General features: G+C 37.5%; 1 protein-coding gene and 1 long non-coding RNA gene across 2 annotated transcripts; both read right to left on the bottom strand.

The window, feature by feature from the left end:
• Window positions 1–60,745: 60,745 nt before the first annotated feature.
• On the bottom strand, window positions 60,746–109,653 carry LOC128644183 (uncharacterized). The gene is made up of 2 exons (XR_008399946.1): window positions 109,565–109,653; window positions 60,746–61,139 (listed from the first exon to the last, which is right to left on the bottom strand). It is a non-coding gene; the product is annotated as an uncharacterized LOC128644183 (long non-coding RNA).
• Window positions 109,654–118,028: 8,375 nt separating this feature from the next.
• LOC128644182 (brain-specific homeobox/POU domain protein 3) lies at window positions 118,029–119,998 on the bottom strand. Its single transcript, XM_053696882.1, has 2 exons — window positions 119,826–119,998; window positions 118,029–119,147 (listed from the first exon to the last, which is right to left on the bottom strand). Exons 1-2 carry the CDS (start codon window positions 119,943–119,945, stop codon window positions 118,251–118,253), a joined length of 1,017 nt encoding a protein of 338 aa, XP_053552857.1. The 5' UTR covers window positions 119,946–119,998; the 3' UTR covers window positions 118,029–118,250.
• Window positions 119,999–143,858: the final 23,860 nt, after the last annotated feature.

Genomic DNA, 143,858 nt, shown 5'->3' on the forward strand with positions numbered 1-143,858 from the left:
GATATAATGAGATCAGAAGGGATGATAGTGGACCTATGTAACAATGTTTTGTGGAGGGATACTAGAGGGAGAAAACCTGTAATATTAGATGACTCTTACATCAGTCCCATAGCATCCATTGCATCAATTCCTTCAGAAAGGGTGTGGCCGGATATTGAAAGTCACCCTGATTTGAAGAAATTGGTCATGGATTTCCCTGACATATGGACTCAACATAAGAATGATTGTGGCATATTAAAAGGCATTGAAATCAATATTGTAGGCCCTGACCCCCCTCCACAAAGACAGTATCGTTTTCCAGCAGAAGCTATTGAACCTGTGAGGCAAATTATTAGTCAGCTTGAAAGCCAAGGGATAATTAGGAAATGTTCCTCCTCTAATAATTCTCCTTTGTGGCCAGTAAGGAAAGCAAATAATACTTGGAGGTTAACTGCTGATTTTCGTATGGTGAATAAAGTTACCCCACCTGTTACAAATCTAGTTGCTTCTACTCCTGAAGTGGTATCCAAACTGAGTGCCACATGTAGGTGGTATTCTGTTCTGGATATAAGTAATGGTTTTTGGAGTGTCAGACTAGCCCCAGAGTGCCAATATAAGTTTGCTTTCTGCTTTGATAACATGCAATTTTGCTTCAATTCGCTTCCTCAGGGATTCCACAGCTCGCCTACATACTTTCACCAAGCATTAGCAGAGGTATTAAAAAGTATCATACAGTATGTAGATGATATTTTGTTACAAACAGAGACAGTAGAGGAACATTTGGAGCGGCTGAATGAACTGTTTGGCTTGATTGCTGAATCTGGCCTCAAGTTAAACACTTCAAAAGTACAATTAATGAGACAAAAGGTGACATTTTTGGGAGTATCAATTCAAAGGGGTACAAGATGCCCTACTAGAGAACGAGTTACAGCCATACTTCAGGTGCCCAGACCTTTGCATAGGCAGTCCTTAAGACAATTCTTAGGCTTGGTAAATTTTTCTCGTGATTTCATTGAAGGGTTTGCTGAAAAAGCAAAACCACTCTATGATCTTTTGAAAGGGGAGGATGTTGGGAAAATTCCTTGGAATACAGAACATGAGGAAGCATTTAAAGTGTTAAAGGAAGGTTTAGCATCAGCCCCTGCCCTTGACACAGTGGAGAGGGAGGCCCCTTTTGCTTTACAAACATACACATCTGACACTTCAATTTCCACAGTCCTACTGCAGGAGAAGGCTAAAAAATGGAGGCCTGTTGGCTATTTTTCCAGGCTTCTTTCTCCATTAGTGAAAGGTCATGTATCAAGGCTTTGTTAGGGGTGCATTGGTCAGTTCAGGCTACTGAGCATATAGTGGGATTTGGGAAGCTCATCCTCCAAACACCACATACCCCTATAAAGCTGTTGTTGGCGAAATCATTAAGTGGGGTTTCAACACAAAGAGTGACTAGGTGGTTAATAGATTTGCAACATCGTGACATCACTGTACAACACAATGCAAAATACACATTACCCCAACTAATGCACACTCAGGGTGAACCCCATGACTGCACAGAGACATTCACACACAGGGAATCGCCTCATAAATTGTTCAGGGACAAAACTTCTCCCCAGGATTTACAAATTTATGTAGATGGCTCAAGATTTTTGCAGGATGGTCAATTTAATATTGGTTTTGCTATTTGGGTCCCCTCTCAACAATTAGCTCTTAAATTTATGTTACCAAGATCATTATCAGCACAGAGAGCAGAATTAGAAGCCATTTCTATGGCTTGCCACAGGTTTGACACACAAGACATTTGTATATACAGTGACAGTGCCTATGTGACCAGATCACTGACAGAGTACTTACCAATTTGGAATCTAAGGGGAATGGTAGACTCAGCAGGCAAACCATTGTCACATGTTTAAGCCCTTAAGAAATTGGTAGATTGGGGAACACAGCACCCATTGCAGTCAGCTATTGTTAAAGTTAAGGCACACACACATTTCACAGATGCACATTCACAGGGGAATGCACATGTGGACATGTTAGCCAAACAGGCAGCTGTAGATGGGGAACCATGGCAATCAGATGAGAATGACAGTGAGACACAGGAAGCATGGAGAGAGCATGTTACATCTAAAGATACAATGGTACACATAGCAAAGATTACAATGGTAGATTCAGAGGTACCTGATTTGAAAACAGAACAAGCTAAAGATCCTAACCTTTTCCCTCTGTTACAGGAACAGCAAACACTCCCAAATGGTTATTCAATTTGTAATGGGTTAATATGTTACTCTAATCCCAATGATCCACAGGCTAAATTGGTTTTTGTGGTCCCAAGTCATTTGCAGGGACCTATAACACAGCAAACACATTCTTTTCTTGGGCATATTGGGCAAAGTGCATTAGAGTACCATTTAAGGCAAAAATTTCATTGGCCAGATTTAGAAGAAACCTGTTTAAAATGTGTACAAGAATGTTTAATTTGTGCTCAAATTAATCCACGCCCTAAAGGTCAGAGACCCATTCTCCAGAGAATACCAGTAGCAGATGGCCCCTGGAAAGCTATCCAAATTGATTTTATAGGCCCACTTCCACTATCAAAGGGGGGTCTCAGGTATGCCCTAGTAATTGTAGATATTTTTTCAAAATGGGTTGAGGCTATTCCACTTCGTTGTGATACTGCACAGGCTACTGCCAGAGCACTGTGGGAACATGTTTTCTCAAGATGGGGGTTTCCAACACTCATTGAATCAGACAGGGGTACACATTTTACAGGTCAGGTAATGCAAAATCTCTGTGCCCTACTGGGAATACAGACAAGATTTCATGTACCATATCATCCACAATCCTCTGGTATAGTTGAGCGCATGAATCGCACATTAAAAACAAAATTGTCAAAAATGCTTTCCCAGTATGGTAAATCATGGGTCACACATCTTCCAGCAGTTCTAATGGCTATTAGAGCTACACCATCAAATGCTACCAAGTGTTCTCCCTATGAGCTCATGACAGGGAGAAAGATGGCATTAGGCCACCCAGGTGAACCACAATTGTCTACTCCCTTGAGAGAATCTGTGTCTAGAGATCAATATCTCTCCCAAATTCAGGAGCAGTTGAGCTCACTGCTAATTTTTGCTGCCTCTAATATGGCCCCAACAGATTGTAAATTTTCATCTACACCTCAAACACCTCTGTTTGAGAAGGGGGGATTGATCATGATTAAAAATTATCGCAAAAATTCTCCCTGGGATGCAAATTGGGAAGGACCTTATAGAATTTTGGACAAATTGGGTAATACTGTAATTAAAATAGAAAGATCAACCCCTGGGAAAACCAGAAGGCAGCCTGGTTACAAATGGGTCCATGTTGACCAATGTAAATTGTATAGAGGGACAGCTGTCCCAGATGTAGATATTTCTGCTAAGAACTGATATTCTCTTAATCTTTTTTTGACAGATTTCATTATGTGGAGCCTGAGAGGAATGATCGCCACAAACCTATTTGTATTTGTGTCGGTGTTATTGCAAAAACTTCCAATCTGTGACTGTAATGAACTTTCAATCACAAACCTCACAAGGAGTCGTAGATGGAGCTCAAGCAGCATCATCAGAGGATGGACAGGCTTATGGAGCTCTCAAGACCTTCACAAAGATTGTTTGGGAAAATTGACTTTTAATGTGGGTGGGAAAATTGAAATATTTGCAGAAAAACATCAAGACAATTTAATTGGTTTTTGGAGGGTCAATCAGGGTAATAAAGTTGAATGGGAATGTAAGTGGGTGGCTTGGGGAAAATGGACTGTAGGTCTGGTGGGAGAAGGTGTTTCTGTGTCTACAACATTTACAAATCCTATTCACACTATAAATGGCGATAACTATAATATAACCAAGGTTATATTTGAACAACAAATTGGAGAAGGGATTAATTGGAGGGTTACAGCTGCCAACTTTGGTGGAGGGATTGAAGTATACTTAAAAATAGATCAAATAAAGGAAACAACCACGTTTGCGCCTTTGATCTATTCTACTTTAATCACTACACCAAAGATGAAACATTATGACAATACTCCAATGTGTAAGGGGAAAAGTGTTGTTTCTAGTGGTCCATTTCAAACAAGTACAATCAAGCCAACTCCAGTATTGAGGGATGCCACATTCCAATTTATCATGTGGAAGATTAAAATAATAGATTGGCTAGTTTCAACACATTACCAAAATTATTCCAGAATTACTGCCACTATGGAAAAAGCATTAGTTAAGTGGGCAGAAGGTACTAGGAGAAGGACTAGGAGGGATATCATGGATACAGTTTTGGGAGGTGTGGGAACAGGGCTAGGTGTGGTAAATTCCATTGACATATCCAGCCTAACAGCAACCTTACAGTCTCAGGGGATGTTAAATGCAAAAGGGATTCATACGCAACAAATGATAAACACCCTGGTAGAGACACTGACACAGACAGTCATTCAGGTTCAGGGTCGTGCCATTCAACATACAGAGGAAATACTGATAGGAGTAATTAGTAGGTTAAGGGAAGTATCCTGGGATTTTGTGTGTATTTCCATGCAAACAGAATTATCAACTGACTTTAAATTAATAGCACAGGCTATGGAAAATAACCATACACCTTTGGGAGGGTGGGAGCAGTCTGTTGTTAACAGTTTTGCATCAAAACACAGAGAATTATGGTTAAACAGTTGGTTGGGATGCAGGGAAAATATATGCAGGGCTACTTCACTTGTGCCCACTAGTGGTACCTATCAGAATGTTTATCATTTGTTTTCACTAGGAACACCTGTCACAGAATCTCATGTTTTACATCATGAGTTAGAGTTCCCAAATTTTATATGGAATGGTTCCCATATGGAACAGGTAGACATGTCTGGCTGCATAAGGTTTCCTTCTAAAATTTTATGTCTACCCATCCAGGCAAGAATAATTTTTGATTCCTGCTGGCATAATCACTCATATTGCAATGGTTTTGTGGAGAAAGTTAATCCCCAAGATATGATTTTTCCCTTAGGACAAGGAAAGGTGTGTTTTGTTGCATTGAAGCCTAAAGATGAAGTGCATGTATGGTTTGACAGGTGTAATTCAAGGGAACACCAGGGATTTATTGCATTACTGGGTACCCTGTGAGGATAAGTTCACTACAGTTTAACTTCACTGTCCCACAGTTACTCACATATAACGCTACCTTGGGGGCTCCACTCATAACCCCAATATTAGTAGATGATGCACCTTGGCAAAAATGGGTAACCTTATTGCAAAAAGACTCTGTGTTACTAGAACATCTTAAAAATTTTGGGGAACGTGTTCATGTAAATTTCTACCATCAGGAACAAGAACTACAAAGGATTGAACATACTTTTACGGAGATGTAAAGTGCAACCTGGTGGCAGAAATTAGCAAATTCCTTTTCGAAACAGTCATCATGGGGTTCTGCATTGGGAAATCTGTTCATACATCCATTTATAATCATATTATTTATTTCTATATTATGTATAATTATTCAAATTTGTATGTGTTGTTATTTAAAATCATTAATTGCACGTGTATATCACTTATATTATGGTATGCGAATGGAGGCATCCTTAGTACACTAATATAGCCATCACACATAGGTGGGGTTAGGAATCTTCCATCAGATTCACTCATATAAAACAATCATTGGAATGGAAGGGTATGGTAACCTCCATTGCCAAAAGGGGGGAATGTAATAATGGCATGATCTGAATTCACATATGGTCTGGAAGGGGTATATATATATATATATATATATATATATATATATAGTAGGGTTAACTCCTCATTCAGATACTAGGTCACTATGGAATGTAGAAAGATCACATTAATCTGTGGGTGACCAGCTATCAAGGTAAGTAAATCCTTGCAGACACATAATTGCAGCACACCATACTTTCACATAGATTGGGCAAATGTATTAGTGTAATATTGATGTATAGTTCACTGCTGAGTATTTATAAGTGATTTGCATATGTGTAATTTATATTTAATCTGCATATTGTAATAATGTTTAATTAGCCTCATTGTAATAAAAGTTTTTGTTACTGCTGGAATAAGACTTTGTGAGTTTATGACCTTACAAGTAGTTTAATTAAGCTAGTGATTGTGTGTTAATATTATATAGTGGGTATAATAATTCATAAGGGATTATTAAATGTAATATTAGCCTTTCACTAAAGTGTATAGCAAACAGATACTAAGATTTATAGAGTCTTAGGTACCATTTAAACGCAGTTATTTCAGAATGCGAGCTCAATCTGATTGGCTGATTGGATCAGCCAATCGGATTGAACTTGATTCTGATTGGCTGATTCCATCAGCCAATCAGAATATTCCTACCTTAATTCCGATTGGCTGATAGAATCCTATCAGCCAATCGGAATTCGAGGGACGCCATCTTGGATGACGTCATTTAAAGGAACCGTCATTCGTCGTTCAGTCGTCGGCCAGGATGGATGTTCCGCGTCGGAGGTCTTCAGGATCCTGCCGCTCCGCTCCGGATGGATGACGATAGAAGATCCCGCTTGGATGAAGACTTCAATCGGATGGAAGACCTCTTCTGCCCCGCTTGGATGAAGACTTCTACCGGATGGAGGACCTCTTCTTGCTCCGCTTGGATGAAGAATTTGGCTCGGCTGGGTGAAGACGACTCAAGGTAGGGAGATCTTCAGGGGCTTAGTGTTAGGTTTATTTAAGGGGGGTTTGGGTTAGATTAGGGGTATGTGGGTGGTGGGTTGTAATGTTGGGGGGGGTATTGTATGGTTTTTTTTTACAGGCAAAAGAGCTGAACTTCTTGGGGCATGCCCCGCAAAGGGCCCTGTTCAGGGCTGGTAAGGTAAAAGAGCTTTGAACTTTAGTAATCTAGAATAGGGTAGGGCATTTTTTTATTTTGGGGGGCTTTGTTATTTTATTAGGGGGCTTAGAGTAGGTGTAATTAGTTTAAAATTGTTGTAATATTTTTCTTATGTTTGTAAATATTTTTTTATTTTTTGTAACTTAGTTCTTTTTTATTTTTTGTACTTTAGATAGTTTATTTCATTGTAGTTATTTGTAGGTATTGTATTTAATGTATTTATTGATAGTGTAGTGTTAGGTTTAATTGTAGATAATTATAGGTATTTTATTTAATTAATTTATTGATAGTGTAGTGTTAGGTTTAATTGTAACTTAGGTTAGGATTTATTTTACAGGTAATTTTGTAATTATTTTAACTATTTTAGCTATTAAATAGTTCTTAACTATTTAATAGCTATTGTACCTGGTTAAAATAAATACAAAGTTACCTGTAAAATAAATATTAATCCTAAAATAGCTATAATATAATTATAATTTATATTGTAGCTATATTAGGATTTAATTTACAGGTAAGTATTTAGCTTTAAATAGGAATAATTTATTTAATAAGAGTTAATTAATTTCGTTAGATTAAAATTATATTTAATTTAGGGGGGTGTTAGTGTTAGGGTTAGACTTAGCTTTAGGGGTTAATACATTTATTAGAATAGCGGTGAGCTCCAGTCGGCAGATTAGGGGTTAATAATTGAAGTTAGGTGTCGGCGATGTTAGGGAGGGCAGATTAGGGGTTAATACTATTTATTATAGGGTTAGTGAGGCGGATTAGGGGTTAATAACTTTATTATGATAGCGGTGCGGTCCGGTCGGCAGATTAGGGGTTAATAAGTGTAGGCAGGTGGAGGCGACGTTGTGGGGGGGGCAGATTAGGGGTTAATAAATATAATATAGGGGTCGGCAGTGTTAGGGGCAGCAGATTAGGGGTACATAAGGATAATGTAAGTAGCGGCGGTTTACGGAGCGGCAGATTAGGGGTTAAAAATAATATGCAGGGGTCAGCGATAGCGGGGGCGGCAGATTAGGGGTTAATAAGTGTAAGGCTAGGGGTGTTTAGACTCGGGGTACATGTTAGAGTGTTAGGTGCAGACATAGAAAGTGTTTCCCCATAGGAAACAATGGGGCTGCGTTAGGAGCCGAACGCGGCTTTTTTGCAGGTGCTAGGTTTTTTTTCAGCTCAAACAGCCCCATTGTTTCCTATGGGGGAATCGTGCACGAGCACGTTTTTGAGGCTGGCCGCTTCCGTAAGCAACTCTGGTATCGAGAGTTGAAGCTGCGTTAAATATGCTCTACGCTCCTTTTTTGGAGCCTAACGCAGCCTTTATGTGGACTCTCAATACCAGAGTTATTTTTATGGTGCGGCCAGAAAAAAGCCGGCGTTAGCTACGTGGGTCCTTACCGACAAAACTCTAAATCTAGCCGTAGATGTGTTCAGCTAGCTGTAAGTACTACAATGCTGTTTCTTTAGCAAAGGATAACTAGAGAATGAAGCAAATGTGATAATAGAAGTAAATTGTAAAGTTGTTTAAAATTGTATGTTCTATCCAAATCATGAAAAACATTTTTTGGGGTTTCCTGTCCCTTTAAGTGGTGGGTTGCGCTGAATTTATGTTTGTGTATGTTTGTTTAAGATATGTGTCTCATAACAAAATTATATTGATAATGTTAATTGCACATATTTTACCAGTAGTGCTTTTTAGGACACTATATATATACTAACAAATTGGCAAGTAAGCAATTTCCAAGATGGATCACATAAAGATAAATAATGTGGCAATATTTGAGAATTGGAGGTGCACAACCTATCGCCTAGATTTAGAGTTCTGCGGCCAAAGGGGTGCGTTAGCTACGCGTGCTTTTTTCTGGCCGCACCTTTTAAATACCGCTGGTATTTAGAGTTCACAGAAGGGCTGCGTTAGGCTCCAAAAAAGGAGCGTATAGCATATTTACCGCAACTTCAACTCTCGATACCAGCGGTGCTTACGGACGCGGCCAGCTTCAAAAACGTGCTCGTGCACGATTCCCCCATAGAAAACAATGGGGCTGTTTGAGCTGAAAAAAAACCTAACACCTGCAAAAAAGCCGCGTTCAGCTCCTAACGCAGCCCCATTGTTTTCTATGTGGAAACACTTCCTACGTCTGCACCTAACACTCTAACATGTACCCCGAGTCTAAACACCCCTAACCTTACACTTATTAACCCCTAATCTGCCGTCCCCGCTATCGCTGACCCCTGCATATTATTTTTAACCCCTAATCTGCCGCTCCGTACACCCCCGCCACCTACATTATCCCTATGTACCCCTAATCTGCTACCCTAACATCGCCGATCCCTATATTATATTTATTAACCCCTAATCTGCCGCCCCCAACGTCACCTCCACCTAACTACACTTATTAACCCCTAATCTGCCGACCGGACCTGAGCGCTACTATAATAAATGTATTAACCCCTAATCCGCCTCACTCCCGCCTCAATAACCCTATAATAAATAGTATTAACCCCTAATCTGCCCTCCCTAACATTGCCGACACCTAACTTCAAGTATTAACCCCTAATCTGCCGACAGGAGCTCACCGCTACTCTAATAAATTTATTAACCCCTAAAGCTAAGTCTAACTTTAACCCTAACACCCCCCTAAATTAAATATAATTTAAATCTAACGAAATAAATTAACTCTTATTAAATAAATTATTCCTATTTAAAGCTAAATACTTACCTGTAAAATAAACCCTAATATAGCTACAATATAAATTATAATTATATTATAGCTATTTTAGGATTTATATTAATTTTACAGGTAACTTTGTATTTATTTTAACCAGGTACAATAGCTATTAAATAGTTAAGAACTATTTAATAGCTAAAATAGTTAAAATAATTACAAAATTACCTGTAAAATAAATCCTAACCTAAGTTACAATTAAACCTAACACTACACTATCAATAAATAAATTAAATAAAATACCTACAATTACCTACAATTAAACCTAACACTACACTATCAATACATTAATTAAATACAATACCTACAAATAACTACAATTAAATAAACTAACTAAAGCACAAAAAATAAAAAAGAACTAAGTTACAAAAAATAAAAAAATATTTACAAACATTAGAAAAATATTACAACAATTTTAAACTAATTACACCTACTCTAAGCCCCCTAATGAAATTACAAAGCCCCCCAAAATAAAAAAAAATGCCCTACCCTATTCTAAATTACAAAAGTTCAAAGCTCTTTTACCTTACCAGCCCTGAACAGGGCCCTTTGCGGAAATTCAGCTCTTTTGCCTGTAAAAAAACACAATAACCCCCCAACATTACAACCCACCACCCACATACCCCTAATCTAACCCAAACCCCCCTTAAATAAACCTAACACTAAGCCCCTGAAGATCTTCCTACCTTATCTTCACCTCACCGGGTATCACCGATCGGTCCTGGCTCCAAAATCTTCATCCAACCAAGCGGGGGCTGGCGATCCATAATCCTGCGGCTGAAGAGGTCCAGAAGAGGCTCCAAAGTCTTCATCCTATCCGGGAAGAAGAGGCGATCCAGACCGGCAACCATCTTGATCCAAGCGGCATCTTCTATCTTCATCCGATGAGGAACGGCTCCATCGTGAAGACCTCCAGCGCAGATCAATCTTCTTCCGACGACGTCCAACTGAAGAATGACGGTTCCTTTAAGGGACGTCATCCAAGATGGCGTCCCTCGAATTCCGATTGGCTGATAGGATTCTATCAGCCAATCGGAATTAAGGTAGGAAAATTCTGATTGGCTGATGGAATCAGCCAATCAGAATCAAGTTCAATCCGATTGGCTGATCCGATCAGCCAATCAGATTGAGCTCGCATTCTATTGGCTGATCGGAACAGACAATAGAATGCGAGCTCAATCTGATTGGCTGATCGGATCAGCCAATCGGATTGAACTTGATTCTGATTCCATCAGCCAATCAGAATTTTCCTACCTTAATTCCGATTGGCTGATAGAATCCTATCAGCCAATCGGAATTTGAGGGACGCCATCTTGGATGACGTCCCTTAAAGGAACCGTCATTCTTCAGTTGGACGTTGTCGGAAGAAGATTGATCCGTGCTGGAGGTCTTCACGATGGAGCCGTTCCTCATTGGATGAAGATAGAAGATGCCGCTTGGATCAAGATGGTTGCCGGTCTGGATCGCCTCTTCTTCCCGGATAGGATGAAGACTTTGGAGCCTCTTCTGGACCTCTTCAGCTGCAGGATTATGGATCGCCAGCCCCCGCTTGGGTTAGATGAAGATTTTTCTTATGTTTGTAAATATTTGTTTTATTTTTTGTAACTTAGTTCTTTTTATTTTTTGTACTTTAGTTAGTTTATTTAATTGTAGTTATTTGTAGGTATTGTATTTAATTAATGTATTGATAGTGTAGTGTTAGATTTAATTGTAGGTAATTGTAGGTATTTTATTTAATTTATTTATTGATAGTGTTAGGTTTAATTGTAACTTAGGTTAGGATTTATTTTACAATTAATTTTGTAATTATTTTAACTATTTTAGCTATTAAATAGTTCTTAACTATTTAATAGCTATTGTACTTGGTTAAAATAAATACAAAGTTACCTGTAAAATAAATATAAATCCTAAAATAGCTATAATATAATTATAATTTATATTGTAGCTATATTAGGGTTTATTTTACAGGTAAGTATTTAGCTTTAAATAGGAATAATTTATTTAATAAGAGTTAATTTATTTCGTTAGATTTAAATTATATTTAACTTAAGGGGTGTTAGTGTTAGGGTTAGACTTAGCTTTAGGGGTTAATCCATTTATTACAGTAGCGGCAAGATTCGGTCGGCAGATTAGGGGTTAATAATTGAAGTTAGGTGTCGGCGATGTTAGGGAGGGCAGATTAGGGGTTAATACTATTTATTATAGGGTTATTGAGGCGGGAGTGAGGCGGATTAGGGGTTAATAACTTTATTATAGTAGCAGTGCGGTCCGCTCGGCAGATTAGGGGTTAATAAGTGTAGGCAGGTGGAGGCGACGTTGAGGGGGCAGATTAGGGGTTAATAAATATAATATAGGGGTCGGCGGTGTTAGGGGCAGCAGATTAGGGGTACATAAGGATAACGTAGGTAGCGGCGCTTTGCGGTCGGCAGATTAGGGGTTAATTATTGTAGGTAGCTGGCGGTGACGTTGTGGGGGGCAGGTTAGGGGTTAATAAATATAATATAGGGGTCGGCGGTGTTAAGGGCAGCAGATTAAGGGTACATAAGTATAACGTAGGTGGCGGTCGGCAAATTAGGGGTTAAAAAAATTTAATAGAGTGGCGGCGATGTGGGGGGACCTCGGTTTAGGGGTACATAGGTAGTTTATGGGTGTTAGTATACTTTAGAGCACAGTAGTTAAGAGCTTTATAAACCGGCGTTAGCCCAGAAAGCTCTTAACTACTGACTTTTTTCTGCGGCTGGAGTTTTGTCGTTAGATTTCTAACGCTCACTTCAGCCAAGACTCTAAATACTGGCGTTAGAAAGATCCCATTGAAAAGATAGGATACGCAATTGACGTAAGGGGATCTGCGGTATGGAAAAGTCGCGGCTGAAAAGTGAGCGTTAGACCCTTTAATGACTGGCTCCAAATACCAGAGGGCGGTAAAAACCAGCGTTAGGAGCCTCTAACGCTGGTTTTGACGGCTACCGCCCAACTCTAAATCTAGGCCTATGTGAGTTGTTAGGTCAAATGAACAGTGAGGTGTGGGTGGTTCTTATTGCTCCAGCTTCTCTAACTGGCTGAATCCCAGAGTGAAAGGAGTCCAACCTAATGTAAATGAGAGGGATGAGAATAGTTCAGCCTCATATTAAGGCTTTACCAGTTTGAGGTAGAGTAGGTGAGAGTCCAGCCTGTTGCACGTGTAAGTCCAGTTCAAGAGAGACTGGCGAGAGGAGCCCAGCTTGTGAGGGGGCTGTACTAGTATGTGGTCATGTGAAAAAGGAGAGTAGCCTATTTTAAGGTAGATGGTGGATGTAAAAATATTGCTGACCCACAGAAGACTTTTTCCTCTGTGTGAGTTGTTCAAGGATGCATTTGAGCCAATGCTTAAAGGGACACTCACATAAAAATTAAACTTTCATGATTCAGTGGGCAATTTTAAACAATTTTCCAATTTACTTTCATTAACAAAATGTGCACAGTCTTTTTATATTTACACTTTTTGAGTCACCATTTCCTACTGAGCATGTGCAAGAATTCACAGAATATGCATATATGCATTTGTGATTGGCTGATGGCTGTCACACAATACAAGGGAGCGAAAATAGACATAACTAAAACTCATTTAAAGTTTAGACTAAGTAAAATTGCATTATCTTTTTATCACACATTCGTTGATTAAGCAAATATTCTGTATTTACTGGTCTTTTAAGGTTAACAGGCCAGGATCATGGTAAGCAAGGATGATAGAATGCATGTACATTGTGGCTTTTGACAGTTTTCAGTTGTCCATCTGTTACAGCGTAAATGAATGGTGTGTTTGTTTTTTGCATTCCCCACACTTACCTTAAATCCCTTCATGCCTGAAGTAAACGGTATCTTTGTATAATTGTATAGCCTGTTGAATTGTCTTGAAATTGAATTATGTTCCTTAGTTCTGTTTGCACTCAAGCCTGTATAGTTTGTATTAAAATAAATACTGAATCAAAATAAATATATATTTACACAAGCATCTATTTAACAATATGCAATTAAACAAATTATCATGAAATTAATATTTGTCAGTAGGGAATATTATCACATTAATTTATTTATTTTCAAATATCATTCTAATATATCTTACATCTTGTGCTTTTAATATCCAGTTCTTCAGGTAATGCAAGGTATAGATACAGAGCATGGCTTTTTACATTTTATAATCATTCCAATTGGTTGCCAAGTAATTGAGTGACAGTTTGGTGTCTGGTTAATCCCATAGTTCTCAGAATGTCAGTGATATTATTTTAACTTATTGTTGCCTCTACAACCCAGCACAGCATAATGACCTTATGGTGAAGCTCCTCTCATTTCTTTAATTGAGTATAAGATGGAACATCCATAAGAAAGGAGGTCCGGGGGGCCAGCAAAGTTCAAGACCAAGGGATACACAAGTTCTTCCAATGTACAGAGCACTAATAACATTATGAATACATTTAAAAAAAACATAAGCTTTAGACATAGTATTTATATAAGAATATGAAGATACAATTTTATTTATATTTCTTTTAAAAAATGTTTGCATTCTGCCAGTCAAAAGAGGTTTTTCAAACCTTTTTCCTTTCGTGATTCAGATAGGGCATGATATTCTAAACAATTTTCCAATTTACTTTTATCATCACATTTTCTTTTTTCTCTTCGTATTCTTTGTTGAAAGCTAAACCTAGATAGGCTTGTATGCTAATTTTTAAGACTGCCTCTTATCTCAGTGCATTTTTAAATTTTTAAACAGATAGAGCTAGTTCATGTGTGCCCTATAGATAACATTGTGTTCACCTATGTGGAGTTATTTATGAGTCAGCATTGATTGGCTAAAATGCAAGTCTGTGAAAATAAATAATGGGGCAGTGTGCAGAGGCTTAGATACTGGGTATAACAGAGGTAAAAAGTATATTAATATAACAGTGTTGGCTGTGCAAAACTGGGGAATGTGTAATAAAGGGATTGTCTATCTTTTTAAATAATAAAAATTCTGGAGTAGACTGTTCCTTTAATTTGTAGCATGAACATTTCAGAAAATAACTGTAGTTTGCTGATTTACACAAAAAATAGTGAAAAGCTATAATATGTCATGCACAATTATTATTTCTGTGTGATATTTTACATAGTACCAATGGTGAACAAATGCATTTAAATATTTTTTCCTGCACATTATATAAACAGTTACCATTATATATTAATATTGTTTAAGTTCCATTGTTAATCTCAGTTTATCCTCTTAAAATTTCCAAATTTGGGGTTCTATGTCAATATTTTCAACAAAAACGTGTCATTCAAAATTAGAAGTAACAATTTGTTATATTTTGTCACTTTGTGCTTTCTTGCACCATGGATAGCGCTTGCTTATTAGTGGCTGACATTTAGCCAACCAATAAGCAAGCATAACCCAGGTTCTCAACCAAAAATGGGCCGGCTCCTATGCATTATATTCCTGCTTTTTAAATAAAGATATCAAGAGAACGAATACAAATTGATAATAGGATTAAATTAGAAAGTTGCTTAAAATCATCATGAAGGAAAACATTGGGTTTAGTGTCCCTTTAACTCCTGCACAGTCGTCTAAGTGAAAGAATGAATTAAAGGTACAGTGTACTGGTTTTTTTTTCTCTTCTTTAATGTGTTCCTAATGATCTATTATATCTGCAAGAATGTATTAAATTGTTTACAATTTTACGAATGGCTCCTTTTTCCTTTATATTGTCATTTGAAATAACTGATTTTACCCATTGTATCCCCACCTATACTAGCTATCTAGATTGTAAGTTCCCACGGGAACAGGGCCCTCAATTCCCCCTGTATTTGTCTGTAAAATTTTGTGTCTTATCGTATTGTTTCTCCACTGTACTGTTATCCTTGTACCCATGGGCAGCGCTGTGGAATCTGTCGGCGCTTTATAAATAAAGAATAATAATAATTAGGGATGCACTGAAATTTCGGCCGCAGAAAGTTTCGGCCGAAAATGGCATTTTTGGCTGTTTCGGTTTTCGTTTTTTTTGCCTGTTATTTTCGGTAAAATTATTTTGTAGCATGTTTCAAATTTGATGCTAGCCTAGAGATGCTGTTTAAGTTTATTACTTTACTTACTGTTCTGCATATAATGAGTTTTCTAGGACTATAATTGGTAAAAAAAAAACCCTGTTAAATATGATTATGTTACATAGAACTAAATGAAGAATAATACAGTATATTGATATTTATAATGGTTTTAAGTAGGGATGCACCAAAATTTTGGTCACAGAAACATTTTGGCTGAAAATGGTATTCTTTTTTGCCTGTTTTTTTTTTTTTTTCTTGGCTCTAATTATGCAAAAAAAAAAAAAAGAACACTAAAAAAAATAAATTTGAAAATAATTTGAAAAAATACATTTTCGGTATCAGTTTCGGTTTTCGGCCAAGTGCATCCCGGATTTTCGGATTCGGTTTCGGTCCAGAATTTCCATTTCGGTGCATCACTAATAATAATACTGAAAATGTCAGTAACGTAAAGGGCCATGATACCCAAATGTTGAAACATTTGAAAGTGATACAGCATAGCTGTAAAAAAGCTGACTAGAAAATATCACCTGAACATCTATATGTAAAAAAGAAAGATATTTCTCTTGTTAAGTGTATCCAGTCCACGGATCATCCATTACTTGTGGGATAGTCTCCTTCCCAACAGGAAGTTGCAAGAGGATCACCCACAGCAGAGCTGCTATATAGTTCCTCCCCTCACTGCCATATCCAGTCATTCTCTTGCAACTCTCAACTAAGATGGAGGTCGTAAGAGGACTGTGGTGTTTTATACTTAGTTTATTTCTTCAATCAAAAGTTTGTTATTTTTAAATGGTACCGGATTGTACTGTTTATCTCAGGCAGTATTTAGAAGAAGAATCTGCCTGCGTTTTCTATGATCTTAGCAGAAGTAACTAAGATCCTTTGCTGTTCTCACATATTCTGAGGAGTGAGGTAACTTCAGAGGGGGAATAGCGGGGAGGTTTTCCTGCAAAAAGGTATGTGCAGTTAAAATATTTTTCTAGGGATGGAATTTGCTAGAAAATGCTGCTGATACCGAAGTAATGTAAGTAAAGCCTTAAATGCAGTGATAGCGACTGCTATCAGGCTTATTAATAGAGATACATACTCTTATAAAAGTGTTTTTTAAAACGTTTGCTGGCATGTTTAATCGTTTTTTACATATGTTTGGTGATAAAACTTATTGGGGCCTAGTTTTTTCCACATGGCTGGCTTGAATTTTGCCTAGCAACAGTTCCCTGAGGCTTCCCACTGTTGTAATATAAGTGGGAGGGGCCTATTTTAGCGCTTTTTTGCGCTGCAAAAATTACAGACACAGACATCCAGCTTCTTCCTGCATGATCCAGGACTTCTCTGGAGGGCTTAAAAGGCTTCATAAGTCGTATTGAGGGAGGTAAAAAGCCACAGTAGAGCTGTGGCAGTTGTTGTGACTGTTTAAAAAACGTTTTTGTCATTTGTTATTCCGTTTTTGGTATTAAGGGGTTAATCATCCATTTGCAAGTGGGTGCAATGCTCTGCTAACTTATTACATACACTGTAAAAATTTCGTTAGTGTAACTGCATTTTTTCACTGTTATTTAAAAATTTGGAGAAAATTTGTGTTTCTTAAAGGCGCAGTAACGTTTTTTATATTGCTTGTAAACTTGTTTAAAGTGTTTTCCAAGCTTGCTAGTCGCATTGCTAGTCTGTTTAAACATGTCTGACACAGAGGAACCTACTTGTTCATTATGTTTGAAAGCCATGGTGGAGCCCCATAGGAGAATGTGTACTAAATGTATTGATTTCACCTTAAACAGTAAAGATCAGTCTTTATCTATAAAAGAATTATCACCAGAGGGTTCTGTTGAGGGGAAAGTTATGCCGACTAACTCTCCCCACGTGTCAGACCCTTCGCCTCCCGCTCAGTGGACGCACGCTAATATGGCGCCAATTACATCAGGGACGCCCATAGCGATTACCTTGCAGGACATGGCTGCAATCATGAATAATACCCTGTCAGAGGTATTATCTAGATTGCCTGAATTAAGAGGCAAGCGCGATAGCTCTGGGGTTAGGAGAGATACAGAGCGTGCAAATGCTGTTAGAGCCATGTCTGATACTGCGTCACAGTATGCAGAACATGAGGACGGAGAGCTTCAGTCTGTGGGTGACATCTCTGACTCGGGGAAACCTGATTCAGAGATTTCTAATTTTAAATTTAAGCTTGAGAACCTCTGTGTATTGCTTGGGGAGGTATTAGCTGCTCTGAATGACTGTAACACAGTTGCAATTCCAGAGAAATTGTGTAGGCTGGATAGATACTATGCGGTACCGGTGTGTACTGACGTTTTTCCTATACCTAAAAGGCTTACAGAAATTATTAGCAAGGAGTGGGATAAACCCGGTGTGCCCTTTTCCCCACCACCTATATTTAGAAAAATGTTTCCAATAGACGCCACTACACGGGACTTATGGCAGACGGTCCCTAAGGTGGAGGGAGCAGTTTCTACTTTAGCAAAGCGTACCACTATCCCGGTTGAGGACAGTTGTGCTTTTTCAGATCCAATGGATAAAAAATTGGAGGGTTACCTTAAGAACATGTTTATTCAACAAGGTTTTATTTTACAGCCCCTTGCATGCATTGCGCCTGTCACTGCTGCGGCGGCATTCTGGTTTGAGGCCCTGGAAGAGGCCATCCATACAGCTCCATTGAATGAAATTATTGACAAGCTTAGAACGCTTAAGCTAGCTAACTCATTTGTTTCTGATGCCATTGTTCATTTGACTAAACTAACGGCTAAGAATTCCGGATTCGCCATCCAGGCGCGTAGGGCGCTATGGCTTAAATCCTGGTCAGCTGACGTGACTTCAAAGTCTAAATTACTCAACATTCCTTTCAAGGGGCAGACCTTATTCGGGCCTGGCTTGAAGGAAATTATTGCTGACATTACTGGAGGCAAGGGTCATACCCTTCCTCAGGACAGGGCCAAATCAAAGGCCAAACAGTCTAATTTTCGTGCCTTTCAAAATTTCAAGGCAGGAGCAGCAATTAACTTCCTCCGCTTCAAAACAAGAGGGAACTGTTGCTCATTCCAGACAGGCCTGGAAACCTAACCAGTCCTGGAACAAGGGCAAGCAGGCCAGAAAGTCTGCTGCTGCCCCCAAGACAGCATGAAGGAATGGCCCCCTATCCGAAAACGGATCTAGTGGGGGGCAGACTTTCTCTCTTCGCCCAGGCGTGTGCAAGAGATGTTCAGGATCCCTGGGCGTTGGAGATCATATCTCAGGGATATCTTCTGGACTTCAAAGCTTCTCCTCCACAAGGGAGATTTCATCTTTCAAGGTTATCAGCAAACCAGATAAAGAAAGAGGCATTCCTAAGCTGTGTGCAAGACCTCCTAGTAATGGGAGTGATCCATCCAGTTCCGCGGATGGAACAAGGACAGGGATTTTATTCAAATATGTTTGTGGTTCCCAAGAAAGAGGGAACCTTCAGACCAATCTTGGATCTAAAGATCTTAAACAAATTCCTCAGAGTTCCATCATTCAAAATGGAAACTATTCAGACCATCCTACCCATGATCCAAGAGGGTCAGTACATGACCACAGTGGACTTAAAGGATGCCTACCTTCACATACCGATTCACAAAGATCATCATCGGTTCCTAAGGTTTGCCTTTCTAGACAGGCATTACCAATTTGTAGCTCTTCCCTTCGGGTTGGCTACTGCCCCGAGAATTTTTACAAAGGTTCTAGGCTCACTTCTGGCGGTTCTAAGACCGCGAGGCATAGCGGTGGCTCCGTATCTAGACGACATCCTGATACAGGCGTCAAGCTTTCAAATTGCCAAGTCTCATACAGAGATAGTTCTGGCATTTCTGAGGTCGCATGGGTGGAAAGTGAACGTGGAAAAGAGTTCTCTATCACCACTCACAAGAGTCTCCTTCCTAGGGACTCTGATAGATTCTGTAGAGATGAAAATTTACCTGACGGAGTCCAGGTTATCAAAACTTCTAAATGCTTGCCGTGTCCTTCATTCCATTCCACGCCCGTCAGTGGCTCAGTGCATGGAAGTAATCGGCTTAATGGTAGCGGCAATGGACATAGTGCCATTTGCGCGCCTGCATCTCAGACCGCTGCAATTATGCATGCTAGGTCAGTGGAATGGGGATTACTCAGATTTGTCCCCTCTACTAAATCTGGATCAAGAGACCAGAGATTCTCTTCTCTGGTGGCTATCTCGGGTCCATCTGTCCAAGGGTATGACCTTTCGCAGGCCAGATTGGACGATTGTAACAACAGATGCCAGCCTTCTAGGTTGGGGCGCAGTCTGGAACTCCCTGAAGGCTCAGGGATCGTGGACTCAGGAGGAGAAACTCCTCCCAATAAATATTCTGGAGTTAAGAGCAATATTCAATGCTCTTCTAGCTTGGCCTCAGTTAGCAACACTGAGGTTCATCAGATTTCAGTCGGACAACCTCACGACTGTGGCTTACATCAACCATCAAGGGGGAACCAGGAGTTCCCTAGCGATGTTAGAAGTCTCAAAGATAATTCGCTGGGCAGAGTCTCACTCTTGCCACCTGTCAGCGATCCACATCCCAGGCGTGGAGAACTGGGAGGCGGATTTTCTAAGTCGTCAGACTTTTCATCCGGGGGAGTGGGAACTCCATCCGGAGGTAATTGCTCAACTGGTCCATCATTGGGGCAAACCAGAACTGGATCTCATGGCGTCTCGCCAGAACGCCAAGCTTCCTTGTTACGGATCCAGGTCCAGGGACCCGGGAGCGACGCTGATAGATGCTCTAGCAGCTCCTTGGTTCTTCAACCTGGCTTATGTGTTTCCACCGTTTCCTCTGCTCCCTCGACTGATTGCCAAGATCAAGCAGGAGAGAGCATCGGTGATTCTGATAGCGCCTGCGTGGCCGCGCAGGACCTGGTATGCAGACCTAGTGGACATGTCATCTTTTCCACCATGGTCTCTGCCTCTGAGGCAGGACCTTCTGATACAAGGTCCTTTCAATCATCCAAATCTAATTTCTCTGAGACTGACTGCATGGAGATTGAACGCTTGAATCTATCAAGACGTGGCTTCTCCGAGTCAGTCATTGATACCTTAATACAGGCACGAAAGCCTGTCACCAGGAAAATCTACCATAAGATATGGCGTAAATATCTTTATTGGTGTGAATCCAAGAATTACTCATGGAGTAAGGTTAGGATTCCTAGGATATTGTCCTTTCTCCAAGAGGGTTTGGACAAAGGATTATCAGCTAGTTCTTTAAAAGGACAGATTTCTGCTCTGTCTATTCTTTTGCACAAGCGTCTGGCAGAGGTTCCAGACGTCCAGGCATTTTGTCAGGCTTTGGTTAGAATTAAGCCTGTGTTTAAAACTGTTGCTCCCCCGTGGAGCTTAAACTTTGTTCTTAAAGTTCTTCAAGGAGTTCCGTTTGAACCCCTTCATTCCATTGATATTAAACTTTTATCTTGGAAAGTTCTGTTTTTGATGGCTATTTCCTCGGCTCGAAGAGTCTCTGAGTTATCTGCCTTACATTGTGATTCTCCTTATCTGATTTTTCATTCAGACATGGTAGTTCTGCGTACCAAACCTGGGTTTTTACCTCAGGTGGTTTCTAACAGGAATATCAATCAAGAGATTGTTGTTCCATCATTGTGTCCTAATCCTTCTTCAAAGAAGGAACGTCTTTTGCATAATCTGGACGTAGTCCGTGCCTTAAAGTTTTACTTACAGGCTACTAAAGATTTTCGTCAAACATCTTCCCTGTTTGTCGTTTACTCTGGACAGAGGAGAGGTCAAAAAGCTTCGGCAACCTCTCTCTCCTTTTGGCTTCGGAGCATAATACGCTTAGCCTATGAGACTGCTGGACAGCAGCCCCCTGAAAGGATTACAGCTCATTCTACTAGAGCTGTGGCTTCCACCTGGGCCTTTAAAAATGAGGCCTCTGTTGAACAGATTTGCAAGGCTGCGACTTGGTCTTCGCTTCACACCTTTTCAAAATTTTACAAATTTTACACTTTTGCTTCTTCGGAGGCTGTTTTTGGGAAAAAGGTTCTACAGGCAGTGGTTCCTTCCGTTTAAGTTCCTGCCTTGTCCCTCCCATCATCCGTGTACTTTAGCTTTGGTATTGGTATCCCACAAGTAATGGATGATCCGTGGACTGGATACACTTAACAAGAGAAAACATAATTTATGCTTACCTGATAAATTTATTTCTCTTGTAGTGTATCCAGTCCACGGCCCGCCCTGTCCTTTTAAGGCAAGGTCTAAATTTTAATTAAACTACAGTCACCACTGCACCCTATAGTTTCTCCTTTCTCGTCTTGTTTCGGTCGAATGACTGGATATGGCAGTGAGGGGAGGAGCTATATAGCAGCTCTGCTGTGGGTGATCCTCTTGCAACTTCCTGTTGGGAAGGAGAATATCCCACAAGTAATGGATGATCCGTGGACTGGATACACTACAAGAGAAATAAATTTATCAGGTAAGCATAAATTATGTTTTTACCTCAAAATGTCCTAAGTATTCACACTCCATTGTAAGGACTTTAAGCAGCAAATCAGTATACCTGTCCCGGGACCTGCAAGGGAGCGTGCCTCATGTTTTTCCCTATTCAGTTTAAGGAAGTTTACTATGAGAACTCATAAGAGTTTAGTGAAATCTCATGAGATCACATTAAAAGAGTTCATGACCTCACCAATGCTGATGCTGATTGGCTGCTGTTTATTTCTTCCACTTTTTTTTTACCTGCAGCTGAACAGCAGCTAAGTATAACTTTTTACACAGAACTTACTCTGCTGAGCTGAGGAAATTGTGAGATAAAATATCTTCCTTTTTTACATAGAGATGTTCAGGTGATATTTTCTTGTCAGCTTTTTACAGTTATGCTGCATCACTTTCAAGTGATTTGTTTCTGACAAGAGGTCATAATTTAAGGTTGGAGGAAAGGAGATTTAATCTCCTGCAACGGAAACGTTTTTTCACTGTAAGAGCAATACAATTGTTGAACTCATTACCAAAGGAGGTAGTGAATGCCAATACCATTGATACATTTAAAAATAGTCTGGATAAATTTCTGTATATAAACAAAATTCATGGATATGATTGCTAGTATTAAATGGGTCACATTTTAATTGGGTTATTTAAGCTTAACTGGAGCTTTTTGTAAGTATTTTAGATTTGTATAGGTTGAACTCGATGGACTTCAGTCTTTTTTCAACCTTATCTACTATGTTACTATGTTACTATGTTACCTGTAAAATAAACCCTAAGCTAGCTACAATATAACTAATAGTTACATTGTATCTAGCTTAGGGTTTATTTTTATTTTACAGGCAAGTTTGTATTTATTTTAACTAGGTAGAATAGTTACTAAATAGTTATTAACTATTTACTAACTACCTAGCTAAAATAAATACAAATTTACCTGTAAAATAAAACCTAACCTAAGTTACACTAACACCTAACACTACACTACAATTAAATTAATTACCTAAATGAAATTCAATTAAATAAATCAAATACAATTAGCTAAATTACAAAAAAAACAACACTAAATTACAGAAAATAAAAAACAAATTACAAGATCTTTAATTACACCTAATCTAATAGCCCTATCAAAATAAAAAAAGCCCACCCAAAATAAAAAAAAAACCTAGCCTAACCTAAACTACCAATAGCCCTTAAAAGGGCCTTTTGCAGGGCATTGCCCCCAAGAAATCAGCTCTTTTACCCGTAAAAATAAATGCACACAACCCCCCAACAGTAAAACCCACCACCCACACAACCAACCCCCCAAATAAACCCTAACTAAACAAACCAAAGCTCCCCATTGCCCTGAAAAGGGCATTTGGATGAGCATTGCCCTTAAAAGGGCATTTAGCTCTATTGCGGCCCAAAGCCCTAACCTAAAAATAAAACCCACCCAATACACCCTTAAAAAAATCGTAACACTAATTCCGAAGATCCACTTACCGGGAGAAGTCTTCATCCAAGCGGCAAGATGTCCTCAACAAAGCCGGCAGAAGTGGTCCTCCAGACGGGCAGAAGTGGTCCTCCAGATGGGCAGAAGTCTTCATCCAGACGGCATCTTATATCTTCATCCTTCCGACACGGAGAGGGTCCATCTTCAAAACATCTGGCGTGGAGCATCCTCTTCCAACGACGACTACCCGACGAATGAAGGTACCTTTAAGTGACGTCATCCAAGATGGCGTCCCTTAGATTCCGATTGGCTGATAGAATTCAGCAAATCGGAATTAAGGTTGAAAAAATCCTATTGGCTGATCCAATCAGCCAATAGGATTGAGCTTGCATTCTATTGGCTGTTCCAATCAGCTAATAGAATGCGTATAATGTAGGTGTAGGCGATGTCGGGCGGCAGATTAGGGGTTAATAAGTGTAAGATTAGTTGTGTTTAGACTCTGGGTTCATGTTAGGGTGTTAGGTGTAAACATAAAATGTGTTTCCCCATAGGAATCAATGGGGCTGAGTTACTGAGTTTTACCCTGCTTTTTTGCAGGTGTTAGACTTTTTCTCAGCCGGCTCTCCCCATTGATGACTATGGGGAAATCGTGCACAAGCACGTACAACCAGCTCACCGCTGACTTAAGCAGTGCTGGTATTGGAGTGCAGTGTGGAGCTCAATTTTGCTCTACGCTCACTTCTTGCCTGTTAACGCCGGGTTGATAAAAACCCGTAATACCAGCAGGTAACTGAGCTGTGTGAATAACATGCAAGTTAGCACCGCACCCCTCATAATGCAAAGCTCGTAATCTAGGCAATTGAAAGGAAAACTATATTTTACTGTACACTGTTCCTTTAAATGTACCCTTTAGAAATTCTAAATTCTACAAGAACTGCTGGTGCAATGATAAATGCAGAGAGCGTATGCTGTCGGCATTTATCGATGTGTAGTGGACATGATCCGCAATATCGGATCATGTCCGCTCGCAGAATCATAAATAGGCCCCTGTATGTTTAATATGCATGTAACTAGACAATGTATATATCTATATTTTAGAATATTTATATTTATTTATTGAAATTTAAATGTTAGGATGCTTTAAAAATATATAAATTTTACACATAATGATATGAACATTGTTAATTGCATACATAATTAATATATTGTGGGCAAGATTACAAGTGGAGCCCTAATTTATTGATCACCCCTAAAACGGGCGTGTGATAAATAACCAGCCATTGCAAGTGGTCAGACCTCTGGTTAATTTTCTAAATGTCCCCCAATTGCCCCCAAAAATACAGTGTAGTAACATTTATTTAAAAATAAAAATGGTAGCATCTTTATTTTTTTAATAAAGTAACTGCACAAAGCAGTTATAAGGGGCCAAAGTTGGCAAGTGTGGGGTGTTACCCATCTCTAAAAGTAATAATTGTGGCTTAAATTATTCAGTCATGCTTTTAATGGATTGGAATGCCACAGAAAAGGAAGCATAGTTCTCAAGTGGGATTTTCACACAGCTACATCTAATGAATTATATTAAACCAATTTTCTGTAATTTAAGATTTGAATTATGTTACATGTCATATAACCCTATTTCTCAATCCATTTGATCTATTAAGCAGCTGGTATGCCTTTTACAATGAGTACTTGTACATCTGTAAAAACCCATAAGTGTATAGAAATACTAAATTATAATGAATAATAATAAAAGACTAAAAAATATCTCTCTCAAAGGGCTCCAAACAAAAAGGAAATAAATTAAACATTTTTGAGAAATGTGTGCTAAGCTCATGTTTAATTGTATACTATCTATTTATTTAAATTTTTTAGTTTACTTGCTTCATCCCAAATGGGAATGTTATCTTACTATATACAGTACTGAAATGTTTGAAACATTAGGCAAATTATATGATTTCATTTTGTAATCACAATGAGGCACCAGTACTATCTCTATAGGGTGGATGTCAAGCCATTAAAGGGACATAATACTCATATGCTAAATCACTTGAAAGTGATGCAGTATAACTTTAAAAAAGCTTTCAAGAAAATATCACCTGAACATCTCTATGTATATTTTACCTCAAAATTTCTTCAGCTTACAAGTGTAAGTGCTCTGGTCACAGTTATTCTTCAGCTACTGTCCAGTTGCAAGTTGAAGAGGGAAAAAAAATAGCCAATCAGCTGCTGAGGCCCTGCTATGCTTTGCTGTGATCTCATGAGATTTCACTGAACTCTTGTGAAATGTCATAGTAAACTTCCTTAAACTGAATAAGGAAATTGATTGCTAAAACATCTAGGTTAGTGCACAAAAATGTTACTTTGCACAAGTATTGATTGCTAAAACATCTAGGTTAGTGCACAAAAATGTTACTTTGCACAAGTATTGATTGCTAAAACATCTAGGTTAGTGCACAAAAATGTTACTTTGCACAAGTATTGATTGCTAAAACATCTAGGTTAGTGCACAAAAATGTTACTTTGCACAAGTATTGATTGCTAAAACATCTAGGTTAGTGCACAAAAATGTTACTTTGCACAAGTATTGATTGCTAAAACTTCTAGGTTAGTGCACAAAAATGTTACTTTGCACAAGTATTGATTGCTAAAACATCTAGGTTAGTGCACAAAAATGTTACTTTGCACAAGTATTGGTTGCTAAAACATCTAGGTTAGTGCACAAAAATGTTACTTTGCACAAGTATTGATTGCTAAAACTGAATAAGGAAATAACATGACTGTGCCTGCACATACCAGATGCACTCTCCCTTTCAAGTCCTGGGACTAGTATCCTGATTGGCTGCTTAAAGTCCATTTACAATGGGGTGTGAATTCTTAGGACATTTAGAGATAAATGTCTTCCTTTTTCACATAGAGATGTTCAGGTGATATTTTCTAGTCAGCGTTTTACAGCTATGCTGCATCACTTTCAAGTGCTTCAACATTCTGGTATCATCTCCCTTAAAAAGGAAACCTCAGTATTATAGCTATGAGAGCTCCAGTGGTGAAAAAATTGGTGATCTACATTTTAATTCCTATGTTATTTTAATAATTAAAGTAACTAGAGGACCTACACTAAAGGTTCACAACGTTTCTTATTGAGCCTCCTTAGAATTGTTTAAAGAAACATCCTAGTGAACACTAGGGCATAAAAATACATCATATACAGCTAGATTACGAGTTTTGAGCGCTATAGGGAAATTAACGACAGCCACAAAAGCGGCGTTATTTCACATCCCTATAGCGCTGCTATTACAGGTTTTGAAAAAGCAGGCTTGTATGGGCGATATGGTGGCGTTGAGCTCCATACCGCACCCAAATGCAAGTGCTGCTTAGACGTGCTCGTGCACGATTTCTCCATAGACATCAATGGGGAGAGCCGGGCAAAAAAGAAGCCTAACACCTGCGATCGCGGAAACAAAAGCTCCGTAACGGAGCCCCATTGATGTCTATGGGGAAAGAAAAAGTTAAGTTTAAACACCCTAACATAAAAACCCCGTCTAAACACCTCTAATTTGCCGCCCCCAACATCGCCGCCACCTACATAATGTTATTAACCCCTAATCTGCTGCCCTTAACATTGCTGCCACCTAAATAAAACTATTAACCCGTAATCTGCCGCTCCTGATATCGCCGCCACCTACATACAGTTATTAACCCCTAATCTGCTGCCCCTAACATCGCCGCCACCTAAATACACTTATTAACCCCGGCCCTAATCTGCCGCCATTAACATCGCCGCCACCTACATTATAGTTATTAACCCCTAATCTGCCACCCCAATGTCACCACCACTATACTTAAATTATTAACCCGTAAACCTCTGGCCTCCAACATCACTAACACTAAATAAATATATTAACCCCTAAATCTAAGTCTAACCCTAACGCCCCCTAACTTAAATATAATTAAAATAAATCTAAATAAACCTTACAATTATTACATAAATAATTCCTATTTAAAACTAAATACATACTTACCTGTAAAAAAAAACTATGCTAGCTACAATATAACTAATAGTTATATTGTAGCTATCTTAGGTTTTATTTTTATTTCACAGGTAAGTTTGTATTTATTTTAACTAGGTAGACTTGTTATTAAATAGTTATTAACTATTTAATAACTACCTAGTTAAAATAAATACAAAGTTACCTGTAAAATAAAACCTAACCTGCCTTACACTAAAAACTAACATTACAATAAAATAAATTAAATTATTAAAATACAATTTTCTAACTTACAAAAAAAATAAACACTAAATTACAAAAAAATAAAAAAATAAATTTTTAAAAATAAAAACAAATTACTCCTAATTTAATAGCCCTATCAAAATAAGAGCCCCCCCCAAAAAAATTAAAAACCCTAGCCTACACTAAACTGCCAATGGCCCTTAAAAGGGCCTTTTGTGGGGCATTGCCCCAAAGAAATCAGCTCTTTTACCTGTAAAAAAAAAAATGCAAACACCCCCCAACACTGAAACCCACCACGCAACCAACCAACCCCCAAATAACAACCTTTCTAAATAAACCTAAGCTAACCATTGCCCTGAAAAGGGCATTTGTATGGGTATTGCCCTTAAAATGACATTTTAGCTCTTTTACATTGCCCAAACCCTAAGCTAAAAAAAAAGAACTAAAAAAAACCTAACAGTAACCCCCGACGATCCACTTACAGTTATCGAAGTCCGGACATCCATCCTCATCCAAGCGGCAAGAAGTCTTCAACCAGACGGCATCTTCTATCTTCATCCATCCGGCGAAGTCCTCATCCAAGCGAGAAGAAGTCTTCATCCAGACGGCATCTTCTATCTTCATACATCCGGCGCGGAGCGGGTCCATCTTCAAGATCCGGCGCAGAGCATCCTCTTCTTACGGTCGTCACTGGAAATTGAAGGTTTCCTTTAAGTGATGTCATCCAAGATGGCATCCCTTACATTCCTATTGGCTGAGAAAGTGGAAAAAATCTTATTGGCTGTTGGAATCAGCCAATAGGATTGAGCTTTCATCCTATTGGCTGATCCAATCAGGATGAAAGCTCAATCCTATTGGCTGATTGCAACAGCCAATAGGATGAAAGCTCAATCCTATTGGCTGATTGCAACAGCCAATAGGATTTTTTCCCCTTTAATTCCTATTGGCTTATAGAAATCTTTCAGCCAATAGGAATGTAAGGGACGCCATCTTGGATGACATCACTTAAAAGGAACCTTCATTTTCCAGCGACGACTGTAAGAAGAGGATACTCCGCGCCAGATGTCTTGAAGATGGACCCGCTCCGCGCCGGATGGATGAAGATAGAAGATGCCGTCTGGATGAAGACTTCTTCTCGCTTGGATGAGGACTTTGCCGGATGGATGAAGATCAAAGAGGCCTCCTGGATGAAGACTTCTTTCCGCTTGGATGAGGACTTCGCCGGCTGGATGAGGATGGATGTCCAGACTTCGATAACTGTAAGTGGATCGTCAGGGGTTAGTGTTAGGTTTTTTTAAAGGGTTTTTTTTTTTTTTTTTTTAGCTTAGGGTTTTGGGCAATGTAAAAGAGCTAAATGCCCTTTTCAGGGCAATGGTTAGTTTAGGTTTATTTAGATAGGTTTTTATTTGGGGGGGTTGGTTGGGTGGGTGGTGGGTTTTACTGTTGGTGGGTGTTTGTATTTTTTTTTACAGGTAAAAGAGTTGATTTCTTTGGGCAATGCTCCGCAAAAGGCCCTTTTAAGGGCCATTGTCAGTTTAGTGTAGGCTAGGTTTTTTTTGGGGGGGTCTTTTTATTGTGATAGGGCTATTAGATCAGGAGTAATTCGTTTTTATTTTTGATAATTAATAAGTTTATTTCTTTTGTAATTTAGTAAATTTGTATTTTATTAATTTATTTTATTTTATTGTAATGTTAGTTTTTAGTTTAAGGCAGGTTAGGTTTTATTTTACAGGTAACTTTGGCCCAGATTACGAGTTTTGCGTTAGAGGCTGTGCGGTGCTAACGAGCAGTTTTCACTCACTGCTCACTTACCTACAGCACTGGTATTACGAGTTTTCAGAAACCCGTCGTTAAAAGACAAGAAGTGAGCGTTGAGCAAAATTTTGCTCATTACCGCACTCCAATACCAGCGCTGCTTAAGTCAGCGGTGAGCTGGTGTAACGTGCTCGTGCACCATTTCCCCATAGCAATCAACGGGGAGAGCCGGCTGAAAAAAAGCAACGTAAAACTCAGTAACGCAGCCACATTGATTCCTATGGGGAAATAAAATGTATGTTTACACCTAACACCCTAACATGAACCCCAAGTCTAAACACCCCTAATCTTACACTTATTAACCCCTAATCTGCCACCCCCGACATCGCCGACACCTACATTATAATTATTAACCCCTAATCTGCCGCTCGGGTCACCGCTGCCACCTACATTATACTTATGAACCCCTAATCTGCTGCCCCCAACATCGCCGACACCTACATTATATTTATTAACCCCTAATCTGCCGCCCCCAATGTCGCCGCCACCTAACTACACTTATTAACCCCTAATCTGCCGCCCCCAACGTCGACGCCACTATAATAAACATTTAATATATATTAAGTATTTAATAACTACCTAGATATAATAAAGACAAATTTACCTGTAAAATAAAACCTAACCTAAGTTACACTAACACCTAACACTACACTATAATTAAATAAATTAACTAAATTAAATACAATTACCTAAATTAAATTAAATTAGCTAAAGTACAAAACAAACAAACACTAAATTACAGAAAATAATAAACAAATTACAGAAATTTAAACTAATTACACCTAATCTAATAGCCCTATTAAAATAAAAAAGCCCCCCAAAATAAAAAAAAACCCTAGCTAGGTTTTTTTTTATTTTGTTGGTTTTTTTCTTTTAATAGGGCTATTAGATTAGGTGTAATTAGTTTAAATTTCTGTAATTTGTTTATTATTTTCTGTAATTTAGTGTTTTGTTTTTTTTGTAATTTAGCTAATTTAATGTAGGTAATTGTATTTAATTTAATTTAGTTAATTTATTTAATTGTAGTATAGTGTTAGGTGTTAGTGTAACTCAGGTTAGGTTTTATTTTACAGGTAAATGTGTATTTATTTTAGCTAGGTAGTTAGTAAATAGTTAATAAATATTTAGTAACTATTCTACTTAGTTAAAATAAATACAAACTTGCCTGTTTAATAAAAATAAATCCTAAATTAGCTACAATGTAACTATTAGTTATATTGTAGCTATCTTAGGGTTTATTTTACATGTAAGTATTTAGTTTTAAATAGGAATAATTTAGTTAATGATAGTAATATTTATTTAGATTTATTTAAATTATATTTAAGTTAGGGGGTGTTAGGTTTAGGGTTAGATTTAGGTTTAGGGGTTAATAACTTTAATATAGTGGCGGCTATGTTGGGGGCGGCAGATTAGGGGTTAATAAATGTAGGTAGGTGGCAGCGATGTTAGGGCCGGCAGATTAGGGGTTAATAATATTTAATTTATGTTTGCGAGGCAGGAGTGCGGCGGTTTAGGGGTTAATATGTTTATTATAGTGGCGGCAACGTTAGGGCGGCAGATTAGGGGTTAATAAGTGTAGGTAGGTGGCAGCAACATTGGGGGCAGCAGATTAGGGGTTAATAAATATAATGTAGGTGTCGGCGATGTTGGGGTCAGCAGATTAGGGGTTCATACATGTAATGTAGGTGGCGGAGGTGTCCGGAGCGGCAGATTAGGGGTTAAAATTTTTATTTTAGTATTTGCGATGCGGGAGGGCCTCGGTTTAGGGTTTATAGGTAGTTTATGGGTGTTAGTGTACTTTTTAGCACTTAAATTATGAGTTTTATTCTACGCCGTTGTACCATAAAACTCATAACTACTGACTCTTAAATGCGTTAGGGATCTTGACAGGGTAGGGTGTACCGCTCACTTTTTGGCCTCCCAGGACAGACTCATAATATCAGCGCTATGGAAGTCCCATAGAAAAAAGACTTTACGAAGTTTACATAAGTCGTTCTGCGGTAAGGCCAAAGAATTGTACGGTGACCCTAAACCTTCAAGACTCGTAATACCAGCACGTGTAAAAAAGCAGCGTTAGGACCTCTTAACGCTGCTTTTTTACCCTAACGCACAACTCGTAATCTAGCCGTTTGTATTTATTTTAACTAGCTAGCTAGTAAATATTTAATAACTATTTACTAACTAGTCTACCTAGTTAAAATAAATACAGACTTAGCTGTGAAATAAAAATAAAACCTAAGCTAGCTACAATGTAACTATTAGTTATATTGTAGCTAGCTTAGGTTTTTTTACAGGTAAGTATGTATTTAGTTTTAAATAGGAATTATTTAGTTAATAATTGTAAGGTTTATTTAGATTTATTTTAATTATATTTAAGTTAGGGGGTGTTAGGGTTAGACTTAGGGTTACGTTAGGGTTAGGGGTTAATATATTTATGTAGAGTTAGTGATGTGGGAGGTCAGAGGTTTAGGGGTTAATAATTTATTTTAGTATATTTCGTTGTGGGGGGCTTGTGGTTTAATGTTTAATAGGTTTATTATAGCGGCGGTATGGGTGGACGGCAAATTAGGGGTTAATAATCTTAAAATAGTGTTTGCGATGTGGGAGGGTGGCGGTTTAGGGGTTAATAGGTTTATTATAGTGGCGACGATGTCGGGGAGCGGCGGAATAGGGATTAATAATTTTATTTAGTGGCAGCGATGTCCGGAGCGGCAGATTAGGGGGTTAATAATTTTATTTTAGTGTTTGCGATGCGGGAGGGCCTCGGTTTAGGGGTTAATAGGTAGTTTATGGGTGCTAGTGTACTTTTTAACACTTTAGTTATGAGTTTTATGGTACAGCTTTGTAACGTAAAACTCATAACTACTGACTTTAGATGGCGGTACAGATCTTGTCAGTATAGGGTGTACCGCTCGCTTTTTGGCCTCCCAGGCAAACTCGTAATACCGGCGCTATAGGAGTCCCATTGAAAAAGGACTTGTTTAAAAGTGCGGTACTGACGTTGCGTGACGGCCAAAAAGGTGTGCAGTACACCTATACCTACAAGACTTGTAATAGCAGCATTAGGGAAAAAGCAGCATTATGAAGCATAACGATGCTTTTCCACTCATAACGCAAATCTCGTAATCTAGCTGATAATTAATAACCACCATGACTTTTGTAGAGCTCACTACTCTATTCGTTTGGTACACTTTTTAATCTGGTGTGTAGGTTTGTTTGTTGCAACACTGTCATTTCTGACAAAGGGTCCAGTGGCTCTGACAAGTCATATTTCTTATAACTATGTTATTGTGAATTGATTCAAGTCCAGAAAGTGCTCGCCTTAAAAGTCACATTAATGCAGTTATATTCCCTGGCAACTGTCCTCATCTATGGAAATTTCCAGTTGCATCTATACTATATGGCACAAATTATGTGGACACCTGACCATAACACCTACATTTCTTTCCAAAAACATGGATTAAGCATAATTATTACAAATTTACTTGTGGCAGTGATGGCATCCTATGACCACTTTTAAAGTCACCCTACTGCCAATGTTTGTCTATGTAGATTTCATGGTTAAGTCCTGGATTTTATGCAGCTGTTATAAAAACACCTGTACTAAATAATTAGTGGGGGTTTATATATAATTTTAACCATTTAGTGTGTGTATATGTATATACATTTACACTGGAGTTCAAAAGTTTGGGGTCACTTAGACATTTCCTTATTTTCCATGAAAATATAAATGAAATGAGTTTGAATAGGAAACATAGTCATTGACAATGTTAGAAATAATTAATTTTAAGTGAAATAATAATTATGTCCTTCAAACTTTGCTTTTGCCAAAGAATCCTCCATGTGCAGCAATTACAGTCTTGCCTGGTTAGAGCCAGTTTGCGCTCTGTTGTGAAAGGAGTAGTACACAGCATTGTACGAGATCTTTAGTTTCTTGGCAATTTCTCGCAAAGAATAGACTGACAATTGTCTTCAAAGTTCATTGTTTCTGGCCATCTTGATCATGTAATCGAACCCACAATTGTTGATGCTCCAGATACTCAACTTGTCTAATGAAGGCCAGTTTTATTGCTTCTTTAATCAGAAAAACAGTTTTCAGTTTGTCCTAACATAATTGCAAAAGAATTTCCTAATGATCAATTAGCATTTTTAAATGATAAACTTGGATTAGCAAACACAGCGTGCTATTGGAATACAGCCGTTTTCAACTGCAATAGTCATTTTGAACATTAACAATATCTACATTGTATTTCTTATCAATTTAATGTTATTTTAATGGACAAAAAAAATTGCTTTTCTTTCGAAAACAAGGAAATTTCTAAGTGACCCCAAACTTTTAAACATTAGTGTAACATAGTAACATAGTAGATGAGGTTGAAAAAAGACCAAAGTCCATCGAGTTCAACCTATACAAATCTAAAATATATACAAAAAGCTCCAGTTAAGCTTAAATAATCCCACTAAAAGGTGACCCATTTAATACTAGCAATCATATCCATGAATATATATATACATACACACATACACAAAAGGGGTGCACATTCCCACATAAATTTGCTGCAAGCAGTGCATTTTGGGATGCTCAATCCACCTCTTAGGTGAGAAAGCAATTTTGGTTTGTAAAGTTGCATTGTAATGCTTTGATCTGCTTTGTCTGTCATACATTCTGCTGCCAGATATTGAGTGCCCTATCTTGGGGTGAGATTACTCTTTAGAAATATGATCAGTGTCATAGTGCATGCAGAAAGCCTGCATCTATGATTTCCGCTAGGATACATTACGCAGATGTTACCCTGAGGTAGCATTTTCTAGTATCTGTTGCTGGCCTACTAACTGCCTAATGTACCTGCTGGCCTGTACTCTTCCTAAAGTATCTGTACTCTTTCTGTATTATAGTAAATCAAACTGGTTGTGGCTTACACCCTTTAATGAAATTACATGTTTACCATGAATAAAGGGACATGAAACTTAAAAAATAAATTTGTTTTAAAAAAAAAAGATTGTTTTAAACAATACCGTTTCATAATTATGTCAGTTTAGCCATAGAGGGCATGCCCAGTTTTTTTCAGTGACGTTGCCGGTGACGTCACTCACCTCTGCCGCAGCTTAACAGAAGCGATTGTTCAATTCCTAGCTACATACTGAAAGCATAGCCTCATTAATCGGCACTGCACACGCATGAACAAATACTACTTATTGGGCATGCATACTGGCATGCCATATTACTTTTAATATATTCATGATAATTAACTTTTATTGGCCGGCTTGTTTGGCATTTGAAAAGTTAGGTAGTCACACTATATATTATTTTTGTTATATCTATCTACAAACACATATGCTCAAATAATGAGCTACGGCTCTGTATACTTCTCAACATTGTAATCCACTTATAGTACGTTTAGACTTAAGTAGTGCACTGCTTACCAGGCTTATAATCACAATTTATTAAGTTGTTAGTCCAATACATATTACATTGGGATCTTTTCTCCGTGTCAATTTAACATGATTTTTGAGATTTTATATATTTCCTAGTTGATATGCTTTTTGTGACCCAGTATTTGTTTTGGTATACGAGCCAATACATCAAATAGGGGGGTAGTACTCTGACGTTTTTATCGTCAGTGTCATCAGGACTAATAGGCTCTGAAGGAGTCACACATCTCCAGTGGTTAGTGCCCATTTTATGTTCCAATCGTCATTAAGGGGTTGTAACTCATTGACGTTTTTATCGTCATTATTGTCAGGACCAATAGGGTTTGGAGGTTACACACACATTCCCTGACACGATCATATGAATAACGGCTGTTTTAGAATACATGTGGAAACAAGTACACTAATCCAAGCACCAATCTAGGGTAACTATCACTTAACTAAATATTTGAATAAATCGTCATTGGAGATACTAATAACCACTATAGAAATCGTGGTTTTAATAAACAGTACTCCTAGTTTAACATTTAGCTATGTTTTCAGGATACGCAATTGGTGAATTAATATGAGGTGATGGTGTTCAACAGCAACTAGAACAACATGAAAACTCACAGTTTTAGTTGTATCATCACAGTGACATTTATTGTTTTCTGTGTGAATTGAAGGGCGTGTTGAAATGAAGGGTTCTTATTGGCTGGTGGGTTTAATTGAAGGGGAGGGCTTATACACCTGTTGGTAGCTTAGCCCTATAAAAGGGTGTTTGTAAATGTGTATTACATGCCTGATGAAACGGTCAAGAAACGCGTTGCATGGTTTCTCAATTGCTATGCTAGAGATCACACTGATTAGAGCATGAATTGTTTTTAAACTATGTTTTTTATAAATTGAATCATATGTTTTTTAACTATCAGTGCCTAGTGTGTACATCTCTTAGCTCTCGCTACCTATTGGGTGTATACCCTCCATTTTGTGTTGCTGTTGTACCTTTGGTCCATCTATCCAAGACTTCAGAAACTCTGTTCAAACCGTTGGTCAGCTAGCTGGAATGCTGTTTGAAATCCAGCCTGCTCCTATAGGCATTATTGATTGCCTTTCCTTCATGTGAGTACCCTGTTCATGTGACATTGGTTGCGCTATTGATTCGCTTATGTGGCGCCTCTTTCTGTTGTATTGTTTTAGGGGCAGGCTAGATTGGAAATAAAAAAGAAAAATTTATATTATAAAGAAGCATTGTTTTCAATTTGAAGTAAGGTTATGTTATTATACTATTAATCAGTTTTATAACTAGATGTTTTGTTTAGGCCATTTTAATTATTGTTTTGAAACCCTTTAAGATGTTTTAGACACTGATAGGTTTTGAAATTTCACTTGTGCACACATAGCTTGGAAAATAACAATTTAATGAGTAAATAGATGTTTTTATATTTATATATCAATGAATGTTTCCATTTATTACTATTATTTGCCTTTGACTACTTTTTCACTTGTATTAGCCTCTTAATAACCATGGGTATTTTGCACTAAAGTCTAAAGCTTCAGGTTTGTATTTGAGATGCTGTGTAATGTTAAAACCTCTCTGACTGGTCATTAAAGGGACAGTCTACACCTTAGTAATCTTAAAGTCTTACCTTAGATTAAGCTGCCTCCTGTACCCCTTTCTATATCATGCAGCAGGAACAGTAAAAAGGTTATTTGAATATTGTTTCTGGCCACTTTGAAATGGCTGCCAAGCTCCACCCACTGATGACATCACAATGTGGGCTACATCTAGGCACTCTGCTAAATAGCATTGACAGTCTGTTAAATCCAACTAGTGAGTCTTTTTTAACTAGTGAAGCCTTTAATTCAGCCCATATTGTGATTTCAAAGTGACCAGAAACAATATTAATTTTAAAATAACTTTTTTACTGTTCCTGCTGCATAACATACAAAGGACTGCAGGAGGCTATTTGCAATTCAATCGAAGGTAAGACTTTAAGATGACTAAGGTGTAGACTGCCCCTTTAAGCTGTGGGGGTGGCACACAGAGACAGGGAGCCAACTATCTAACCGCAGACGAACCATGACCCAGACTGAGAGGGACAGCTTTAGATTTTCTCAGCATTTTTATTTTAAGTCTCTCCTTAAAGGGATATAAAAACCCAATTTTTTTCTTTCATGATTCAGATAGCGCAACAATTTTACACAACTTTCCAATTTACTTCTATTATCATTTTATTTTTTCGTTTACTTACTATACTTTTGGGAAAAGTTGGAAGGTAAGCTTAGGAACATGTACGTTGTCTTCAACACTATATGGCAGCAGTTTTGCAAGAATGTTATACATTAGCAAGAGCAGCACTTTTTCCTGACATGTTTCAGACATGTGCACGCTACCTATCTAGATGTCTCTTTAACAAAAAATAACATGAGAACTAAGCAAATTTGAAAACAAGTAAATTTGTAACAGTGGTGCGGATCGGGGGGAAAGGGAAGGTGGTGAGAAAATTGCCCCCCCCCCCCCAGTTACATCCAGGACTGGAACTAATGTTCTTGTTAATCAATTTACAAGGAATTGTTTGGTTCAAATTGCAAATACTCCCTCACCATATGAAGGGAGATGCCTTCTGCCACCCCAGTTGTGGTCCCCCCTATCAAAGCTTACAGTGCGAAACGCAACATGTGGGAGAGACCTTGACGTGGTACCTGGGTTTGTCCCATTTGGCCAGATACTGTAACTAACTCTTCCAGTTTTGCTTTTAATCTTAGCTGAGAGCTTTATAAGTGAGTGCCGGACTTTCTCTGTGCGTTGTATTAATTTATTTTGTAATTTTCCCTATGGGCCTTGCACCCACACTTTTTTGGGGTTAACTGCCTGTGACTCTGGGGACAGCACAGCTTCCTGAGAGTGCATAGCACCCAGGGCTGAGCAAGTTGCAGAGTCATGGGATGTGTACCCAGTTCAGTATGAGACTGCAGTCCCCTTTCGTGTTTTATATATATATATATATATATATATATATATATATATATATATATATATATATATATATATATATAAAAGTTCAGAAATAAAGTACTCACTGGACTTTGGTCAACCGTGTTAATCCTTATTTATTACTGTAACTTTCGGGACTGCAAACGTTCCTTCTTCTGACAATCAGCAAGTGTAGAAAACAAACATTTATAGGCCTGTACTCCCCTCCCTCTACAGGCAACCAATCAAAGTGAACCGTGTGCAAAGTGAAAAATAGAGCAGTGTGCCTTAATAAACTCAATCACGTATATAGTGTCTAAGTGAGAGCGCAAGCTCATCATATAACATACTGTCTAATACTGTGATCATCTGAACTAATATGTACTCATTAACCTCTCCTATTGACAAACAGCAAAATCAAAGTGCCGTTAACTTCCAATCCGCAGCAGCTATCAGCGTCTTTTCCACATATTCATGTAAACAATACAAAAACTCTTACAATCGGACCCCGCCCTCTGTTACGAGCGGCTTTGTAAATTGTGCCGGATTGACAACACATGGATATGAAAGCAATTACGCCCATTGGACAAGCTGTAACACGCCCACGCATCTGATAGGCTGTTGGGCGAAACTCATGCCATCAGGTCACGCCCACTGTTACGAGCTGTTCTAAAACACAAATCGTGCCAGATTGACACTATACTAACAGGACTCCTGTGACCCCATACTGCAACAACTAAAATACAATGTCAAACCGAGCAGACAGCAGTTGTGACTGGTTGGAGAAACTTTCTAAACAACTAAAATCTTATAAACAAGAACTTATCTCCTTTAAAAATTGCAAACTTGAAACTGTAACCCAGGATTACACTTATAAAAGTGTTTACAGGTGGATGCTGACCCCGGACAAAAGGAGGACCTATAGACCAAAGAGAGAAAGAAGATTTACTAAGAAATCCATTAACACAGTGGATACTAGTTCTGGCGAGAGCTCTGACCCTGAGACCATGAATAACACAGAAGAACCTAGTTACATGGGAATCACCACTAAATCCAAGGGGAAAAGCAGCAACTGCTATTAGGACTCTAGGCAGGGTGATGTGGCATCCTTACCACCATTGGCGGCACATCCAACATCAAATCGTTTTTTTAGAACGAGGTCCAGGCCATACACGAGGAGGGGGGGCATTGCCCGCCGCCCCTAGACCTGAAGACGGTAGAAAATATTGTGTTTAACATTAGTTCGAGATCTTTGACGGCCTTTGAGACCTCCCTATTAAACAAAGGATTGTCTTTTGTACCAACCACTAGGATGAACACTTTTAACACCTACATAGATATCCAGAAATTTGGCAGAAATCTACGCCTGAAAGAATTTTTTAAAATTGACTCTGAAGCTAACACTAGGTTTAAGAACACAAGCAGTTTTGACCCCAGCTCTAACAATCCAACTATTACCACATTAACCAACTATCATCTTATTCGTTCTAATTTTAACCATATGAAAGATTAAAAGTTTGTGTTTTACCCACTTAAGATTGGATTCCGGACTTGCTTTTCTTTATTTATGGTAACACATTAACCAACTATCTCACGCAACAGATACAGAACAAATTCCCAATGAGACACAGTGATAATCTAACAAAAGATGAGAGAATGGCATTGAAGACCTTGTCTGATGACCCCTCAATTATGATCCGCCCGGCTGACAAGAGGGAGCAGTCGTGATAATGGATGTTAGCCAATACAGAACAGAAATAATAAAACAACTTAGAAAAAATAGATCCAAGAAAAACACCTCTCAAAAGGGCATAAGTAAAAAGTCACAGCTTTAATTTGAAACCGTTAAAAAACACACGGGTACCATCTCAGGCATAGGTAAAAGAGGGAAATTAATCAGTCTTACGCATTTCGGCAAGGTGTAGCCGTAATCATAGACCATAAGTTCATATAGGTGATACACTTATTTAAACAGTATAAATGCTACCCATTGGTTAATGAAAACACACACCCACCCCTTCCCCTCCTCTAAATGTGAAAGGAACAATTTTACCTATTTCAATGCATACATAGAAATAAACATATGTGGGAACTATATGATATAATACAAAGTAAAGCTATACAGCGCTCAGTCATATGAGATAGATATGGCATAACATAGCTCACATATTTTTGGTAGAAGTCTGAAGAATAGTAAGTTGAGATTAACACCAATTTAAGTTCCAAAATTAGACATTCTATAAATAGCCCCTTCATACAGGGATCAAAGTGCCTTTTATTAAAGCTCAGGAGTTATTGCATGGCATACAGAGGCAGATAATACCCTAGTACATAATAATGCTAAAACAACTCAACATTAAGCTATAAATATATATAATATAATTCACCTGGCTTTAAAGAAAGATCCCCCTTCTAATATACTCATGCTATGATGTAGAAAAATAATAATAATTTTGCTCATATGGTCACATACATCAGAAATGAGTGAACAATTAATTTAAAGGGATATTTCATTCCCAGAAATTGATAACATCGTTCTCTGAAACCATTAGGGATAAGTGTACACATTTTGTTTATCAATTGTTCCCTTGGTACCTCCATGTTAAACAAATCAAGTACAAATGAAACTTCCAAAATTCAGCCTAAACACTGCCACCCATACGTTATTTGGAGATTAGGAGAACAAGCGATATAGGTAAGAGCAACACAATTCTCCAAACAAACAGTGACAGTGCCGGGATTATATGTATAATGAGGTCACTGGATAGGACTGTAAAGTCCAGTGACTTCAGTATACATATAATCCCGGCACTGTCACTGTTTGTTTGGAGAATTGTGTTGCTCTTACCTATATAATAAAACAACTCTCTAATGAAACTACTTATGTGGCCCTACAGAACGATCCCACTCATCAACTTAAACAAAGAATTTACATGAAACTATCTGAGTGGAAAGAGTCTGAACTGATCACACAACAAGAAATTGGTTTCCTGAAAAGGGAGTTCCCTGTGACACCAATACTGTACACATTGCCAGAAATCCACAAGGATCCAGTGAATCCTCCAGGCAGACCGATCGTCTCAGTCAGACATTCTATACTACAACCACTGGCACAGTTTTTGGACTTTTATCTGCAACGTGGGTAAAACAAATGAGGTCCTACGAACAAGACTCATCAGCTTTTATTGAACAGGTTACAAAACTAAAGGACATCAAAGACACTGATCTATTACTATCCCTTGATGTATCCAGCTTATATACTGTGATTCCGCGTAAGCTAGGAATATCAGCGGTCACCACATGTCTGACGTGTGCCCTATGTGGGTCCACCTGAAGGGACACTGGTAGAATTACTCACGTTTTGCCTTACTGAGAACTTTTTCCATTTTCAAAAGATGTTCTATCTACAAATAGCTGGCACGGTGATGGGGTCAAATGTGGCCCCATCACTGGCTAATTTATTTATGGCGGAATATGAGACTGATTTTATGAAGGTCTGTGAGATGCATTCAATTACATTTTATTGCCGATATATAGATGATCTCTTCCTCATTTGGCAGGGAGGAAAAGTGGCTCTGGAAATATGGATTAAATCTTTGAATGAGATCGAAAGCGCGATCAGGTTCTAACACACTGCAAATCAGCACTCTGTTGACGTAAGAGTGTTTAAGATGGAAGAAAGACTTGGCACCACATTGTTCAGGAAAGGCACGGATCGTAATTCCATTCTCCATGCCAAGAGCTGTTATCAACCAAGCTTAATTCAGAACATTCTGAAGGCACAATTTCAGCGTGTTATTAGAAACAACACAGAGTCGAATAAATGTACTGAACAGCTAACAGAGATGACACAGAGATTTATGGAATGAGGGTACAGAAGGAAACAATTACAAGAGATGCAGGAACTAGCATTATGCCCACTGACAACAACAAGTAATCTAAAGAAAAGTGATTCTCTGCAACTTACTTTGAGGCCCATTTATCAAGCTCCGAATGGAGCTTGAAGGGCCGTGTTTATGGCGAGTCTTCAGACTCGCCAGAAACAGCAGTTATGAAGCAGCGGTCTAAAGACCGCTGCTCCATAACCCTGTCCTCCTGCTCTGAGCAGGCAGACAGGAATCGCCGGAATTCAACCTGATCGAGTACGATCGGGTTGATTGACACCCCCTGCTGGTGGCCGATTGTTCGCGAGTCTGCAGGGGGCGGCATTGCACTAGCAGCTCTTGTGAGCTGCTGGTGCAATGCTGAATACGGAGAGTGTATTGCTCTCCGCATTCAGCGACGTCTTGCAGACCTGATCCGCACTGTCGGATCAGGTCCGCAAGACCTATGATAAATAGGCCTTAATGTGACCTCTTATACTCCGGATCAACATCACATCATCAAAGAGATTATGGAAGAATGGAAATTGATCCAATCCGTTCAGACGCTACTATTTACCCAATGGATGGCACTACAGATTGCCTATCAGAGGGGGAGGAGTCTGAGAGACTCATTAATGAAAACTGATATCACCCCCATGAGTGAGAAACAAACCTGGCTGAAGAAGAAGAGTGGTTGCTTCAAGTGCACCAGTTGTGTGACATGTAACATTATGCATTATGCATGGTGCTAGTTTCCAACATCCAGACTGCAAAAAGAAATATCAGGTCAAACACTTCCTCACATGCACTACGCAATTTATCATTTTCCTCCTCAACTGTCCATGTGGGCAGTTCTATACAGGAAAAAACAATAATGACGCAAGAGCCAGGATGGTAAATCATTGTTCAAGTATTAGAACAGCCATCAAGACTGACAGGTCTGATCAACCTGTGGCCCGTCATTTTTTGGAGGTGGGCCACACCGCTAAATATCTAAGGTTTAGAATTATCGACCATGTACCGGTCCTGAGGAGAGGTGGCAACAGTGCCAAAATCCTCCTGCAGTAAGAGGCCAGAGGGATTTATGAATTGGGAACCCTAACACCTAAGGGACTTAACATACAGACTGGCTGGCAGTGTTTTCTATAAGTGCTCAAAATAAGGGCTTTATAGTAGCAATATTGAATGATAGTGAGTAGGTATTTATACCTCTTGCTAAGAGTACAAAGTGCTCACCGAAACCTTAATGAGAGTTTATTGATCCATTCAGATCCATACCTTTAGATTATGCCCATATATTATTTGAATAATTGAATTCAATCTTGTAATGTTGGGGGTTGTGTAACTTATATTTTCTCCCCTCTTCATATTAACCTGAATGACCGGGTTAGGCCTGAACTCTGGGGATAGTATTGTGGTCTTCCATAAATTATGTGCTTGTTTTTAACCACTTTTAGATTTCTTTATATTTCTTAAAGGGACAGTCTACACCAGAATTGTTATTGTTTTAAAAGATAGATAATCCCTTTTTTTACCCATTCCCCAGTTCTGCATAACCAACACAGTTATATTTATATATTTTTTACCTCTGTGATTATCTTGTATCTGAGCCTCTGCAAACTGCCCCTTTTTTCAGTTCTTTTGACAGACTTGCAGTTTAGCCAATCAGTGATAGCTCCCAGGTAACTTCACGTGCATGAGCACAGTGTTATCTATATGAAATTCCTGAACTTATACCCTCTAGTGGTGAAAATACCTGTTAAAATGCATTCTTAAGAGGCAGCCTTCAAGGTCTAAGAAATTAGCATATGAACCTCCTAGGTTAAGCTTTCAACTAAGAATACCAAGAGAAAAAAGCAAAATTGGTGATAAAAGTAAATTGGAAAATTGTTTAAAATTACATGCCCTTCCGGAGGAGGAGTTCAGGTGTATGGTCATGCAAGACACCTGCTCTGATTTACCTTCCTTCAAGCCTGCTGGCGGGAAATCTGCGCCTCAACCCCCAGACCAGGGCGGCTTGTGTAGCAAAAAAAACTATTGCTATCGGAACCTGCATTAGTGCCATACCAAAGCACTAAACTGTATTCAGCAGTCCCCATAAGGACTTATAAAAACCCTTGCAGAATCTTTTGCTCAGATACTAAGGTCATATAACCATTCAACAAAATTATTATACCAGGCTTTCAAGGAGTGTGGAGAGGTTAATTCCCGGCTAACCAGTGTCCGCACTTTGCTGAACTCTCCTTCTCAGGCACTAGCGTTTGCTAGCGGACTTACCAGTTCTAAGGGCAGAATCATACTTGAACTTTCAAACAAAAAACTGGGACAGTCTAAAATAACGACCACTCCAACTGACTGTTGTTATCCCAGTCCCATCCTTACCTGGCCCTATGGAACAATGGTGGTGAGTCTGACATTCTGACCAGACACTAGCCTACTACTCCTTTAACCCCACCAACCACTGCACCTATACCTGACTTGGGGCGAAGACTTCAGACTAGCCAGACGGTACAGACCTGGATGACAGCCGGTGCATATCCGGACTCGTGGCGTCCTGAGCGGCAGGGAAAGAGGAGGCGCAGCGATACCTTGGGCGCTGATCCCTGCTGGCGCGGGCTTCCCCTCCCGCCGTTGCTGCGTGGGGGACCCGGGCCGCGTCTCATTGCTGCGCCGCCCAATCTGATGTGAACGGCTGCGATCTTCCGACGCCTGAACTGGGCTCTTCTCTACTGGGTGGCGTGACTCGGGACTCCGCCAACTTTCTTCTTGTATATCCGGTGCTTCCCCTCCCACCGGTGCTGCGTGTAGGGGAAGCCCGGCTTTTGCTTTGAGAAAGCCGCACAGCCATTCTACACTCCTGGCTAGGAGTTGGTAAAGTATACAATATTCAAAGTGACCTGTTTATGCACTCCTTCAGTGAACTCTAGAAAACACAACATTAAGCCTCTGCTGCATGTTTCAACTTTAGCAGCTAATAATAATCTTTTCTTTTTTAATATACTGACTTTCTCTACCTCCCCTTTAAAAACGTATATGAAGAAAGTTATTCTGGGGATGAACTCTCTCTAAGCTTCCTCATAAAACCTTGGGCTAAGAAAACAAGAGAAAAGGAAAGAGCTGAGATATTGGAGGGATATTTTTGCTACCTTCTCCAGCAAACTAACGTTTAACTGTTTCTCTCCCCAAGGAACTGTTTGCTGTAAACTTATGGCTTAAATGAACTTAAACATATATAGTTTAATTTTTCCCAAATTTCTGGCAAAACAGGACTCAGAGAATTCGAAATTTGTTTGTTTTTGCTGTCTACTATGTGTATTTAATCATCTTTTTTCTCCCACCTGGTAATCCTGCATATAGCGACCTAAGATATTTTCCTGTTTCAACTTATTGCCATACTAACTGGTTTTTGTCTCTATATAAAATATTATTGTATTTAATTTCCTGTAGGGGCACTTAAAAAATTAACTTTTCTTATTTGGATACCTATCCCCTACAGGTTAGGTCTAAGATTAACCTAAAGTTAGGAATTCTTTTAGAGGAATTACGATACTGAGCACACCATAACTCTAGTGCAGGTGTAAAGGTATAAGTTTTTCTATGATTGCAAATTAGCAAACATATATCTGGCTGATGTTTTTGTTATAAATTCATGGCGTTAAGCAATTTAATTCACAAAACATAAACCTTCCTCAAACGCTTTAAAAGAGAAGGGCAGGAGTAGGGGGAAAAGGGAGGCGATGGAGAGACAGCAGGATAAAAGGAACCCATATCTTGGTGTTGCTTGCTGTTTATTGTACCATTAACTAATTTTTCGTCTTCCTAATTAACCTTGTGTATTATAATTTAAGGTACTAACCTTAAGTTAATCTGTTTCTGCTTTGTATTTTTTAAACATTGAAGTGCTTAATTCTCAGTGAAGGAGCTATTCCACAGAGTATATTTAACAAAATTAGTTACTGACTATAAAAATACTTGCTCTGTTATAGCAGGTAATTGAGTACCTCCTTGGGCCCTTTTTCAGTGGACTATTTTGTAGGCTCAGGTTATAAGCCTAAAGCAAATTCTAAGGTTGAGTATCATACATAATTTAAAAGACACTTCAAAAATAAGAATTGTAATTAAGGGGATAGAAATAACACTAACAAGTGGTCATTTAATTCTACTGCTTCACCATATAAATGTCTACATGTAAATGTAAGACATTAAACTTGTTAAAATAAAACACCTAACCCCTTTTTCAAATAAAATCCCCCTCTGGGCATTAGGAAACTAGGCCATAAAACTGCCCTATTAACTACAAATTAAATTAGGAATATTTTGCCTGGTTGCAATAGATAAGTGGAACCGAAAGTAGTCCTCATTTCTATTAGTTAGAATAAGGGAAGCAGAATCAGATTGTCTTAATCTAACCTTGTCATTGCTTGGTAGAATGGGTTCATAGTAAACACTTAAATAATTCACACCTCTTGTGGATCACTGTTTTAGTTTTCGTTTTTTCAAATTGTATGCACACAATCACTGTTGGTAATTACACATCTCACCTTTCTGCACCCTGTACTACAGGTTAATAAATTAGAGGTCACTTCCTTAAAACACCTCTTTCGTTTCTCCCCACTTTTTTTTTTTTTTTTTTCTTTTTCTCACACACACAGATCCCCACTCTTCCCTCCCTTCTCTCCCCTCATCTTAACACTCCACAAACAACTCACTCTGCACATCACCACATCACACTTAGTTACACTAACACATTCACGCCTCACATCCTGACTTAGGGTCCATAATCCACAAGTTCACTTTTACACAGCCATTCACTCCCTTCACACAGTTCTTTCTTGTCTTATGGAAAGATTTCTTAACACCACCCCCAGAACCACTTCTCCAAACATGGCAGGCAGATATAAGGATAAAAAAACCAAAGGAGTCTCAGAAAATGTACCAGATATTACCATACCTATTATTAATCCTGCTACGGAGACCTTAAATATTCAAAATTTGGTTTCTAACATATCAGAAGCACTAACTCCTAAATTTGAAACTCTGAGATCTGAGATAAAACAGGACATAGTACAACTTTCCCAGGAAATTAGGCAATTCTCAAATAGATTACAGGAGGCAGAACAGAGGGTTTCTGACTTAGAGGATCTCACACCTCACATAGCTCCAACTTAGAAGAAACTAACCTCAAAATTCAAAAACTAATCTCAAAAATCGAGGACCTTGAAAATAGATCACGCAGGAACAATATAAGGATAATAGGAATACCTGAGGGCAAAAAATATGAAGATCTCTCCTTGTTTGTCACTCAGACCCTAGTACAACTCTTAGAAATGCCTCCATCACACATAATAATAGAAAGGGCTCATAGAATAGGTCCACCTTTAACTGGCGACAAAATAAATAGGCCCAGACCAGTAATTGTGCGCTTTCTGAACTATCTTGACAAAACTAACGTACTTCAACAATTTAAAAAGAAACAACCAATTAGTTTAGATGGTGCCAAAATTTTATTGTTTCAAGATTTCTCAGCCGAGACAGCCTCAAAGAGGAAAGAACTGGCACCAATATGCACAAAAATGATACAAAGAGGATACAAAGCGACACTATTATATCCACATAAACTTAGAATAATGGTCAGGGACAAGATACACCTATTCGAAAATGCTTGTGAAGCTGAAACTTTTTTTTCTGAACTAGAATCTACAACCCAAATAGTAAGTAGATAGATAGCAATAAATAGACAATAACCAGGTTAATAGCCCTTCAACAGACTTGACATGGGTTTTTTTTAAATTAAAACAGTCCTCTGAAGAGGATCATTACCGAATTAAGAACGTAAAAGGGGAAAATTCCCTGCTGAATATTGAATTGAGACATTGTAAAAGTCTAGATAAATATCTGGAACCTTCTCCTTCTTTCTGCTCCCTCCCTCCCCCTCTCCTTCATGGGGGGAGGGGGCGGGGGGCCTTCATCTTCTCCATCCCCCCCCTCCCCCCCCCCCCCCCCTTTTTTTTTTTTTTTATCCCCTCCTCCCCCTGCCCTCATTCCTGTCTTCTGCCACAATCATCTTATCTATGTTAACAGATGACTAAAAGATTAGATAAAGTTAAATTTATATCATGGAACATAGGTGGTATCTCGACCCCCATCAAAAGGAAAGCAATTGTCTCCCACCTGAGAAAAATGCAGGCAGACCTTGCATTCCTTCAAGAAACACATTTAGACATAGTTGAAATCAAGAAAATGAAAGGCTCCTGGGTTAAAGAGGTTGTTGCCTCTCCCAGTTTTGGAAGAAAAAGAGGGGTAGCCATTTTGATTGGAAAAAGACTGGAACATGAGTTAATTCATTCTGAAAGGGACCCTGAGGGGAGGTTTGTGATGATGAAAATTAAAATTCAAGATCAACTGTTTACTTTATGTAATATCTATGCACCTAACATACTGGATTATGAGTTTTGGGACACGCTGCAATCCAAAATATTAACCTATTCAGAAGGTTTTGTAATATTGGGTGGTGATTTCAATATGGCACCGCGATCCCCTCTAGATAGGCTTCGACAGACTAATAAACAAGTGAAACAAAAAAGAGACAATCTTGAAGCAAAAATATTCAAAACCTTAATCCAGAATTTAGCTGTTAAGGACAACTGGAGGATTCAAAATCCTGATGTCAGAGAATACACCTGCCTTTCCAAGGCCCATAAAACTCTATCTCGAATAGACCTGTTTTTAATTGATGATAGACTATGTACAATGAATACTATTGCAGGAATAACTCCTGTTACTTTGTCAGATCATTCTCCCATTTCTTTAGAATTACAGCTAAATCGGTTTATAAACTCCTCTACAAGATTTAGATTCCCATATTACTTGGTGAATGACTCTAAATTTAAGAGTCATTTGATCAAGAAATTTAGGGAATACCTTCAATTTAATTCCGAATTTGTTGATCGCCCGGAAATATTCTGGGGAGCTGCTAAAGCAGTCCTCAGAGGTGAAATAACGGCTTACGCTGCCATGATATCAAAAAAATTGAAAAAGAGAGAGAAAGAGATCACAAGATCTGTGACTAATGCTTATAATCGTTACCTGCTGCACAATACACCCTTCCATTGGGCTAAATATATAAAAGCCAAGAGTGAAAGAGATTCTATGGCACTATTAGTGGAAACACAGAAAGAACTAAGGTTTCAAGCCAAGCTTTACCGGTTTGGCAATAAATCGGGCAAATTACTAGCTAAGTTAGCCAAAGGCGACAATAAGCCTCCTTTGATTGAAAAAATCCTTCATAAAGGGAATCTATTGGTAAACACAGAAGATATCTTAGAGGCATTCACAGAATATTACAGAGACCTGTACTCCGCAAAAATCGCAGATAAAATCCAGTCCGATCAATTCTGGGGTCAGGTAAACTGCCCCTCAATTACAGCAGAAATGAATTCCATTCTTAATAGTCCAATCTCCAATGAGGAGGTTAGTGAATTAATTTTCGAATCACCAATGAATAAAGCAGCGGGCCCAGATGGTCTTCCTAATGAGGTGTACAAGATTCTGACCTCCGATATAGCTCCCTATTTATGTAAAACATTCAATGAATTTTTTATTGAGGGCAATACTATACCAACTGATTTCTCAGCCTCCTTTACAACTCTGCTCGTGAAGGGAGGCAAGGATCCTAGTCATAAGGAATCTTATCGACCGATAGCCCTCTTGAACTCGGACTATAAGATCCTTGCCTCAATTTTGGCGCGTAGGCTTCAAGGCGGCCTCTCACATATTATCCACAAGGATCAAGCAGGGTTTATCCATGGCCGTAACTCAGCCTCCAAAATTAGGGAGCTTCTTCTGTTAATAGAATTTTTTCAAACTAGAGAGAGAGGGGCAGAGGGCAAAAAGGATCTTGCAATAGTCGCTATCGATGCGGCCAAGGCATTCGACTCTGTTTATTTTAGTCATCTGTTTACCTCACTAGCCAAATTTGGATTCAGGGATAATTTTGTTAACTTTATACACAACTTGTATACATGTCCATCTACTAGACTAATAGTTAACAATTCATTATCCTCAGACATTTCTATTGAAAGGGGAACACGGCAGGGGTGTCCCCTGTCCCCCCTCCTTTTTGATATTGCAATAGAGTCTTTAGCTTTGAAGATCCGACAGAATATTGAGGGCATTAAATTGGGTGAACATACAATAAAGGCCGCGTTATACGCGGATGATATCCTTCTTTACATTTCAAATACGAAGTCTAATATACCTAAATTGCTTAGTATTATCCAACAATTTGGCTCCTTCTCTGGGTATATGGTAAACACCTCCAAATCGGAATTATTCTGGTTAAATAAAAACAGGGATTCAATTAAAGATTGCCCATTTAAAGAGGTCTCAGAATCATTTAAATATCTGGGTATTACCATACCAGTAAATTTCACTGATTTATACATAGTTAATATAATACCTATATTAACATTGATTTGTGAGAGGCTGAAATCTTGGCAAAGCTTACCTATCTCATTATCTGGGAGAATAGCCCTATATAAAATGATTCTTCTCCCGAAATTCTTGTACATACTACAAAACACCCCATTAATAGTATATGGAAAAGACATCAGGTTGCTTAATAGGGCGGTTGGGAAATTCCTTTGGCAGGGGAAAAAGGCAAGAATCTCTTTAACAAAATTAACCGCGGCAAGGGAATATGGGGGTCTAGCCTTGCCAGACATTAGGCAATACAATATGGCTTTCCTAGCAAGAACAGTGACAGACTGGATCTTTCTCAAAGATTATGTTACAAATATCTCACTAGAAGTAAATATCTGCCACCCATACCTTCTCACTGGTCTGGTGCATTGTGCACCCAAACTGTTACCCCCAGAAATTAAAAAGCTTAAGAGTATCTCGAATCCGATTAAAGCCTGGTGGAAAATAGGGAATACCCTAAGATTGGACTGCAGCGTGTCCCAATACTTACCAATAAAAGGAAACCCAAGATTCCAGCCTGGTGTGGAAATGGCCATATTTGATAGATGGTCCCAACAAGGACTGGTAAAAGTTAAGCAAATCTTTGAAAATGATTCAAATGTTGTAAAAACATTTGAACAATTAAAAAATGAATTTAAACTATCACACAAAGAATTCTTTGCATACTTGCAACTCAGACATTATGGATTAAAGATTACCAGGAATACGGGTTGGTCATGGAGTCTGGGAAAATTGGAGAATTGGCTGACTTTGATAAAAGCCGGACGCATGTCGATAACTCCTTGTTACATACTCCTTAATGCCAATAAAGGAACTTCTGTATTGGAACATATAGCAACGACATGGTCCAGGTTAATTCCCTCAGAACTGGTAGAATCAGATAGTGTACAGAGGTCAATAGACCGAGTTTCTCGGGCCACTCTCTCTGCCACATGGAGGGAAGCACACCTTAAAATATTACATAGAACATACTTTACCCCAGCCCTAGGGTTCAAGATACATAATTCAGAATTTAGGGCCTGCCCAAAATGCTCCCTTGTTGTAGCAGATCTGGTCCATATGCTATGGAAATGTCCAAAGATACGTCAATTTTGGCACAAAGTAGAATTTTGGCTTAACAAAAATCTGATGGCTGCTCCTCTGTTATTTACCCTGACACAGATTATTTTTTGTGTCCAATTGGAAGTACGGCAACAACCTCAGGAAAAATTAATCATTCTTACAATTTTAGCTGTCAGATATCTGATTCTTAAACACTGGAAGAGCTCAAGAACTCCCTCAATTTCTGAGGTAAAAAATTGTTTGAAGAAACAATGCATGATTGAGCAAAGGGATACCAATATTGACAATGAAGGAGACATAAAAAAAATTCTTTTTGAAATGGTCAGCCTTCATCAAAGGCTATCCAACTAATGAAATTGAAATGATAATGTTTCCATTTAGGAATTCAGAATTGGTCTTGCTCAATCTGTGGTAGGAGATGGGGGTGGGGGTTGGAGTCAGAAGGGTATGGACTAAATATACGATCCAAGTTATCTTCTCCCCCTTCCCCTGCCCTTTTTTTTTTTTTTCCTGGGCATGGGGGTAGGGGGGAGGGGGAAGACAATCAGGGAGGAATAGGAAGAAAAGGGGAGGCTTAATATAAGCTATATGTGTCAACAAACATAATCAATGCAATATGGCAATATGAATTACTACTTACACAATATGGTATGTAAGGTTATTATTTCTCAGTATCAAGATTGTTGATGCCATGATTGTGATTCACTTAGTAAATGCAAATAATGCTACATGGCAATATGAGTTAGTACTTATGTAATGTGGTACGTTAAGTTACTTGCTTTTGTGTTATAATAGATAGAAGTGATTTGTAATAAGAAGGTTATTGCCATGTTCATGATTTAATGTTCTTCTTTTATTTTTTTTTGTTTGTTTTGCTTTCTTTCTGTATCACTTAATGTATTGAGCCTCAATAAAAGTGAAGTTAAAAAAAAAAAAATTACATGCCCTATCTGAATCATGAAAGTTTATTTTGGACTAGACTGTCCCTTTAATATTTTTTTTAATAGGAGATTTAGGTATTTTTCCCTATATATTAGTGTAACACATCATTTGAAAACATTTGGGTGGTGCTCATTTCTTGGACTCTCCGATCGCAATATTTTGATTCTCAGCGGTCGTTGGCGTTTGGACCTCTTATAATATTTGGATTAAATTTTTAGTTGGTTTATGAGATATTCTTATGAATAGTAGTGTTAATGGCACATATGGTTTTACTTCATTTTTTTGGTGTAACACACAAGGTAGATATTAGCCTTTATTTTTTATTTTGAACTTTTTAGTTTTCAGTTTTTATTTTGGGTGTTAGAAGACACTATTAAGCTTCCAGGTTCGCAGGTTGTTTGAGTGTGAGACTTAACAATTAAATAAGAAAGTAGTAGCTGTTCACTTTATGTGTTATACAATTTTTTTAGTAAATCTTTTAGTAATTTTTTAAGTAAATATCGGGGATTATGATTATAATTTATTTTCCTAAACTTTTATTTTTTGAGGGCTGGTGCTTTTTGTTTAGCTCTATACGAGCATCTATATATTAGATGGGTTTATTCTTGACTTAGTACTGATATATTGGCCCCTTGTCACAGTGGGTTGTCTCCTTCCTTTTTTATGCAAGGTTTAATAGAGGCTGTTCCCCATTTTACATTGTCCCAATAGTCAGTTTGACGTTGTCTTTTAGTTGTTGCAGTATGGGGTCACAGGAGTCCTGTTAGTATAGTGTCAATCTGGCACGATTTGTGTTTTAGAACAGCTCGTAACAGTGGGCGTGACCTGATGGCATGAAATTCGCCCAATAGCCTATCAGACGCGTGGGCTTGTTATAGCTTGTCCAATGGGCGTAATTGCTTTCATATTCATGTGGAAAAGATGCAGATAGCCGCTGCGGCCACAAGAGACTAGTCAGCATGTTGTCAATCTGGCACAATTTACAAAGCCGCTCATTACAGAGTGCGGGGTTTGATTGTAAGAGTTTTTGAGCAATAGCCTATCAAATGCGTGGGCGTGCTATAGTGCATCCAATAGGCGGTATTGTTTACATGAACATGTGGAATAGACGCTGATAGCTGCTGCGGATGGGAAGTTAACAGCACTTTGATTTTGCTGTTTATTGCTATTGGAGAGTCTGGATGAGTACATATTGGTTTATGATCACAGTATGAGACAGTATGCTATATGATGAGCTTGTGCTCTCACTTAGACATTATATACGTGATTGAGTTTATTAAGGCAGTTTGCACACTGCTCTATTTTTCACTTTTATACATTTATTCTAATAGCAGCCTGGCAGTTGTTTTGTGGTGGTGAGAGTGCACACACATCATCCAGTCCTGTATGTGTGTGTATGTATATATATATATATGTGTGTGTGTGTGTGTGTGTGTATATATATATATATATATATATACACACACTCACTGACCACTTTATTAGGTACACCTGTTTAATTGCTTAGTAACACAAATTGCTATTCAGCCAATCACATGGCAGCAACTCAATGCATTTAGGCATCTAGACGTGGTGAAGACGACTTGCTAAAGTTCAAACCGAGCATCAGAATGGGGAAGAAAGGGGATGTAAAGGGACATTATACACTAGATTTTTCTTTGCATAAATGTTTTGAGGATTATCCATTTATATAGCCCATCTGGGTGTTTCGCTTATTTTTAAATAACATTGTGCTGATTTCAGACTCCTAACCAAGCCCCAAAGCTTTAGAGGTATACTGATGTAAACAGACTTCACACTGCTTCTGTTTGTTCTGCTATCAGCCCCTTTCAGTGGGTGTCAGGCTTATCTCATTAACAGTGTTCAATTGGGAGCTTCTAAGTAAGGTTTTAAAAGGGTTTACACTGTATTTTTATATCAGTATCTGTGCATACAGGGAGTGCAGAATTATTAGGCAAGTTGTATTTTTGAGGATTAATTTTATTATTGAACAACAACCATGTTCTCAATGAACCCAAAAAACTCATTAATATCAAACTGAATAGTTTTGGAAGTAGTTTTTAGTTTGTTTTTAGTTATAGCTATTTTAGGGGGATATCTGTGTGTGCAGGTGACTATTACTGTGCATAATTATTAGGCAACTTAACAAAAAACAAATATATACCCATTTCAATTATTTATTTTTACCAGTGAAACCAATATAACATCTCACAATTCACAAATATACATTTCTGACATTCAAAAACAAAACAAAAACAAATCAGTGACCAATATAGCCACCTTTCTTTGCAAGGACACTCAAAAGCCTGCCATCCATGGATTCTGTCAGTGTTTTGATCTGTTCACCATCAACATTGCGTGCAGCAGCAACCACAGCCTCCCAGACACTGTTCAGAGAGGTGTACTGTTTTCCCTCCTTGTAAATCTCACATTTGATGATGGACCACAGGTTCTCAATGGGGTTCAGATCAGGTGAACAAGGAGGCCATGTCATTAGATTTTCTTCTTTTATACCCTTTCTTGCCAGCCACGCTGTGGAGTACTTGGACGCGTGTGATGGAGCATTGTCCTGCATGAAAATCATGTTTTTCTTGAAGGATGCAGACTTCTTCCTGTACCACTGCTTGAAGAAGGTGTCTTCCAGAAACTGGCAGTAGGACTGGGAGTTGAGCTTGACTCCATCCTCAACCCGAAAAGGCCCCACAAGCTCATCTTTGATGATACCAGCCCAAACCAGTACTCCACCTCCACCTTGCTGGCATCTGAGTCGGACTGGAGCTCTCTGCCCTTTACCAATCCTGCCACGGGCCCATCCATCTGGCCCATCAAGACTCACTCTCATTTCATCAGTCCATAAAACCTTAGAAAAATCAGTCTTGAGATATTTCTTGGCCCAGTCTTGACGTTTCAGCTTGTGTGTCTTGTTCAGTGGTGGTCGTCTTTCAGCCTTTCTTACCTTGGCCATGTCTCTGAGTATTGCACACCTTGTGCTATTGGGCACTCCAGTGATGTTGCAGCTCTGAAATATGGCCAAACTGGTGGCAAGTGGCATCTTGGCAGCTGCACGCTTGACTTTTCTCAGTTCATGGGCAGTTATTTTGCGCCTTGGTTTTTCCACACGCTTCTTGCGACCCTGTTGACTATTTTGAATGAAACGCTTGATTGTTCGATGATCACGCTTCAGAAGCTTTGCAATTTTAAGAGTGCTGCATCCCTCTGCAAGATATCTCACTATTTTTGACTTTTCTGAGCCTGTCAAGTCCTTCTTTTGACCCATTTTGCCAAAGGAAAGGAAGTTGCCTAATAATTATGCACACCTGATATAGGGTGTTGATGTCATTAGACCACACCCCTTCTCATTACAGAGATGCACATCACCTAATATGCTTAATTGGTAGTAGGCTTTCGAGCCTATACAGCTTGGAGTAAGACAACATGCATAAAGAGGATGATGTGGTCAAAATACTAATTTGCCTAATAATTCTGCACTCCCTGTATTATTATTTACAGTAGTGTCTATTTTGTGCAGTTAAATTAAAATCGGTGTATACTGCCCCTTTAAGTGACTTTGAACAGGGCTGGTCTGAGTATTTCAAAAACTGCTGATCTACTGGAATTTTCAAGCACAACCATCTCTAGAGTTTACAGAGAATGGTCCAAAAAAGAGAAAGTATCCAGTGAGAGGCAGTTGTGTGGACAAAATGCCTTGTTGATGTCAGAGGAGAATGGGCAAACTGGTTCAAGATGATAGAACGGCAACAGTAACTCAAATAACCACTCATTATAACCAAGTTATGCAGAATACCATCTCTGAACGCACAACATGTCAAACCTTGAAGCAGATGGGCTACAGCAGCAGAAGACCACACCGGGTGCCACTACTGTCAGCTAAGAACAGGAAACTAAAGCTACAATTTGCACAGGCTCTCCAAAATTGGACAATAGAAGATTGGAAAAACGTAGCCTGGATAGTAGGGTCAGAATTTGGTGTAAACAACATGAAAGCATGGTTCCATCCTGCCTTGTATCAACCATTCAGGCTGGTGGTAGTGGTGTAATGGTGTGGGGGATATTTTCTTGGCACACTTAGTACCAGTTGAGCATCTTTTAAACTCCACGGCCTACCTGAATTTAGTTGGTGACCATGTCCGTCCCTTTATGACTACAGTGTACCCATCTTCTGATGGCTACTTCCAGCAGGATAATGCACCATGTCACAAAGCTCAAATCATCTCAAACTGGTTTCTATAACATGCCAATAAGTTCACTATACTCCAATGGCCTCCACAGTCACTAGATCTTATTCCAATAGAGCACCTTTGGGATGTGGTGGAACTGGAGATTCCCATCATGGATGTGCAGCCGACAAATCTGCAGCAACTACGTGATGCTATCATGTCAATATGGACCAAAATGTCTGAGGAAGTTCTGAAGGCAAAAGGGGTCCAACCTGGTACTAGCAAGGTGGCCTGTATGTGTGTATGTATGTATGTATGTATGTATGTATGTATGTATATATATATATATATATATATATATATATATATATATATATATATATATATATATAAACAAAAAGTTTCTCTGGGTTAAAATTACTAATCATATCTAGCACGTGACAATTTAGAAAAACATTTTATTTCTTAAAAGTGCATGTTGAAACTCAACCTTCACTGTTTCATCCAAGAAAATCAATTTAATTACAAGTAAATTAAAAAGTACATGATGAGATAAAATATGTGCAGTATACAGATAGGGGCCAATTTAACAAAGTGCGAGCGGACATGATCTGCCGCACATCGATATATGCTGACAGTATAGGCTGTCGGCATTTATCCTTGCACAAGCAGTTCTGGTGAATTGCTTGTGCAATGCCGCCCCCTGCAGATTCGCGGCAGGGGTGTCAATGAACCTGATCGTATGCGATCTGGCTGATTGATGTCCACTGCCTCAGAGGAGGCGTACGAGTTAAGGAGCAGCGGTATTATGACTGATGCATCTTAACTCCTGTTTCCGGCGAGCCTGAAGGCTCACGCCAAAACAGTTACATTCAGGGCCATTCGGCCCTTGTTAAATCAACCCCATAGTATGTAACAAATTATTATTTCCAAAGCAAAACAATAACAAGAATCGTCTTCTAACAATTTGCAACTATTGATTTCTTCGACATTAGTGTCTTTATGTCAGTTAGAGATTCCGATGGTCTGGGTAAGATCATATCTCAGAAAAGCCTCAATCATAGATCATAATCTCTTTAAGCAATATTAACTTATCACTATGCTTAACATAAAACCCGTGGAAATAACATAATTTTAGCAACCGTCGCTTTCCCACAGGGCCGCCATTAGGGGGTGACTCCTGTCAGAGGCCCAATGGGCCAGGGGGGCCCCATGAGGCAAGAACAAAAAAAAAATCAAATTTTGGCAGCCACCGGTGGGTACTACAGCAGAGTGCTAATTGAGCATGGGAAATGTTATTACAAGCAGTAAAGTATTAGCATTTGAGAGGATTTCTGAGTGTGCACTAAACCACTATGTACAGTGTGAGACAGACTTGGCACTTTGTTTGTACAGTGTGTGCCTGAGTCAGATGGCAGATCACTTTCATTTGCAGAGGAGGTAGGACTTACTTAGCAAATGTTTTTTATTTATTTGTGCAATTTCGGATTGTAACTTCAGTGTGGTAGTAGTTGTATGGTGGGGCCAGTGGTCCATAAAAACACATTTTTTTAGCAGCAGTGTATTTATGATTATTTGAACATGCTGTAGAAATTCTATATTTAAAACCATGCAGAAATGTTTCCTCCTCAATACACAAATGGTAGGTGCCCTTTTGGCAGATATGCATTTTTATTTATTTATATATATATATATATATATATATATATATGTATATATATATATATATATATATATATATATTACATTCCAGTTTACTGCCCCTTTATGCAAGGACTTTCCAGATGCAAGGACTTTCCAGATGCAAGGAGGCATTTTATCTAAGATTTTTACATCTGCATAAAATTTTATACTCTCAGACTAAGATTGCTGAGAGTTTGAAATGAGACAGGTTAACTTAAAACTGTTCAGTTTACACTACAGCTGACTTAATTTTGAAATAAATAACAACAAGCCTAAATCCTGCACTTAACCAGATCTAATGGTATGAGTACCACAGCTTATGGTTCCACCAAGACCATATAGAGTACACCATTTTCAAAATGCATAAGTACAGCTGACATATGGGAACATTTGTACACTATATTTGAAGTGGTGCTCTTGGTTGGGGGAAATGGGGAAAAAACAAACAAACATATGTCAACCTTTTAAAAGTACTTTTCTTCATCTAGACATCTACCCAGATCGTTAATGTACAATTTTGAATTCACAGAATTATTTTTGTTTGTACATTTACAAATATGATTCTTTAAAAGTGATCTCTTAATTTCTGCATTTTTTTATCATGCATGTCACACACTGTTGATTTAGGGGATGCAAGGTGCATACATGTTTCCTCCTGTGAGTGTTTATGTGGGTGTCTGTGTTTATGTCTTTGTTCTTTGGTTTGTGTCTCTATGAGTGTGTATGTATTTTTTTTCCTATGGGTCTCTCTGTGAGGGTGTGTGTGTATGTCTGTGCATTTTCTGTGGATGTCTGTGAGAGTGTGTGCATATGTCTTTGAGCTTTTTCTATGGGTGTCTCTGTGAAGGTGGGTGTGTATGTCTGTGTTTTCTGTGGATGTCTCTGTGAGGGTGTGTTTTCTGTGGGTGTCACTGTGAGGTTGTGTGTATGTCTTTGTGTGTTTTCTGTGGATGTCTCAGTGAGGGTGGGTGTATGTATGTCTTTCTGTGTTTTCTGTGGGTGTCTCTCTGTGTGTATGTCTTTGTGTGTTTTCTGAGGCTGCCTCTGTCGTTGTTTCCTTGGGTGTATGTGCAAGTTTGAGTTTGTGTGTGTCTATTTTTTTAGGACATTTTGACCTTACTACTGATTATTCACATCTTTCTAAAGACTTTGAGACTAATGAGACCTTTCTGGAAGTCACCTAATCCACCATTTAACCTTTAAATTATTGTTTAGGCCGTTCAGGGCCCTTCCTTTCAGCCACTGCATGCTGTTGTCATCATTTAGTTGGCATCTTGCTTTACAATCAGAGCTCCATATTTTGTTTTCTAAATCTCCTTTTTTTTTTTTACAAAACTGTAGTCTACCTCATTACTTGTCAGGTCAATGTAAACAAGTGCTGAATGTTTGGGTGTCTGTGTCTGAGTGTGTTTCTTTGCGTGTCTGCTAGAGTGTCTATATGTGAATCTTTATGTGTGAGTGTGTGTGTTTCAGTGTGTGAGTGTGTCTGTGTGTTTGTATGTTACTACCTTTACAACATTTCCAAGTTTAAATAGACACTTAAGAATAAAGTGCATATACGTTTTAGTCACTTGGTCAAAAACTGCACATGTCAAAGGGGGGGGGGGGCTGATCAATGGTAAAGTCAGGGGCCCCAAAATTTCTAATGGCGGCCCTGCTTTCCCATACCGGGAGACCTCACCAAAATTCTATTTCGAGACAAGATCTTTAAATGCTCTCAGAAGAGGATCAAAGTTAGCAGTATGAACAACTCTAGTATCATGTGATAGAAGCACCCCCAAATGCTTCACACCAGTGGTAGATCGTTTAAAAGGATAAAGCTTTTGAAGCTCACCTACTTCTGCAGAGAGCCTCAATTTTAGTAAAGTTAAAGGGACATAATACTTATATGCTAAATCACTTGAAAGTGATGCAGCATAACGGTAAAAAGCTGACAGGAAAATATCACCTGAGCATCTCTATATAAAAAAGCAAGATATTTTACCTCACAATTTCCTCAGCTCACCAGAGTAAGTGCTGTGTATAAAGTTATATTTCAGTTACAAAAAAGAGAAAGCAATTAACAGCAGCCAATCAGAATCAGCAGTGCAGAGGTCATGAACTCTTTTACTGTGACCTCATGAGATTTCACTTAACTCTCATGAGATTTCATAGTAAACTTTCTTAAACTGAATAGGGAAATAACATGAGTGTGCATGAGGCACGCTCCCTTGCAGGTTCCGGGACAGGCATACTGATTGCTGCTTAAAGGTGAAATATCTTTCTTTGAGGTAAAATATCTTTCTTTTTTACATAGATATACTCAGGTGATATTTTCTAGTCTGCTTTTTACAGCTATGCTGTATCACTTTCAAGTGTTTCAACATTTGGGTATCATGGCCCTTTAATTTTATAAAAAGACAATTCTCCAAATTTGTTGAGTCTCATATAGTTCAGGTAATGTATGGTTGGGTTCTGTTACAAATCCTCTTAAATCGTCAGCATAAAAGTTTGTGGATTGTATCGTGAATCAACAATCCATGCTCTTTCTAGTTTTATTACTGGTATATAAAATGAGTTGCAGATAGGGACTTTCAAAAGCAGCCATCTTTATAGAAGCATATTTATTGGCTTCTAGTGAGAACTGTACAATCTTAGCGATATATTGTTAGTGTGCAGTCTACCTTGACTATCTTTATCATCATACTTCTGAAGGTCTACAGCTTAGCTTGATCTGAATATTGGTGCATTTACTTTCTGCAAGGAAGAGTCAAAGGCAAGGCCCTGAATTTGTTGTTATCTGCTCTTTATCCAGATCATCTGTGCTCTGAATTAAACTTGGATTTTGCAGTATTGGAGCTGAAGAGAGATCGCTGTGCAGCATCAAGCGCATTGTTTTCTGCAGGTTGGGTAGTTGCTGTTTGCTGGCTTCTTTCTTCGGTCTGTTGTGAACTCTATTAATTATATCAATCCCTCCCGGTTTATTCAGTGAGATGCAACCTTTAAAGGGACAGCAAAGCCAAAATTAAACTTTTATGATTCAGATAGCGCATGAGATTTTTTTTTTTTTTTAAACAAAGTTTTTATTGAGACAAGAAATAATATAACACAAAACAACACCATTGTAACATATAGTATAACAGTTGATATAAACAAATAGCATGCATAGAATTATGAGAAGAGTAGGTAAAGAACAATTTGAGGTTGGTCCAGGTGAAGGAATCTCCACCCGGATCATATGGATAATGCTAATCAGTGGACCAAATGGTGTAATAATAATAAAAAGCCTCTTTTTCGGGAATTGTATAAATTGTAAGTTTATTGGGTAGTTATATCTGCTGTAGGTATAGTATGGGTAATTTTACTGACGGACTTATTCGATTAAAAGGAGGGAGTGAACCCAGGAAATAGGGGAGAGAGGTGAAGAGGAGGGGAAAAAGGGAAAAAAAAGGAAAGGGGAGGGGGTGGGATGAGTAGAAAGGTGTGGGGTGGTGAGGTACAATGGTAGGAGGGGATGCTAGGAGGAAAGTTTGGGAAGCGCATGATATTTTAAACTGCTTTCCCGTTTACTTCCATTATCTAACTTGCTACAGTCTAAGCATTAGTAGTTAGGCTCAGGAGCTACAATGCACTCCTGGGAGCTAGCTTCTCATTAGTGGCTGCACATATGCTTCATGTCATTGGCTCACTAAATGTGGTTAGCAAGCTCCCAGTAATGCATTTCTGCTCCTTCAACAAAAGATACCAATGTAATGAGGCATATTTGATAATAGAAGTACTTTGGAAAGATGTTTAAAATTCTATGTTCTATCTTAATCATAAATGAAAAAGTTTGGGTTTCATGTTCCTTTTAACTCCTTTTCGAATGATTATTATTCGCTTGCTAGCCTTAATTAGCTACTCACTGACATTTAAAGATCTTTATTGAAGTGACACTCTATAACCTTTATAATGCCATCTGACTAAGTAGTGATACCTTACTGTCTTATTAATTGGATTTAGCAAATGAAACTGCTTATCTCTTTATTTCACCATATATTTCCCTTTATATTACTTATTATTATATGATGAATCTAATTATAACAACTTATAGTTTAATGTTTATCATTTAAGATTTTGTGTGTGTTTGTGTATTTAATTTGTGTATAAGCAGACAGCCATGGGCAATAGTTTTGTTTGGATTGCAGCTGGAATCGGATTAATTAAATGCAATTTAAAGGCACATTGTATCCCCTTTTATGTGTTCCCAATAGTCAATTTTACCTGCTAGAGCAGGGGTGGGCAATTATCAGCCCTCCAGATGTTATCGACTACATCTCCCATAATGCTCTTTCAGTAATAATGCTGGCAAAGCATCATGGGAGATGTAGTTCATAACATCCATGTAGTCCATAACAACATCTAGAAGGCCAATATTTGCCCACCCCTGTGCTAGAGTGTATTCTTTTTCCTGATTTCCCTGTCCCCCAGAACAAAAGAACACTTGCTAACCAATCACAAACTAATATTCAGATATAGCACAAACTCTCGGCTAGATTACGAGTTTTGCGTTAGAGGCTATGCGGTGCTAACAAGCAGTTTTTTCTTACCGCTCACTTACCTGCAGCGCTGGTATTACGGGTTTTTATAAACCCGTCGTTAAAAGACAAGAAGTGAGCGTTGAGCAAAATTTTGCTCATTACCGCACTCCAATACCAGTGTTGCTTAAGTCAGGGGTGAGCTGGTTGTACGTGCTCGTGCACAATTTCCCCATAGGAATCAACGGGGAGAGCTGGCTGAGAAAAAGTCTAACACCTGCAAAAAAGCAGCGTAAAACTCACTAACGCAGCCCCATTGATTACTATGGGGAAATAAAATTTATGTCTACACCTAACATGAACCCCGAGTCTAAACACCCCTAATCTTATACTTATTAACCCCTAATCTGCCGCCCCCGACATCGCCGACACCTGCATTATATTTATTAACCCCTAATCTGCCGCTCCGGACACCGCCCCCACCTACATTATACTTATGAACTCCTAATCTGCTGCTCCCAACATCGCCGCCACCTGCATTATATTTATTAACCCCTAATCTGCCGCCCTCAATGTCGCTGCCACCTACCTACACTTATTAACCCCTAATCTGCCGCCCCCACATCGCCGCCATTATTCTAAATGTATTAACCCCTAAACCTAAGTCTAACCCTAACACCCCCTAACTTAAATATAATTAAATTAAATCTAGATCAAACCTACTATTAATAACTAAATAATTAATATTTAAAACTAATTACATTGTAGCTAGCTTAGGGTTTATTTTTATTTTACAGGCAAGTTTGTATTTATTTTAACTAGGTAGAATAGTTACTAAATAGTTATTAACTATTTAATAACTACCAAACTAAAATAAATACAAAAGTACCTGTAAAATAAAACCTAACCTAAGTTACAATAACACCTAACACTACACTATAATTAAATAAATTAACTAAATTAAATACAATTACATAAATTAAATTAAAATAGCTAAAGTACAAAAAACAAACAAACACTAAATTACAGAAAATAATAAACAAATTGCAGATATTTAAACTAATTACACCTAATCTAAAAAGGACCTTTTGCGGGCATTGCCCCAAAGTAATCAGCTCTTTTACCTGTAAAAAAAAAATACAAACAACCCCCCCCAACAGTAAAACCCACCACCTACACAAACAACCCCCCAAATAAAATACTATCTAAAAAACCTAAGCTCCCCATTGCTCTGAAAAGGGCATTTGGATGGGCATTGCCCTTAAAAGGGCAGTTAGCTCTTTTGCAGGCCCAAACCCTAACCTATAAAAAAAACCACCCAATACACCCTTAAAAAAAACTAACACTAACCCCCTGAAGATCGACTTACAGTTCTGAAGACCGGACATCCATCCTCAAGGAAGCGGAAGAAGTCTTCATCCAAGCCGGTCCGAAGTCCTCAATGGAGCCGGGAGAAGTCTTCATCCAAGCCGGGCAAAGTGGTCCTCCAGATGGGAAAAAGTCTTCATCCAGACGGCATCTTCTATCTTCATCCATCTGACGCGGAGCATCCTCTTCATCCGACAACTAAAGACGAATGAAGGTTCCTTTAAGTGACATCATCCAAGATGGCGTCCCTTAGATTCCGATTGGCTGATAGAATTCTATCAGCCAATCAGAATTAAGGTAGAAAAAATCCTATTGGCTGATCCAATCAGCCAATAGGATTAAGCTCGCATTCTATTGGCTGATTTGAATAATCGGAATCTAAGGGACGCCATCTTGGATGATGTCACTTAAAGGAACCTTCATTTGTCTTTAGTCGTAGGATGAAGAGGATGCTCCGCGTCGGATGTCTTGAAGATGGACCCGCTCCGCGTCGGATGGATGAAGATAGAAGATGCCGTCTGGATGAAGACTTCTGCCCGTCTGGAGGACCACTTCGCCCGGCATGGATGAAGACTTCTCCCGGCTTTGTTGAGGACTTCGGCCCAGTTGGATGAAGACTTCTGCCGCTTCCTTGAGGATGGATGTCCGGTCTTCAGAACTGTAAGTCGATCTTCAGGGGATTAGTGTTAGGTTTTTTTAAGGGTGATTTCTTTGGGGCAATGCCCCTCAAAAGGCCCTTTTAAGGGCTATTGGTAGTTTAGTTTAGGCTAGTTTTTTTATTATTTTGGGGGGGCTTTTTTTATTTTGATAGGGCTATTAGATTAGGTGTAATTAGTTGAAATATCTGTAATTTGTTTATTATTTTCTGTAATTTAGTGGGGGGTTTTGTTGTTCTTTAGCTAATTTAATTTAGGTAATTGTATTTAATTTAGTTAATATATTTAATTATAGTGTAGTGTTAGGTATTATTGTAACTTAGGTTAGGTTTTATTTTACAGGTCCTTTTGTATTTATTTTAGCTAGGTAGTTATTAAATAGTTAATAACTATTTAGTAACTATTCTACCTAGTTAAAATAAATACAAACTTACCTGTAAAATAAAAATAAACCCTAAGCTAGATACAATGTAACTATTAGTAATAGTGTAGCTAGCTTAGGGTTCATTTTACAGGTAAGTATTTAGTTTTAAATATGAATTATTTAGTTAATAATAGGAATTTTTATTTAGATTTATTATAGCTAGGTAGTTAGTAAATAGTTAATAACTATTTAGTAACTATTCTACTTAGTTAAAATAAATACAAACTTGCCTGTAAAATAAAAATAAATCCTAAACTAGCTACAATGTAATTATTAGTTATATTGTAGCTATCTTAGGGTTTATTTTACATGTAAGTATTTAGTTTTAAATAGGAATAATTTAGTTAATGATAGTAATATTTATTTAGATTTATTTAAATTATATTTAAGTTAGGGGGTGTTAGGGTTAGGGTTAGACTTAGGTTTAGGGGTTAATAAATTTAGTATAGTGGCGGCGACGTTGGGGGCAGCAGATTAGGGGTTAATAAGTGTAGGTAGGTGGCGGCAATGTTAGGGACGGAAGATTAGGGGTTAATAATATTTAACTAATGTTTGCGAGGTAGGAGTGTGGCGGTTTAGGGGTTAATATGTTTATTATAGTGGCGGCGACGTTGGGGACGGCAGATTAGGGGTTAATAAGTGTAGGTAGGTTGCAGCAACATTGGGGGCGGCAGATTAGGGGTTAATAAATATAATGTAGGTGGCGGTGGTGTCTGGAGCGGCATATTAGGGGTTAAACATTTAATTTTAGTGTTTGCGATGCGGGAGGGCCTTGGTTTAGGGGTTAACAAGTAGTTTATGGGTGTTAGTGTACTTTTTAGCACTTTAGTTATGAGTTTTATGTTACGGCGTTGTACCATAAAACTCTTAACTACTGACTTTTAAATGCGTTAGGACTCTTGACAGGGTAGGGTGTACCGCTCACTTTTCGGCCTCCCAGGACAAACTCGTAATACCGGCGCTATGGAAGTCCCATAGAAAAAAGACTTTACGAAGTTTACGTAAGTCGTTTTGCGGTAAGGCCAAAGAAGTGTGCGGTACACCTATACCTGCAAGACTTGTAATACCAGCAGTAGTAAAAAAGCAGCTTTAGGACCTCTTAACGCTGCTTTTTTACCTTAACGCACAACTCGTAATCTAGCCGTCTGTTTGCACATGTGCAAACTGGTGTAGCCTGCACTCTTGTGTATCCTTAAGGTGGTTTAGCACTGATTCAACTTGGTTACTATTGCAAATAATTATTTGCCTTTCATGATTGTTGATGCAAAACTGATAATTCACCTTTTAAAAGCATGTGACACCATCGAAGCTTAGGGAGGGAGGTAAAAGTAAATAAAATCTCACATAAGCTGCCTAAAAGTATTAACCCATGCCTCCCTGGGATAAAGTGAAACAAACACATTATTTAGATGTATTTTACAACAAAAGGCGGCAAAAAAAATAATGAATGTACATTGCAATAATGTTTCACTTGCAATATTGAAACATTGTATACGTTGTTGAAATATCAAGTTTAATGGTCCTTTAACTTGGAGGTTCAACCCATTATTATGAGCATTCCCTAGATGATGATTTTAATGAGGAAAAACAACTATTTCAAATACAGGAATATATATGAAGAAACATTTTTCCATGTAATACTCTGCAGTAAGTATAAGAAGTAATTTGGAACATATTAAGAGGAAACAAATTTTATAGTACATTGTCCCTTTAACAATTACGCTATTTGTATATTCTCTGATAGCTGATGCCAGTCTTTATTGTTAGAAAGTCCAGTGGTTTTCAAAGTGTGAGGCGAGCCTCCACAGGGGGATGTTAGAGCATATAATTATCAATTTTCTTCTTTCTCTTGGTATCTTTTGTTAAAAAGCAGGGACATATGCTTCAGAGCCGCCCATTTCTGGAGCACTATATAGCAGCAGTTTTGCAAGAATGTAATTCATTTGCAAGAGCACTAGATGACAGCCCTATATCCTGTCATGTAGTTCTCCAGATGCCTACCTAGGTATCTCTTCAACACAGAATATCATAGGAACAAAGCAAATTTGATAATAGAAGTAAATTGGAAACTGTTTTAAAATGGTATGTTCTGTCTGAATCATAAAATAAAAAATTGCAGTTTCATATCTCTAAGTGCCTGTATATGTTTTTAGATTTGTTTTTGTAAAAGTAAACACATTCGCCTAGATTACGAGTTTGGTGTTAGCCTTAAAAAGCAACGTTGAGAGGTCCCAACGCTGCTTTTTACCTAACGCTGTTATTACGAGTCTGACAGGTACAGGCTCACCGCTCACTTTTCTTCCGCGACTTGAGGCTACCGCAAATCCCCTTACGTCAATTACGTACACTTTCTTTTTAATGGGATTTGCCTAACGCCGGTATTACGAGTCTTGGAAGAAGTGAGCAGTAGACCCTCTCCTGTCAAGACTTCTAGCGCATTTAAAAGTCAGTAGTTAAGAGTTTTATGGGCTAACGCCGGAACATAAAACTCTTATCTAAAGTTCTAAAAAGTACACCCATAAACTACCTATTAACCCCTAAACCGAGCCCCCCCCCCACATCACAAACACTAAAATAAAGGTTTTTAACCCCTAATCTGCTGATCGGACATCGCCGCCACCTACATTATACCTATGAACCCCTAATCTGCTGCCCCTAACATCGCCAACACCTACATTATATTTGTTAACCCCTAATCTTCCGACCCCAACGTCGCCGCTACTATAATAAATTTATTAACCCCTAAACCTAAGTCTAACCCCCCCTAACTTAAATATAATTTAAATTAAACGAAATTAATTTAACATAATTAAATAAATTAATCCTATTTAAAACGAAATACTTACCTGTAAAATAAACCCTAAACTAGCTACAATATAACTAATAGTTACATTGTAGCTAGCTTAGGATTTATATTTATTTTACAGGCAACTTTGTATTTATTTTAACTAGGTACAATAGTTATTAAATAGTTATTAACTATTTAATAACTACCTAGCTAAAATAAGTACAAAAATACCTGTAAAATAAATCCTAACCTAAGTTACAATTACACCTAACACTACAATATCATTAAACTAATTACCTAAACCACCTACAATTAATTACAATTAAATAAACTAAATTACTAAAAAAAAAAAACAACACTAAATTACAGAAAATAAAAAAAAGAATTACAAGAATTTTAAACTAATTACGCCTAATCTAATCCCCCTAATGAAATAAAAAAGCCCCCCAAAATAATAAAATTTTTCTACCCTATACTAACTTACAAATAGCCCTTAAAAGGGCCTTTTGCAGGGCATTGCCCCAAAGTAATCAGCTCTTTTACCTGTAAAAAAAAATACAATACCCCCCAACATTAAAACACACCACCCACACACCCAACCCTACTCTAAAACCCACCCAATCCCCCCTTAAAAAAACCTAACACTACCCCCCTGAAGATCTCCCTACCTTGAGCCGTCTTCACCCAGCCGGGCACAAGTGGACCTCCAGAGTCTTCATCCGTTCCGGGCAGAAGAGGTCCTCCAGACGGCAGAAGGATTCATCCAGGCAGCATCTTCTATCTTCATCCTTCCGGACCGGAGCGGGTCCATCTTCAATCCAGCCGACGTGGAGCATCCTCTTCAAACGAAGTCCTAACGAAGTATGAAGGCTCCTTTAAATAACGTCATCCAAGATGGTGTCCCTTGAATTCCAATTGGCTAATAAAATCCTATCAGCCAATCGGAATTAAGGTAGGAAAAATCCTATTGGCTGATATAATCAGGATTGACCTCGCATTCTATTGGCTGTTCCAATCAGCCAATAGAATGCAAGCTCAATTCCATTGGCTGATTGCATCAGCCAATAGGATTTTTCCTACCTTAATTCAGATTGGCTGATAGGATTCTATCAGCCAATCGGAATTCAAGGGACGCCATCTTGGATGACGTCATTTAAAGGAACCTTCATTCTTCTTTAGGACTTCGTTTGAAGAGGATGCTCTGCGTCGGCTGGATTGAAGATGGACCCGCTCAGCTCCGGAAGGATGAAGATAGAAGATGCCGCCTGGATGAAGCCTTCTGCCATCTGGAGGACCTCTTCTGCCCCGATCGGTTGAAGACTTCTGCCGTATGGAGGACCACTTGTGCACGGCTGGGTGAAGACGGCTCAAGGTAGGGTGATCTTCAGGGGGTTAGTGTTAGATTTTTTAAGGGGGGATTGGGTGGGTTTTAGAGTAGGGGTGTGTGGGTGGTGGGTTGTAATGTTGGGGGGGTATTGTTATTTTTTTTTTACAGGTAAAAGAGCTGATTACTTTGGGGCAATGCGCCACAAAAGGCCCTTTTAAGGGCTATTTGTAATTTAGTATAGGGTAGGGAAATTGTATTACTTTGGGGGGCTTTTTTATTTTATTAGGGGGATTAGATTAGGTGTAATTAGTTTAAAATTCTTGTAATTCTTTTTTTATTTTCTGTAATTTAGTGTTTTTTTCGTAATTTAGTTTATTTAATTTAATTGTAATTAATTGTAGGTAGTTTAGGTAATTAGTTTAATGATAGTGTAGTGTTAGGTGTAATTGTAACTTAGGTTAGGATTTATTTTACAGGTAATTTTTTACTTATTTTAACTAGGTAGGTAGTTATTAAATAGTTAATAACTATTTAATAACTATTCTACCTAGTTAAAATAAATACAAACTTGCCTTTAAAATAAATATAAATCCTAAGCTAGCTACAATGTAACTATTAGTTATATTGTAGCTATCTTAGGGTTTATTTTATAGGTAAGTATTTAGTTTTAAATAGGAATAATTTATTTAATTGTAGTAAATGTATTTATATGTATTTAAATTATATTTAAGTTAGAGGGGGGTTAGGGTTAGACTTAGGTTTAGGGGTTAATAACTTTATTGTAGTGGCGGCGACGTTGGCGGCGGCAGATTAGGGGTTAATTAATTTAATATAGTTGCGACGACGTTGGGGGGGCAGATTAGGGGTTAATAACTATAATGTAGGTGTCGGCGATGTTGGGGGCAGCAGATTAGGGGTTTATAAGTATAATGTAGGTGGCGGCGGTGTCCGGAGCGGCAGATTTGGGGTTAATAGTATAGCGCAGGCGGCAGATTAGGGGTTAATAAGTGTAAGATTAGGGGTGTTTAGACTCGGGTTCATGTTAGGGTGTTAGGTGTAGACATTTTTTATTTTCCCATAGAAAAAATGGGGCTGCGTTAGAAGCTGGACGCTGTTTTTTTTCAGCCGGCTCAGCCCCATTGTTTCCTATGGGGAAATTGTGCACGAGCACGTTTAGCCAGCTTACCGCTACCGTAAGCAATGCTGGTATTGAGGTGAGATGTGGAGCTAAATTTTGCTCTACGTTCACCTTTTTGTGTTTAATGCCAGGTTTAAAAAAAACCTTTAATACCAGCATTGTCTTAAGGTAGCGTTAAAAAAAAAGTTTTGTTAGCAACGCACCCCTGTTACTGCAAAACTCGTAATCTCGGTGATTGTAATTGCAACATTTTCTTCTGCAATCTTCCATTAGATTAACATATCAGCAGAGTCTGAACGTTATTAGAACACATTAACACACTGTTTGCTGCAGTTGATTCTTAGTGGTCAAACTTTACTCACACATTTCCTTATATGGAGGAGCTGGACTTGAGACTGAAGATGACATGGTTTGCTACTGTAATTGTGTTAATAAAATATCTATTGTGTGGCTTCAGCAGCAATAATAAGATTATGGATAATAAAATTATGGATAGAGGTGACATAGTTAGGCTTGTGAAGCCTGCATGTGTTATTTCAGTTTTCAGGACCTGAAAATACACATTTTTCAGCCTTAAATTACAGGAAAAGATGGCAAAATAAATAATTAAAGTATTTTGTTTTACTAATTGTTTTACTATGCATAATGCATAATTAAAGGGACATTAAACCTAATTTTCTTTTCTTTTTAATGATTCAAATAGAGCATTCGATTTTAAATAACTTCCCAAACACATTTGCTTCATTCTCTTGGTATCCTTTGTTGACGGAGCAGTAATGCACTACTGGTAGCTATCTGAGCACATCAAGTGAGCCAAAGACATGGAGCATATGTGTGCAGCCACCAATCAGCAGCTAACTAACAGTAGTGCATTGCTGATCATCAGTCTACCTACCTAGGTATGATTTTCAGCAAAAGTTACCAAGAGATCTATTCAAATTAGATAATAGAAGTGAATTTAAAGGGATAGGAAAGTCAAAATTAAACTTGCATGATTCAGATAGAGCAGTGTTTCTCAACCGCTGTCCTGAAGTACCCCCAACAGTCCAGGTTTTCATTATAGCTGAACTAAAGCACAGGTGAAATACTCAGCTGATTTGATGAGAGCAGGTTAGTTACCATGGTTACTGATCAGCTGATTATTTCACCTGTGCTGTAGTTCAGCTATAATGAAAATATGGACTGTTGGGGGTACGTGAGGACAATAGTTTAGAAATACTGAGATAGAGCATGTAATTTTAAGACACATTTAAATTCACTTCTATTTTCAAATGTGCTTTGTTCTCTTGGTATCACTTGTTGAAAAGAATATGCACATATCCTACACTAGTGGAAGCTAGATGCTGATTGGTGCATGTATACATCTGTCTCTTGTAATTGGCTAACTAAATGTGTTCAGCTAGCTGCCAGTAGTGCAATGCTGTTCCTTCAACAATCGATAACAAAAGAATGAAGCAAATTTGATATCAGAAGTAAATTGGAAAATTGTTTGAAATTGTATGTTCTATCCAAATTACGAAATAAAATTTAGGCTTTCCTGTCCCTTTAAAGTTGTTTTAAATTGTATGCTCACAATCATGAAGAAAAATGTTTGTGTTTTGTGTCCCTTTAAGGATGTTAGGTAAAAAACTCAAAGTGTTTACTGTCCCTTTAACACACCTTAAACTCCCCCAACTTTTACTAATTTGTTTATTATAAATTCCAAGTTATAATTTTACGGATAATAATAAAAAAACATGTTACCAATAATATTCTGTAATGCAAGATGAAGCTATTTTCCTACTACAAAATTATTTACTAAAATTATAATATCCTATTATATAAAAGGCCAGGTATGTTTGTCCGAAGCTGTCATGCGCAGTAGAGACAAACATACCTGGCCTTCAGTGATAGAGCAGTGACAGAGGCGTGCGCGAGGCGAGGCAAAGCAGCTGTGATCCACACATTGGTTAGAGACAGACTGTGTGCGAAGCGGGCCGTGCGGCACAAAATTGCTGTGATCCAACATTGTTAACAAACATACCTGGCCGTAAGAGAGGGTGGGAGGAAGCGGCCGTGGCAGGGGGCGTGTCCGGGCTGGAGCGCCATAATGGGGGCATGGTCGGGTGAGAGTGGGCATGGCCGTTAAAGAGAGCACAAAAGAGGGGAAAGAGAGAAAGCAAAAGAGAGGGGGAGAGAGAGCAAAAGAGAGGGGAGAGAGAGCAAAAGAGAGAGGAGAGAGAGAGCAAAAGAGAGGGAAGAGAGAGCAAAAGAGAGAGGGGAGAGAGCGAGCAAAAGAGAGGGGGGAGGAGAGCAAAAGAGAGGTGGGAGAGAGAGCAAAAGAGATGGGAAAGTGAGGGGGGAGAGAGAGCAAAAGAGAGGGGGATAGAGAGAAAAAGACAGGGGAAAGAGAGTGGGAGAGAGAGCAAAAGAGAGGGGGAGAGAGAGCAAAAGAGAGGGGGAGAGAGAACAAAAGAGAGAGGGGAGAGAGAGCAAAAGAGAGGGAAGAGAGAGCAAAAGAGAGAGGGGAGAGAGCGAGCAAAAGAGAGGGGGGAGAAGAGCAAAAGAGAGGGGGAAGAGAGAGCAAAAGAGATGGGAAAGTGAGGGGGGAGAGAGAGCAAAAGAGAGGGGGATAGAGAGAAAAAGACAGGGGAAAGAGAGTGGGAGAGAGAGCAAAAGAGAGGGGGAGAGAGAGCAAAAGAGAGAGGGGAGAGAGAGCAAAAGAGAGGGAAGAGAGAGCAAAAGAGAGGGAAGAGAGCAAAAGAGAGAGGGGAGAGAGCGAGCAAAAGAGAGGGGGAGGAGAGCAAAAGAGAGGGGGAGAGAGAGCAAAAGAGAGAGGAGAGAGAGAGCAAAAGAGAGGGAAGAGAGAGCAAAAGAGAGAGGGGAGAGAGCGAGCAAAAGAGAGGGGGGAGGAGAGCAAAAGAGATGGGAAAGTGAGGGGGGAGAGAGAGAAAAAGAGAGGGGGATAGAGAGAAAAAGACAGGGGAAAGAGAGTGGGAGAGAGAGCAAAAGAGAGGGGGAGAGAGAGCAAAAGAGAGGGGGAGAGAGAACAAAAGAGAGAGGGGAGAGAGAGCAAAAGAGAGGGAAGAGAGAGCAAAAGAGAGAGGGGAGAGAGCGAGCAAAAGAGAGGGGGGAGAAGAGCAAAAGAGAGGGGGAAGAGAGAGCAAAAGAGATGGGAAACTGAGGGGGGAGAGAGAGCAAAAGAGAGGGGGATAGAGAGAAAAAGACAGCGGAAAGAGAGTGGGAGAGAGAGCAAAAGAGAGGGGGAGAGAGAGCAAAAGAGAGAGGGGAGAGAGAGCAAAAGAGAGGGAAGAGAGAGCAAAAGAGAGAGGGGAGAGAGCGAGCAAAAGAGAGGGGGAGGAGAGCAAAAGAGAGGGGGAAGAGAGAGCAAAAGAGATGGGAAAGTGAGGGGGAGAGAGAGCAAAAGAGAGGGGATAGAGAGAAAAAGACAGGGGAAAGAGAGTCGGAGAGATAGCAAAAGAGAGGGGAAGAGAGAGCAAAAGAGAGGGGGAGAGAGAACAAAAGAGAGGCGGAGAGAGAGCAAAAGAGAGGGGGGAGAGAGAGCAAAAGAGAGGGGGGAGAAAGAGCAAAAGAGAGGGGGGAAGAGAAAAAGAGAGGGAGGTAGAGAGAGCAAAAGAGAGGGGGGAGAGAGAGCAAAAGAGAGGGGGAGAGAGCAAAAGAGAGGGGGAGAGAGCAAAAGAGAGGGGGGAGAGAGAGAGTGCAAAAGAGAGGGGGAGAGAGAGAGAGAGCAAAAGTGAGAGGGGAGAGAGAGAGCACAAGAAAGGGGGGGAGAGCAAAAGAGAGGGGGGGGAGAGAGCAAGGGGTGGGACGGCTGTACTGCAAAAAATGGCTTGTGTACACGGGCTTTAGGACTAGTATGTATGTATGTATATATATATATATATATATATATATATATATATATATATATATATATATATACATATATATACATATAATTTTGTTTTCATTGTTCTCCTTGACTGAGTGACTACAATTCCAAATTTTCTCACTCCCTTCACTTCATATTCCTAGAGAAAAATCTGACACCTAGGGCTCCATAGGCATTTTGGGCAGATAAATAAACTTTATAACTTTGAACCACGAGAGAGAGAATTAATATGAATTTGTTTAAAGGGACATTACTTTTAGGGTTGTTCTCCATCTTTTTGGGTTATTATCCATATATCTATATACAAATAAAACTATCTGTCTCCTAAATATTCTTACTGGCTTCTGAATTTTAAACAGATTTGTCGGCTCAAGGTTTCTCCCAGTTTCCATTTTTGAAAGACACAAGCAATTTTGTCATTTTTGCTCAGTGTTGGTTTCACCATAATGATCCCCTCTGTTGCTAAGTGCACCCATACATATTATATATAAAAAATTTTAACAGACAAACAGGGCGTTCCTGTGATACCCTCTATGGGTACATAACATAGCAGCAAATAGCAATTTAATATTATAAAATTGTGCTTTTTTGCATTTTTTAGAACTTTTTCTACAAATCTAGTGTAGCTAATGAAAAATACCTCCAACTAGATTCATTTTTTATTCTGATTTTAGGAATACCCCATATGTCTAGGTTTCCAACTAATTTATAGCTAATATACACCAACTAATACTAAGATGGAATTAACAATTTAATTGTAAAATTTACTTTAAGCTTATTAGCAGGCAACCAATTCAAAACTGCTACCCAAAGTATATATTTGGAAACACTAGAAACCCCAAGTGCATTTATCTAAAGTATTTTGACAATTTAACCCTTTTATCACCAGAAAATAAAATTTAGGGATTAAAATTAAAAAACTGAAAAAAATACTTATAAAAATATAATTATAAAATGATACAGTACATGTATGTATATATATATATATATATATATATATATATATAAAACAAGAGATAAAGGAAGAAAATGGGAGAAGTATTTAAAGCGCTAATACACAGAGGGCCAAAAACACACAATAATATAAACATGTGATTTCGTATCAAATACAAAAGGTTCAATAATAATCGTTATACTGTTGCTACATTGATAAAATTGCACACATAAAATTTAAAAAATATAAAAGAAACTCACTGTAGGAAAGAAAAGCTCTTCAGAAAGCTACTAATGAAGAGTTCGCATAAAAATATATATAAGAGTATATATAAGTGGACTTGTATCAAATATTAATCAAACAAAAAAATATATACAAACTAAATACACTCTTTACAATAAAAATACAAGTTGAGTAAAAGCACAGGTTCAAATTCGATAAAGAGAACAGAACAGTAGTCTTTTATAAGAGGCAAATCTCCACATAGAAGAATATCCCAATGCGTGTCAGAAAGTTGTGATGAAATGTTATCCTTTTCAGTGCCCCTCAACCGGTAAAAGTGACTTCAAATGACCCCCTTAGGGTGTATACTCACAGGACAAACCCTCAATCGATATGAGGTAAGGTTCAGGTGTTTAACCACGATATAGCCCTCAATCTGTGTCCGGTCAGCGTTACTTGTCTCACATCGATGTTCAGAATGGCTCATACAGGGCCGGTGATATGTGGAAAACAGAAGTAATGCGACAACTAGTGCAATATTGTTTAACACCAGTTTATTACGATATAAAACATGTGGCAAACGTTTGTACTCACATTTAAAAACCTCAATGATATGAGGTAACTTGAAGCAGATGAAGATAAAACAATACACAAGTGTAAAACTATCTTTGCGGTGGTCTGCGGTGTGCCGGTCTCCAAATGATTCTCTCTGCAGCCTTACGCGTTTCGAAGGTATTTATAGAACATCCGTTCTCCCTTCTTCATCAGAGGCTAGAGAATTCAAATGAGCAAGGCACCTTATCGCTAATATTTAAACTATGTCGGGACGGATCGTCGTCCCGCCCCCTAACCAGCTGTTACTCTCATTGGTTAATACTAGAGGTGTGTATACGGACCGGAAACTGGAACAACATCCTCTAATAGGGTATCGTCTACAAACAACGTGTATGTAGGGTTGCTAATAGCCCTCCATGTTTACACGGACTATGACGGCTGAAAAGACTGCTTAACATAAAGAAATATATGTGCAGCGTGTCTAGGCGATAACAATACTCGCCATAGACTAAACCAATTCATAGATATAATTACTTAGCTAGCTTACCCTATGACTAGATCCCTTTTTCTATCATATTAACCCATTAAAACTATTTTGAATTAAAACACCTTATATTATCTCCTAAAATACTAGGAGTATATAAAGGATACTAAAAATGCACTTGAAATGACTAATACATTTAGAATGATTTATATATGCACATTCTGCGTGATAACCCAGAATGGGTACATGTCTCAATACTATCATGCCTATTTTGATTATAAATGTAAACAAACAAAAAATATATATATATATGTCTATTCTAAACTTGATACACCGAGGGAAGTATTGCTTCAGGGAAAAGCTCTTAAAAAGAAAAATAGCAAAAGGGAACAGGATGTCATGTTTGTGACAAATTACAATGAAGGTGCAAAAATGATAAAGTCAGTGATAAAGAAACACTGGCATATACTAGAAAAAGATGAACTGCTAAAAAATGTGGTTGAATCAGGTCCTAAGGTAATTTTTAGGAAAAACAAGAATTTTAAGAATATCTTGGCACCCAGCGAACTAAGCAAAAATAAGAAAGAGGGAAACTGGTTAAACTCACAATCTATCGGATACTTAAAGTGCAATAGAGCAAATTGTGTGGCGTGTGAGCACCATTATGAGAGGAAACCCACTAAACAGGTTAAATCAACCAGTAACGAATCAGTGTGCGTGATTGACACCCTATGCAACTGTAAATCAACATATGCGGTTTACCTTTTGCAGTGTGATTGTGGGCTACAATACATTGGGCGCACGACCCGCCCCTTTAAAGTTAGACTTCTGGAGCATATTAATAATATAAAAGAAGGACTAACCACACATAACGTTCCGGTACATTTTTCCCATTTTCATAATAAAGACCCAAAGGGACTGAAGGGTTGTATCTTAGAAATAGTGAAACAAAATAAAAGGGGAGGGAGTAGAACCCTAGATCTCCGGAAAAGGGAGACTTTCTGGATTCATAAAATGGGTACTTTAGTACCATTTGGACTCAATAAAGATATCGACTTAGTTGCTTTTTTACTTTAATCTAACATCAGGGTAATTTTTTAATAATAGTTAGAGGACATTATATATATGAGGGGACAGTCGTTTCACAATCATTGTCTGTTCTTTGTATGGAAGGGGATATGTGCATATGTGGACAGTAGTGAGAGTATGTAAGTGAGAGTATGTATAGTCAAGTGTATATATGTAGAGTGTATGTGTGTATATAGGTGCACTTTTAATTTTTTATTATTTATTTTTATTCTTATTCCTATTTTTAACTTTATTAATGTAAAGTTACAATAGTTTTTATACACTATTACTTATTAGAGGTGGTCTGCGCGAGTGCCAGTTTCATGTTTAGAATAGACATATATATATATATTTTTTTTTTTTGTTTACATTTATAATCAAAATAGGCATGACAGTATTGAGACATGTACCCATTCTGGGTTATCACGCAGAATGTGCATATATAAATCATTTTAAATGTATTAGTCATTTCAAGTGCATTTTTAGTATCCTTTATATACTCCTAGTATTTTAGGAGATAATATAAGGTGTTTTAATTCAAAATAGTTTTAATGGGCTAATATGATAGAAAAAGGGATCTAGTCATAGGGTAAGCTAGCTAAGTAATTATAACTATGAATTGGTTTAGTCTATGGCGAGTATTGTTATCGCCTAGACACGCTGCACATATATTTCTTTATGGTAAGCAGTCTTTTCAGCCGTCATAGTCCGTGTAAACATGGAGGGCTATTAGCAACCCTACATACACGTTGTTTGTAGACGATACCCTATTAGAGGATGTTGTTCCAGTTTCCGGTCCGTATACACACCTCTAGTATTAACCAATGAGAGTAACAGCTGGTTAGGGGGCGGGACGACGATCCGTCCCGACATAGTTTAAATATTAACGATAAGGTGCCTTGCTCATTTGAATTCTCTAGCCTCTGATGAAGAAGGGAGAACGGATGTTCTATAAATACCTTCGAAACGCGTAAGGCTGCAGAGAGAATCATTTGGAGACCGGCACACCGCAGACCACCGCAAAGATAGTTTTACACTTGTGTATTGTTTTATCTTCATCTGCTTCAAGTTACCTCATATCATTGAGGTTTTTAAATGTGAGTACAAACGTTTGCCACATGTTTTATATCGTAATAAACTGGTGTTAAACAATATTGCACTAGTTGTCGCATTACTTCTGTTTTCCACATATCACCGGCCCTGTATGAGCCATTCTGAACATCGATGTGAGACAAGTAACGCTGACCGGACACAGATTGAGGGCTATATCGTGGTTAAACACCTGAACCTTACCTCATATCGATTGAGGGTTTGTCCTGTGAGTATACACCCTAAGGGGGTCATTTGAAGTCACTTTTACAGGTTGAGGGGCACTGAAAAGGATAACATTTCATCACAACTTTCTGACACGCATTGGGATATTCTTCTATGTGGAGATTTGCCTCTTATAAAAGACTACTGTTCTGTTCTCTTTATCGAATTTGAACCTGTGCTTTTACTCAACTTGTATTTTTATTGTAAAGAGTGTATTTAGTTTGTATATATTTTTTTGTTTGATTAATATTTGATACAAGTCCACTTATATATACTCTTATATATATTTTTATGCGAACTCTTCATTAGTAGCTTTCTGAAGAGCTTTTCTTTCCTACAGTGAGTTTCTTTTATATTTTTTGAATTTTATGTGTGCAATCTTATCAATGTAGCAACAGTATAACGATTATTATTGAACCTTTTGTATTTGATACGAAATCACATGTTTATATTATTGTGTGTTTTTAATTGGCCCTCTGTGTATTAGCGCTTTAAATACTTCTCCCATTTTCTTCCTTTATCTCTTGTTATTGAAATATTTGGAAAAGATATTTCACCTTTTTGGGGGACAGTGTTTTTTAGCAGCTTTTATTTAGAGGATCACTTTTTATTATTACTTTCTATTATTCATTATTCATTATTTATTATTTGGTACTCTCTATTAATATTTAATATTTTTATATATAAGTGTTATTATTATAATCAGCTTATATAGTATTTATCTTACATATACTAATTTTCATCGGTTCAGCTTACTCACTCTCATCTGTGCGCTTCATTAGGTCCAGAGCTTATACCTCCACCTAGTGGTGGTATATTCTATCTCTCTTTATATATATATATATATATATATATATATATATATATATATATATATATATATACTTTATTAACATTTGTACACTTTTATTCACATACGTACTCACAGGAAGAGAATGGGTAGGGTTAAGACAAAGTTAACAAACAATGGATTGTCCCTTTAGAGAGTTATCACTGACTGTCACAGTGATCACATGACCGTGGGGAACATTTTTGGGGCATTACTGGACTGCCTCACTCCTGAGGCATCCAGTAATAGCCTAGTGAGCCTTATATCAGCATGAATTGCAACATGCCAGTATTTAAGCTTTAAGTATGGTATTAGTGTGACTGTCACTGTGCAAACAATCACTCTGACAGCTAGTCATATTGTGGGGGTATCTCTCTGTTAATGCGAGTGAATTCGCACATCCGCCAAACTCTTCAGAGTAAAAATTTCTCGGCTCCACTGGGAATAAAAAACTCCGATATTGTGTATGTACCAAGCCAGAGTATATAAGTGCAATATACTCACTGATTGGAATTCAAATGTCGGCGGTGTCACAGAAACAAATAGAATTATTTTGATAAAAGAAATAGAGCTGTACACAATAAAAGCTCTTTCTTTTATCAGAAGAATTATAGCTGTTTCTGTGACACCGCCGACATTTGAATTCCAATCAGTGAGTATATTGCACTTATATACTCTGGCTTTGTACATACACAATATTGGAGTTTTTTATTCCTAGTGGAGCCATGAAATTTTTACTCTGAAGAGTTTGGCAGATGTGCAAAATCACTCGCATTAACAGAAAGATGCCCCCCTATATTTGAAACTTCATCATACTAACAGTTCCTTTGGGAGAGACTGTGGGAAGGCAGCAGTCCACACCTTAATGGGAGTATTTGTTCTTACCCATTACCTACAGACATTTGCAATAACAACTAAATAATTGTCTGCATTTGTATCTGTATTTTGTTAGCCAGTCATATTTGAATGCACTGTTTCTGGATAGTTTCACATGCAGGCATCCAGCAACAGCATGAAATACTCAATGATCGCAGCGTTTATCTCATGAAAAGGTAGCAAACGGTCCCGCTGACAGGCATGTGATCTCAGGGTTACCTGCCCCTGTGATCTCTATCCGGGGGGGACTCCTTAGTGCTATTTCTGCAATGCCTCACTTGTAGTCCAGTATATGGTCGCCGTACAGGTTATAGCTTGTGTCTTAAAGGGCTCAGTCACAGATGCTGTACCATGTACAGTGTCTGTCATTAAGGGGTTAATTATTGTCGTAAACCATCTCTATGATATACTTTCATTATTTCTTTTTATAGTACTATAACTGAAGATTGTGGCCTTTCCATTTCTCATGGGAATTTAAAGTGCAGACTTCAAAATCCATAAGCTGTCCCTGCTATATTCCATACTGTTTGCTTACTCATTCATATCTGTTTCCAATTTCAGTTGTCCTCATCCTAGAAGGTTAGGAAAAGCAAGGTTAGAACATGGTGACAACCATGACTTTAAAGGGACACTGTACCCAAAATGTTTTGTGATTCAGATAGAGCATGCAATTTTAAGCAACTTTCTAATTTACTTCTGTTATCAATTTTTCTTCATTCTCTTGATATCTTTATTTGAAAAAGAAGGCATCTAAGCTAAGGAGCCAGCAAATTTGTGGTTCAGAACCATGGACAGCATTTGTTTATTGGTGCTGCCCAATCAGCAAGGACAACCCAGGTTGTTCACCAAAAATGTGCCGGCATCTAAACTTAAATTCTTGCTTTTCAAATAAACATACCAAGAGAATGAAGAAAATGTGATAATAGGAGTACATTAGAAAGTTGCTTAAAATTGCATGCTCTATCTGAATCACAAAAGAAAAAAATTTGGGTACAGTGTCCCTTTAAGGCAACTTTCCATTTATATGTTTAATAGTTAAACCCCTGTCATTTAAAAAAAAAAAATCTTTTACTTTAAATACTTCATTATACCTAGTATTTATTTTGTGTTTTATGTCACTTTTAATGCAAAATTCCTTAACAGAAAAAGTTTTATTTTTAAACAAGAATGCCCCTTTAAGAATGTGTTCCTGTTGGACTTGCCTTTGAAAGCACTGGATTTATCATGCTAATTGACTGCAACAAAACAAAAGCAGCGTGCTGTGTTTTCATTGCATTTACATCAACAAGTGCCCATCTATCAAAATACAAATTGTCACACTCATGTCCTTTATCGCACTTCGTTTGTGTTGTTTGTTCTAGGAATGTCACCTTTGTTGAATAAAAATACCAGCCATATAATGAGCAGAATGAAATCGGTAACTGAAAGGGATATAACAAAGGAAGTTGAGCTCTTGTTACGGATCTAAATCAGGGCTGCCTAGTGAGAGCTACTTATTTTGTATAGTTTGTCAGTTTGATAGACTTTTGTATTCAAGCCTTGCTGTTCACAAAGGCAGAAGTAGAGACCTCCTTAGGGGAAGAGGATGCATTGCTGGGCACAGAAAATGGTGTGCTCTTTTTTTACCCAAGGTTCCCTGAGGCATCATGTTATTTTACAATTATTGCCAGCCTCTCTGGCCAATAGCGCTTCTCTGTGTGCTCTCTGTTTTGCCCTAAAACATATTGTACATGCTCAGTGTAGCGTAACACACTCTTAAAGGGACAGTATACACCAATTTTCATTAAACTGCATGTAATAGACACCACTATAAAGAATAATATGCACAGACAATTCTCTAAAAATCCAACATAAAACTTTTTAAAAACGTACTTAGAAGCTCCCAATTTAGCACTGTTGATGAGATTAGCCTGGGACACCCACTGAAAGCGGCTGAGAGCAGAACCTCCCCTGCATATGAAAAGACCCATTATACAAACAGAAGCAATCTGAAGTCTGTATACATCAGTACACAGCTAAAACTTTGGGGCTTGGTTAGGAGTCTGAAAATCAGCACAATGTTATTTAAAAATAAGCAAAACTATACATTTTTACAAAAACACTCCCAGATGGGCTATATAAATGGATCATCTACAAAACATTTTTGCAAAGAAAAATCTAGTGTACAATGTCCCTTTAAAGGGAACTTGACCAGGGAAGGAGAAGACACTACTTGGCTGGGTTCATGCTTGCTGCTCTCTCAGTCCACCCAAGCAGTAAATGAGTGAGTACGGCACTTAGAGCTCGTTCCCATTGAGCCATAATTAAAGTGATGGTAAATGTATCCAATCCAAATACTGACCAATTAATTTACATACTATGCAAGCTTCAGTCGCTATATATTTTTTTAAATATAATCGGTCATTATATATAAATGTATTATATACACCATCATTGACACGCTCTACCCCCATTCAACTTCCTTATTCTATATATTCGCAAGCACTGTGGGCATCAGTGTATTCAATAATGAGAATGCGCTCTAAAGGCTGTGACACACTGCAAGCGAAGCGGCGCATCGCTTCTGAAGTTCAAATATTTCATCTCTGAAGGCTGTGACACACTGCAAGCGGAGCGACGCGCAGCGTGTAGATGCGACTGTGCGCACTCGGTGTGTCCTGCCTTTTCATCTCTGAGCACTCTGCTGCGTCAGGTTGCGTAGCTGAGCACTTAGAGATGAAATATTTTATCTTTAGAAGCGATGCGACACGGAGCGAAGCAGCTGCTTCACCTCGTGTCGCTCTGCTTGCAGTGTGTCACAGCCTTGAGTGCTCAGCTACGCAACCTGACACAGCAGAGTGCTCACAGATGAAAAGGCAGGACACACTGAGCGCACACAGTCGCATGTACACGCTGTGCACCGCTCCGCTTGCAGTGTGTCACAGCCTTTATGCTTATGTTCAGTATGACGTTATGAACGCTTGCACAGAAGATTGTTTTTTTCTTCTTCAAGATACATGCCAAAATGCCAGAAATTTAATTGGCCTTCGGAAAACACGCACTAAAAAAAAAAGCTATAAGTGTCAGGGCTGCAGGAGCGATCATTATAACAGTAGCGGTTAGAAAAGAAAATACCTAAGTTAGAATGCAAAAGTAAGTTTTTCATGAATGAAACATACTATTTTTTTATTTGACATCTGATTTTATTAAAGGGACAGTACACTGTAAAATTGTTTTTCCATTAATGTATTTTCAATGACCTGTTATACCAACTGCAGAGTATAAAATATTTGAGAAATTGCATTTACAGGTTTATTTGTGTATATAAAGTAGCTGGTTTTGTGCTTTGAAACCACAGCCTATTACAATGGGTTGAGCTTCAGGTAATATCAGATCTCATTATGTTATCACTTTTATGTACACAGACTTGCTTCCTTATCTTATATTTGTCTGGAACACTAAAGCTCAATACATAGAGAGAACAATGGCAAATTATCATTTTATTACTTAACTATCCTCCATCCCACTGGGAGTGTAATCTCTTCTGCTGGCTGTGTTTACTTAGGCTTGTCAATAGCGTATACGCCAGTATCAAAACTTTCAGTATAGGTTTGGAAACCACAAGCTAAATCGGCTATTTCAAATGCTGAAATATGAGTAAAGGAGCTACTTGCAACCAATTTAATACACTCTAGCAGGTAAAAGTGATCATTGGGAATAATTTAAAGGGAAGAAAGTTTTTGGGTGAACTGTCCCTTTAAGCACGCCGTCTGAGTTTACCATCACTTTAAGTTTGTGCGAGGTTGCAAACCGATAAATATGCTGTCGGTAGCAATTTTGTGTATCGACTGCTTCCTATGTCAAATTATACCACAAAACATTTTCGCGTCCTATAGTAAGTATTAGAAGCTGTTAAGCACTTATTTATACCAGGTTTCCAATGAAAGCGCAAACCATTAATACACTGGCGGAGGCTGTCGATAGATTGAAAAAAATTACACCTAGCTCAACTAGGTGTAAAAGAGCACAAATTTGCTGTATGCGGTTGCCATTGAAATTTTGGGTAGCAGATTCCGCATAAAAACATTAAATAGTAGCTAATGTCTTCTGAAACAAGTTTTTATACAGAGTTAGTAAACTTTCATCCATTAATAGCTAAAGAAATATTTTTATTATACATGGGTGAGTGTTGTAATTGTAGAGAACTGAAACTACATTTTTTTACTTCACTAATATATGTTTTACAGAAAATAATGACACTTATGAACTAAGTCCCGAGTGCCAGTGAAATCTGTGTTCTCTGCCAAACCCTCACTCACGGTAGTAACACCAATTTGTCCACAGTACCTTACAGTAGAACTTTGGGTATCACCCTTAATCATGCATAATTAAAGCTGATACCCAAAACTTTGCTGTGTTTTTACCATCTGTAACCAAATAAAGAAGGATTTCTACTGCATGATGTTGTGGACAAGTTTGTGTTCCTACAATAAATGGTTAATAGTGGAAAAAAATCTTCAATAAATATAACTAATGTTATCGATATACTGTATATAAATAAAAACTCAGTTGCTGTCTTAGGCCCATAACTATCAACCAAACAGTCATACAATACAAGGCTAAATAAGTCACAGCAATAAAATACATTCAATAATAAATGTGACAAATGGCAACAAAGTGATTAAACAAATTAGTCTCTATATACAGGGGTTGGACATAATAATGTGGACACCATTATTATAGAAGTTAATATTTGTGTAGGCTACAGTGAAAAAAACATTGCGATTATGTTTTGTTTATCTTTTCTTTGTCTATATTGTCTAGGTTCTATGCTAGTGTAGTGTTCAGTGGTTAGTACAAGCGGTAGGTTAAATGGGTGACTTAATTTAAGGATAAGTTTCTAGCGTTGGACTTAAAATACTTAGGCCTCTTTTATAATAACCTCCTCCTGGTTATAAAAAATGTGATAAGTGATAAATTTATAAAAGTGGCGCTACAGTAGCTTTAAAGGGACAGTATTATATACACTCATTTTCATATAACTGCATGTAATAGACACTACTATAAAGAATAAGATGCACAGATACTGATATAAAAATCCAGTATAAAACAGTTTAAAAACTTACTTAGAAGCTGTCAGTTTGGCTCTGTTGAAAAGGTAGCTGGAAAGCCCACTGCAAGTGGGAAATAAGACACTCCCCCCTCCCCATTCTTTTGCATATGAAAAGACCCTTTACACAAACAGGAGCAAGCTGGAGAAGGTAGCTGACGGTATTCAAATAAAACTTTGGGGCTTGGTTACGAGTCTGAAAATCAGAGCAATGTTATTTAAAAATAAGCAAAACTGTACATTTATTTTAAAAAAAAAACTTTATGGGCTATATAAATAGATAATCTACAAAACATTTATGCAAAGAAAAAATGAGTGTATAATGTCCCTTTAAGTATTAAAAACTATGGGTAGTGTATACTAATATGGTTTAATAACAGGGAATGTAAGCCTTTAGAAGATATAAATATATAATTCTAAAACACTAAATTAAATGTGTGTAATGTAAACAAGCAATTTTTTTAAAAAATCATTAAGAAAACAACCCAAAATGATTTGATATAATGAGATGATGAACAATTGTCACTTAAAAAAGTTGCAGCAACAAATTGATATATATATATATATAAAAAAACAATTTTTTGGTAAATTTAGCTTATTATAATGGTGCATAAATAAACATCATAGAACAAACAAAACAAAGATAATAATCTTCGTTTTGTTTGTTCTATGATGTTTATGCACCATTAAAATAAGCTAAATTTACAAAAAAAAATTTTTTATATATATATCTTAATTTGTTGCTGCAACTTTTTTAAGTGACAATTGTTCATCATCTCATTATATCAAATCATTTTGGGTTGTTTTCTTAATGATGTTTTTAAAAAAATTGCTTGTTTACATTACACACATTTAATTTAGTGTTTTAGAATTATATATTTATATCTTCTAAAGGCTTACATTCCCTGTTATTAAACCATATTAGTATATACTACCCATAGTTTTTAATACTTAAAGCTACTGTAGCGCCACTTTTATAATTGGGTGACTTGTCAGACTTCCAAAGAGGACAAATTGTTGGAGCTCGTTTGCAGGAGCATCTATAACCATAATAGCAAGTACTTGGACATTCTAGGTGATCAGGTGCATTCTATGGTCCATATAATGTTTCCCAACAATAAGGCCATTTTTCAAGATGATAAAGTGCCCATACACACAGCAAGAACATTTAAGGCTTGCTTTGCACTAAGATTACCGTCAACATCTGCCCAGGCCAGCTCAATCACCTGACTTGAATATCATCAAACTACTGTGGACAGTTTTGAAGAGAAGAGAGAGAAGCAGATTCCCCCTCCAACATCTCTGAAGCAACTGGCAGATGTTGTTATAGATGAATGATGCAACATTCCACTGGACACTATTTAAAAGTTGTATGAATCTATTCCAAGAAGCTGTATTAAAGGCAATTGGTGGCCAAACATCTTATTAATAAAATATATATATATATTGTCTATTTCCCAGGTGTTCACATTATTTTGTCCTACCCCTATATGTTAGATATTCAATGGAAATCATGCCTATAGATTTAAGATGTTTTTAATGTCCCTTTAATGCTTCTATTAAATTAAAAATAGTTAAAATGAGTAATTGAGCTTTTTTTAAAAAAAAAAAAGTGGAATTATTTCTGTGCTGCCAATATTTCTCATTGGCTGTGTAGTTTTTTGTTTTTGGCTGTGCTGGATTTTTGAAGGCTGTATTCCAGGCAGGTGGAACCAACTCCCATTAACCTTAAAGGGACAGTGTACCATAACATTTGTTTCCCTCTAATGTTTTTCCAATGACTTGTTATACTGCCTCTCTTTCTTCACTCCGGCCTCTCTTTCCAGACAGAGCACAAACCCTAGCCTAACCTTACATTTAACCCCAGTTTTTTATACCAGTACCTAGCCCCTAACCCCAACCACAGTCCTTCACTTAGATACTAACCCCCAGTCACTAATTCCTAACCTGGAGCCATAACCTTATTTACCCCTAATTCTTAATCCCATTCTGTAAACTCAATATCTAAATTTAACCAAAATCCCTAACATTAATCCCAATCCCTAACATCAGGCTCTCACACAGTTACTAACCCTAATGCTAATCCATACACCTAGTAATCACTAACATCAATCCCTAACTATTCACTAACCTCAATCCATTAATTTACCCCTAATTTTTAACCTCAGTCCCTGATCCTTAATTTAGTACTTAAACTCATATCCTAACGCCAATCCCTAACCCTATCCTTAAATAGGCTGACCATATTGCCGCTTTAAAAAGGGACACATATGAAAAATACATATGTCAGTGCTTTTTAAAGAAATGTTTTGTATAAGAACCCTGACATATGTATTTTCAATATGTGTCCCTTTTTAAAGCAGCAATATGGTCACCCTACCCTTGAACATACCTAATCCAAGATCTTAACCTTGTCACCCACTCCAGTTACTATACCCAATCCCCAATTTAACTCCCCATTCTCCACCTCAATCTATAACTTTACCTCAGTTACTCTCTGTAAGCCCTAACCACAGTCCTTCTCTTAAGTTGCTAACCCCAACCCCCAACATTACCCCTACTCCCTAAACTCAATTCTTAAACTTAACCTCAACCCCTACCTTTAGTTTTCACCCTAATTCTTTAACCTAACTTAAATACCTGAACATAAGTTTAACCTCAAACCAAAACCCAGTCCCTCATACCAGTTACTAAATCTAATCCTTACTTTACTCCTAACCTTAGTTCATAACCCAATCCACAGTCCAATAACTAACCCCAATGCCTAACCCTACAGTATACTCAAGCCCTAACCCTACCTTTATGTTTACCACAAGCCCTAACCCTAAACTCACCATCCCAAGGCAGATCATGCTGTGACCTGAGATGTCATCGCAGAAAATGCAGCATATCTGCAGAAAGTACAGGACACATGCAGGAACTGTTAGTGCTTTCACTTTTCAGTGCTGCCCCACATCAGGCTTTTAAAATGTGCTTTATTCTCCAGTCAATCAATACACTGCGATTGAGCTGGTGCTTTAGTGTAAATGCATAATTTTAAATAGAATTTTATTTAAAAAAGACCTGCAGAAAAATGTTCAGTAAAAAAAATGTATTCGCAGAAAGTGTAGAAAAGTTCTGTCTTCTAGGTTCACCACTAACCATAAAGCCAATACCTAACCCTGTCTTCAATCCCTAATTCCATCACCTAATCTTAACCCTAAACCTTATACCCAGTCCATTAGTTCAAAGAGAGACTGGCACCTTAAGTGTGTGTTTGAATTTATGTATATACACTCTATATGGCCAATTGTATATAAAATATTTATCTGTAAATTTCATGGCTATTTGCTAAATTAAACATCATAGGATGCCACCTTTACCACATCTAGCAGCAACAACAAACCAGCCATGAAGTAGTAGACCATGCAACTCACAGAGTGCTGAATCATGTAGCATGTACAAATTGCCTATAATCTGTTGTATCTCTCACTTCAGAGTTCCAAACGGACTCTGGAAACAACATCAGCACAAGAACTGTGTGTTGGGAGTCTAATAAAATGGGTTTGCAGGGCTGAGCGGCTGTACACAATCCTTACTTCAAAGTGCGCTGGTTGTAATTGTGTAAAGCACAACGTCACTGGACGCTGGAACTGTAGAAACATGTTCTCTCTTCACTATCTGGCAGTCTGATGGAATAATCTTGGTGTGGTAGATGTCAGAAGAACACTAACATAATGCATTGTGCCTACTGTACAGTTTTGTGGAGGGGAGATTATGGTCTGGCTGTTTTTCCGTGTTTGTGCTAAGTCCCTTAGTTCCAGTGAAGAGTCATCTTAATGCTACAGGAAACAAAGATATTTTAGACAAGTGGGAGCTTCCAACATTGTGGCAACAGTTTGGGGAAGGCCCATTTCTATACCAAAATGACTGTGCCCCTGTGCACAAAGTGAGGTCCATGAACACTTGGTTTGATGAGTTTGGTGTAGAGAAACTCAAGTGGCCTGCATAAAGCCTTGTCCTCAACCCCATTGTACAACTTTGGGATGAATTGAAATGCTGAGCCGGACGTTCTTATCCAGCCTTAACTCACAAATGCACTTTTGAATGAATGGACACAAATTCCATTTATACACTCCAAAATCTTGTGGAACGTCTTCCCAGAAGCATGGTTTTGGAGTAATATATATATATATATATATATATATATATATATATAAACAGCTTTCAGGGACTCAGGCAGTTAACCCCAGACCAGCCATAGGGAAAATTACAAAACAAAATTATTAACACAACACATAGAAATTCTGGTGCTCTCTTGCAAGCACACAGCTAGATTAAAAGCAAAATAGAAGAGTTAGTTACAGTATTTGGCCAAATGGTGATAGTTCCAAGGCCACATCAAATTCTCTTCCTCACTTGGTCCCTAACCTACAGCCACAGCCTACAGATGCCTGATGAAACGGCGATTATAAAGCTGAGAAATGCATTGCATTAGGGGGCTACATGTTTATGCCCCATCACACTTGATGCTTAATGTTTTTAGGTGAGTTGTAATAAACCCCCTTTTTAACTGAAGCCAAGTGTTAGCACCTTATTATCACTAAAACCGACCACATCTGGGAGTTGTATCCGGTGTTACTGATTGAAACCGTGACAAGGGTTAGCTGATACACCCCAAGATATTAGCCCGTTACTACCATCAAATAAGGGTGCTCCAGCTAAATGGGAGTGTCCATTTGGTAACGATCGATGTGTGATTTGGCTGTACTTCTGATCTACACATGAGGCGCTCCTCTGTTTTTGTATCCATTTTAGAGCCTGATCTGGAGTGATCTACGAGGAGGAGAGCAGCCATTCACCTTTTGTTTGGACTATCTTTTGTCTATGGACTATGCACAGTAACATCTGACCCATTGTGGGATAGCATTGATCTTTATCCACCTCCATTTGGTTTTATTTTTTATTTTATTTGTATTTATTTTTTATTTTTGGATATTAGTTTTTAGCTGTTGTTTTTTTTCTTTGCATTATATATCAAGTGTTTTCCCAATCATATGAATATTGGATTGAGGGTTATATGTTCATTTTAGTCTAGCAATCCCACTGCTAGAAGAGAGTGCCCCCTTATATTGGTTGTTCTATTAACCTACAGCCACGCAATGCATGCATTGAACCAAACACACTGAGATACCAACAAGGATGACACAGGCCCTTTGTAATATGTGTTGTGTTAATAATGATGTTTTGTAATTTTTCTTGTGTGCTTTGCATCCAGTCTGGTGATAGTTATATGTTTAGACTAAACCTTTCGTATCAATTTGAATATCCAGAAATTCCAGTCACAGAAATCCACTTCTGTTGGAAAGTAGAGAGTCTTTGAAGATAACCACAAAATGTTTATGATTGTAATTAACAGGTGAAATATTTTGCTGAGAAAATATCAAACATAAAAACATATCCAATGAGCATATATCAAACAAGTCGAGGAATAGCATAATACTAGGCAGAGGGATCTTATAAAGGTAGACACTAACTCATACAGCTAATGATATATGCTTCTTTCCTGAAAATAAAGCAGTTCCAAAATTGTAGAGTAATCATTTCTGTAGTGCATGAGCGTGCTCCACGCACAAAATGAACCTCTTAACCTGTTTCTGGGAATGTGTGTTTAATCACTTTCAGGAACACTTAGATTTCCTCCTTGCACATGACTACAAGAATATATTTTATGTACGTTTGTGTTTATGTGAGTGTTGTTACGTGTGTATGCGAGTGTATGTGTTTATATGTGTGTATGCTAGTGTGTGTTTATGTGAGTGTTGTTACGTGTGTATGCGTGTTTGTTTGTTGGTACGTGTGTATGCGTGTGTGTGTTTATGTGTGTGTAATTACATGTACATGTTTATGTGTGTGTTGGTACGTGTGTATGTGCTTGTGTGTGTTGGTACGTGTGTATGCACGTGTATGTGTTTATGTGTGTGTTGGTACGTGTATGGGTTTATATGTGTGTTGGTACGTGTTTGTGTGTGTATGTGTTTATGTGTGTGTTGGTACTATGCGTGTTTATGCATATATGTGCGTGTTGGTACGCGTGTGTGTTTATGTATGTGTCTGTGCATGTTTATGTATATATGTGCGTGTTGGTATGTGTCTGGGTGTGTTTATGTGTATATGTGCATGTTGGTATGTCTGTGTGTTTTTGTACTGTGTGGGTGTTTATATGTGTGTATGTGTTTATATGTGTGTTGGTACGTGTTTATGTGTTTGTGTATGTTGTTACATGTTTATGTGCATGTTGTAGGGTTGCCACCTCAGCCATGTTTTCCTTGACACTTATGAGTTACACATGCTGCAGGGTGTGCAGGGAGGAACATGCATTGTGTTTCTGGACAGCACTATTCATATTCCTCCCTGCACACCCTGCAGCATGTGTAACTTATAAGTGTTCTGTATTTTAAGGGACGGGTGGCAACCCTAGCGTGTTGGTACGTGTGTATTTATGTACTGTGTGGGTGTGTATGTGTTAATGTATGTATCTGTGCATGCGAGTGCATTCATATGTGTATGTATGTGTCATGGACATTGATCACACAGGCTCTGCATCAGTTTCATGCCATTCTATTAACTTCTATTTCTATGTTTCTTATCTGCCAAACTGCCACACTCCATTAGTGAAAACTCTGTCAGCTATTACTACCTGTCTGCATCAAAAGTGTCCTTCACTGGTGTAGGATCTGATTTTCTTGATTTCACATCCAAATCTGACTTAACATTTATCTTCTTTTCACTGTGGTCTGACTGCTGAGAACAGTCATCTCCAATTGTCAGTGATATTTTATTGAGGCCTGCAGCCAATTAGGGACAACCTGTAGCTATTTAAAGGGGAAAAAAAAAATGTCTTTGCTGCATTTGAAAGAGGGTGTTTTAGATTTTTTTTTTTAGATATATTTTTGTTTTTATACTTGTGCTGAGATATAACTTTCCAAATAAAGCAATAAAGCAATGAGAGTTCTGTGTATTAGCCAGTGAGCAATCAGTCCTTAAAGAGACATTAAACACTTTGAGATGGTACTATAAAATTATTAATTGAATGTATTAAAGAACTCTGCAATATACTTCCATTATTTATATTGTCCCCTTTTCCTGTAATTCCATTCTGAAATTGTGAGCTTTTTAGTTCCTCTTAAAAATCCGCCCGACAGGGCCACCATCAGGGGGTTAATAGGGTGACTCCTGTCAGGGGCCCAGTGAACCAGGGGGCCCCATGAGTCAAGTACAACTATTACTAAAATATTTTTTATTTATTTTTTTACATTTTGGCAGCCACCAGAGGGTGCTACAGTAGAGTGCTATTGAACGTGAGAAATGTCATTACAAGGGGTAAAGCATTAGCATTTGAGAGGATTTCTGAGTGTGCACTAAACCACTATTTCTTGGCACTTCAGTTTGTACAGTGTGTGCCTGAGTCAGATGGCAGATCACTTTTATTTGCAGAGTAGGTAGCACTTACTTTGTAAATGTTTTTAATTTATTTGTGCAATTTCGGATTGTAACTTCAGTGTGGTAGTTGTATGGTGGGGCCAGTGGTCCATAAAAACACATTTTTTTAGCAATACAGTATCTCACAAAAGTGAGTACACCCCTCTCATTTTTGTAAATATTTTATTATATCTTTCCATGTGACAACACTGAAGAAATTACACTTTGCTACAATGTAAAGTAGTTGGTGTATAGCCAGTATAACAGTGTAAATTTGCTATCCCCTCAAAATAACTCAACACACAGCCATTAATGTCTAAACCGTTGGCAACAAAAGTGAGTAGAAATGTCCAAATTAGGCCCAATTAGCCATTTTCCCTCCCCGGTGTCATGTGACTCATTAGTGTTACAAGGTGGGGAGCAGGTGTGTTAAATTTGGTATTATCGCTCTCACACTCTCTCATACTGGTCACTGGAAGTTCAACATGGCACCTCTCTGAGGATCTGAAAAAAATCATTTTTGCTCTACATAAAGATGGCCTAGGCTATAAGAAGATTGCCAAGACCCTGAAACTGAGCTGCAGCACGGTGGGCAAGACCATACAGCGGTTTCACAGGACAGGTTCCACTCAGAACAGGCCTTGCCATGGTTGGCCAAAGAAGTTGAGTGCACGTGATCAGCGTCATATCCAGAGGTTGTCTTTGGGAAATAGATGTATGAGTGCTGCCAGCATTGCTGCAGAGGTTGAAGGGATGGGGAGTCAGCCTATCAGTGCTCAGACCTTATGCTGCACACTGCATCAAATTGGTCTGCATGGCTGTTGTCCCAGAAGGAAGCCTTTTCTGAAGATGATGCACAAGAAAGCCCGTAAACAGCTTGCTGAAGACAAGCAGACTAAGGACATGGATTACTGGAACCATGTCCTGTGGTCCAATGAGACTAAGATAAACTTATTTGGTTCAAATGGTGTCAAGCGTGTGTGGGGGCAACCAGGTGAGGAGTACAAAGACAAGTGTGTTTTGCCTACGGTCAAGCATGGTGGTGGGAGTTTCATCGTCTGGGCCTACATGAGTGCTGCCGTCACTGGGGAGCTACAGTTCATTGAGGGAACCATGAATGCCAGTATGTACTGTGACATACTGAAGCAGTGCATGATCTGCCAAAAGGGCACCTATCATTTGTGTATTGAGGAGGAAACAAAAGTGTAAAATACTGTGTATATATATATATATATATATATATATATATATATATTAATTACATTCTAGTTTAGTGCCCCTTTTATGCAAGGACTTTCCATATGCAGGTTAACTTAACACTGTTCAATTTACACTACAGCTGACTTAATTTTGAAATACATAAAAACAAGCCTAAATCCTGCATTTAACAAGATCTAATGGTATGAGACAGTATCACAGCGTATGGTTCCACCAAAGCCATATAGAGTACAGCATTTACAAAATCCATCAGTACAGCTGACAGATTTGAAGTAATGCTCTTGGTTGGGGAAAATGGAGGGGAAACAAACATATGTCAACATTTCAAAAGTACTTTTCTTCATCTACCCATTCTGACAGATCATTAATGTACAATTTTGAATTCACAGAAGTATTTTTGTTTGCACATTTACAAATATGACTCTTTAAAAAGTGATCTCTTAATTTCTGCTATTTTTTTATCATGCATGTCACACACTGTTGATTTAGGGCATGGCAATGTGCAGAAATGTTTCCTCTTGTGAGTGTTTCAGTGGGTGTCTGTGTTTATGTCTTTGTGCTTTTGTTGGTGTCTCTATGAGTGTGTATGTCTGTGTTTTTGCATTTTCTGTGGATGTCTCTGTGAGTGTGTGTGTGTAGTCTTTGTGCATTTTCTGTGGATGTCTCAGTGAGGGTGTGTATGTATGTCTGTGTGTTTTCTGTGGGTGTCTCTGTGAGGTTTGTGTGTCTGTCTTTGTGCACTTTCTGTGGATGTCTCAGTTAGGGTGTGTGTGTGTATGTATGTATGTCTTTGTGTGTTTTCTGTGGGTGTCTCTGTGTGTGTATGTATTTGTGTGTTTTCTGTGGGTGTCTGTGTGTGTATGTCTTTGTGTGTTTTCTAAGGCTGTCTCTGTGGGTGTTTCCTTGGGTGTATAGGTCTCTGTGAGGGTGTGTGCATATGTCTGTGTGTTTTCTGTGGGTCTCTCTGTGAGGGTTTGTGTGTCTGTCTTTGTGCATTTTCTGTGGCTGTCTCAGTGAGGGTGTGTTTGTGTATGTATGTATGTCTTTGTGTGTTTACTGTGGGTGTCTGTAAGTGTGTATGTCTTTGTGTGTTTTCTAAGGCTGTCTCTGTGGGTGTTTCCTTGGGTGTATGTGCAAGTTTGTGTGTGTGTGTCCATTGTCTGTTCCTTTTTAGGACATTTGACCTTACTTCTGATTATTTACATCTTTCTACAGACAATGGGGCCTATCTATCAAGCTCCGTATTCAGCGAGGTCTGGCGGACCTGATCCGCACTGTCAGATCAGGTCGCCAGACTTTGATAAATTGAGGCATTTGAGACTAATGAGACAATTCTGGAAGTCACCAATCCACCACTTAACCTTTATATTATTGTTTAGGCAGTTCAGGGCTTTTCCTTTCAGCCACTGAATGCTGTTGTCATCATATAGTTGTCATCTTCCTTGACAAAAAGATAATCAGAACTCCATATTTTGTCTTGTAAATCTACCTCATTACTTGTCAGGTCAATGTAAACAAGTGCTGAGTGTCTGTGTGGGTGTCTGTGTCTGAGTGTGTTTCTTTGCGTGTCTGCTAGAGTGTCTATATGTGAATCCTTGTGTGTGTGTGTGTGTGTGTGTGTGTGTGTGTGTCAGTGTATGAGTGTGTCTGTGTGTTTCTGTGTTTGTGTGATACATGTTTGACTACACTTAAAGGGACAGTCTACACCAGAATTTTTTTTGTTTTAAAATATAGATAATCCATTTATTACCCATTTCCCAGTTTTGCATAACTAACACAGTTATATTAATATACTTTTAACCTCTGTGATTATCTTGTATCTAAGCCTCTGCAAACTGCCCCTTTTTTCAGTTCTTTTGACAGACTTGCAGTCTAGCCAATCAGTGGCTGCTCCCAGATAACTTCTCGTGCACGAGCACAGTGTTATCTATATGAAATACGTGAACTAACACCCTCTAGTGGTGAAAAACTGTTAAAATGCAATCTAAAAGAGGTGGGCTTCAAGGTCTAAGAAATTAGCATATGAACCTCCTAGGTTAAGCTTTCAACTAAGAATACCAAGAGAACAAAGCAAAATTGGTGATAAAAGTAAATTGGAAAATTGTTTAAAATTACATGCTCTATCTGAATCATGAACGTTTATTTTGGCCTAGACTGTCCCTTTAAGAATAAAGTGCATATACGTTTTAGTCACTTGGTCAAAAATTGCACATGTCAAGGGGGGGGGGGGCTGATCAATGGTTAAGTAAGCATTGCACAAGCATTTTTTGTGAAATGCTTGTGCAATGCTGCCCCCTGGCAGCGTAGAAACAGCTGCATTCACAGCTATATAAATTGGCCCCTTAAACTTTACACTTATTTTGTTACTATTTAAAAAGCTAATGAAACTTTAAAAAATAATCTACATGTTATTATCAGACTATTGTTTTCTTTGTATGCATCACTCTGTCTGGCATTTATTTAGTTTTTAATGTCCCTTTAAAGTCAATGTAGACAATCATGCTTCAAATGAAAACAAAAGAGCTTTTTTTTCATGCAAAAATATTTTAAACACGTCTCTATAGTTATATGCATGATAGAATTTTTTAGCATTTACTGCCCCTCTAAGGCTGTTATCATCTTTAGTCTGGTGCACTACTATAGACAATTAGAACTTTTCATTGCTTTATGCCACTACATTCTGCACTTTGTGTCAGGGGTCAAGTCCTACAAGAAAAAGTGTGGGAACTCACCAAGACTTCCACCCCCCCTTTTACAATTAATATTGTTTTATACACACACAAATACTGTATTTATATGTATATAATCTATACACTTTGGATAATGAAAGCAAATTCAATCCAATGAAGGGTCTGAGAATGCTCCTTTGGGCCTGAGAACGCTCCTCTGCCAGAGAGTCTTACCAATTTAAGGTGCAATAGTTCTATTTCTGCTGAGGTGAGCTAAATAACCCCAGAGCAAGCCACACAGAAATGTAAGCACCATGTGTTCCACACAGTGCGGGGTGATCACACAGCAGGACCACTGACAGGCTTTCATTTACTGTATTGTAGGAAGTGTTACTGCCCATTACTTGAGGCTCTCACTATCCCTCTAACCAGACTGTGCTCCAGCTTCTCCCACTAGCAGCAGCAAGAGTTTTTACTGAAGCGTTTCTGTTCTCTATCCATAGGGAACTTAGTTCCTCCTGCAAAAAAATTCCCGCTCGACTTGACCCCTGCTTTGTGTGTTGGTTCAAAACTATCTCTAGCCATTCCCTGTATGATGTTTATGCTGAAGGGATTGCCATATTGTATTTTGAAATTTGAAAAGAAGAACAAAATTTCCCCTTGACATTTGTTTTGCCTCTTAAAGGGCTCATGTTAAATAACCAGCTATTACAAGTGACCTCAATCTTGCGGTTACCAAATCACAAGATGCATATACGAGTATACTATGAACTCTTGCACATGCTCAGTAGGACCTTGTGCCTCAGAAAGTTGGAATATAAAAATACTGTGCACAATTTGATAATCGAAGAAAATGTAAACTATTTATTTTTTAATTTCCTGAGCTCTCTGAATCATGGAAGTTTAATTTTAAGTTTAGTGTTTCATTAACTATTTAGTGGTTAACCTTAGTTACATGCAAGCAATAGTAAAGTGCATTTTCATTTTGCACTTATGTCCCTTTATGAGAATCACAATTGTCTAATAATATCAAACTCCTCAGTTTCAATAAAGGTTCATTCCCTTCTTGACTTTTGTAATAAATCTTCTGCACTGATCAGCACTAGGGGGGAGATTTATCAAAGGCTAGGCGAACTCTGTATGTGCTTCGCCTGTAACTGCGCCCCAGCTCGCCTCCAGAGAAGTGCACATGTGCGCCTGAATTTATAAAAAAAATAGATGTCATTTTGCACGTTTAGTAAAAGGTGAGCTGGGGCATAGTAATGATAAATTTTGCTTGTCAGAAAAAGCATTTACTCCCTATTTCTCATTTCTCAGTACATCCCTGTAAATATTTACGCCGCCATGTCTTGATTATTAAAAAAGCGTTTTTTAGGTATCTATTTTGCGCATATTTATATTATATAATGTTTCCGTGCTGTTTTTGCCATATGTTGGTAATTTAAGATTGCAAAAATCAATATATATATATATATATATATATATATTTAAAACTCTTGGTACCCGTTGTGATACAAATGTGATATGGCAGGCCATATAGAGTGTGATGAATGTGAACCAGTCTTCTTGGCCTATATGAATCTATATAGACCTAGAAATCCAGAGTTGCTGTAATGGCATAGACTTGAAGTTTATATATAACTTGTTTTGATTGAAAAAATGCTGAACAAAACAATATGTATTCCGAAAGAACAAATGACTCATCCTTGGTTGAGACATTTGTTGGACCGGATACATCTTGACCGGAATAAGAGACACAGACAGTTTCATAACCTCTTTTGCACAAACGAATGTAAGAACTATTATTATAAGTGTATATAAAGGATCTGAGACTTTCTTTCACTGGACTTCTGATGCACTATCTGGTGATGTAGTGATTTATTTTACTTTTATATAAACAAGTTGTTATACATTATTGTTTAGATTGTTCTTTTCTTTTGTAAATAAACTATTATATCTATTAAGAATAGCAAAGATTCAATTATTGCTTTTAGCATATGTATTAAGGTATACATTTTATTAGGCAATACCCGTATGCGCCTGTGGAAGCGCAAATTTCTGGTAATAACAGTCTCTTCTTGGTGCCGAGCCTTTGAAAAGTTAAAAGAAGAAAGTACTGCATCAAAAGATGTAAAAGCATGTATGATAATGGTGTTCGCCTAAATGATAAATAAGAAACTGGGCGTATTTGTAGGTTGGGCTGTGAAATTATGCCAATTCCTAATGTATATTGGTGCGCCTGTGCGAATGCAAGCGGAGTGAGAAGAAGTTTCTTTCAGATTTGAGCAATTATAAGTGCAGATTGCTTTCATAAATATGGCGATTGGTGCGTATGCGTTATTTGGCCGAATTACAGGCGAATTGATTTGATAAATCTACCCCTAGATCTTACCTGGGCTACCTGTTGATACAGTTTTGCAGCCTTGTCTTTGAGTGTCTGCTCCCAGCTCCGTATGATCACATATTATCAGACTTTCTTTATCTCACCCCTGAGCACATATATGATTTTCCTATTAGTCTTCCCTTCATTTACTCATCTCATCCTTCACTAGATAAATTCTAAAGCTATGTGATGATATCTATATCATTTATTTAGTAATTTTGTTCTAAATCGAATATCAGTACAAAGATAAATCTAATTTATGCTTCAGGTTTTTCTTCTATTCATTTTTGTTTCATATAAATGATGTGCTGTAATAACTATTTGTTCAACAAGCAAAATGTTTCTGACAAGCTTCTGGGAGTTAAAGTCTTTACTTTAGGTCCACATAATCTTGCTTTTTATTTTCTGACCTGAAGGAATTTAAGCTCCCAAACGCTTGTCAAAGTTGATTTAGTCCAGATACTTTTTTTTCCTCTCTTTATTTAGTTCTATGGAAATAAAACTGGTCACTGGATAACTGCAAACATTTATGAATGTATTTCCTTAACATTGAGTCATCTGTATAATGCCTAGAAATGAAAATGAGTTTAACAAAATCTGTGACACACATAACCTATGGGCAATGCTAGAATTGACTTCACCAAACATAAAACATTAATGACCATAAAAGTGCAGCCAATCTCTGTATTATTTATGTATACTTTTATTAAAAAATACTTATTATACCAGGGGCGAAACTACAGGGGGTGCAGAGTACGCAATTGCTACTGGGCCCCCAAGGGTGGAGGCCCAGCTTAAAAAAAAAACATTTTTTGGAAAAAATTTTTTAATAAAAAACGTTGACCTGCCACTACCTGCACTGATATCATGTGAGTGTGACCTGATGCTTCACTATTGTCTCTGACTACAGGGGTTAGAGTTTCTGTTTTACCCATTGGTGTTTATGTGTGTATGTATGTATGACTGTGTATGTATTTATTCATGTATGTGTGTGTGTGTATGTTTGTGACTGTGTGTGTATTTATTCATGTATGTGTGTGTGTGTATGTTTGTGACTGTGTGTGTATTTATGCATGCATGTATGTGGGGGTGTGTGTGTGTATGTATGCATGTATGTGTGTATGTATGTTTGTGACTGTGTGTGTATTTATTCATGTATGTGTGTGTGTGTATGTTTGTGACTGTGTGTGTATTTATTTATGCATGTATGTGGGTGTGTGTGTGTGTATGTTTGTGGAACCAGCAAATTACAGACCTTGTTACTTCAGCATGGAGGAAGGGGGTAAACAGTGTCACTATCAGTACCACTATATACAGTATGGGGGGGCTGGACTATGTCATAGACTACTGTGGTCACTTTATAAAGTACTGGGGCAGGTAAGGGCAGGCCAGCCATCTCACCGGCAGATTACAGACTGTGTCACTTACTCACTATATACAGTACTGGTGGGTTAAACCGTGTCACTATATACAGTAATAGGGGGTCAAACCATCTCACAGACTGTGGGCACAGGGTACCTCCTTTTGCAGACATGTAATCTGATTCACATTATTTTTCTCTGTTAAATTAAAAAAAAAAAAAAAAAGATATGTATCAAATTCACTTTTTTTGGGGGGGGGGGGGGGTGCCTTCTTAGATTCTTGCACCTGGGCCCTGTGGTTTCTAGTTATGCCTCTGTAATATACGTTTAAAAAAAAAATAATTATTTTTACTTTAATTTCTTTACTGTTCAGCTAAAAATGAAAACTTTTTTTTTTCTATATCAGTTTTAATTATTCTAAACTTTCTATATGCATGAACATAGCAATAAACTAAATAAATATACATGATATCCATATTTTGTATGATTTATTAAATGTTACCATTTTATTATTTATGAGAAGCAAATAAAAAATTAGGTTTAAAAGTATAGGGCAAATGTAAAATAGTGACATATAAGTGTCTAAATGAGATTATTTGTGTCCTGATTACAACATGAAAATCTAAGAGACATTCTTAAAGGGACATTAAATTTAAAATTGAATCCAGATCAATTGTTTATTTATTTTGTTAACTTTTGCTATACAATTCCTCAGAAATGATTTGTTCTCATCCTCTCAGTAAATAACAATTTTAGCTCCATTACCTCTATTTTTTCATGCATTGCTATTTACTCGACCCCATACCAAAGTCTCCTCCGACACATATTATTTGGTAGATTATGATGATAATTGTGTCAATATAAATATACATTTATATTTAGTTATAAATATTCCTTAGAATCAATATGGCAGAGGTTTAATACATTATAATGAATTAATAGAGCAGATTCAGTGGTAAACCATGTTAAGGTAGTTAACCAGCACTTTACTGTGCCTTTTAGTTTGTCAAACCAAAATAATATCAGTGTAAGGCTATTTCTCACTTTATCTTATGATGCAAACAGTTTAGTTTTTGTCAGCATAAAACAATAGAATATGACAAGTTTAAAAACCCAAATTGTGCTTTTCATTGTCAGACATACCGGGCCTTAAAGGAACAGTCAACTTCAAAATGTGTATTGTTTAAAAAGATAGATAATCCCTTTATTACCCATTCCCCAGTTTTGCACAACCAACACTGTTATATTAATACACTTTTTACCTCTGTGATTACCTTGTATCTAAGCCTCTTTTGACAGCCCCTCTGATCACATGACTATTTATTTATTATCTAGTTACTTGCATTTTAGCCAATTAGTGCAGTGTCAGCCACAACTACACGGGAGAGAGCACAATGCTATCTTTATGGCACAAATTAACTAGCAGTCTCCTGTTGTGAAAAGCAAATAAAAAAGCATTTGATAAGAGGCTGTCTTAAGTGGCTTAGAAACAGGTAGAAATTTTAGAGGTTTAAAAGTTATAAAGTATATTAATATAACAATGTTGGTTGTGCAAAGCTGGGGAATGGGTAGTAAAGGCGTTATTTATCTCTTTAAACAATAACATTTTTGGTGTTGACTGTCTCTTTAAGGACTGATAGCTCACTGGCTGATAAGAAAACTCCCACCGTATTATCCCTCAGTACGTACTTGCCACTTCACAAGCTTACAAACAACATTTTTTTTTCTTTCAACACAGGAACATAAACACATTTTAAAATGCTCCTTTTTATAGCAACAAATGTAATAATGACTTTACTGTCCCTGTAAGGACTAGAAATTACAAAATGATGTCCCATGTGGATATAGGAATGAGGTATATTGCAAATGTGTTCAATAAATAACTTTTATAAAGTGGAAATTAATTTAAACTAGTAGCTAAAGGGGACAATGTACTCTAAATAGTTCCCCCCTTCAATATGTTCCAAATGTTTCACTTTACCTGCTATAAGTATAATTGTTTGCAAAAAGCTCCCTTACCTTTATTATGTTGATTGAAATATCTACTTTTACCTAGTGTATCAACTCCTATACTGAAAATATGAATACAGATGTATTCTCTGTAGAATGTAAGCGGGAGACAATAGCAGTAATTAACCTCCCAGTAGGGGGTAAGAGAGAGAAAGAGAGTTTTGTATCTGAAATAGCTTGTTCTCATTGAACCTCCCAGCCATAATTAACATTTCAATACCTATTAGGCTCTCTGTTTATTCAATGATTGCATGAACAAGTCTACTTTTTCTGCATCGTAGGCACATTTATATGGGCATTTCCTTGAGAGCAATAGGTGATGGTTTTATTGATCAAAATCAGCTATTTCAAAAAGAAAAATAAATATGGAGGAACAATATTTTATACATGTAATGCCCTGCTTTAGGTATAACAAGTAATTTGGAACACATTGGGCTAGAGTGGAGTGGTATTTGACGCTCCCACTCGAGAGCTAACTTCGTCAAAGTAAACTTTTTGCGTGCATATTCAAAAAAGTAAGTTGAAAGTAAACTGTTTTTGCTCATGCGCTAACCCGATGCACATAAAAAGCCAAAGTTAGAATATCACGCGTGCGATTACGTGTTCCCCAAAAAAGTAAATGGAGCAAAAAAGTTGGGGGAAAACTAACACCCTTCTCGCACGCAATACTAATAGCATATTCTCAAGTGAGCTAACCCGACATGAAAATTTGAATATTTCACATTCCAATGTTCTTCAAATAGCAGAATATTTTCTATTTAATCATAAATAAATATTATTATTATCAGGTATTTGTAGAGCACCAACAGATTCCGCAGTGCTAAAAACATAAGCGGTATAAGATAACATTTATAGGGATCAAATGGGTAGAGGGCCCTAACGAGAGTTGCAATGTTGTAGTCGGCTCTTATGAAGGTGATCTACAAACAGCTGAGCTCATAGGGCTACATGCTAAGGGGCTAAAGGGGATAGAAATGGAGTTAGGAAAAGTTAGTGTAGGTTGTATGCATCCCTGAATATTAGAGTCTTTAGGAAGCGCTTGAAGCTTTCAAAACTAGAGGAGAGTCTTGTGGAGCGAGGCAGAGAGTTTCACAAGAGGGGGGTCAGTCTGGAGAAGTCTTGTAAACGGGAATGTGAGGAGGTAACAAGAGAAGGAGAGTAGGAGGTTGCGAGCAGAGCGAAGGGGACGGGAGTGAAAGTATATATATATCTCTGATATTTTTTTTGGTAAAAAAAAAATATATATATATATATATATATATATATATAAATAAATAAATAAATAAATATATATATATAAAAAGGAAGGACTACTTCTGAAAGCTTGTCAACTTATAAATGCATAGTTAGTCCAATAAAAAAGTATCATTGCTCAATGCAATTGAATATTTATTTTGGTTTTTTTATATATATGTATAATTATAAATAGGTATAGATATATGCAGATATATGTAGGAAAATGTATTTAAAAATACATAGAACATATTTCCCTATGTGAAGTACATTGGAATATGAAATGTTTTTACATGTTTTCATCTACTTAACTGCAAATGACTCCAATGCATATATATATATGTGTGTGTGTGTGTACATGTATATTTATGTGCATATATGTCTGTTAATACATATATATTATACACATATAAATACATCAGTACACATATATAAACATATTACATGTATATGTTGTATGTATCTCTATATTAAAGCCCTTTGTCTGCCTTTTTTCTAACTCCTAAGAGGTAATATCTTTGAACCCTTATATTTTAAGAAACATTTTTTTTAAAATAATTTTCTTTTATAATTTTTTTTAATAATTTTTTTTTCCGACTGTGTTATTATGAGTGTAGCTGTACTTTACTGAATACTATAAAATATATTGGCACAATAATCTATATACATATAGGGAAACTTGTGAAAATAAGGTGCAAACCCCTCTTGAATATTGGCAGACAAACTGAGGGGGGGGAAAAAGAAGAAGAGGGGCGTCAGTACATAGAATTACATTTTAATGAAAGTGAATTATGATTCATAAGAGGAACAAACCCAGGATAGGAGGTTTGTTTGTTTTGTGCACATTGTTATTGGTTTCCCTATCATGTTTTTTAAAAGCGCATTGTACCTAACGGGACAAGTGATCACAGGAGGAGGAAGTGTTGTCATATCTAAAAGAGGGAACTCCCTGTTTCAAATAAGTGGTATAACCCCACTCTAAGTAAAACACAGGGGTGATGGGTTCTGTAATAGCTCTTCCCATCTCTAGAGAAAATATCTCTGGCTTCATTTTTCAAATGAGTATGTGATGCCTAGACCAAAATATGGACTTTGTTGGAGTCTGTCAGTCAAAACTCACTGATTACTGTTTTTTAATACATTCCAAAAAAATGCCACTTGCTGATACTGTTATACCAATTTAACATACCACAAATAACTATTTACATGTGTTTTTCTACTTGCATAACAATATAAAATAGGTCTGTAAAAAAATAAAAATGAATTTTATTTTGTACAGTGGTGAATGTGTCAATATAATAATAATTTTTTTTACATAATTTGTTACACTTTATTAGCTAAGAATTTTACAAAAATCCACACAGGTATTGAGGAGTCAGTGGAATTTAACCTTTACACCAGAGCTTTCCAAACTTTTTATGTTGGTGACACACTTTTTAATCCTACATCATTTCGTGACACAGTAATTCAGTTGTACTATCAAACAGGAGTTTAAACTAACTTGTTTTAAGAGCTACGGACACATGCATAAATTATATAATAACAAAATTAATTTACGTAACAGTATGTGCGAGAATTAAACATTTTTTTTAATAACACCAATAGCTACTTACTATTTTAATGAGGTGTATGAAGTTGATGGGATGAACACAGTTTCCTAATATTTGGTGAAATATTAGATAAAGACACTCGCATTTCATCATAAAGCAGCTGTCCCACTCACTGGCTACACATGCAGTCACAAGCCATTTGAGGAGACTACACATGCAGTCAGGAGCCAATGTGCCATCAAAGCCACCAATGGGAATAGTTTCAGTTCCCGCTGAGCTGCGCCAATAGGTTAAGATGATCTGTGACCCACTAGGTATCAATTATGTGTCAACCATATATGCGTAGCAGGCAGGCGAAAAGTCAGAAACCAAAAATAAATAAATTCAAAAAAAATTTGTGCTGAAGCAGGGACACACCTACACACTGCTGCCGACACACTAATGTGTCCCGACACACAGTTTGGAAAGCACTGCTTTACACAATTACTCAAGGGAACTTGCAGCACACACAGATCTCAGATTAGTACCTTGTTTTAGAGATGAGTTTAACCATGTTTTTTTTTATTTTAATTCTAATACTATGACTAATATAATATAAGCGTTTTTAAATATTTTGTAACTATCTGATGTAATGTTGATACTGTTGCAGAAATTTAAGTTTATGATTATTATTATTATTATCATTTATTTGTATAGCGCCGCCAAATTCCGTAGCGCTGGGTACAATGATAGGGGATGCTGCTTTGACTGCTTTTTGCCTATTATCTGAAAGAACTACTATGCAGAAATATGTATTGTGTATGTGGAGCTCGCGCACATGAATTATCCATATAGACTCTCTAATGAGGCCTTTTAGTCTGTGAAGTGGAAAGTCAAAAAGTAGTGGTTGACATACAAACTGTTAAAAATACCTTTCAAAGGAGCTCTCTTTTTGTACTTGCGTATTATATTATTTTTATTATAAATATTATTATTATATACTATTTGTAAACTGCATTAACATTGTAGTAAGTTAGTAAAAAGCAAAATAATATCTGCTAAAGCCTTAAAGCGACATTAAACACTAAATAAATGCTAGATAGAATGTTCATTCAAAGAAAAGATTAGTCTGAGAATAACAAGTAGATTTATTTTTTAAAGTTGCATTAGTTGCTTAAATATTGACAAAATAACTAAAGTTTTAGTGTCTGTAAAACAATGGGAGCTGACATGTTGTAACTTAGGTTACCTTCTCTGTTGTGGCCAATTAGGGACAATTATTAAAGGGACACTAAACCCACATTTTTTCTTTCATGATTCAGATAGAACATGCAGTTTTAAGCAACTTTCTAATTTACTTCTAGTATCAATTTTTCTTTGTTCTCTTGCTATCTTTATTTGAAAAGAAGGCATCTAAGCTAAGGAGCCAGACAATTTTTGGTTGAGGACGCTGGACAGCACTTGTTTATTGGTGCTGTCCAATCAGCAAGGACAACCCAGGTTGTGAACCAAAAATGGTCCTGCTTCTAAACTTTCAAACTTTTCAAATAAAGATAGTAAGAGAATGAAGAAAAACTGATAATAGGAGTAAAAATAGAAAGTTACTTAAAATTGCATGCTCTATCTGAATCATGAAAGAATGATTTTTGGGTTCAGTGTCCCTTTAATAGGTCCCTAGAGTGTGCAGTAAGTGGCTGTCTGGAATATAACAGTGCTCTGCACTTCCATTCCTATCAGGAACTGAAAAGCTCACAATTTCAGAATGTAATGACAAAAATTACATGAAATGGGGACAAAATAAATAATGAAGTTATATATACAATGTATCTTTTATATTACCGTCTCAAAGTGTTTAATGTCCCTTTAACTAAGATAATTTGAAACATCAATAAGAAAAAAAAATGAGGCCTAGAAATTTGCAAATTTAGATTAAAAGATACAAAAAAAAAAAAAGCTTTGCCACTGCGACAAATGGGACAGAGAATATGGGATTTAAGGCATCATCTCATCATCTGTGTTTTATGATTATCCTCTGTGGGAACAAAGAATGAAAAAGCTACTGGACATCATAAAATAACAATGACACTTGATAATAAAAAACCTTGGAAGCTTTCTGCTTAGACCTTAATAGTACAGAACACAGCATTGTAAAGAATTGTCAGAGCACAACCTGAACGTTTTGTACTGAGTAGAATAATAATAGTGTTGCAGCTTTTCTGTAGATTGTTTTTTTCTACTTTTAGAATAATTAGTCAGTCAAGAAACATTTTTAATTTTTAAACTATTAAAATAAAATACATGATGAAAATACTTTGGAGCTTAGTGTCCCTTTAAATGATAGCACACGTTTTTTGCTATGTTCTCAAGCAGTTCTGTTTTTATTCCCACAAGGTGCATTTCTTATCTGTACAGAGAGCAAAGATCCAACCTGCCACTAATATAACTGCGGTGAAACTGTAACTTTTGACGTTTTAGGCAGCAAACTGTAATACATTTGTTTGTGCACAAGCAGCTCCGATTGTTTAGCAATAAGGAATTTCAGCTTACTAGTTTCCATGAACTTGGCTAGTTAAACTATTGAGAGGGGGAAAAAACTTTTTTTTGTGCCAATTACATTGTTTTAGTAACATTTTTTAATATTTCATAAGAACATATTTTATTTATGTGTATTTTTATAGAACACAATCCAAGTATCCATTGTTTTACAAATAAGACTCTGGTTTAGGAGGAGGCCGTCTGAAGGGGAAAAAAACTGAGTCCAATAAACTAATTCAGTCTAGAAATATTGTGTACAATGTTTTTTCTTTGTTTTTATCATTAAAATGATATTGCCACATACCATAAAACAGGACTCGACAGAACTCAGGAGCATTCGCTTATTAAACTTAACTTCTTGCTTCTAACTTGGTTCAGATACATTTTTCAACCACTGCCATAAAACACTTAGAAATAAAATCTATGCAGTAACAAAAAAACAAAGAATAAAAATATTACATAGCTACATATTTTGTCAGTTATATTTCCACATATTTTTTCTTATACCTGTTGCTCTAATATGTAATTCTTATTACAATGTAGTAAAATGCCATTGTTTGTATAAAACTCACAATTGTCCTTTATTATTGTAGAACATTCTAACAATTTAAAAAAAAAAAGATAATTATTTTACTCTTCTATAACAATCATGTTTCCTTGTATTTGTATTATCCATTTTGCTCATATAAGAGTTCGATTTACTTAATATAATAAATTAGTATTACAGTTTATATTATATACCCAGGACATACTTGAAAACGAGAGAAATCTCAATGTATCCTTCCTGGTAAAATATTTTATAAATAAATAAATAAATATAGTATATATTCAAATCTTCCTTTTCCCGCTTGACTTTAAAGTTGGAAGATTTTTAAGTTTCTTTATTTCTATTTGCAAATGGTATTAACGGAACACTATTTGAAATCTTGTTTATATCTTATTCTTCAACAATTAGTTTTAGAACGAGCATTTAACAAAGGTTATACTTTTTTAAAAAACATTTTCTCAAATGTTCAAATCACATAAAAAAATTGTACATGTATCTAATAATCTGTGTAATTTATATCCTAATACTTTATTGAAAAAATTATAGATTGCACAAAAAATAAATACATTTTTTTGTTTCTTTAATGGCATTTTGTTTTGCTGGTTTTGCCTGCATTTCTCTTGTGGATTATTTAATAGCACTACATATTCATTACCCGCTACGCAAAGACAGATCTCCACAGGGCTTGTTTGTCTAAGAATCAAAAAGGATCAAAGGTTGATAAGTGATCAAGCTTACAACAATCAAAAAGAAATTGAATGATTAATTAAGTTAGTTTTACTAATTGTGACTCGTTCCTTTTTTTCCTCTAGTGTTCCGACAGTTTATTGTTGACTAATTATGCCATTATTTTTTATTGTTGTAAACAGTATTAATTCTGCTCATCTACACATAAAACACCAAGAATTGTTAAATTGCATTGTGTTGAGAAAGTTAAACCTCATCCTTTTACTCTGGCAGATAAAATACACTCATCTGTTCTTTGTAGGAGCCAATGAATGTAAAAAAAATGGTCTTACCTGGGTGAGGGAAATGCATGAGTTCTTGTAATATTAGGGAAAAATAAACTGTACTTCTTAAAAGATCTTCAGAAAAGTACAAATCAAACGGATTCTTCCCCCTAGCATTTGCTCAAGCTGTTTGAATTTGTGATGGGAAAATACTGACTTGCGTTTTTATTATCTCAGGTGATAAATATTGCATTGCCTGCATTTAAAACTTTTAATACTAGGGGTGTGAGATGTTGCACCTGTTATTTTTTTTCAAGTATTTGTAAGGTTCATTCTAGACTTCTTTTTACAGACTAAGTAAAGAGAAACTTGGTTCATTCTTTCCCCCACTCTTTTGGGGGACCTGTTCTGTGGAAAAGAAGGGGGCTGGTAATACATGATTGCCTGGCTTAGTTGTGATGGAAAGAAAAGGAGAGAGAGAGAAAGAGAGAGGGAGGAAAGAAATTGCCCTGCTAATGTTGCACTGAAATGATTCTCAAAGGCCCCCCAGGCTGCACTCAGCAACCAGACTTCATTAAATTTTCATACCAAGCACTTGGCCAAGGACTATTTATGAAAATGTGCTTTCCGCTTCATGGAAAAAAACACAGGAATTAGATAAGAGAACAAAGAGGAAGAATTCATTAATATGTGTGTGTATGCGTTTGCGTGTGGTGTGTATATATATATATATATATATATATATATATATAGTATATCATAGATAACATTATATATTCATTAAGTGTTTATGTATAAGTATACTGACACACAAATGGGTATGTTTATATGTATGTGTGCATATATAAGTGAAGGAAATATGGTTTAGTTTATTCAAATATAACAAATGGATATGAGTTTTAAATTAAGATGTAATGAAGAACGCCCCTCTCCAAATTAAATTCTCCTGGAACCCATTGAGCCTAACCATTAATGATTTATGCCACAAATGCATATAAAGTGCACAAGACTTATTTCACTATGTTCTGCAATAACCATATACTGCTGCATGTCAGGGGTTATCAAGGTATTGCTCCCTGATTAGCTATCTTAACTAAATTAACTCTGTTTTATAAAGAAACAGACTACAAAGTTGACTATGAATTTCAATGATGATAAAGTGATCATCAAAGTTCTTTGTTCCAAAGTGGTAGACTACACTGAAATGAATGCACTGAGATTTGCAAACAGAACACATTCTGTTTTATCAGCAATAAACGTCAACACAAAACTTATTGCTAGTTTAATAACAGAAATCATTCACACAGTAATGTTGAATCCAAAAATGTTTTTTGGGTGGAAGTATTAGCTTCCTTAGAGTCAGTTTATTTATTTTTTTCAAAATGAATTTTTTCCTTATCAATTTTTAAAATGTATTCTCTTGTGATTTTTGTTTCTTATTTTGAATTTAGTAGCTATTTAAGTACACCTAAGAAACTTCACTATCCTTCTTCACAGGATAAAGAATAGTTAGTTCCATGTTGTGTATGCAATACATGTATTATTAAACAAACAATATATATATATATATATATATATATATATATATATATACATACAGGGGTACCTCAGAAATATTGTTGGTTTGGTTCCAGATCACCACAATAAAGTAAGTCACACTAAAAGTAGGAGTCTGGGCACATTACACAACATAACGTCCCGGAGCTGTATTGGAGGAAAATAGTTAAGGTGCCTTATAAGGTGGAATAGAATAGACTTAACAGCATTTGCTCCAAAATAGGACTTTTGCACTAAGAGACTAATGACATATTGGGTAATAACTCTGAAAGTAGCTGTTTTTAAAATAAACGTTTATGAGTGCTATTTTTTTAAGTTTATAATACAAATTGTTTTTTAACTGTGTAAGTGACCGGTCACCATATACCACAGCCAGATACTATCTGCAATAGTCAGATATTATCTGCTGTAACAGTATTATTTTTGTTTAATAAATTATCATTTTATTATAGAATATATACTTGTATATCCTCTTTTTTAGTTGCTTGATCCCTCTTGCTATTTTAAGCGCTGATCCTATCACTCCATTTGTAAAATGTATTATTAAACAAACAAACAAAATATATATATACATACAGGGGTACCTCAGAAATATTGTTGGTTTGGTTCCAGATCACCGCAATAAAGTGAGTCACACTAATTTTCTTGTTTCCCTCTGCTTATAAAAGTTATATTTACACTATACTGTAGTTTATTAAGTGTGCAATTGCATTATGTGTAATAAAATATGTACATACCATAATTAAAAAAAAGTATTGCTAAAAAATGCTAACCATCATCTAAGCCTTCAGTAAGTCATAATCTTTTTGATAGTGGTGTGATATATATATATATATATATATATATATAGGCGTTTATATATGTGTATTTATGTGTTTATATGAGTATATATGTTGGAAAAATGGCATTGGCTCCGATAGACTTGCTCAACACAGGGTTGCGACAAACCTTCAATTTGTGAAAAAAGAGCAATATCTGTAAAGCACAATAAAACGAGGTATGTCTGTGTGTGTATATACAGTATACACACACACACACACACAGATATATATATATATATATATATATATATATATATATATGTGTATAAATGAAACTAGTGCTGCAGAATCTGTTGGTGCTATACAAATAACCCGATAATAATAATAATAATAATAATAATGTAGATTTACAATCCACTAACTTTTAAAATCCACCCCTGGCTAGAATTAACTTCTTAGGATAGTGTATAAACTAGAGAGCACCACCTTGTGCAAATGCTTCTGTCCTTGGTCCTGATATGATGGCTAAGAAATGTAAGTATATGTCTGGATTATTATTATTATCAATTATTTGTATAGCACTGCAAAATACTGTAGCACTGAATGAGCATAAAAAAATAACTATCTCAATAAAAACTCCTACAACAGAAATCCTACATATTTTACAAAGGCAGTCATCAGTAAGACTTAAAATATGCTAACATTATTAAAAACAGGTCATTCATTGGGAAAGTATATAGAATAAAATACACTCCCTGTCTAATGCCCGTAGAGAGGGATTAATGTGGTCCCAGGCCAAATGCCAAATTGTGAATTTGAGGGAGCCTGAAACATCCCGTGTGATGGTTTGGGCAGATTGAAAGATAGATACATTAATGGGAGCTGGGGATATTTCTACAAACTTTACTGCAAACTTAAAACATTCTCACGGCATGCCATTGATTTCTGAGTGTCTCTTTCACTTGACAAAACTCAACTAATTGTTTCAGTGGCAAACTAATGTTGCAGCTTCCATCTAAGAGAAACAATTAATAGAGTTTTAAAGCTGGAAGCTGAACCTTCAATCGATAAGCTTTTATTCACTCATTTCTCGATTAGAAAGACTGGCAAAGAATATGTTTAATCATTAGTATTCTTGCCCCTTGTTCTGGGATTCCCTTATAATTCATTGCACAATGTCAGCTTTAAACCACCAAATAACACAATTATCCTTGGTCAATATTTTAAAATATCAGCATATATTTGTTCTGTTGAATCAGGATTTTTCTTTTGAGCTGTTAGTAAATGATGAATATGCAAAAAAATATTCTAACAGTTTATTTGTTCATTTTTTCAACACATCTAAACTTAAGATACGTAATTTCCAGAAAATTCTGTCAACTTTGACAACAGATTGTTGTTATTCTATAGCTATAAAAACATTAATCTAAAAAATTGTTGTCAGATATTTAATTAATGAATATTGTCTATTATTGTAAAATATTATCTTTTACTTAATTTTAAAAATTGATGTGAGAATACAAATGTACATATCTGAAAATTAAAATATTATAACTAGTTTAATATTAAATATTTTGTCAATAGATGATTTTATTGCACTTCTAATTGAAGCTGTAATGTGGGTGTTGTAATATGAACAAATTTGATTATTTATTTTTTTACTTTTGTATTATACAACATAACCAATATACTTTTATAATGTGTTCATTGTCTAAAATCTATATAAAAATAGGATTATATTTTTTATTAAATTCTATTTACCCACTTATTTAAGTGTTTTTACATGATCAAATATATATTTTTCTCAAAATAGTTTATTTTCTGTTTTGTAAAAAAATGACCAAATACAGAATTCATTTATTTTTTATGTATTTATTTATTTACTATTTAAACTGACAATGTTAACATATAATTCAATAAATATTACCAATGTTTGTTGGACTTGTTAGTTTAATAATTGATGAAAATGTGTCACATTGCTTTCAATTTAGTGTGAGTGAAGTAATTCTTTTTATCTTACAAAGAATATTCTGTTTGCAGTATTTTAGGGAATATTATGGCATATGCAATGAGTTTTACAAATCATTGTTACAAGTCCTTAAGGAATTGATCTGTTTACAAATGTTCATTTTTCTGATGTTGATTAGTGAAATATTTGATTTAAACTAACAAAAAGACAGTTTAACTACACAACACGTATCTTTCAGTTTTCTATATATTTTAAAAGGATTTGTGTGTTCAGGTGTTGATTCTTATTTTACTATTTTATAAAGGGAGAGATATTTTAATTAAATTGCATGCATTTTTTAAAAAAAATATTTGCTTTGTTAAGTCATGTTGTATTTTAACATTAATTAAAGCAGACATATCACAATATCTTTTAATATGAATTATTTTATCTTGTATTTGTTTCCCCGTTGATTTGTAGCTATCTATAGTACAGCAAAACCTTTGCCAGAAACAAACTTTGTTGAATAAAATGGATTTAATAAAATACTATTCATTTTTTTGATCTTATGCACTCATGTGCAATATATTCTCTTTAGGTTTAAATAGCAAAGTGTTCTGGTTGTTTTCTTTTTTTCATTTTGGCTAGCATAATACTAGAGGGAAAACTTTTTTCTGATACCTTTTGATCCTTGGCGAAAAATCGTTGTTGTTATGCACTTACTTTACAACACTTATTGATGTCCCATCTGTTTGTTAATTAAATATTTGTTTGATTTTTGTATGTTACTTTACTTACCCAATACACTCTGGAAAATAACATTTTGCTTTGATTAAAAGAAACATTGGCATTGACATAAAAAATATTAGTGAGTTATGTTTTGAAAATGCTTTGGTAATCAAGCAGTTCAGTTATAATTAGAATAAATAAATAGGCTTTGAAAAAATATATTTTCATTGAAATCTTTTCAACCTGTAATACTAATGTGCTACACTTTACTTACAAATATTATGTGCCTTTACCTTTAATTTGAATGTAATAATGGTGCAGCTGCTCAGCTTTTAAAGCATAATACTGAGGCTTAAGCACTAAATAATGCATAGTAAATGAAGTTGAAAAAGCCCATTATTTATTTTTATATAGTTATTATCTGGAGGAAGGCAAATGAAAATTCAATGAAAACAGTTATCATTTTCCCTCCCATTATAAAAAATAATATATATTTTTTGCCAATTGTTATATATATTGAGTACATAACTCTGTGAAAAATTATAAAAAAACAGCCACAAAAATAATTATTGAATAATTAGAAGCCAGTAATATTAATTGGAATATTATGTGCTGTATGACCTTTCAATCCTGGAGTAATCTGCTGTATACCCATATAAGCTACAATTTCAGTTCAAACTTTGAGTATTTGGTTGAAATTCTGATCTTGGCAACTCTTAATATATATTTATTAAAAGGGCACATGTAAATTAAACATCTAAATACACCTGTTTTAGGTTTCCAGAGATAAAGAATATAACATTGGTCTTTCCTTTTTCATTTCTCAATTAACACAAACATTTATAGATTTTATAAATAACATCGGAAAAAGTTTGCTTATATAGTGGATAAATTAAGCAAGGTATAAATGTAATATAGTTGAAATAATGTAATAACCAGGAGACACATTTATTTTTGCCTTTCATTAAGACTATTTGTTAGTACATTGCATATACATGTTAACTGTTTCTGTCACAAACTGTCATTAAATAGATGTTTTCATCTATAGTAAATTATTAGTCCTTTAGATAAAATTGTATTTTGTATACAGTAGTGTTGATCACGATAATTGTCTTAGTGTACTAATGATTCTCTTCAGTTAGTAATTCCTTTCAGTGGACAGAAATAATTTTTCATAGTGGGCAAAGAGCAGAGCTGTTCAAAAAATCCTGTCATTTGTTTCTATTTTATATCAAAGTCTTAATAGTTAAAGTCTTCATCTATGACAATTTTTTTCAATATTGTTGAGTTTTTTATTTCATGTTAAATTTAAATAAAGACAAATATGACAAATTTTTAGGTGTTTATTGAATATGTTATCTCATTAATTTGTAAGTATTATCTATTAATCTAACCATATATTTAAGTTAATTCAAAATTAATTTGTTATTTTAAGAATATTTTACACAACATAACTATCTTGTTAATATATTACAAATAGTTAATTTCACTCATGTAGAGACCTTAAGTTCTATATGTCATATATAATTTTGTAGATTATTCTAATTATTATTATTTTACTCCTTGCAATTTTTAGAATGTATTATATTTGTTTGCAAAATAAAAAGCAAAGCAAATTGTACCCCAGATAGAGCAACATTCTTATGCTTATTATTAAAAAAAGTTTAGGCATTTTATTATAGAATATTTAGTTACTCTTTAAGACTTTCTAATTTCTTATGGCATGTGTGACACTGTATACAGTATTATACATGGTCAGGTTAAATTTCAGTGTTGGTTAGCTTAGTGATATTTGTTTTAATATGCAAACTTCTCAGACTTGTAAGTTACCATTTTAAAAACTTACATTTCACTTATTTAAATCCATCAAATAGAATTAAAAGAAAATTAATCAAACCAATTTAAGATCTATTTGGCAAGTGATGTGCATAATTGTAAAGCATATGCCTTCAACACACTTTAATTAAAGTGAATAATTTAAGTTTTTGACCACAATGTTTTCAATTGTATATTCTGAAAATTCCAGCTGAGCAATGCATGAAATTCATTTGAATAATTGGTTTGACTCTTATGATACAGTTAACATTTTTTAGTTATTAACATCAACATAACGATATTTAAAATATCTTCTGTATTACCTTTAAAATAGTTTATTCATAATATTCCAAATATTTATAATTGAAAATTTATGATATCTACATTTTTTTTACTATTTTATTTTTTAAGCATTACCAAAAATAGTAAAGAATGCATGCTAACAATTTATTTAACATTCATTCACTTTATCATTTTATTATAAATTATGCAATAATTTATATCGTTATTTTATGACATTTTAACTTAACCCTATAATCTAACAATTTTATACGATTAAACATAAAACAATCATCAATATTTCACTCTGATATTAACAAAATAGCATCCTTTATAAATTACAATTTGTTTTAAAACAACTAGATACAACATTTTTTGGGATATCTGCTTATTCCATTTAAAATTTCATAACATTAAAAAATTATAATATTAGAAATATGTCTGTGAAAAAAATAGTTGAATGCCTTTTAATTTCTTATAAGTTAAACAAAAATATAACATTTTGCATTAAAACACAAGTACAGAGAAAAGAAAATGAGGTAAAATCGTGCATGGTTTATTTGAAATTCTGTAGCATACAGAGAGACAAAATTTCATTCAATACACACATAGAAAAGTAAATACTCATAAAAAAGAAACAGAGGAAAATCTCTATTTTATGCCAAGCAATATGTGTCTTGCCAAGAAAGTGCAAATACTTCCAAAATAATTACCTTTAAATATCCATTGTTGAATCATGTATAAGTTAAATTTTTAAACTTTAAAAAATAAAACTCTCATTCGTTTCATCAAATTTTATTAAATTAAATGCACACACACAATTAGTGAGATTGTGCTGAAATGCTACAGACAGTATATATTCTCATGTACATTGTCACAGCCATTTCAAGGGAAACATAGGATAAATGTAAAATAAATTTGATTGTCAAAGCATCTTTGCAGTGAAATTGCAGGGACATGAATATTTAACAATATTTTTTTTTCCTAGAGAATTTATGATTCCAGACATGTGCTTCGTTGCTGATGAGGTAGAAACTGAACAGGTATTACAAATGTAATGGAATTTTAAGAAGAAAGTGGAGTAAACCATGCAATGGGATGGCAATTCTTTAAAATTATTTTTAACTAGATGTCGATTTTATTAAATTAAATAATATTCAGGTATGAGTGCTATACAGCAAATTATATAAGTAATAAATTAAAACCTTATCCACTGGTGCAATATCATTACAGATAAATATTTACAATAATAAATATAAAAGTTCAGCTCAAACTGAGATAAGCAGATGGGAATTTCAAGTTTTGTTATTGTGTTTTTATTCCTGTTTAAATTATATATATATATATGTATATATATATATGTATATATATATATATATATATATTTATATATATATATATATATATATATATATATATATATATATATATAGTCAAGGGAATTTTGGTCTGAGAAGTCGACTCGTAGACACCATCCAAAACTTTCCACTCACCAGTACAACTTTACAGGTGGGTATATTATTCCAATCACGCAGTCTCTTATCAGTTCACCTATTTGCCAATTTATGAAGACAAAACTGTAGGTGAAATGCTACACACCAGTTTTTGGTGTATTTAAACTCCCTTACATTGGAACCAGTAAATGTCAGTTTATATGAGTGCTTTTTCAGTATGTTGCAGAAAACTTCATTCTTTTCTGTTTCTGCCTTTGATTACAAAACCATACTCTGACTACATTCTTTTTTAAGTCTAGCTTCTCTGCAATAGCTGCAATCTTCTCTGAGGAAGGTCTTGGCTGAACAGCAAAATAAGCTTCTAGAGATCTCTTTTCTGGGGCTGCAATAGAAGTACGTTTGCGTTTCTTGTCTCCACCACTAAATATTTCTGGTTTAGCCATTTTCTCACGTTGTGCTCTCTCAGCCTCTTCTAGCCAAGCTTCCAAAATGGGTTTTAGGGCAACCATGTTATTATGGGATAAAGTGAGTGATTCAAACCTACAAATGGTGCTTTGGCTTAGGCAACCCACACCAGGTATCTTTAAGTTGGCCAAAGCAGATCCCACATCGGCCTGTGTAACCCCAAGTTTGATTCTCCTTTGTTTGAATCTTTCTGCAAATGATTCAAGTTCTCTTGGGTCTGTTTCACTTTCGGCGCATGACATTGCTGCATGAGCTGCTAAAGTGTGGTTATGAGCCATATTCATAGTTTGTGTATGGTGGGCCATGTGATTAATGGCTGACATGTGGGCATGCGGATGGGAAGAATTTGATCCAACATCATGTCCTAAGGTAAGAGCAGGATTCAAGTGGTCTAAGAGGTCTCCTTCCAAGCCCTGCGAAGGCTGATGGTGAGGATGATGGTGCGAGTGGTGGGTCGTAAGAACAGATGGGTGATGTAAGTGAACAGTTGATGATGTTGGGGTGCAGGACACACTGCTCATGGTATGGTAGGTAGCATCTGGCTTGAAGGGATGCGTTTTCTGTGTTACAATATCCACTGCAGCCAAAGCTTCTGCTCCCCTTAGCAAAGTCTCATCAAAACCAGCAAAAATATTGCCCTGAAGCTGAAAATAAAAGACAAATAAATTAAGTGTTAACAAAATCTTAATTGATAAAAAATGTGTATAGATAGATAGTTGATAGATAGATAGATGATAGATATATTTTTTGAGTATAAATAAATAAATATATATATATATATATATATATATATATATATATATACACACATACATACACACACTCACAAAAATACACTGGGTTGAAAAATCAAACAATAATACGTGCACCTACATTTTAAAAAGATTTTAACCATTTTGAAAAAATGTGTCGAATAGGTGCACTAAGATTTATATACTACGTTAGTACACAATTAAATGCATGTCTATAAAAAATATGGATACTTTTAAAAATGTAATGCTACAGCAAAGTGACATTAGGAAAAAAAAAAATATATATACAGTATATATATATATAACGTAGAAACACTTTTTTTTTACAGTTTATTGCACAGTACAAGCAAAAGTTCTAGATTTCCTCTAATGATGAGATGGTAAGTAAAAAATGTGTTTAATAATTTCTTAACAATTGAAATCAAATATCATTTTACAATGCAAACCCATATATTGTATCAGGCAAATCATGGTAAGATTTAAAGCAAATTGATTAATCTAACCATTTAACTATTGCACCAATTTTAATTTTTGAAAATGGGACAATGAAAGTAAATGTTGTACGCTTACCTGTGGGGCTTGAAGGCAGGCTCTCCGGATGGCTTCTGAGCTAGTGTGCAGGGGAGAATATTTAGGCTCGTGCAGCATAGGATGCATGCTGAAAGCCTGCTTGCTGTTCATGGACATCATTTTGAAACGTAGCACAGTGGACACCCTTGTTGCTTGTGCATGAGCAGGTTGGAATTTGGTTAAGCTTTGCTCTTTTTAGAGAGTTGTTATTGTCTGAGTTCTTATCACACTATCAGTGGCAGAAAAACCCTCCTCCTTACTTCTAGGATTGGATGAGCTAGGGAGCAAAAACTCCTCCCTGAAAGATGAGCTGCAGGCAGTGAGATCACTGAGAGCATCAGCAGCCACTCCTGTGGCCTTCCCTTGAGTCCTAATGAACAGCAGGCAATCAGGTGGCTAAGGACTGAGGATGTATCAGGAATCTGATACCATTGTGTGCTTGAACTGTTACACTGCTCAGCGTGCAGCCCACAGTAAAAGGATCTTCCAGTCTGCAGCTGGATAACAATACCAGAGAAGGCCTCCCCTACTGAAATTACTAGATACCACAATTACTGAAATACTGCAGACCATAAAGCCTGCACTCAAATGCACAGAAATCAAATACACGACGGTTAGTTCTGTTTCACATACTGTTTAAACAAGTTCTAGGGTTATCTCTAACCATATTTACCATATTTATTAATGTCATTGCAATTGAAAACATTTTAATTAGTATTTTCTAACAGCAGAAGGCACTGAAGTTGCCTGAACCTACACTATGTGCCTTAATCAATTATTGATGCTAATAATTTACAAATTTTCAATTGATTGGTCGTTTTGCTATTGCAAACATTTAAATGCAATCTGTATTGGAGTATGTCTTTAAGGTGGCCAGTGCAAACACTAGATAGCATTGCAACTAGTCATTATATGATTTTTTTTTTTAAGGAATTATTATATTACATTGTATTATACAGTAATCATAATGGCCATCATAATCATCAAATACATTAAATATTTAAAAAAAAAAACAGAATCAGATTATTGCTCTCACATATGTAAACTATGTGATTTAAATATATAACTTAACAGTGATTTAAATACATAGGGGCATATGTATGATTGTGCGAGTGGACATGATCCGATATATAGCGGGTCATGTCCGCTGCACATCGATAAATGCCGACAGCATACGCTGTCAGCATTTATCATTGCACTAGCAGTTCTTGTGAACTGCTTGTGCAATGCCGCTCCCTGCAGATTCGCGGCCAATCGGCTGCTAGAATGGGGTGTGGACAAGTTATGGAGCAGCGGTCTTTAGACTCCATACGGAGCTTGATAAATATGCCCCATAATGTATAGCAGTGTAGATTTTCATATTTAATAAAATTAGTGATTTCTATTCAGTGAATGTTATTGAAGCTAGTTAGGGTCATATAATTTTAAATTAAAGGGATATAAAACCCAAATATTTTTTTCTTTCATGATTCAGATAGAGGATACCATTTTAAGCAACTTTCTAATTTACTCCTATTATAATTTTTTCTTTGTTGTCTTGGTATCTTTAATTGAAAAACCAGAAATGTAAGCTCAAGAGCTGATCCATTATTGGTTCAGAATCCTGGGTCGCGCTTGCTGATTGGTGGCTACATAGGAACCTAGTAAAACTAGGTAGGCTCATATAAGCTCAGGAGTGTGCACGTGTCTTTAGTACTCTATGGTAGCAGCGTTTTGCAACATTATTTGTAGCTTTGTTATATAATGTGTTGCAAAACACTGCTACCATAGAGTAACAAAGACACGTGCACACTTCTGAGCTCTTATGAGCCTACCTAAGTTTACTCTTCAATAAAAGATACAAAGAAAACAAAGCAAATGTGCTAATAGAAGTAAAATAGAAAGTTGTTTAAAATTGCATGCTCTATCTGAATCATGAAAGTTTAATTTTGACTTTACTGCCCCTTTAAGTAACACGTATAAATGTGCTACTAATGTACCTACCACATCTGCTGGAAATCTCTTCCATGTATCAACTACATTTCTTACCAACATTACTTTTAACTCATCGGCCTCAACTCCCAGGAAACATTCAAATGTATATCATCAGCAGAGCCATCTGTGAAACTCCAATGTTCAGCAATCAATATAAGCATATCTCATTATTATAACTGTTAAAAGATGCACACCAAACTAACTGCAATGGAAAAAAATAGTTAGAGAACAGTTTCTAATATTATACACAGATTCCAATTTAGACTTCACTCTCTACTTACTGATGCATTCAAAATCTTGTCCATTAACCACAATGCTCATGAAAAACTGGGGGCTATATTCCAATCCATCACAAGGTGTGTGCATAATTATTGCAGGGGGCTTCCATTTTTTTATTGAGTTTAAAGGGACATGAAACACAATTTTTTTTTTTCATGATTTAGAAAGAGAATGCCATTTTAAACAGCTTTCTAATTTACTTCTATTATTTAATTTGCTTCATTCTCTTGGTATCACTTGCTAAAAAGCATATTAGATAGGATCAGTAGCTGCTGATTCGTGGCTGCACATAGAGGCCTTGTGTAATTGGCTCACCTATGTGCATTGTTATTTCTTCAACAAAGGATATCTAAAGAGTGAAGCAAATTAGATGATAGTCAATTGGAATGTTGTTTAAAATTGTATTCTCTCTCTGAATCATGAATGAAAAAATTTGGGTTTAATGTCCCTTTAACATATAATAAACATCATATGTTCATAACAACAAATGCATGCTTGAATCACAGATTGTGGGGCCGATTTATCAAGCTCCTTCAGGCTTGCTGGACACAGACGTTATGAAGCAGAGGTCTAAACTCCATAACTTGTCTGCTTGCTCTGAGGCGGCAGACAGAAATCAACTCGATCGAATACGATCGGGTTGATTGACACCCCCTGCTAGCGGCTGATTGGCCGTGAATCTGCAGGGGGTGGCATTGCCCCAGCAGTTCACAACAACTGCTTGTGCAATGATAAATGCCGACAGCGTATCGATGTGTGGCGGACATGATTACGCTACATTGTATCATGTTCGCTCGCACATTAATAAGTATACCCCTGTATCTCCAGTGTTTGTTATAAGGATCTACTACAAAGACATGGTTCACATGTATTGCTCTCGTCCTGCATATATTGTCCCAGCCATGTATGTTTATAATGCTTTGAATTTATTCAATCTTAGAAGCTATTAAAGGACCACTAAATACAGTAGAATTGCATAATTAACAAGTGCATAATGAAAAGACAATGCAATAACACTGAATCTCACAGAAGCCGCAGCTTTTTTTATTTTGTCTCCCATTTGCCAGGCCCTTGTACCATGTGACAGACATTAGCCAATCACAGTCTAGTATACTTAAACCCTGTGAGCTTGTGCACATGCTCAGTAGAAGCTGGCACCTCAACAAAATGTGCATATAAAAAGATTGTGCAAAATATGATGATGGAAGTAAATTTGAAAAAGTCTTAAAATTGTGTGCTCTTTCTGAATCATTAAAGTTTAACTTTGATTTGAGTGTCCCTTAAACAAAAAAGAGAGATATATCTAAATTATTGCAAATTATAATACATATGTGGGGTTCAAAACCAAGATCATTCTTGTGCTAATTGTGTTTTACTTTGCACCGGATACATTCCAACACTGCATGACAGTGAGAGAATCCAGCAGAAAACACTGTTTATGTAGGTTTTACACAGTTTTTGGAATGGATTAACCCTTTTCTGCCGAGGTTAAAGTGTCTACATCGGAACAACTGTTTCGATGTAGACAAATTGAAATCACGCGATCGTGCATACGATCGCAAGATTTCAATTATTGGATCGGGACTGCGGGGCGTCCCTTTAATGCTAGCAACGCCCTCTAGACCGCGATCAAATCCAGGATGCGCAGTAGGCTTCAGGACAGCCGTTAGCTATGACGTTGTATTCTGTCATAATGGCGCTAAAGCCCAGCGTTGTTTGGACGGAATACAGCGGCATAGCGGCGGCAAAAGGTTAAATGACCATAATAGTTTAAATATTACATGTTCTAATTTGTTAGAGCAAGACATTTTACAACTATGGACCCTGCACTTCTATGTGTTTTAACCCCTGCAAAGGGGTTAAACACACAGTAGAAGTACTGCTTGGGACCCACAGAGCACTGTTTGTCCTGTGTGGAAACCGCCATTGATCCAATGAGCAGCACTAGTTATACAAATGAGTTGTGCAACTAGCGCTGCTGATTGGATCAGTGGAAATTTCTGATTGGGTCCAGCAGTGATCTGTGTGTTCTGAGCAGTACTTCTACTGTGGGTTTAATTCCTTTGGGGGAGTTAAAGGGATATGAAACCCAAACATTTTATATTGTGATTTACACAGAGCATACTATATTTAAAAAAAAGGTTTCCAATTCCCTTCCATTATCAAATTTGCTTCTTTCCCATGATTATTCTGTGTTGAAGAGATACCTAGGTAGGTGTCTGGATCACTACATGGCAGGAAATAGTGCTGCTATCTAGTGCTCTTGCAAATGGATAACATTCTTGCAAAACTGCTGCTATATAGTGCTCCAGAAATGGTCTGGCTAATAAACAGATGTCCCTGCTGTACAACAAAAAGATATCAAGAGAATGAAGCAAATTTATTAATAGAAGTAAATTATAAAGTTGTTTAAAATCACATGCTATAACTGAATTGTGAAAGGAAAACTTTGGGTTTCATATACCTTTCAAACACGCAGTAGTGCAAGCTTGATAGTTGTAAAATTACACGCTCAAGTAAATTAGATACAGAACAAATTAGAGCATGTCATTTTTCACTTTTATGGGCCTTGAATTCAGGACCCTTAAAGGGACAGTATACACTAATTTTCATATAACTGCATGTAATAGACACTATTATAAAGAAGAATATGCACAGATACTGATCTAAAAATCCAGTATAAAACCTTTTAAAAATGTACTTAGAAGCTCCCATTTTAGCACTGTTGATGAAGTTAGGCTGTAGGCTACCCACTGAGATGGGCTGAGAAAGCAGGAATAGCAGACACCCCCCCCCCCCCCGCCCTGTTTATGAAAAGACTCATTACACAAACTGGAGCAAGCAGTAGTCTGCAGACATCAGTATACATCCGATACTTTGGGGCTTGGTTAGGAGCACAATGTTATTTAAAAATAAGCAAAACTATACATTGATAAAAAAAACACACCCAGATGGGCTGTATAAATTTATTATTTACAAATCATTTATTCAAAGAAAAATCTAGTGTTGTACAGTGTCCACTGATTCATCCTTTACTTGTGGGATATTATCCTCCTGCTAACAGGAAGTGGCAAAGAGCACCACAGCAGAGCTGTCTATATAGCTCATCCCTTGACTCCACCCCCCAGTCATTCACTTTGCCTATACTAAGTGATAGGAAGGGTAAAGTGAAAGAGGTGATAAAATGTTAGTTTTTATTTTCTTCAAGCAAGACTTTTTTATTTTAAATGGTACTGGTGAGTGCTATTTTTTCCCAGGCAGCAGATGGATGAAGATTTCTGCCTGGAGACTGATGATCCTAGCAGTTGTTACTAAGATACAGTGTAGTTCCCACAGAATGGCTGAGGAGTACTTAAGGAACTTCAGTGTGAGGAACAGTTTTCATGCTACAAGCATTGAGGTATGTTCAGTCATTTTTTTCTGGAGAGACTGTGTTATTTCAGAATTGGCTGACAGTATCCCCATGAGGGAAGGGGTAAGCAGTAATCCTATTGTGAAAGAAAAGGGTATTACTGGACCTGTATGTTGGGCTGTAAAAAATGGTTGACACAGATAACATAATGTTTGTGGGCAAACGATTATATGTTGGGAGGTAAATTAACGTTTTTTTGTGACAAACGTTTTCATTCTTATTGGCAATGGAGGGTACACATGGCTTCAGTTAGACTTGGGTATATGAACCCACATGGCTAGGTTTTTAGACCGCTTTGTAGCGTTTCTTTTGCAAGGCTGTGAGACATCGAGGTAGATGGGTGGGGCCTATTTTCACGCCTCAGTTGCGCAGTTGTATTCCCCATGCAAGCAGCAAGCTCCAGCTCCGGTGGGCCCTTCAGGAAAGTTTGGGCCTAATCAAAGGGTTAATCCGAATTTGCAGACCCCTGAGGGCAGGTAGGCGCCACAGCAGGGCTGTGGTGAGGTGCAGGGTTTTTTTTTTTTTTGACTGATCATAACGTTTTTTTGTCTAACGTTTTTTATACGTAAGAGTTAAGTGATCCTTTTCTTCTGGTGCAATCTTAGCTGGCAAGTTAGGATACATGTATAATAAAATTGAGATAATTTTATAATTTTGAAGCAGTTTTGGAAAAATTGTATGCTTTTTTTCTCTTAAAGGCGCAGCACCGTTTTTTCAGATTGTTATTTTTTCACTAAATAAAGTGTTTTCAAGCCTGTTTGTGGTCATTACTAGCCTGTTTCACATGTCTGACATTGAGGAAAGCCAATGTTCCATGTGTTTGGAAGCCATTGTAGAACCCCCACTTCAGAAGAGAATCAAGTTATGCCATCTGCTTCTCCCCAAGTGTCACAACCTTTAACGCCCGCCCAAGCGACGCCAAGTACTTCTAAGGCGTCTAATTCTTTCACCCTGCAAGATATGGCTGCAGTTATGTCTACTACCCTTACAGAGGTACTATCTAAACTGCCATGTTTACAGGGTAAGCGCAGCAGGTCAGGTATTAGAGTAAATGCTGAGCCCTCTGATGCTTTATTGGCCATCTCCGATGTACCCTCACAGTGTTCTGATTTGGGGGTGGGGAAATTGCTGTCTGAGGGAGAGCTTTCTGATTCAAGAAAGATGTTCCATCAAACAGACTCAGATATGACGGCCTTTAAGTTTAAGCTTGAACACCTCCGCTTGTTACTCAGGGAGGTCTTAGCGACTCTGGATGATTGTGACCCTATTGTCATCCCACCAGAGAAACTGTGTAAAATGGATAAATATCTAGAGGTCCCTACTTACATTAATGTTTTTCCAGTCCCTAGAAGAATTTCAGACATTGTTACTAAGGAATGGGATAGACCAGGCATTCCGTTCTCTCCCCCTCCTACTTTTAAGAAAATGTTTCCCATATCAGACACCATTCGGGATTCATGGCAGACAGTCCCTAAGGTGGAGGGAGCTATTTCTACCCTGGCTAAACGTACAACTATACCTATTGAGGACAGTTGTGCTTTCAAAGATACTATGGATAAAAAAAATTGAGGGGCTTCTAAAGAAATTGTTTATTCATCAGGGTTTTCTTCTACAACCTATAGCGTGCATTGTTCCAGTAACTACTGCAGCAGCTTTTTGGTTCGAGGCTCTAGAGAAGTCTCTCAAGGTTGAGACCCCATTAGATGATATTTATATATAGAATTAAAGCTCTCAAGCTAGCTAGTTCTTTTATTACAGATGCCGCTTTCCAAATGGCTAAATTAGCGGCAAAGAATGCAGGCTTTGCCATTTTAGCGCGTAGAGCATTATGGCTTAAGTCGTGACCTGCTGATGTGTCATCTAAATCCAAGCTTTTAGCTATTCCCCTTAAGGGTAAGACCCTATTCGGGCCTGAACTAAAGGAGATAATTTCTGACATTACTGGAGGTAAAGGTCATGTCCTTCCTCAGGACAAGACGGTTAAAATGAGGACCAAACAGAATAATTTTTGTTCCTTTCGAAACTTTAAAGGCGGTCCCTCTACTTACTCATCTGCCTCCAAGCAGGAGGGGAACTTTGCTCAATCCAAGTCAGTCTGGAGACCTAACCAGACCTGGAATAAAGGAAAACAGGCCAAGAAGCCCGCTGCTGCTACCAAGACAGCATGAAGGGGCACCTCCCGATTCGGGACCGGATCTAGTAGGGGGCAGACTTTCTCTCTTCACTCAGGCTCGGGCGAGAGACATTCAGGATTCCTGGGCATTAGAAATTGTGACCCAGGGGTATCGTCTAGAATTCAAGGATTCTCTCCCAAGGGGAAGATTTCATCTTTCACGTTTGTCTGTAGACCAGACAAAAAGAGAGGCGTTCTTATGCTGTGTAGAAGACCTATATACCATGGGTGTAATCTGCCCAGTTACAAAATTAGAACAAGGGCAGGGGTTTTACTCCAATCTGTTTGTGGTTCCCAAAAAAGAGGGAACCTTCAGACCGATTTTAGATCTCAAAAGTCTAAACAAATTTCTCAGAGTCCCATCATTCAAGATGGAGACCATTCGAACAATTTTACCAATGATCCAGGAGGGTCAATATATGACCACCGTGGATTTGAAGGATGCGTATCTTCACATTCCTATCCACAAAGATCATCACCATTTCCTCAGGTTCGCCTTCCTGGACAAACATTACCAGTTTGTGGCCCTTCCTTTCGGGTTGGCCACAGCTCCCAGAATTTTCACAAAGGTGCTAGGGTCCCTTCTGGCGGTTCTAAGGCCACGGGACATAGCAGTGGCGCCCTATCTGGACGATATTTTGATTCAGGCGTCAACTTACCATCTAGCCAAATCCCACACGGACATCATGTTGGCCTTTCTAAGAACTCACGGGTGGAAGGTGAACATAAAAAAGAGTTCACTAGTTCCTCTGACAAGAGTTCCATTCCTAGGAACTCTGATAGACTTGGTAGACATGAAGATTTTTCTGACGGAGGTCAGAAAATCAAAGATCTTAACTACTTGCCGAGCACTTCATTCCATTCCTCGGCCGTCAGTGGCTCAGTGTATGGAGGTAATTGGATTAATGGTAGCGGCAATGGACATAGTTCCGTTTGCTCGCTTACATCTCAGACCACTGCAGCTGTGCATGCTCAGACAGTGGAATGGGGATTATGCAGATTTATCTCCATGGATAAATCTGGATCTAGAGACCAGAGTATCTCTTCATTGGTGGTTGTCACAGGATCATCTGTCCCAGGGAATGTGCTTCCGCAGGCCAGCATGGGTCATAGTGACGACGGACGCCAGCCTCTTGGGCTGGGGTGCAGTCTGGAATTCCCTGAAGGCTCATGGTGTGTGTGGACTCAGGAGGAGTCCCTACTACCAATAAATATTCTGGAACTGAGAGCGATATTCAACGTGCTTCAAGCGTGGCCTCAGCTGGCTTCGGCCAAATTCATAAGATTCCAGTCGGACAATATCATGACTGTAGCATATATCAATCATCAAGAGGGAACAAAGAGATCTCTAGCGATGATAGAGGTTTCCAAAATAATTTGATGGGCAGAGACTCACTCTTTGCCATCTATCAGCAATATATATCCCAGGAGTGGAGAACTGGGAAGCGGATTTTCTAAGTCGTCAGACGTTTCATCTGGGGGAGTGGGAGCTCCATCCGGAGGTATTTGCAAAATTGATTCATCAATGGGGCACACCGGAATTGGATCTGATGGCATCTCGTCAGAATGCCAAACTTCCTTGTTACGGGTCCAGATCAAGGGATCCTCAAGCAGTACTGATAGACGCTCTAGCAGTACCTTGGTCGTTCAACCTGGCTTATGTGTTTCCACCTTTTCCTCTCCTTCCTCGTCTGATTGCCAGAATCAAACAGGAGAGGACTTCGGTAATCTTGAAAGCGCCTGCGTGGCCACGCAGGACTTGGTATGCAGACCTGGTGGAGATGTCATCTCTGCCACCGTGGAAACTGCCACTGAGACAGGACCTTCTCATTCAGGGTCCGTTCCAACATCCAAATCTAATTTCTCTGCAACTGACTGCCTGGAGATTGAACACTTGAATTTATCTAAGCGGGGATTCTCTGAGTCGGTCATTGATACCTTGATTCAGGCTCGAAAGCCTGTCACTAGGAAAATGTACCATAAGATATGGCGTAAATATCTTTATTGGTGCGAATCCAAAGGCTACTAATGGAGTAAGATCAGGATTCCTAGGATTTTGTCCTTTCTCCAAGAAGGATTGGAGAAGGGGTTATCAGCTAGTTCCTTAAAGGGACCGATTTCTGCTTTGTCAATCTTACTACACAAGCGTCTGGCAGATGTCCCAGACGTTCAGTCGTTTTGTCAGGCTTTGGTTAGAATTAAGCCTGTGTTTAAACCTGTTGCTCCGCCATGGAGTTTGAATTTAGTTCTTAATGTTCTTCAAGGGGTTCCGTTTGAACCCATGCATTCCATAGATATTAAACTTCTATCTTGGAAAGTTCTGTTTTTAGTTGCTATCTCTTCTGCTCGAAGAGTTTCTGAGCTATCTGCGTTGCAATGCGACTCACCTTATCTTATATTCCATTCTGATAAGGTGGCTTTGCGCACTAAACCTGGATTCCTTCCTAAGGTTGTTTCAAATAAGAATATTAATCAGGAAATTGTTGTTCCTTCTCTGTGTCCTAATCCTTCTTCTAAGAAGGAGCGTCTGTTACATAACTTGGACGTCGTTCGTGCCTTGAAGTTTTACTTGCAAGCGACCAAGGATTTCCGTCAAACATCTTCTCTATTTGTTTTCTATTCTGGAAAGCGTAGAGGTCAAAAAGCTACAGCTACCTCTCTTTCTTTTTGGCTGAAAAACATCATCCGTTTGGCATACGAGACTGCTGGACAGCAGCCTCCTGAAAAAATTACAGCTCATTCTACTAGAGCGGTGGCTTCCACATGGGCTTTTAAAAACGATGATTCTGTTGAACAGATTTGTAAGGCTGCGACTTGGTCTTCCCTTCATACCTTTTCCAAATTTTACAAATTTGATACTTTTGCTTCTTCTGAGGCTATTTTTGGGAGAAAAGTTCTACAAGCAGTGGTGCCTTCTGTTTAGGTATCTGTCTTGTCCCTCCTGTTCATCCTTGTCCTGTAGCTTTGGTATTGTATCCCACAAGTAAAGGATGAACCCATGGACTCGTCGTATCTTGTAGAAGAAAAGGAAATGTATGCTTACCTGATAAATTGATTTCTTCTAAGATACGACGAGTCCACGGCCCTCCCTGTCAATTTTAGACAAATTATATTTTTTTGTTTAAAACTTCAGTCACCTCTGCATCTTTTAGTTTCTCCTTTTTCTTCCTATACCTTCGGTCAAATGACTGGGGGGTGGAGTCAAGGGAGGAGCTATATAGATAGCTCTGCTGTGGTGCTCTTTGCCACTTCCTGTTAGCAGGAGGATAATATCACACAAGTAAAGGATGAATCCGTGGACTCGTCGTATCTTAGAAGAAATCAATTTATCAGGTAAGCATAAATTTCCTTTTTGTCTTTCAAATAAATTGACTATTCAAATAGTTTTCTTTGTGTGTTTTTCTTGTGCATGTTTAGATTACAGATTACAAGACACAATTTGTTTAATGTCCTTGTCTAATAAAATATAGCTCAAATCACACTTTTTAAACTATGATTTTTTTACACTAGTGACTTAATTTTTTTCTTTAATTATTTGCTTGGTCATATTTTTTATTTTTTATTTTATCAAATAGCTTTTAGAAAACATAAATCAGTTTTCAATACTTTCGGAAAACAAACTCGCCTGATTAAGGAGATGTAGTGCTCTGAAAGCTTAAAAAAAAGAATCCTATTTTGTTAGCCAATAAAGGTATTATAGTTATACAATTTCTTTGTTATTTTATGTTTTCATTTAGTTAACTGGCTAACACAGTACTAAGAAAATATTATTATTTTTTTTCAATACAAATCCAAAAGTGATGTGTAGGTAATTCCTTTTATAGCTAACTAACAGCAAATAAAGTTTCAAGCTTTAAGGAGGCTAAGCTCTCTTCGGTACAAATAAAAAGTGTAAACCGGATAGTCTGATGAAAGTAGCTAAGGGGCCGCAAGACCTCGCTAAATGCGGAGAGCAATACGCTCTCCGCATTTAACATTGCACCAGCAGCTCACAAGAGCTGCTGGTGCAACGCCGCCCCCTGCTGACTCGCGGCCAATCGGCCGCCAGCAGGGAGCTGTCAATCAAACCGATCGTATTCGATCGGGTTGATTTCCGGCGATTCCTGTCCGCCTGCTCAGAGCAGGCGGACAGGGTTATGAAGCTGCGGTCTTTAGACCGCTGCTTCATAAGTTGTGTTTCTGGCGAGTATGAAGACTCACCAGAAACACGACCCTTCAAGCTCCGTACGGAGCTTGATAAATGGGCCTGTTTGTGTCCTAAAAGCTTGAAATTGTATTCCCTATTAGTTATCCATTAACACCTTAATGACCAGCGACGCACCCTGTACATCACTAGTTTTTTTTCTATGGGGGTATGTATTTCAATAGCACGGTCTCGCGGCCAGCGGTCGTTAAGGGGTTAAATATATCACCTGTATGTTATATTTCTTTTATATATAATGTGTGTTTTATTATAATACACTGGCTAATACGATACTCCCCCTTAAATTTAAATTGTATGAAATTGCTAAAATCATACATTATAAATTGATATGATTAGGGCTGCAACAACTAATCGGTAAGACTGATCATAAAAATAGCTGTCAACTAATCTCATTATCGATTAGGTGGTCTGCAACTAGTTGGTCAATTGCACGGCACCAGCTGTTTCAGTGTGATGAACTCCTGCATTTGGTATTGTGCAATTTTTTTTTATTTTTTTTCCGATTAATTACATAATTATCAGCCTATTAATGGGATAGGAAAAAATTATTAAATACCATTTATGTACAATACCGTACGTAGAAGTTAATCGTAATAAAGCAGCTGGTGCCATGCAAAATTGACCCAATCACAGACCACCTCATAGATAATGAGATTTGTTGACAGCTATTTTTATGATCAATCTTACCGATTAGTTGTTGCAGCCCTAGACATGATTGGGCACATGAGAATCTGTTTTTAAACCCATTTGAGGTAGTAATTATAAGTTACTAATTACCCACCATGCTTTGTTTTCTATTTAGCAACTGATCTTCCATAAAACCTTCTTCAGAAAGCCCAAGAAAAGCCTTTTTTAAATGAATATTAAAAAAAATATTTATCATGTACGTTATTCAAATGGATTAAATATTTCAAGCTGTGGTGCTTTTAATGGAATATAATGTCTTAGAAGACAAAATTAAAATCTATGAATTAGAGTTAAAATAAAATAATGCATTTTAAAGTTTCCAACTTTGTCTGTTTATTCAAATACAGTACATGGTGTAAAGCGTGTAATTCCAGAGATGGGTTAGCACGGCCGACTTTGCTCAAGTGCATCCTATACTTTCAATGGATATTGCGACCACGATAACTTGCACTAGCATAACAAGTTGACAGTTATAGTTTGTGCTCAAGTGAAAACCGAAACTGCGCTAGAATATTTATCTTGACTTCAGACAAAGGCCCCAATTTATCAAAGTCTGGCGGACCTGATCAATACGCTCACCGTATTCAGCATTGCACCAGCAGCTCACAAGAGCTGCTGGTGCAACGCTGCCCCCTGCAGACTCGCGTCCAATGGGCCGCCAGCAGGGGGTGTCAATCAAACTGATCGTACTCGATCGGGTTGATTTCCGGCAATGTCTGTTCGCCTGCTCAGAGCAGGCGGACAGGTTATGGAGCAGCGGTCTTTGTGACCGCTGCTTTATAACTGCTGTTTCTGGCGAGCCTGCAGGCTCGCCAGAAACACGGGACATCAAGCTCCATACGGAGCTTGATAAATATGCCCCAAAAGTTGCACAATAGACATCTAAAACACATTAAAATAAAGTATAACACACATATATACACTTTTTCATAGAAAAAAATATAGTTTAAATATTAATTAAAACGTTTTTAAAAGGGATATGGTATATGACTAGGGGTTTGACTGGAATATATCTGTATATATGCATATAGATATATAGACATAGATATATATTTTACAAAAATATATTTATATATATATATGTATGTATATTTAAAAATAAAATAGCATTTTCTTTTATGTGAAGAAGATAGGAATTTAAAGTAATCCTTACTCATTTTAGGCTTAGCGCAGTTGGTCTAACACAGCGTCGGGTTAGCTGTCGATCAATACATGTTAGTTGGGGGGGGGGTTTCAGCACGCCCCATAGAAGTCTTTGGGGAGAAGAAGTTGGTGCGATTGCGATATCCGAAGTCCTGAAGTTAGCGCTCCTCAGTCTTTCAGCTTGTAATATGCAGCCACGATAATTGTTTTACTTTCAGCACAGCGTGCAAGCAAAATAAAAATCTATTATGCCACGTGTAATCTGGCCCACAATATTTAATGCTTGTTATTTATTTTCTAGTAGACAAATCCTCTTAAAAAAACCATGAATTTCTCTTGTTAAGTGTGTTCAGTCCACGGGTCATCCATTACTTATGAGATATATTCTCCTTCCCAACAGGAAGTTGCAAGAGGATCACCCAAGCAGAGCTGCTATATAGCTCCTCCCCTCACATGTCATATCCAGTCATTCTCTTGCAACCCTCAACAAAGAAGGAGGTCGCGAGAGGAGCTGGAGTTTTTACTTAACTATTCTTCAATCAAAAGTTTGTTATTTTAAATGGCACCGGAGTGTGCTGTTTTTCTATCTCAGGCAGTATTTGGAAGAAGAGACTGCCTGCGTTTGTTTTCTATGATCTTAGCAGGCGTAACTAAGATCCACTGGCTGTTCTCGACATTCTGAGGAGTGGGGTAACTTCAGAAACTGGGAATAGCATGCGGGGTCCTCCGCAAATGAGGTATGTGCAGTACTTTATTTTCTGGGAATGGAATTGACTAAGAAAATACTGCTGTTACCGTATGATGTAAGTACAGCCTTAAATGCAGTAGTGGCAACTGGTATCAGGCTGATAAATGTATGCGCAGTCGAGTTATTTTCTAGGGACTAGAATTTGACTGAGAAAATACTGTTAACACTGAAATAATACTTAAGCCTTCTCTGCAGTGGTAGCGACTGGTAGCAGGCTTAGTGATAGCTTTGCATGAAAAATTTTGTTTTTTAATAAAATGTTTACTGGCATGTTATTCGTTTTTGTGAGGTACTTTGGTGATAAATCGCTTTGGGCATGATTTTTTTTCCACATGGCTAACATATTTTTCTGCATGGAAACCGTTATATCAGGGCTCCCACTGTTGTGATTGGAGTGGGAGGGCCCTTGTTTTAGCGCCTTGTTGCGCAGTTAAAATTCTTTCACAGTCTTCCTGCTTCTTCCTCCTTGATCCAGGACGTCTCTAGAGAGCTCAGGGGTCTGAAAATTTCATTTGTAAGGGAGGTAATCAGTCACAGCAGATCTGTGACAGTGTGCTGACTGTGATTAAAAGCGTTAAATCTTAATTGATATCTGTTTTATCCATTTTGGGTATTGAGGGGTTAATCATCCTTTTGCTAATGGGTGCAATCCTCTGCTAATAATACACTTCTTGTTAAGAATTGTTTAATTATATCTGTATTTTTGAAGCGCTGCAGCGTTTTTTATATTGCTTGTAAACTTATTGAAAGTGATTTCCAAGCTTGTTAGTTTCATTGCTAAGTCTGTTTAAACATGTCTGATTCAGAGGAAACTGTTTGTTCATCATGTTCAAAAGCCAATGTGGAGCCCAATAGAACGATGTGTACCAATTGTATTGATATTGCTTTGAATAAAAGTCAATCTGTACCGATAAAGAAGCTATCACCAGACAACGAGGGGGAAGTTATGCCGCCTAACTCTCCTCACGTGTCAGTACCTGCGTCTCCCGCTCGGGAGATGCGTAGTATTGAGACACCTAGTACATCTAGGCCCTTACAAATCACTTTACATGATATGGCTAATGTTATGAAAGAAGTATTATATAATATGCCCGAATTAAGGGGCAAACGCGATAGCTCTGGGTTAAGGACAGAGTGCGCTGATGACACGAGAGCCATGTCTGATACTGCGTCACAATTTGCAGAACATGAGGACGGTGAGCTTCATTCTGTCGGTGACGGTTCTGATCCGGGGAGACCGGATTCAGAAATTTCAAATTTTAATTTTAAGCTTGAGAACCTCCGTGTGTTACTAGGGGAGGTATTAGCGGCTCTGAATGATTGCGACACGGTGGCAATTCCAGAGAAATTGTGTAGGTTGGATAGATACTATGCGGTACCGGTGTGTACTGACGTTTTTCCTATACCAAAAAGACTTACAGAAATTATAAGTAAGGAGTGGGATAGACCCGGTGTGCCTTTTTCCCCTCCCCCGATATTTAGAAAAATGCTCCCTATAGACGCCACCACACGAGACTTATGGCAGACGGTCCCTAAGGTGGAGGGAGCAGTTTCTACGTTAGCCAAGCGTACCACTATCCCGGTGGAGGATAGCTGTGCTTTCTCAGATCCAATGGATAAAAAATTAGAGGGTTATCTTAAGAATGACCACGGTGGACTTAAAGGATGCTTACCTTCATATACCGATTCACAAAGATCATTATCGGTACCTGAGGTTTGCCTTTCTAGACAGGCATTACCAGTTTGTGGCTCTTCCCTTCGAGTTAGCCACGGCCCCGAGAATTTTTACGAAGGTTCTGGGCTCACTTCTGGCGGTACTAAGACCACGAGGCATAGCGGTGGCTCCGTACCTAGACGACATTCTGATACAAGCGTCAAGTTTTCAGAATGCAAAGTCTCATACAGAGATAGTTCTAGCATTTCTGAGGTCGCATGGGTGGAAAGTGAACGTGGAAAAGAGTTCTCTGTTACCACTCACAAGGGTTCCTTTTCTAGGGACTCTTATAGATTCTGTAGAGATGAAGATTTACCTGACGGAGTCCAGGTTATCAAAGATTCTCAATGCTTGCCGTGTCCTTCATTCCGTTCCAAGCCCATCAGTAGCTCAGTGCATGGAGGTAATCGGCTTAATGGTCGCGGCAATGGACATAGTGCCATTTGCGCGCCTGCATCTCAGACCGCTGCAACTATGCATGCTCAGTCAATGGAACGGGGATTACTCAGATCTGTCCCCTTTGCTAAATCTGGACCAGGAGACCAGAGATTCGCTTCTCTGGTGGTTGTCACCGGTTCATCTGTCCAAAGGAATGACCTTTCGCAGGCCAGATTGGACGATTGTAACAACGGATGCCAGCCTTCTAGGCTGGGGAGCAGTCTGGAATTCCCTGAAGGCTCAGGGATCGTGGACTCAGGAGGAGAAACTCCTCCCAATAAACATTCTAGAATTAAGAGCAATACTCAATGCTCTTCTAGCTTGGCCTCAGTTAGCAAAGCTGAGGTTCATCAGATTTCAGTCGGACAATATCACGACTGTGGCTTACATCAATCATCAAGGGGGAACCAGGAGTTCCCTAGCGATGTTGGAAGTCTCAAAGATAATTCGCTGGGCAGAGTCTCACTCTTGCCACCTGCCAGCGATTCACATCCCAGGCGTGGAGAACTGGGAGGCGGATTTCCTAAGTCGCCAGACTTTTCATCCGGGAGAGTGGGAACTTCACCCGGAGGTATTTGCCCAACTGCTTCGTCGTTGGGGCGAACCGGATCTGGATCTCATGGCATCTCGCCAGAACGTGAAGCTTCCTTGTTACGGATCCAGGTCCAGGGACCCGGGAGCGGTGCTGGTAGATGCATTAGCAGCCCCTTGGGTTTTCAACGTAGCTTATGTGTTTCCACCATTTACGTTGCTACCTCGGCTGATTGCCAGGATCAAACAGGAGAGGGCATCGGTAATTCTGATAGCGCCTGCGTGGCCACGCAGGACCTGGTATGCAGACCTAGTGGACATGTCGTCCTGTCCACCATGGTCTCTTCCTCTGAGGCAGGACCTTCTAATTCAGGGTCCTTTCAACCATCCAAACCTAATTTCTCTGAGGCTGACTGCCTGGAAATTGAACGCTTGATTCTATCAAAGCGTGGGTTTTCGGATTCGGTTATTGATACATTAATACAGGCTCGGAAACCTGTGACAAGAAAAATTTACCATAAGATATGGCGTAAATATTTATATTGGTGCAAATCCAAGAGTTACTCATGGAGTAAGGTTAGGATTCCTAGGATATTAGCTTTTCTACAAGAGGGTTTAGAAAAGGGTTTATCCGCTAGTTCGCTAAAGGGACAGATTTCAGCTCTGTCTATTCTTTTACACAAACGTCTGGCAGAGAATCCAGACGTCCAGGCCTTTTGTCAGGCTTTGGCTAGAATTAAGCCTGTGTTTAAAGCTGTTACTCCTCCGTGGGGCTTAAACTTGGTTCTTAAAGTTCTTCAGGGTGTTCCGTTTGAACCCCTTCATTCCATTGATATTAAGCTTTTATCTTGGAAAGTTTTGTTTTTGATGGCTATTTCCTCGGCTCGAAGAGTCTCTGAGTTATCTGCCTTACATTGTGATTCTCCTTATCTGATCTTTCATTCAGACAAGGTAGTTCTGCGTACTAAACCTGGGTTTTTACCTAAGGTTGTTTCTAACAGGAATATCAATCAAGAGATTGTTGTTCCATCATTATGTCCTAATCCTTCTTCAAAGAAGGAACGTCTTTTGCATAATCTAGACGTGGTCCGTGCTCTGAAGTTCTACTTACAGGCAACTAAAGATTTTAGACAAACTTCTTCTCTGTTTGTCGTTTACTCTGGACAGAGGAGAGGTCAAAAGGCTTCGGCTACCTCTCTCTCTTTTTGGCTTCGTAGCACAATACGTTTAGCCTATGAGACTGCTGGACAGCAGCCTCCTGAAAGAATTACAGCTCATTCCACCAGAGCTGTGGCTTCCACCTGGGCCTTTAAGAATGAGGCCTCTGTTGAACAGATTTGCAAGGCTGCAACTTGGTCTTCACTTCATACTTTTTCCAAATTTTACAAATTTGACACTTTCGCTTCTTCGGAGGCTGGTTTTGGGAGAAAGGTTCTACAGGAAGTGGTTCCTTCTGTTTAATGTTCCTGCCTTGTCCCTCCCATCATCCGTGTACTTAGCTTTGGTATGGGTATCCCATAAGTAATGGATGACCCGTGGACTGAACACACTTAACAAGAGAAAACATAATTTATGCTTACCTGATAAATTTATTTCTCTTGTAGTGTGTTCAGTCCACGGCCCGCCCTGTCTTTTTAAGGCAGGTTCTAAATTTTAAAATTATAACTCCAGTCACCACTGCACCTTATAGTTTCTCCTTTCTCGTCTTGTTTCGGTCGAATGACTGGATATGACATGTGAGGGGAGGAGCTATATAGCAGCTCTGCTTGGGTGATCCTCTTGCAACTTCCTGTTGGGAAGGAGAATATATCCCATAAGTAATGGATGACCCGTGGACTGAACACACTACAAGAGAAATAAATGTATCAGGTAAGCATAAATTATGTTTTTGTCTGAATAGTCAGGTGATCCCTGTGGTAACAGTGAACTCCTTGCAATAAGTAAAGTGCTTTTATTTCTGTACTATACAATCGGGCCTCTTTAATCTATATTATAACCCCCAAAGTCTGTATGGGTCCCTATTTCACATGTGGCTACCCTTGATGACAATTTAGTAAGGTAATCTCAGTAACAGCAGTGGTTACTGGGCATTTTCAATATTGTTTTATTAAAATCTAAGCAAAAACATAATATTTTTTTACAGTTTTTGCTGCAGCTATCTCATATGCCATGAATTATAAATGTAATAATGGTATATTGCGAATCTGCTGAAAAATAATATATAATTTGTGTGGGTCACTCACTGAAATTTAACTTACAACAGGGTTTAAATGTAGATAGCAAAAAACAAAGCTGAAAATTGACTCAGCACTGGGGGGAAAAAGGCTTTGCATTGAAATGGTTAATTATGTATAATAAAAAGGTGCGCTATGTACTTACATTATTTATTTTGACCAATTTTGCTGTAATTTACCCCTCTGAAAGACTGAAACGTTTTATCTGTCCTCAAAGAAAATGGAGTACATCCACAGAATTAAAGGGACACTAAACACAATTTTTTTTCTTTCATGATTCAGATAGAGCATGCAATTTTAAGCAACTTTCTAATTTACTCCTATTACCATTTTTCTTCATTCTCTTGCTATCTTTATTTGAAAAAAGTAATCTAAGCTAAGGAGCCAGCCCACTTTTGATTCAGCACCCTGGATAGCGCTTGCTAATTGGTGGCTACATCTAGCTACCAAACAGCAAGTGCAACCCAGGTGCTGAGCCTAAAATGGGTCAGCTCCTAAGCTTACATTCTTGCTTTTCAAATAAAGATAAAAAGAAAACTAAGAAAATTGATAAAAGGAGAAAATTAGAAAGTTACTTAAAGGGACACTGAACCCAAATTTTTTCTTTCGTGATTCAGATAAAGCATGACATTTTAAGCAACTTTCTAATTTACTCCTATTATCAAATTTTCTTCATTTTCTTGATATCTTTATTGGAAAAGCAAGAATGTAAGTTTAGATGCCGGCCCATTTTTGGTTAACAACCTGGGTTGTTCTTGCTGATTGGTGGATATATTCACCCACCAATAAAAAAGTGCTATCCAGAGTTCTAAACCCAAAAAAAAGCTTAGATGCCTTATTTTTCAAATAAAGATAGCAAGAGAACGAAGAAAAATTCATAATAGGAGTAAATTAGAAAGTTTCTTAAAATTGCATGCTCCATCTGAATCACAAAAGAAATAATTTGGGTTCAGTGTCCCTTTAAATTTGCTGTTCTATCTGAATCATGCACTGCTTTATCGGTGGATAGGTTATGTCTCTGGACTGTTCTGAGATAGCAAGACAATGCAAAGTAAAACCTTTTTAAAGCACATGGAATTTAAAAGTAAACTTTCATGATTCAGATAGAACATAAACTTTAAAGAAAACAAAAATAACTTTCCAATTTGCTTCTGTTATCAAATTTACTTCTTTCTATCCTTAGTTAAAGGGTCACTGACCCCAAATTTGTTCATTCATGATTCAGATAGAGCATGCAAATTTAAGCAACTTTCTAATTTACTCCTATTATCAAATTTTCTTCATTCTCTTGGTATTTTTATTTGAACTGCAAGAATGTAAGTTTAGATGCCGGCCCATTTTTAGTGAACAACCTGGGTTATCCTTGCTGATTGGTGGATAAATTCATCCACCAATAAAAAAGTGCTGTCCACAGTCCTGAAACAAAAAAAACTTAGATGCCTTCTTTTTCAAATAAAGATAGCAAGATAAAAAAGAAAAATTGATAATAGGAGTACATTAGAAAGTTGCTTAAAATTACATCTATCTGAATCACAAAAGAAAAAATTTGGGTTCAGTGTCCTTTTAAATGTAGCTTGTTGCCATTATACTGAGACTCAATAAGAAGCATTCACATATCTCAAGTATTATATGGCAGCTGGGCTATGCTCTAATGAAAAGGAGCTAACTTTCAACAAAAGATACACACAAATAAATAAGTAATATATACATGACCTCTTTGTTCCTTTAATTACAGTGAAATTTACAATCTAAAATAGACAGGTAACTGGGATGTAAAGCCAGGATTCCCAATTCCTGTCCTCGGCACTCACTAACAAGGCACACTTGTAGGATTACCCAGGATGAGAACAGGTTAGATAACCATAATTACTGAGCAGCTGATTACGACACCTGTGCTTTGTGAGTATCTGAATGTTACTGAGGATAGGAAGTGGGATTATCTGAACTAATGGGACTAAAGAAAAATATATATAATTTAAAGCAAAACACCAGAGTGGATTATGGACTGTGGTAATTTACTGACAGTATCAGAAGAGAAAAGAGACTTGAGATGGAATTCATTGAATTAAAGGGACAGTGTACTGTATAATTGTTTTCCAGTGGCCTGTTATACAAACACAGTGTCTAAAATGTATGATAAATAACTAATTTAAGTTTATTTTTTATATTAAATATCTGGTTTTGTTCTTTGAAACGGCAACCCATTCAAATTAACCCCTTAATGACCACAGCACTTTTCCATTTTCTGTCCGTTTGGGACCAAGGCTATTTTTACATTTCTGCGGTGTTTGCGTTTAGCTGTAATTTTCCTCTTACTCATTTACTGTACCCCCACATATTATATACCGTTTTTCTCGTCATTAAATGGACTTTCTAAAGATACCATTATTTTCATCATATCTTATAATTTACTATAAAAAAATTATAAAATATGAGGAAAAAAATGGAAAAAAACACACTTTTTCTAACTTTGACCCCCAAAATCTGTTGCACATCTACAACCACCAAAAAACACCCATGCTAAAAAGTTTCTAAATTTTGTCCAGAGTTTAGAAATACCCAATGTTTACTTGTTCTTTGCTTTTTTTGCAAGTTATAGGGCCATAAATATAAGTAGCACTTTGCTATTTCCAAACCATTTTTTTTTTTTCAAAATTAGCGCTAGTTACATTGGGACACTGATATCTTTCAGGAATCCCTGAATATCAATTGACATGTATATAATTTTTTTAGTAGACATCCCAAAGTATTGATCTAGGCCCATTTTGGTATATTTCATGCCACCATTTCACCGCCAAATGCGATCAAATACAAAAAAAGTTCACTTTTTCACAAATTTTTTCACAAACTTTTGGTTTCTCACTGAAATTATTTATAAACAGCTTGTGCAATTATGGCATAAATGGTTGAAAAATCTTCTCTGGGATCCCCTTTGTTCAGAAATAGCAGACATATATGGCTTTGGCATTGCTTTTTGGTAATTAGAAAGACGCAAAATGCCGCTGCGCACCACACGTGTATTATGCCCAGCAGTGCAGGGTTAATTAGGGAGCTTGTATGGAGCTTGTAGGGTTAATTTTAGCTTTAGTGTAGTGTAGTAGACAACCCAAAGTATTGATCTAGGCCCATTTTGGTATATTTCATGCCACCATTTCACCGCCAAATGCGATCAAATAAAAAAAAATGTTCCCTTTTTCACAAACTTTAGGTTTCTCACTGAAATTATTTACAAACAGCTTGTGCAATTATGGCACAAATGGTTGTAAATGCTTCTCTGGGATCCCCTTTGTTCAGAAATAGCAGACATATATGGCTTTGGTGTTGCTTTTTGGTAATTAGAAGGCCGCAAAATGCCACTGCGCACAACACGTGAATTATGCCCAGCAGTGAAGGGGTTAATTAGGTAGCTTGTAGAGAGCTTGCAGGGTTAATTTTAGCTTTAGTGTAGAGCTCAGCCTCCCACCTGAAACATCAGACCCCCTGATCCCTCCCAAACAGCTCTCTTCCCTCCCCCACCCCACAATTGTCCCCGCCATCTTAAGTACTGGCAGAAACTCTGCCAGTACTAAAATAAAAGGTATATTTGGGCTTTTTAGTTTGTTTGTTTTTTTTAGCATATTTAGATATGCTGCTGTGTAGGATTCCCCCTTAGCCCCCAACCTCACTGATCCCCACCAAACAGCTGTCTAACCCTCCCCCTCTGCCTTAATGGGCGCCATCTTGGGTACTGGCAGCTGTCTGCCAGTACCCAGTTAAGAAAAAAGTGTTGGTTTTTTTTTTTAGAAAAAATCCCATTTTCTGTAGTGTAGCTTCTCCCCCCACCCAAGACCAACCCTCCACCACTCCAAAATCACTTTGTTTATTATTTGATTTATATTTTAGTGCCCTTTTGCCCCACATGTGTATTTAAAAGTTTCTGTAGTATAGCGGCTCCCACCCGCTCCGTGCACGCGCCCGCCCGCGGCCCCCTCGTGCACGTGCGCGCGCTCGCGCGCGCCCCCGTCAGCTCCGCCCCCGATCCCGCCCCCCTCCACCTTAAACAGCACACCGATGGCCGCCCACCCGGCTCCCACCCACCAACGATACCGGTCATCAATGTCCGGTGCAGAGAGGGCCACAGAGTGGCTCTCTCTGCATCGGATGGCCATGTAAGGTTATTGCAGGATGCCTCCATATCGAGGCATCACTGCAATAACCGGAAAGCAGCTGGAAGCGATCAGGATCGCTTCCAGCTGCATTCCACACCGAGGACGTGCAGGGTACGTCCTCAGGCGTTAACTGCCTTTTTTTTGAGGACGTACCCTGCACGTCCTCGGTCATTAAGGGGTTAAATCAGATTTCCTTATTTTATCACTTTCTGTAATACATCTCTCTCTCTGTTAACGACAAAAAAAAAAAAAGATCAAAATATGCTGTTTTTAGTGCACTCTACCTTAAATCCACTGTTAGTTTTCCTACGTATTTTTGTGTGAATGGTTCAGTTATTCAGTTTCGCA

Source organism: Bombina bombina, unplaced genomic scaffold (genome assembly GCF_027579735.1).
Source record: "Bombina bombina isolate aBomBom1 unplaced genomic scaffold, aBomBom1.pri scaffold_471, whole genome shotgun sequence".
Taxonomy (NCBI): domain Eukaryota; kingdom Metazoa; phylum Chordata; class Amphibia; order Anura; family Bombinatoridae; genus Bombina; species Bombina bombina.

Bases quoted from the DNA above. Each gene is read 5' to 3' on its own strand.
- LOC128644182 (XM_053696882.1), bottom strand. From the start codon at position 119,945: ATGATGTCCATGAACAGCAAGCAGGCTTTCAGCATGCATCCTATGCTG. The intron at 119,148-119,825 runs GTAAGCGTACAA...TTTTATTTTCAG, and splicing joins CCTGCCTTCAAGCCCCACAG to CTTCAGGGCAATATTTTTGC.